This window comes from Silene latifolia, chromosome 9 (genome assembly GCF_048544455.1).
Source record: "Silene latifolia isolate original U9 population chromosome 9, ASM4854445v1, whole genome shotgun sequence".
Classification (NCBI taxonomy): domain Eukaryota; kingdom Viridiplantae; phylum Streptophyta; class Magnoliopsida; order Caryophyllales; family Caryophyllaceae; genus Silene; species Silene latifolia.
Window position 1 is genome coordinate 9,173,534 of NC_133534.1, and position 124,948 is coordinate 9,298,481.

A 124,948-nucleotide genomic window follows, 5' to 3' on the forward strand; every position below is an offset into this window, starting at 1 on the left:
GTCACATTCTTTCCCACAGACGGCGCCAATTGTTCCGGGTATAATTCCGGAGCAGATATTAGTTACCACGCGCGGCTAGTAGAACGATGTCCTTGCTTGAATCCTCCTCGCGGTCTCCTGAAACGATGAACAAACTGAGGGCTCGGCTTTGGCCGAGCGTACTCACTCCGACGCTCAAGTCAGTAAACTTAGAGAGAAGTTGTTGTAACTTGGCTAAGAGTGTATTGTAGAGAGATAAGGAAGATATTACCAGATGAATAGTCGTTATTAGGTCAATTTGTGGATCCTTTCCTCAATGAAGGTTGAGGAGTATTTATAGGCTTTTACCTTTTGTCACGTAGTGGCCAAGTGGCCAAGTGGCCAGCAGGTGAAAAGACCGTTCTACCCTCGGCCGATGGACCTATGGCAGGCTGGCCGAGGGGTCTTGGATATGAGTACGCGAATCTGTGTCCCGGCTGGCTAGTTGTCTGGCCGAGACCCAGGTGACCGGCCGATGGATTGCATCGGCTAGACTGTCTAAGTTGTTGACTTTGCTCAATATGTTGACTTGGTCAGCGGTGCAGAATATGCCCCATCAATTTGCCCCCAGCGTAGTCTATGCCGTGGTATGGGCTCCGATGTATGTTGAGCGTATATTCTGCGCAAGTATTTTTGCAAAATTCTTCTGCATCGGCTCCTTCTGATGCATCGGCGTGGTTCTTGTTAGGCCGTGCCATGTCCCCCCTCCACATGGATGCGTAAAGGGCATCCGATGTGGAAAAGAATGTGACGCTGGCCGTGACCAGGGCTGAGAGTGCCGGTTGTTTTTGATTGCCCCCGGCCGGTGCTTCCTAGCTTGGTTGGTCAGGTTGCCGGCGGAGAGCGGATGCCTAGGAATTTGTTGAGGAAGGTGAATAGGCGAAGAGATGTGAATGGGCGTGTTGAAGACGCTTGGTCACTATTGCATTGATTGACATTCAACTGTTGCAACGATTGACATTCCGTGGTTGCATGTCTGACACGTGTCTGTTCGTTGATTGGTTGACGCTTCATGGGCTGTGCCCTGATTGGTCCTTCTTTATGGGCTTTTCCCTATAAATAGGGCAGTTCTTCCGTGATTTTGGCCACCAAATTCATTTTCTCAAATTTTCTCCAAAATCTTCATCTTTCTAAACTTTCAAGAGCTTCTCTTTCTTCCAATCTTTGAGTCTTCGATCCGCGAGTGTTTTTCTTGAGGTAAACAAACAAATTCTCCTCTTATTTCGTTAGTAATTGTTTGTGAACATGTCTTCTGTTGATGCCGGGACTAGTACTTCTCGCGCCGGGGTTCTCCGTCGCGTCTTGACGAGGAGGGGATCGGAAGCCATCCCGCTAAGGCTTGGGGGCCCTAGGTCTCCTTCTCCCGTAGTTGTTCTGCCCCTCCTGGAGGAGTTGGAGGATGAGGATGATGCTGATGATGATGATGAGGGGGCTCCAATTGATGGTGGGAGGACAACTATTCCGGATCATGGTGAGGCCTGCACGACTGGCCTCGACCGTGCATTTACAAATAAATTCGCAAGCAGCTCCGGAGAGTCTCTTTTCGGAGGTCATTCTTTCCCACAGACACTAGAAGCTAGTCACATTCTTTCCCACAGACGGCGCCAATTGTTCCGGGTATAATTCCAGAGCAGATATTAGTTACCACGCGCGGCTAGTAGAACGATGTCCTTGCTTGAATCCTCCTCGCGGTCTCCTGAAACGATGAACAAACTGAGGGCTCGGCTTTGGCCGAGCGTACTCACTCCGACGCTCAAGTCAGTAAACTTAGAGAGAAGTTGTTGTAACTTGGCTAAGAGTGTATTGTAGAGAGATAAGGAAGATATTACCAGATGAATAGTCGTTATTAGGTCAATTTGTGGATCCTTTCCTCAATGAAGGTTGAGGAGTATTTATAGGCTTTTACCTTTTGTCACGTAGTGGCCAAGTGGCCAAGTGGCCAGCAGGTAAAAAGACCGTTCTACCCTCGGCCGATGGACCTATGGCAGGCTGGCCGAGGGGTCTTGGATATGAGTACGCGAATCTGTGTCCCGGCTGGCTAGTTGTCTGGCCGAGACCCAGGTGACCGGCCGATGGATTGCATCGGCTAGACTGTCTAAGTTGTTGACTTTGCTCAATATGTTGACTTGGTCAGCGGTGCAGAATATGCCCCATCAAATCCTAATACTTCAAATACAGCATCAATTGATTATCAAACAAGAACAGTAACAGCATACAACAAACTAATATAGTCGATTTAGCATGAAAATGGATCAAAAATATACATATAAACCTTAACTAAAATGAAATTATTGGAATGGTAGATTATACATACTGTGTTCAGAAACTTTTCAAATGTGAGAATGGAAAAAAAGGAAGAGAGGATGAATCGCCAAGTGAAAGATTGTGTGGGTCGAATGATGAGAGATCGAGTGGTGGTTTTCGAGGGATTGTAATGGTGGAACCCGATAGTAGAAAAGATGGAAGGGAGGATGTAATGTGAGAGTGAGAAAAGAAGACGGTCTGCTTAGAGAATAGAGAGTGACTGCGAGAGGTTTGGTCATTTTTGACCTATTTTGGGTGAATTTTATATACATCAGATATTATAAATGTCTGATGTCTATTCAATAGGCATCCGTTTTTTAAAAAATCCGATGCATATTGAATTGTATAGACATCAGTTTTTTTAAAATATCTGATGTATAAACTTATGCATGGGATTTTTTGAAATATCTGATGTCTATTGAGCGATGTCTATTATGATTTTTGTAGTAGTGCATGAGCACAAAAATGAAACCTTAGGGGTACCATGAACATATTCTTAAAAGCAGGGGTACCATGGGACACCATGGGAAATCTGACAATTCAGGGGTACCATGAGAAATTCCCGTTTTATTTTTAAGATTAAAATTTAATAAATTAAATATTTTACTGTTATTGAAAGTCAAAATTATTGATCAAATATTAATCTCCTACAATTCCTAGTTATTAGAAAGCATGTTCTAATATTTTTTAATTTATTTTGGTGAAAAAAAATATTTATAATATGAGAATTTTTAGTGAAGACATGACAGAATTTTGGTTCACATTTTCAGTGAATTATATTAATGTTAATATTGCATTTAATTTTTAATAGATATATTTAAAATTGTTTTTATAATAGAAAATAATAGGTTTTAGTTAAACAAATGGTAGAAAACTTGATTTGTGTTTAATTGCACATTTTTGGAAATTTATGTAGTTTAATTTGCACATAATACATAAGTTATGGTGGTAGTTTGCTACATCCCCGAGTACATGAAATAATGAAATATAACAAATAAATGACAACATTTGATATGGTGATACAAAGATATAAGGTGTAACCGAGCCGAATTGGGAGCTCAAGCTCGGGTGGGCTTGGTTGGAATCGGCTTGGAAACTTGGAAATTTGAGCTTATAGCTCGGAATCCGCTCTTTCGAGCTTAAAACATTTAAGTTCGACTTAGAGCTCGGTTTAACCATGATTTTATTTAATTTCTTTAACTTTTAAATCAAATTAAAAATAAATAATATTTACAGCCCTACAAAGATATACTTTCTCCATTCCAATGAATTTTATACATTTGCTCTATACGTGTATCAATGTTTGTTTTCTTTTGTTCATATCTTTAGTTACATATTACAAAAAATTATAAAAACTTGATATTTATAATATACTCGATAAGACATGACTATCTTTTATGATATATATTCGAAGTTGTATCGGAGATTCTCCTCACATATAAATAGTGGCCAGAAAGTAAACGTATAGAATTCATTGGAATGAAGGAAGTAATTATGATAAAAAAAATATTTTTATAATATAAGAGCAGGATATTGAAGGGGAGCCTTGGCGCACCGGTTAAGGTGTTACTTTGTGACCGTGAGGTCACGGGTTCAATTCCTTGGAGCGACTTCTTGCCAAAATGGCAAGGAAATGCTTGCCCCAATTACACCCTTGTGGTTAGACCCTTCCCTGGACCTTCGTCTAGCGGGGACGCCATCGTGCACCGGACTCCTTTTTTTTTAAGAGCAAGATATTATCTAATTACGTGAGTTGGCGAGTTTATGCAGTCAATGTTAGCTCGACTTTGCTCGTTAAGTTCTCGAGGTGAGCCTGACCTTGAACTTATGCCTAGCTTCTTGACTCGCTGAAGTTGTCTGGTCTCATTATCACTCTTGGTTGCATCATATGCGTGCCAAAATATGCCGTGGTTCTTCTCCCTTTGAGCAAGAAGATATCATTCCAACTTTTGTACATTAATATTTTTGCACTTGTGCAGCTTCTATCTTCATTGGCATATAAACCATTTGTTAACTCCAGTACACCAGATTATTACACTTTGTAGACGGATGGTGCGTTACTTTTTTTACCTTTGTTTTAACTCTTCTGTGACGCATCCCATTTAAAGTTTAATTCTCCTATTTGTTCATTGTTGGTTAACATAAAATTTCTTACATTTTGTATTTTTGTGTGTGTTAAGCCTCAACATCATAAGACTATTAGAGTAATTGCTCGGAACACAAAAGAAATCAAGCATGAACTCCTCAAATATCTAAAGCAAGGCAAGGTGTTTGAAGTCGGGGCTTTGTTGGCTATTGCCAGCGATCTCATAATGTCTTCATCATCTACAACCGACGGAGAAAATGGTAGTATTGGGTTTAAGACTATAATGGAGATGCGCCAATTTCTATTACAGGAAATGTCTCGGTCCTTAATAGGCGCAAGTAATACACAATTGATGGAGATAAAGAAGACTCTACGACTTCTCGAAATCTTCGATAGAGTTGGAGACAAGCTCATTCCACATATGCCAATGTGGGATGACAATCCTAGCGTATGATTGTTTTTTATATTATTTTTCATTTTTCAAATTTGGTTTTATTTTCCAACTTCGATCACGGGTTTTTTATCATAACCAAAACTTTATATTCTTTGTCTAAATGCAATGGATCGGTTTGGGATCATGTGAAGTGTCACCCACATTTGTCACCCGAAATCCTATCACCACCCGCCACCCGTTAGAATAATCACCCGAATCTGATCCACCCGTCATCCAGGGATGAATGGGTGGTTTGAGTGATTCATGGATGATTAACTAAAAATTTAATTTTCGTTGTTTAGCTAATATCAGATTTTTTTAAAGATGACTTCGTTGAGTTTAAGCAATATTGCCTATTAAATGTTAAAAGAGATAAATGTAAAAGAAAATGAAAAATTACAATCCAAATCTAAAATATTTTGTTGATTTTTACTCTGAGTGGCCGTGAGTGGTATGGGGCGACTATGTTGGAGACAAGTGCCCTCCTATGAATAGAGGTGGTAGGAGGAAGGTAGTGGTCTGCTGTAAGAGTAGGGCCGTGGTCTGGTGCTGATTACTGGTGGTCCGAGGAGGGCGGTGGCATGCGGTAAGGTGAGGTTGGAAGGGGATCAGTGGTTGGACGTGTTCTAAGGATGGCAGATTGGCCAGTTGTGGTCATAGAAGGTTGATGCTTTTGGTGATTGGTGAGCCAGGTGGCTATTTAGAAATAAGTTGAAAGTGAATTACTTTTACGATTGTGATAATGTGATGGGATTTTTTGTTTTTTTTTTTAATTTTTTTTTTTTGTAAATATAATCTGCTGGATGGATGGAATGACGGGTGAGATTTTCTCCTCTCAAACCCCAACCACCCGTTGCCCAACTCACCCATCACCCGCATTTCACCCGCTACCGGTAGGTTGTGCTATTTCATTCCTTGTTTGTCATTTCTAAAGCTGTCATTAAATTTGAATTTCAGGATTCAGGAATTCGAGTTGCATCACTCATAGAGAATGCTGCATATGATGAGGAGGAGGAAGTTGAGTATGACTCTGACTATGATGCTGTGTAAGTGACTAAGTGTACATAGGTCTACTGGTCGAGCATGCATAGTTCTTGCTAAAGATATAATCGTGCAGGACTTTTAATCCACCCTTCGGTTTTGCAGAGAACGTTACACACCTTTACCAAATAATTACATACCTGTACGAGATAATTACACAACTTCACCATATAATCTTGGGCATCGGGATTATTGTACGAGGAGCTTTTCAACACATGTAAGAAATCTAAATCTTATTTCACCTTCCTTTAGAAATTAGTGGCATTGTATACCTATTCAGATACCCCCGTCTCACTCATTAATTATCAATTGAATTTGGCACCAAGACCAAGACATTCAGATACTCCCGTCGTCTCACTCATTAATTATCAATTGAACTCGGCACCAAGACCAAGATCAAGGAAGCTTGAGATAAAACATTTTAATAATAATATTAGGCCACAAATATCCCACTTGCAAGGAGCACTTCAAGAGTTCAAGGTACCGGGACAAAGGGAGTACTTAATAATTTGTTTACCTTTAATTAAAATATTCCTCACAAAAAATAAAAGGTAAATAAATGACATGACAAAGGTAGTATTTAAGAAAATTTCTTGTGTCTCCTTACACCTAAACTATTACTCCAATATTCTATTTTTTTTTGGTTAAATATAATATTCTATTTGGTAGATTGTTTTTGAGGGTAAGGAGTAGCCTCCTCCCGGAGGACACAAGAATTTTTCAGTATATAAATAGTCTCCCCGATCCAAACCAAAGGTAACATTCATTTTTTGGTGGTCAAATTTCGAAAATTTTGACCAACAATATATTATATATATAGATTTGTTAGTACAAAAATGTGACGTATGGTATTTTACCTTGGTTTGGATCGGATGGAGTATGATATTTTCAATTGAATGCTCGCTCCTCTCATGTTGTCAAAAACTAATTGAGGCTAATTTCTGATTTTTATGAAGGTACATTCCCCGAGTTGGTTGGAAGAGGGAAGTTCTCATGTTGATGTCCCCCTTCCATTGCCAGCAATTGTGAAAGGTGCGATGACAAAACGTGGGTTATCGAAGAAGCATGCTTCTTCCATTGCTAAGGCAATAAGGCACCTACGTTACCGGTACATATTTAATAATTTACCTTTAGAGTCAAAGTCGAGTTTCATGTCATTGCTTATCGGGTGGAATTTGTTCGTGTTTGGTTTTTGATAAAGTTTTTCGGCTGGGAAGCTTTGGCAAGTCTAGTGTAGTCTGATGATTTGCTCAAACAATTGTTGCTCTCCACTTGTATTGTACAGTGGTATAAACATTATTTCTATCTACCAAGTCTAGTCTAGTTAAAAGTGAGCACGTGTGTTTTTATTAAGGATGATAGTATTCAGTTACCAGTGTCGTGGAATGCTAAATAAAGAATCAGAAATAATGCACCATTCTCTTGTGTAAAATGCTGTCATAAATCTCGTCTTTGAATTCTCATTCTAATGATAAGCTATATTTGAATTTTGAACCCCTTTATGAACTGTAATTCTGTAAATTGTTTGTGTTATTGTGAATGGTGTTGAAAGTAGGAGAGTTAGATTTCTTGAGCTTTATCGTGTTATTGTTGTAATATTTCAGGTGACCTAGAAGCAGGGCCGGTTTTTAAGGTGTTCAAGCGGTGCAACAGAATAAGGCCCCTAGATTTTCGGGCCCCCTAACAATAATATTTCAGGTGACCTAGAAGCAGGGCCGGTTTTTAAGGTGTTCAAGCGGTGCAACAGGATAAGACCCCCTAGATTTTCGGGGCCCCTAACAATAATATTTCGGGTGACCTAGAAGCTGGGCCGTCTTTGAGGTGTTCAAGCGGTGCAAGAGTTACTATAATCAAACATATAAGGGGGCATTTGGTTCGAACGAGGGAAAGGGAAAGGAAATAAGAAAGGAAAATAAAGGCGAAAGAAAGGAAATGAATTGGATGCCCTTAGATTTTCCAACTTGTTTGGTATACCATTACAAGGAAATAGTAAAATCAATCACATATAATAATCATCACCACTCTTACCATTCACCATCCACCAACCAACACCAAGCACCACCAATGTCGCCGTGGATGAGTCCCTTGAGGTCGGCCAACTTCCACAATACTCTATGTCCGCCGGCGAGCCTCCCTCCACAATAGTTTTGGTGTTTTAAGGGGTGGGGTTGGGGGTTTTCGGGATTTGTGGTTTCATTTGGGGGTGTTGTTTTGTGTGGTGCGGGGCCGGCTAAGAGGGTGTTCAACCCGTTCAACCGAACAGGGCCCCCGATTTTAGGGGGCCCAATATTCTGAAAATCCATGTAGTTTAGATATATATTTTTTACAGCGATTATTTTGAACACTAAGAGCAATTGAGCCGGTTGGCAAGAGCATTTTATTCTAATCAATTGGTTGGTTGTGTGTTTGATTCACAGTACCAGCTTTATCTTTTTTAGATATTATTTTATCTAAAATGAAAACCAATTAATGTGTAAGACAGTATTCGAACCCTCAACCTCAAGGCCCTAGAGAGGGTGATGAACCATCTCAGCCACAATATTCTTGGTTAATTAAACAAGGTAAATAAGGATATATAGCTATAGTGTCTATCAAGTAATTTTCCAATGAAGTAAATTTAATAGTAGTGTATTATTAGATAAACGGTTTTTACACCATTTTGGGACTTTTATTAAGATTTTTTCTCATGTATATAATTTAATATTATAAGGGCTTCTTTGTAAAATATCGAATAGCACCCCGAAAATGTCAAAGTTGGCCTGGGCCCCTGAGCCATCACTAAGTGGTTAGTTTCATTTATTAATTAATGACGATGAGACTTAACATTATAAATTTTGTTGTTGTAAATCTTGTAATCAATATAATGTATGGAAGATGAAATTTGTAGCGATTATTTTATGTGTTTCTTTCGTATATTGTAGCATACGGGGGCCTATTTTAAAGTTTCGCACAGGGCCACCAGAACTTCCCAGACGGCCCTGGTGTGGTGGTTATGGGTGTGGCTTAGAGATTCCGAGGGTGGGGGAGGAGAGTCGGCAACGGTGGAGCAACAGCGGTAACGCGATGCAAGATTTGGTTAAGTCGTCGGCCAAGCTCCGGTGAAGGTAGTAAATGGCGGCAGGTAGTGGTAGTTGGCAGTTAAAAGCTTATAGTCAAATTTGTGACTGCAACTAGAACGGGGTTGGTCTGTAAGTTGGGTTGCAAAGCTTCATAAGCAGCATCATAGATATATTAGTTTGCATGGCAGGAAAAAAAGTTTACCTCCTCCAATTGATGACTTTTAGTGTGCAAATCTTGTAGGGTGCGATGTGCAAGTAGATACAGCTTCTCTTTGATAAAATATTTAATTACAACCTGAAAGGTCTTATGATCAGGATTTATAGACAATGTATCCATTTTTCTCATGATGTGCATTACATTTTCCATATTGCATGCGCGCCAGTAAGCACACAGCAGCACATTCAAAACAACCAAATCATACTGGCTGTACATGGCTTTGCTAGTTGCTTTGCTTTTTCCAACTCACCAGTTCTGCAGAATGTTGAAATCATAATACTGTGCGCATAGCCATCTGAAGCGCCAAAATACATACATGAATTATGTTCAAATTAGTAGTGCAAATGTAAGCCAGACAAGAACTATAAATGTAATAAGGAAGCCAAGTACAAATGTACAATTCAAAACAACACGGGGAATACAAATAAAAGGGGAGAAAATGAGGATGCAATAACTATAACAAGCATGAATTGTCATGGAAAAGAAAGAAAAGGGGAAAGTAGGAAAAAAGATTGTATATACAGAGAAATTGACAATTTCAGAATGACCCATAGAGAAAACCGAGTCAAGCATAAAGAGCTCAGTGAGTAATTTTGCTCCATTCCATCATGTTCACAAGCCCAAGAATAGTGAGTCTTGGGTTCTATTGGTAAATTAGGATGCCAATTGCCAAGCTAGTCTATTTAATCAACTAATTTTCATGGTGAACATGTCACCATCGAAAGATCGTTCCACCTTTTTTACCTCCCATAGCTGCGTATTATGATGTTCAGATCTGCTATTGTCAATATTTTTCCCCGCCAGTATATTACACCTAGTAAATTATAACATCAACCAAGTGGTGTTAGTCCAGTGGTAGCTGGGTTAAATCTTGAAGCTTGCAGAAATGCAGGAGTTGAGAGGTCCCAGGTTCGACTACCAGCTAGGGCGATGATCACTTGGCCACTGCAGCCCCCGAAAGGGGTGGCTTACATGGTCCATGTGGTGGTGCGGGAATGCATGGGCCCGGGGGGACTCAATCCCCTCGTCATCAAAAAAAAAAAAAAAATTATAACATCGTTTTTAGTTCATTTAAACTGGAATACAGTGCGGTTGTTTCAGGAGTCTTTCTTTATACACAAATGAGGTTCTTGCCATCTTGCCTATCTATTTAGCAAAGTGGACTCACCCAAAATTTATTTGTCAAAATAGGATCCACGTAAGATTGGATTTACCAAACCTGATAAGAACAAAATTACAATATTTTTATACCAAACCTGATAAGAACAAAATTACAATATTTTTGTAAAAAGAACAAAACTATATTGTAAGAAATGTTAAACATGGTTGTATGATTTATATAGACTAAGTGATATAACATGTAAAAGAAATACTACTAATTTAATCTAAATTAAGTACTTTAATTATAAACTATGTGTAAATTAAAATAGAAATGTAAAATTACAAACTAGAAATAAGAATACCTTAATAGAGAAAAGCTTGTAAAGGAGAAAATATAGTGCTTTAAGGATTATTGTAAAGTAAAATGAGACGTGAGAATTGGATCCCCTAAGCCTTCAAATGTCTCTCCTATTTATAGGAGAGGGGAGTGAAATGTAAATCACCAAGAGGCATGCAACCCCGATCAGGGCCGTGGTTATCTGGGTTAATTCCCTTAATTTCTTCTCTTAATTGCAAATGACATCCAATGTTTGTGATTAATGATGCGATTAATCACCCGGTTAATGCTTTCATTTGGCATCTTAAGAACTTTTGGAATCCCATGCTTTCACCTTAATATGGACCTTTATTTTGGGCTTTGATTTTACATTAGGCTTCAATTGCAATTCTCACTTCAACCCATCAAATCTTCATGCAAACACCCATTCAAACACTTCCATGCTAGTCCAATATTAGGTTTTGTTTAGCTTAATGGACTTAGTGTACAAAATGATAGGAAAAAGCCTCTAAATGCTTAGATTCCTACAAAAACGTGTTAAGACAAGCAAATACACTAAAACAACAAATATTAGCTTATGACACTATGATAAGTGCTAAATAACAAATAAAATGGAGCTAATATAGGGGATGAAAGTATATAAAATCTCAGTAATTATGTAAATAACATTAATAATTTTGTAAATCAAGGAAGCAATAAAAGCACAATAAGAATGAATATTTTGTGATATCAATATGTATTTTATAAAGAAAGGATATTAATGTGATATGATTGGTAATTAGGTATGTTCCGGGTGTAATTCCAGAGCAGTGATTAGTTACCACCCGTGGCTTGTAGAATAATGCCTTGAGCTGAATCCTTCTTGCTCCTATCGTCCCTCGCGGCCTTCCCTGCAACAATGAACGAGGCGAGGGCTTGGTGTGTGCCAAGCGTACTCACTCCGACGCTCAAGTCGGTAAACTTCAAGGATCAATTTGTGTAACTTGGCTATGTATATATTGTAGAGAGATAAGGAGATATTACAGGATGAATAGTGTATTTAGGTTATAATTGTGAGATCCTTTCCTCAATGAAGGTTGAGGAGTATTTATAGACTTTCACCTTTTGTCACGTAGTGGCCAAGTGGCCAAGTGGCTAGCAGGTGGGAAAGACCGATCTACCCCTCGGCTAAGGGACCTATGGCGGCCGGCGGACAATGTTGACTCGCCGCCGAGGGGTCTTGGATATGAGTACGCGGATGTGTGTCCCTACCGCGAGGTTGTCACGCCGAGACCAGTGGCGAGCCGATGGGATGCATCGGCTAGGCTATCTAAGTCGTTGACTTCTTTGTGGATATCTTTGACCTTGCTCGGTGTGTTGACTTGGTCGGCGGTGCAGAATATGCCCCATCAATTTGCCCCCAGCGTAGTCTATGCCGTGGTATGGGCTCCGATGTATGTTGAGCATGTATTCTGCACAAGTATTTTTTTTAGAAATTTTCTGCATCGGCTTCTTCTTGTGCATCGGCGTGGCTCTTGCTAGGCCGTGCCGTATACCATATCCTAGGCCGTGCCGTATACCATATCCCCCCTCCACATGGATGCGTAAAGGGCACTCGATGTGGAAAAGAATATGACGGCGGCCGTGACCAAGGTTGAGAGTGCCGGTTGATTTTGATTGCCCCCGGCCGGTGCTTCCTAGCTTGGTTGATCAGGTGGCCGGCGGAGACCAGATACCTAGGAATTCGTTGAGGAAGATGAGTAGTTGAAGGGATGTGAACGGGCGTGTTGAAGACGCTTGGTCACTGTTGCATTGATTGACGTTTAACTGTTGCGACGATTGACATTCCGTGGTTGCATGCTCGACACGTGTTTGCTCGTTGATTGGTTGTTGCTTCATGGGTCTGTGCTCGATTGGCCCGTCGTTGTGGGCTTTTTCCCTATAAATAGGGCAGTTTTTCCGTGATTTTGGTCACTAATTTCATTTTCTCAAATTTTCTTCAAAATTTTCGTCTTCGAAATCGAAGGGCTTCTTTTTTCTTTCAATCTTGAGTTTTTGATCCGGCTAGCACTTTTTCTTTTGAAGGTAAACAAACGAATTTTTCTTTTCTTTGCTAGTAATTTGTTGTGAACATGTCTTTGCCGATCTTTGGACCTAGCGGGCCGTGTCGGAGGGTCCTAGGTCTCCTTCTCCGAGGTTGATCCTCGGATTACGGAGGAATGGGAGGATGAAGATTCTTGTGGTGATTTTGGAGATGATTTTGGTGAGGAGGAGGAAAGGCCTCGTCCTAATGAGAGGCGAGACGTCATGGATCACGGTGATGCCCGTAAGGTTCGCCTTGACCGTGTTTGGTCCCATAAGCTTGCCGGTTGCTCCGGTGAGAAACTTTTCGAGGGCCATTTTTTCTTCGGTAGTGGATACGAAATTGTCATCCCCTGGGGAGGGTCGGTCCGTCTGTTGTCCTCCGCCGAGCCACACCGGTGTGTACATGCGGCATTTGGAGTATGGTCTCGGTTTCCTACGAATGGGTATGTTATGGCCATAATCAAGGCTATGAACGTTGCCGTTGCCCAATCGCACCCGTTGGCCATGAGAACCATAATCGGTTTCGTCGGCTTTGTCTCTTCAAGGGAGAGGCTCTCGACGGTGAATTTATTCCGTCGACTTCATTATACGAAACCATCAATCTCTGGCCGTGTCGGGTGGTACAGCGTGCAAACGGAGCAAGGTTACGTCTCTGTTGACAAGCTCTCTTCTAGCAAGGAATGGCGGGGTCGGTGGGTGTACGTTAAGGTACCGGACGACTATCCGCTGCCCCGCTCCTTCCAGCACCAGGTTAACTTGCGGTGTGAGACTAGGGCGGAGCATGACAGATGGGTCACCCGAAAACATCTGAAAATGGATGCCAGCAGGGTCCATCTGAAGGAGGATGAGAGGTTGGCGATGAGGCTCTTCGAGGTGGACAAGAGTGGGGTGCCGAAAAGATGGATTCCCCCGACGCAGATCATTCTCCAGGATGAGCCACTTTGCTACGTCGGCCTCATACCGGCCCTGGCGCAGGGTGAGTGGGGTCGGTGTGAGGCCCGTCACCGCTCTCAATGCTCCTGTTTTCTCGGGCTTCGATTTATTTCCTCTTCTTGATTCTTTGCTTCTTTTGCAGACCACTTCGGACCGGACCTATCTGAGGATCTTCTTCGGAGAATGGGGGCGCATAAAGACAAAACCGTTGCTAACTTGCATCCCAAGGCTCGGCCCATGATCGCAGGACGTCGCCGAATGACCTCATGGAACAGCGGCTGAAGGGCTTGAGCAAGGAGGAGGCGCGAGCCGGGTGATTAGCGGCGTAGTGCGTCGGACGCGGAAAACGGCGTCGGCGGTTTCAACTCCGTCCTCTCCCCTAAGAAGGTGGAGATTGTTGATATTCACGATGAGGGGGACTCGACGCGAGAGGGATCTCCCCTTATCGTAGGAGGAAAAGGGGGCTTCGCTGGCGGCAAGGAAGTGCCTTCTCCGCCAAGAAGGCCGGACATGGTATCCGTCTATTTACGTGGCTTAAACTTAGCCGTGCCATTAGGTGTTCCTGATAAGTCAGTTGATATTGATGCTTTAATTGGATTTTTGCAGATCAGCCGCAGTCGGCCATCGCTCACGTTGGGCGGCAGGCGGTGGGCTTCTCTGCGCAGGCTCGCGATCAGGGCGCCACCGTCACTTCTTCATCCCAGAAGGTTTCCTTCTCCCAGCCGCAGGCTGGTGGCCAAAGTACCACTGCCGTTCCTCCCCCCCAGAATATGCCCCATCAATAATATGTTGACTTGGTCAATATGTTGACTTGGTCAGCGGTGCAGAATATGCCCCATCAATAATATTATGATAACCATAATATTATCTTTCCACATAATAATATATTTCCTAATATTCTATCCTATCTAATATTCTATTCTAATATTCTCTAATACACCCCCTCAGTCAAAACGGTAGTAGACGGACGCTTTGACTGGACTAAACCATAGTTGATAATGCCGTTGTAGATGAGCCAACTCGTTCTTTGTCGATGCTTTATCCATATGAAGTGCCTTGCGTGTCTTGATCATGCCTATTGGAAAAGCCACAATAATAACAGTAACAAAACAAAGGCGCACGAGAGTCGAAACAACTCGTGAGACACAAACTAACGTCAAGGTGCACGAGGGCCGAAGCAAACTCGTGAAACACCGACAATTAAAAATAAATAAAAATAAAGGGTGCACGAGGGCCGAAGCAAACTCGTGAAACACCGGTACGGTGAGGGCCGAAGCAAATTGATCAACCGTACAAAATAAAATAAAAATACAATAAAACTAAACCATAAACAAAAGCACATATCCAAGAGGCACTTCGATCCTGTCGCGGTAGTGGTTGGCCATGCGGGTCGAAACCGGCGGAATCAGACCACCCGGCCCTTAGGCAGGGGTGGTTGCTGGGGCGAACCTGAGACGGACAAGGAGAAGGCAATAATGGGACATGGCGGAGGTTTAGAACGGTGGCGGTTGCCGAAGCAACATGGCAGAGAAGGTCGCCGTAGCAACAATAGACAACCGCGGCGGAGGTAACGGCGGCAATGGCATGGACGGAGGCAACGGCGTCATCGACGGAGGCACACAAACTTGAAGCACAGAGGAGGGTAGAGAAATTTATTTGGTCCTAATATTATAATATAGTCCTAAATGTGATGTTAGGGCAGGGAGGGATGATGGCCGGATGTGGATTTTGGTTGTTGTGGAGGATGATGGCTGGATGTGGAAGGGGGAATATGGAGTAAGGGGGTGAAACGTTTACGGGAGTGAAGGGAATGGGGACTTTATTGTTTTATTAAACTACTTTATTGTATTAACTAATACGGAAGCCATAAAAGACACTGAATTTGTTATGCCCGCCGGAGATGGATGATATAAGACCGCCATCTCCGGCCAGCGGGTTAAGCACGAGGTTGCTGCAGGCGGAAGGATTTTTGAGAGGAACGATTTTAGTCTGATACCATGTAAGATAGTATAATACGATATAATGAGGTGATTATTATTAATGAATCGGTTACATTATATAGTAGACCGTCTTGGAGGATAATCCAAGAATAATCCTAAATATCCTAAATGATAATATTATGATAACCATAATATTATCTTTCCACATAATAATATATTTCCTAATATTCTATCCTATCTAATATTCTATTCTAATATTCTCTAATAGACTTATTTTATATACATTATTTAGTTTCCGATTTATATACTCCCTACGTCCCGGTCATTTGTTGTCTTTTTCTATATTAAGGTATCTCAGTCAATTGTTGTTCTTACTATTTTAAGAATGAACTTGATGAACAATAATTTGATCATTCACACCCAATTTATTCCACTTGTCATTTAGTAAATTTCCCCCTCTCATTTCCTTGGTCTTTCTGTCAAAATCAAAGGACAACAAATAACCGAGACGGAGTGACAAGATTATTTCATCTAGTGGTATAGAGTTTAGTAACAATAGATATAATTACATTATTCAAATGAATATCTCACGATGGTACTGAAATTCAGTACTATTTAGAGATATCGTAAAAACAAGACAAATAGAAAACCCGATTTAATTAATAATTTTTACGTACGACCAAGTGTTATAAATACCTACATCTTAATTCCAACATTACAACACATGCCTCAAATATATATGATGTTCTCCACTCATCCATCCATCCTTGCGTTCCTATCTCTATCATTTTTCATTTTGTCATCAATTTCCCTAGCATTTCAATTCCCTGACGATTGGAATTACAGGTTAGTGAATGATCCTAAACAACCATTGTCTACAAATGGTGATTATGGATCGACGTACCGATGTTATGCTGGAACTCCTTATGATGACTTTGTTATGAGTTTTTGTTTCTTCAACACTACCCCTAATGCTTATACACTCGCCTTGGGCACCGGGACTTATTCTTATCCAGGTAATCATATGATCTTGTGTAAAACGGTTATATATAATACATCATACAAACATGGTTAGGATTGAATGAATACCCATTCAAATAGGGCTGTAAATGAACTGAGCCTGCTCAACATGCCCTCGGGATCGGCTCGATCAAAGCTCGGCTCGAGATCGGTCAAACTGAGCTCGAGCTCGGGCTCGAACTAAGCTGAGCCCAAACCGAGCCGAGCTCGAGCACACTAAGGCTCGACTTGGGAGCTCGTTTGAGCTCGTTATTTTTAAAATTACTTAATGTTTTTCAATATATTTACTTAAATTGTGTCAATTTTAAAATAAATAAATTTAAATATTTGTTTATAAGATAAAATCACATAATAATTGTTATTATAAGCTAACAAAAAAGATAATATTCTCGTTTGAATTTGAAATTTTAAATCAAAAATTATGTTATAATTAAAATAATGCTCGAAAAAATGGTACGCAAACAAAGCTCGGGCTCGGATTCGGGCTCGTAAAATATTATATGAGTCGATTCAGAGCCTTGATATCAAGAGCTCGGGTTCGGGCTCGAACTCGATTTTTGCAATATGAGCCGAGCTCGATCATAGGTAAGCTCGAGCTCGGCTCGGTTCGATTACACCCTACGTTCAAATCATTAATTTAGCCTCTGATTATTTAAAATATCAGATCAAATCCTTCATAAGAAAAAAGATAAGAAATATTCATTAAATTTTGTAATAATTACTTTTACCTTTTGCGATGTTTTTGCTAGGTAATGATGCAGGGCGTTGGGTGTGGGCAGCCAATACTAACCGTCCCGTACGTGAAGGTGCTGGAGTATTTCTATTACCTGACGGCAACCTTATTCTATACGATGTTGACGGTCGCGTGGCATGGCAATCTAATACTACTAACAAGGCTGATGGTTGGGTGACCATCAAGACACGAATTAATGATATGTACGGTGATCTGGTACTCGTTAATACTAAAGACGATATACCCTTTTGGCAGAGTTTCGATCACCCTCAGTATACTCTTTTCCCTAACCAAGTTCTAAATGTCTCGGGTGCGGAAATCGATAAGCTAGTTAGCTATCGGTCGGCCTTAGGTGGCCGATACACTATGATGATGAGTACCAAAAGTTTGGACTTGTATTACAAATGTGCAAATTGTCCCAAAGCACTCAAATATTACACCTTGTTTAAAACAACAAAAGCCTTGAACAACGTCGTATTTTCATTACAAAGTACCACACCGACTTTAATTCAAAATTTCGCGGATGGAACTCAGGGGAAATTCGAGTTCCCCAATTTGGGTGGTCCATCGGCTGATTTTACTTTCTTGACAATGTTTCTTCGGATTGAAATGGATGGTAATCTAAAGATTTATGCTTACCGTCAAGACCCTGAAGACGCGTTCTGGATTGATGCATTTAAAGTATTTACCAAGGGAGGTTTGACGAGTAATAAACAAGAAAGTGAGTGTCAGTTACCAGAAAAATGTGGGAATTATGGAGTTTGTGACCAAGATGTGTGTGTCTCATGTCCATCCCCTAAGGGCCTTTTGCCCTGGACGGACAAGTGTATGGCTCCGAAGTTGGTTGGGTGCAGTGGCGGAGCCAATGTCACGTATTATAAGGTTGAAGGAGTTGAACATTATAATAGTAAGTACACTAATGGACAGAAGCCTGTTACACTAAGTTCGTGTGAAAGCAAGTGTAGCTTAGATTGTACGTGTCTCGGCTACTTTTATCATCAGGAGAATTCTGCTTGTTGGGTGGTTTCCGATCTTAAGACGTTAACCAAGTCTTCGAATGCAAACCATTTTGGATTTATCAAGATGACTAATTAATTGGGAATGTTGTATTTGAGAACAATTACATATGTAGGTGATTATAAGATATTAAGATCTACTCCGTATCTTAATAAAAAAAATTATCATGTTGTATTAATACTCCGTATTTGTGGTGTAATTGAAGCTGATAAAAATAATTATACAGCTTATATCGGTTAATAAAAATGAAATTATTATTGATAATGTATAGCCGGATAAATTTGTTCGATTAAGAGACCAATTCAATTACTAGTGTGTGTTACTAATTGAGCACAAGAAGGAGCTCGAATTGTCATAGACTTGATTTTACCAACCGTCCCAAAACGCGTGATAACTTTGTGCAATTGTGAAATTAATCCTTATAATTTTCAATTAGAGTAATTAGGCCTCATAATTGACATAATAAGTGAAATTAATTCCCACAAAAAGTTCATGATAATTGTTATGGCTAAATATTTCGGATAAATGAGATGGAGATGGGTCTTGGCTAAATATTTCGGATCCGGGTATGAGTTGGGTTCATATGGGTCTTGGCTAAATATTTCGGATCCGAGACTGTCTGACTAATTAATCGGGTCAGTCGGGTCGGGTTTGGGTCAGGTCAATCCGGGTCGGGTCATATCGGGTTCGGATCATATCGGGTCAGCCACCCCTTTTGGGTCGGGTTGGGTTGGGTTCGGGTCATTATCGGGTCGGGTCTTTTCGGGTCAAATGATGTATCGGGTCGGGCCGGGTTTGGATCGGGCCATTATCGGGCCGGGTCATTTCAGGTCAAATGATGTATCGGGTCGGGTTTGGGTCGAGTCATTATTAGGTCTGATTACTTTATCACATTACTTCAATTTTTGATCGTTAAATTTAATTTTTAACCATTATTTGATTTAATTACTTCATTATTAAGTTAAACATAACAATCTAGTTACAAAATCACTTTCATTTTGACCAATATTAAGCTTAATAATTGTCGGTTCATCAATTTAATCTGGTCAGTATCGGGTCGGGTTGGGTCACTGATAGTCGGGTCAAGTCGGGTTACAGGTCGTCATTGGGTCGGGTCAGGTCGGTTTCGGGTCACCGGGTCCTGTCGGGTTACGTGTCACCATCGGGTCGGGTCGCTTTCGGTTTCGGGTTGCAATATTCTCGGGCAGGGTTTGCTCGGTTTCAGGTCAGGTCATTCGGATCGGGTCAGACTTGCCGGCTCTAGATGAGAGTAATAGTCCTGAAAAAGTTCATGGTAATTGTCATGGGCTGTTTTCGAAAATTTGGTATGCGGGTAACAATTTAGGCCCAGAAACAATTCTTTCTTCACTCACTCCTGCGTATCTCGTCCTCTCTTTCCCTCTCAAATCTAGGTATGTTCTTTACTCCTCTTTTTTCTTCAATTTCTCCATTGTTATTGCTTGAGATTTGAAGCTTTTTGTCTAATAAAAAAAGTAGAATTAATTTAGTTAATCTCACCATTGTTATTGCTGATGAATTTATTTTTTTGGTGACAAATTTGTTGATGATCTTTATTTTTCTGATAATTTTATATGATATTTCCTTCATCTCAATCATTTCTCATTTGTTTACCTTTTGCTATTTGGTTATATGATACTTCATCTGTTATAATTCCATCTTCACCTCCTCAACAGTTTTGGTGAATTGATTTATTCGACTGCTAATTAGAATAGAAAATGGGTCTTATTTTATAGGGTTTGTGGAGTAATTGCTTGATAACAGCATTAGAGCTTTGTCAATTTGTCATTCGTATTATTTTTTGAATTAGTTAGGTGGGTCTTATTTGCCATTCGAATATGGTCACCGTTTTCGGATATCGCCATAATTTGATTGAGCACTGTCATCTGTTGGTTTTATATGTGTTGTGTTATGGGTTGATTGTTGCTTCTCTCTATTGATTAGTTTACATGTTTTCTTATGATGTATGAAGTTATGGCGCGTAGGTTATTGTCACGGAAGCAAAAAACTGTAGTTGGTCTTATCTGGTTTATTAGAATGAGATCAATGATCTTGATATCCTTTTGTTATTGTATGATAGGAATATTAGAAACTAAGAAAATACCTCGCAAGAAAACCTCTCACACACCTAAACGAACCATGAGTCAAGGATTAAAAATTATACAGGAGTTTCTACATTCTGATCTAAGTTGCTTAGATCAACTTAGAATGGACAGGTTTACAGTCGATGTGTTGTGTGGGTTAATTCAAACTTATGGTCCTCTCAAAGAGTCAAAAAACATGCTTTTAGAAGAAAGGGTGGCTATATTTTTTTAAATATATTAGCACACGACCAAAAAAAAGAATGCTTGTGCATCGTTTGAAAGTATATGGCAGCTACGTTCAGTGTACTGCGTATTTATTTTGCACATGGTTATATTGTTTGGTCTCGTTGTGATGCAAGACAGCTTGGGGAAGTATTAAGCCACAGAGTATTCCCAAAAATGCCAAACCCCAATATCCAGGAAAAATCTCCTCTAGAATTAATTCCAAGGGTAATCATCTCTAGAATTAATTAGTATGTGTGTACCAGGCAGGCCCTAAACCTAACAAACACAGACACAAGCACACAGCCGTTTCCTTTGATTTCCAATCATTTCTCTGAACACTAAACTCACCTCTAACCCCAAACCTTTAACTGACATTGAACGGCGGCTGACGACGACGGTTACCGGCAAGAAGTTCGACATCTCCTCTCTTTTCTCTTTCTTCGGTGGTGGTGGGGTAATGGTTGCTTGGATTCTTCTAGCCTGTCTTTTTGTGGGTTCAAATACTCTAGAATTGTTATTAATCTTTAGATTTCATTTCAATTTCAATTGGTGTAATTTGCAGGTTAAAGTTGTGATTTTAATGCATTTGTCTAATGTCTTTGTCTTTGTTGTGTGTGTTTCTGCTTTGACCGCCTTATATATTTTGATTGGCTTCTCGTCCTACAAACTCTATTTGCAGTTTTAGGATAATAATGTTAAATTGTACGGAGTTATTCCTTAATTTATGTTGTTTTAATTTCATATGCTCCGTCTGAATTGAAATTATTGTTCTTAATTTCATAATCTTTTTATTATTCGATCAGCCATTTTACTTTTCTTTTGATGCACCATCTAAGCTTTAGCCATAATTTATACGAGTAGTATGCAGTGAGATTTCATCTTATCCTCTCTCATTCGATGAATTATTCTTCACTTATATTTCTTGTTTCTCAGTTAAAACTATACACAACTTTCCTGAAACCAAAATGCAATATTTTCTCTAGACCCGGTTCTGGACCGGTTGGGTATGGCTATGGGTCTGATAATTTTAGACCCTATAGGGTCTTGGTCGGGCACTGGTCCAATTTAAACTTTGATATGATTTTATATCTTTCCGGTTGGGTATTCGTTTAGATGATTAGTTATTTGCGTTTTCAATTTAAACTTATGATGCGATTTGATATCTTTTCTGTTGTTATTGATTTAACGTTTATGGATTCAGAGTCGTGATTAATGTTTAAGTTATTTGTGCGTATTTGTTTTTTTGTTTTTTGAATTTGCATGTTTGAGGCTTTGTTTTAGGTTTTGAAATTGTGGAATTTCGACTATTTTTGGATTTGTAATGGCTCACCTGTTAGTTGCTTGATGATTTCGATGATTTTAGGTTTAGCTTTGTACGGAATATAATTTTCGCCATGAGAGGATTGCGTCTGGTCTCCCAATCTCTTTTTGTCGCTGGTAAATGGCAGCAGCAACAGCTCCGCCACTTCAACTTCCACGAATATCAGGCTAGCAAGGCTTGTGTACGTTTTTCAAATTTCTTAAAAATATCTGAGTTTCTGAGATAATTTTTTTAACCTGTGCCTTAAGAACCATGCTTTAGAATATACCTTCTGTCTTTACACTTTCTCTTATGCCTGTCTGTCGCGCTTTGAGAAGTCGGATTTGGCGATATTTGAACCTGATAATTTCTTTTCCAGTGCAAACAGGTCTATTTGCGCGAAAAGCTGTCATCGGTAAATGAGATGTCCCTTGACCGCAATACTATGGGTCCTGTAAGTTCCTGAAGTTGTAATTTCTTTGTGAATCTCCTTTTTTTGGTGCTTGATTATTTTTATTATGTTTATGATTTGTGCTTATCAACTGTTTAGGTCCCTATCAACATTTTCACTGGAATTACCAACGAAGATGCTGCAAAGGTCGTTGATGATGGTCTTGCACTGAAGGCAGCTGCCATGGAACAAATGAAGAAGCTGTATAGTGATTACACATTGCTCGAGGTAGAATCTTCCGCTATTATAGCTGCCAGGGATAAGTTGTGTTAAGCATTTTTCAGTTGTTTTGACTCTTGAATACGTTTAAATGTGTTTTGACTTGCTATATATTTAGTTTTGCTGCTCCATTGAAAAAATGCAATTTTTTTTGTCTGTAATTTGCCGTGATCACTGATCATTTATTGTGCCCGAATTAGTTATTTAGTGCTTCCAAGCCATCTCTATTTTGACAAGATAATTGCCACTTGTCTGATATCGTATGGATTTGGAGTGTTTGTAAACAGGCGAAGCAAAAATCAATGTTTTCTGCTTTCCTTTTACCTTATGGGCGCTTAGTTTACGGTTTGACTTTCGCAGATCTTGATACTGTTACCTTCTTTACTAGAATGTTTCTTTTTTGTTCAGCTGGCAGCAAAGGCTGTGAATCGTGTTGCAGGGGATAATCCGGCAGATGTGTACTCTAATATTGCAAAAAGGTAAGCTACAACCCATAACTCTAATAACACTAATGGAGAGTTTTTGGAGTTATAACCTCCTTGTGCTATTAAATAGAAAATTCCACGTTAATCAAAGGTATGAAAATGGCACCAACAACTGTGCACCGTAGGGTGTTGAGTGTTGACAATGAAAGTGCGGTTAGCCCTGTTTTGTTGACATCTGAGTGCACCAAGTACAAATTCTTGCTATTCTTTGTTTTGCAAGTGCTCATGGTTGAGCAATTGCTTTACTAAGTCACCAGTTTACGTGATATCATGATATCCTACTTGAATTGTGAAAGGAAATAGGAATAACGCTGGAGTAAAGTGTATTTGTCATAGGACTTCTCAGTTGACATATTTTTCTTACATGCAGAGTCCATGAAATCATGCTTAGAGATGCTGATAAAGATCCCGCTATTGAACCAAATGCATCTCAGGCCAAGCTGCTTTCACTGAATCAGGTAGCTTATATCTACGTGCTCTTTTACTGAATCAGCTGCAAGTGTCTGACACGGTTTGTGAAGAGATTTTTATTATTGGAAATGAAGTATCTTAATTGTCATGTCATGTAGTGTTGATGTGGAACACCTAACCAAATGTAGCCCTTCCATAAGCAGAGGGTATTTTTTGTTGTTATTACCGATAGTAGTAAAATCATCCCTTCTGCCTGGGTTGATGTCAAAAATTGGTGAACTTCGTTAGTATGGTCATGAAGCACTTGAATCTGGTTAAAGTTATGCCCTGCCTCATCATTATGAGTTGTCTTCAATGATTCATGGGCACATTTTGCCTTGAGAACCTTGCTTTAGAATTGTTTTAGCATATTTATGTAATATGGTTTCCGCTGATATGGCCCTCACCCTTGACCGCAAGACTGGGGGTCCTGTAAGTTCCTGAAATTTGTTGTTATCACCTTTTGAATCTTCTTTTTTTTGGTGCATGAATGATTTTCTTATGTTTATGATTCATGCTTATTGACTGTTTAGGTCCCTACCGACGTTTTCTTATGTTCTGGACACTTTTTGTTTATACGGACAGATAAATCCACTAGCTGAAACTTCTGACAACCAATTAGTGGCCGCTGATGCAAATGTTAACTTTGATGACAATGCTTTTCGCGACACATCAGAGGAGAATCCATATCCACATGAGGTTTGTTTTAGAGATCCTTTTACATTTCAATTGCATGAAACATCCACGTTACCTTGCCCTCAAACCATCCTCATCACCAGCCTTACAACCTCCAACGTCAGTGACCAACACCACCCTCAGTTCCTATTCGCTGCCCCTCCCCCGGCCTGTCCGTCAACATTCTTCCTGCACATATCCTCTTTCTCCTACCTTTTAAACTCACTCACATTTGAAATCATCTATCTCACTCCTAGAAACACTAGATCTAGTGTTCTCAGGGGTGGGGAGTTGATTCCGAATTTCGGGGAGTGAAATTTTGACGTTTGTATGGTTGTTTTGGGGTGGCAGGGAAATTCTAATGGTACGGGAAATGGATATCAAATACAAACGTCAAAATTTCACTCCCCAGCATTCGGAATCAACTCCCCCACCCCGGAGAACACTAGATCTTGTATTCCTAGGAGTGAGAGAGATGATTTCAAATATGAGAGTTTAAACGGTAGGAGAAAGAGGAGATGCGCGGGAAGCATGTTGGCGGGAGGGGGGAGGGGCAGCGAGTTGGTGTATGGGATAAAGTAGTCCTTTAGACTATATAATATAATTCTCTATACCCCTCGACACTATAGAGAAAGGGTACTAAAAAAAGCAGTAGTCTTCCCAATAACTATAGAAAAGTCCACAAGCCAACCTCTCTTTTCGAGGTCTTTCGGCAAGGGCACCAGCTTTGGAGGGCTAAATCTGTCTTTTATAGAAAAAGACTTGCATATAAAGCCTAGTCGAAAAAACTATGTTATTAGTTGTTACCATGAGTAATTACATTTTTCTATCTCTATATGTCTTTCTCTTTATAGCGTTCATTTTATATCCTTTGAACATGTCCTTATCCTTATAATTTATGGAAGTGAAACTTGTCTTTGGCTTTCCTTAGAATAGGGCTAAGCTATTCCATGGTTACGAAAGAACCATCTTACCTCCATCCTTTAAATCTTTTTGTTATCTAGGTATTTGCAATGGCAACCGCTCGTCAATTAATTCGAAATGGTAGAGAAGCCAAGAAGCGCAGTAGCCGAAGTGGAGCTTTGGGTGAATGTCCTCAGAAGCTAGGCGTCTGCCTGCGCGTTTTAACAAGAACACCGAAAAAGCCTAATTCAGCCCTGCGTAAGATAACCAAAGTACGGCTAAGTAATAAAAAGGAGGTCTTTGCTTTCATTCCTGGGGAAGGACACAATTTACAAGAGCATTCTATGGTTTTGGTCAGGGGTGGTAGAGTGCAAGATTTACCTGGTGTCAAATTCAAGTGCATTCGAGGAGTCAAGGATTTGCTTGGAATTCCCAATCGGAAAAATGGTAGATCACACTATGGTACAAAGAAGGCCAAATAGAGATGTTTAACTTTTATTATCTTGGTTTTTAGTCGAGGGCTAGAGTCTGTTTGCCAACGAATTACGAGGTTTAGTTATCTTCCTCATTAATCTTCCTATGCTTGCTTAGGATGTGGCTTTAGCCCAATAAAACTCTTTCTAGCAATTAGGAGAGATCGAAACACATTGTGCACTTTCCGACCTTTTTTTTGACTTTCCGAAATGTCATCGAAAAAGAAAAGTATAATCCGGCTATATTTTATTTTAGGTCATTTTTATCAGGTACTTGGGTATATTGTGGACTTGTGGTTTTCAGGTGTCTGCATATGGCTGTGTGTTGTTCGGGGTCTTGGTTTAAATGATTTTACTTAAACAGCAGAATGTTTCTCAGTATTGATTGAATAAGCTGTCCTTCGAACCCAGGACCATACTCATCCTGTGCCTCAGTATCTATCTTCTTTCCTATCGTATATCTTTTTTCGATAGTTACTAATGTCGTTTTTTTTTTTTGAATTATAGTTATTAAATTTCCAAACTTGCTGCTGTATTTTTAATATTTAATTATTATAAGATTTCTTTCAGATTTTTAATAATAATTAATATATAATTTCTTTTAATTCTGGAATTTTTATTTACTTTTTCAAATCCTTAACATATCTTAAAAAAAAAACAAATGAAAAGAAAAGACAGAGTTTAAACCAAAACCAAAACAAGCACCAAACACCCTCAAAAGAAAAGAAAGGAAAAGGAAAGAGACACCTTCCTCCAAAAGGAAATGTACATTTTTTTGAGCAAATAATCAGACTACACTAGACTTGCCAAAGCTTCCCGACCGAAAAATTTGATCAAACACCGCAACCGATCTATAACCAAACCTAAACGATTAACGATAAATCAAACAAAGCAGCTTGGCTAAATGATTTAACTAATATTAAAAAGCATCAAAATGTTCTAAAATTTACAATTTTCGCTGTATTTCTATGAGCATTATACGTTATACAACACTTTTACACTAACTATTTATTTATTTATTTATTAACGGATGCATGAACATGAACCCTATTCAATTCCAGCTTGCCAAGTTGTTTCATACCTTTTTTTTTTATTGTTAATTTTCCAATTCAAATAACTAATTTTTGCGTCTTCAATCCATAATTTGGCTAACCTATGGGCCAACTTGAAATAAATTACTCTATAAACCATACTTGTTACATGATACTCGTATTACTCCCTCTGTCTCAATCGTTTATGTACCGAATTAAAAGTAATATACTCTCTCATACAAATGATTGGATTAGAAGGAATATAGTCCGTTTATTTTATCAAATTACATATGATGTATTCGCTACTAAAAAAGAAAATTTTCTTAAGGAAATAATTATATTAAATTGTTTCGATTTGAATTACTCGAATAGAGATGGTAAGGTTCAATGCTTAATGCTTTCTCGATGAATACTTCTAGTTCTTATCTTCGTTAAGACCTGTATATCTATCGTAAGTTTAAGAATAGCCAAGTATTATGTATGAATAAGACAAAAGTAAAAAAAACATAAGAAAAGCAATGTATATGTCTTATATGCAAAATTAAGATGATACTTGATCCGTTTTAATATTAAAATTATAAACTGTCTTTAATTGTACTCAATATTTACCAATTAGGGTTATAAATGCCTACATTGCTCTTCAACTTACATCAAAATACAATGTCGTTTCCCACGTATTTCTCAATCCTTATATTCCTATCTTCCTCATTTTTCATTTTCTCATTAACATCCCAAGCTTTTCAATTTCCTAATGACTGGAATTACAGATTAGTGAACGATCCCAATTATCCATTGTCTATAAATGGTGATTATGGATCTACCTACAGATGTTACGCCGGAACACCGTATGACGACTTTCATATGAGTTTATGTTTCTTCAACACCACCCCTAATGCTTACACACTCGGCTTGGGCACCGGATCGTATACAGGTAATTATCAATTAGTCTTGTGTAAAATAGTTACAGAACATAATAAAATACACGTACCAGTAATTATTGCTATTATTAAATGAAGTCGTAGTAAATTATTAGAAGCACTATTATACGTAATGAAATAGTCTTGTGTAAAACTGTTACAGTAAATGATAATATACGCGTACATCACATTTTTTTTAGTTGTAATTCTTACATTTTATAAAATACACGAACTAATAATTATTGCTATTATTAGACCTCGTTTGGTTACCTTGCTAATTCATGGGAATTTCAAAATCCCATGAATTGTGTTTTCTAAAGCTTGTTTGGTTGCCCATTTTCTTGTAAGATGGTGGAGTTTAGAACTCCCTTGGAGTTTCCAATTCCAACATAATGGGGGAGTTTAATTACCCACCCCCTCCTTGGTCATTGGAAACTCCTACATCATTTGCTAATTAAATTTACTTATTTGCCCTTTTAAAAAGAGAGATTATGTGTTACTAATATTACGAAGGGATATATTGGTAATTAGAGATTAAAATCAGGTGAATTAACACATTTCAACCAAACAATATGGGGGAGTTTAATTCATGGGAAAAACAAACTCCCTCAAGGCAACCAAACATGTTTTTGTCAATTCATGTGAATTTCATACGAGAGTTGGATTCCAGTGAGTTGCAAATTAACACAGGAATTCAACACCCACATGAACCAAACGAGGCCTTAAATGAAGTCGTAATAAATTATTAAAAGAACTATTGTACTTCATGAAATAGTCTTCTTTGCATATTTTTACTATTATTAATTTTTCTTAGAGCTTATATACGTTACAATTTTTTTTTTTTTTTTGTTGTAATTCTTACATTTTAGTATTTTACAATGCATTTTGCTAGGCGATGCTGCCACAGACGCAGGGTGGTGGGTCTGGGCAGCAAACACCAACCGTCCCGTAAAAGAAGGCGCGGCCGTATTTCTATTACCAGACGGCAACCTTATTCTATACGATGTCGACGGGCGCGTGGCATGGCAGTCCAACACTACTAACAAGGCCGACGGTTGGGTGACCATCAAGACGCGTATTAATAATATGTACGGTGACATGGTACTCGTAAATATCAAAGACGATAATAATCCCTTCTGGCAAAGTTTTGATCACCCTCAGTATACCCTTTTCCCTAACCAAGTTCTAAACGTCTCAGGCGCGGAAATCGATAAGCTAGTTAGTTATCGGTCGACCTTAGGTGGACGATACACCATGATGATGAGTACCAAAAGTTTGGACTTATACTACAAATGTGCAACTTGTCCTAAAGCACTCAAATATTATACCTTGTTTAAAACAACTAAAGCCTTAAACAACGTCGTATTTTCATTATTTCAGAGTACCACACCGACTTTAATTCAAAATTTCGCGGATGGGACTCATGGGAAATTCGAGTTCCCTAATATAGGTAGTTCATCTGGAGATTATGTTGTCCTGTCGTCGTTCCTTCGAATTGAAATGGACGGTAATCTAAAGATTTACGCTTATCGTCAAACTAGTGAAGAAACGTTTTGGCTTGAGGTATTCGAGGTATTTCCTTACGGAGTTTTTGGTAATAAACAAGAAAGCGACTGTCAGTTACCTGAAAAGTGTGGGAATTATGGAATTTGCGACCAAAGTGCGTGTGTATCGTGTCCGACCCCTACTGGCCTTACGCTTTGGTCGGAAAAGTGTATGCCTCCGAAGTTGGTTGGGTGCAGTGGCGGGGCCAATGTTACGTATTATAAGGTTGAAGGAGTTGAGCATTTCACTAGTAAGTATACTAGAGGGCTGAGGCCTATTACACAAAGTGCGTGTGAGAGTAAGTGTAGCGTTGATTGTAAATGTCTCGGCTACTTTTATCATCAGGAGACTTCTGAGTGTTGGGTGGTCACCGATCTTAAGACGTTGACTAAGTCAACAAATCCACAACATTTCGGGTATGTCAAGTTGACTAACTAATGTATTATTACAAAATTGTTTACGTAATTAAGGCCGCCTATAATGGTTGACTTGTATTGTTCTACAAGTATATGTGCTGTAAGTGTAAGTGTATGAGTGAGTATGACTTATACTATTAGTTTACAAAATTGAAACGGAAATATTAATAAAATTGCGAAATATTTAAGTGATTATGAAACGAAATGTTGTTAAAATGCGTTATACTCGTCGTGTGATATTGTTTTGTACTTTGTAAGACTGTAAGTCTGTATTAGTCAATAATAATAAAACTTGGTCATGATATTTCCAACACATCTTCTCAAAGAATGACTAGTAGCATATGGGAAAAACAAAAGATTTATTTTATAAAAATTCGAAAGAAAATATATATATTTGATCCGTTTTAATGTTAAGTTGAGTATCGTGGGAGACTAAAATGGTTGGTGACCTCAAGTTAAAGCAATTTTTTATCCAAAAAGTAAGGCTCAAGTTAAGGATAGCAAGAATAATTGACTTGACTTTGCAAGGCCGGTTAAGACAAATTCATTTTTACAACATCTCGGTCAACTTTTGCCATTAAGAGTTCAACAAGTCTCTCGGAGATGGGGCATTTCCGTCTTAAACCGATGAAATGTGACTATTTTTTTATTAAAAAAACTATCAAAACAATAGTTTTTTGCTGTATTATTAATTATAATATTTAGTTGTTAAATGATCATATTTTATCACAAAAATAATAATATTTGGTCCGTCTTAAACTTTAAGGTGAAAGGGTTTGTCTGAAATGAAAATTGACGTTAAGCGTTATCCTATTTTATGGACTGATACATGAACATGATGTAATAGGAATATTTATAATAGTTGGGTCTCAACCATCACCTTAAGGTTTTGGTTGAGTTGGTTCATCTATCATGATGTTGGCTAATATTAATGATCATATACCTTGCAGTAAGTCGTAACATTATATCTAAAATTTTATGTCATTTATGTACCAATGTACCATGAGAGAACATCGATAAATTTGTACTACAAACTATAATATAAAATGAAAATATAAATTTAATTTGATGTAAGTATTGAGTATCAGGAATAAGGGGTGATAACGATTTGAACAATTCACGAGCTCTTCCTACCTTTAAGCTTGTTAGTATTTGTTGCTTACTTTCAATAACCATATAGCTTATTGCTATCGCTTTCGTGTGTTGCTCGTTGGCGATCGTAACTAGAATTACCAACCCACACCTAGAAAAGTGTGTTAGTGGGTGATCTCTCACTAGCAAGAGACTCTTCGTTATTTGCATTCTAGTCTTGGTATAGGGCAAGGGTGCGCGCCACAATCTGACCAAAATACCGGACATGACACGGTGCAATTTCCACTTATGCTCGCCCCATACCCATACTTCTTACTTCAATTGAGACAGATGTGGTGCTATATCCACTCATACCCGTGCCTATTACTCATTCAAATAGTATATCTTACTATCTGTTTTAAAATTAAAACGGTTCAAATAACAATATTCCACTTGCATAGATAATAAGACAAGTGTTTTGCTAATATATAGAGATATAGACAGCAAGGGCGATTCTAGGATTTGAAAACATTAAGTTAGTAGGGAATAATATCATATTACGTAGACGAGACTCACGAGAGTTAGAATTAGCGAGGCTATCCTATAATATTAGACTATAAGACCGACTACGAGAAAAGTGTTGTCCAAAAAAACTACTTGTGTAGTTATATACTTATATTGAATTAAAATACATTCTTTTTACCGGACAATATTTTACAACGATTTACATGTTCATCATATTATTATGAATTTATGATATATATAATAAAATTGTTTGGAAAAAACGTTCAATAACTATGTTTTGATTTTCACAAATTCTCATTTAAGACGGTTATTATCCGTCTTATGCTTAAAACGGGTTACATATCAAATCACATGGCAAATTGTCTAAAATGTCAAAAAAATTGTTTTTTTATTACCACCAAATGGTAGAATTTGACCGGAAGACGAATAGACCGTCTAGTGATTAATTTTATCAACTTCTAAATGGAATTTCTTGAATACACATGGGAAAGTAAAACTACAACGATGACAAGTCAAGCAAAATTTGCTTCATAGAGTAGTTGAGCCTGTGACCTATAGCTCAAAAAGTCAAAGACAAGACTCTCTACTACTCCACGACTCCACCAACTTGATAACAATGAAATACATCTGCGCAAAATATACCACATTCGTCCCCTTTAGAATTGGCTCTGGTTATAGACATTCTGTTTTGCCCCATTTATATTATTTAACTTTTTTTTAAGTTTAAAACGGAAATTGTATTAGTCACCTTATTTATCCACACAAATTTTTGTTTAAGTCGGGGCAAATACATATCAATTCACATGATAAATTGCCTAAATAAGCCCAAATTTTTTGTTTCTATTAGCATTATGTGGTAGTATTTGAATCTATTTTAAAAATTAAACATATATTTCGCCTTAAATAAGACTTACCCATTCATCCACTGCATAGTGGAGGTGACACAAGGTGTTACAAAATGAAATTATTCTCTACCCACCTGGGAATGTTAAATGTGAGCAATCGTCATTTAGACCTGGCAAACAAGTTAATGGGCTTGAGTCAATTCAGGTTTAGGTTATTCGGGTTCGGGCCGGATTGGTCATCTCAGATTCGGGTCATTTTTTACTGGGTTTTTACAAGTTATTTGGGAATAACAGTTAGTATGCGATAATAAACATTCTGATCGGGTTGAATATAGTCGGATCAATTTGGATCTCGAGTCGGATTCGCTTTTTCCATTCAGATGCAGGTTGGTCAGATAATCCAATCCGACTCGGATTGGATTATTCAGGTCGAATTACTCCAACCAGGTAAATTTTTTCAGATCAATCCAGTACTAGACCTAGCAAAAGCAACCCGACAACGCTGATTCGAGACCTGAAACTGACCCGAACTACATCACCCGAATGTGACCCGAAAACCCGAACGACCCGACCCGACCCGTACATGACCCGAGCTTTCTTGACTCGTAACTGATCCGATCCGAAACCACCCAACTCGAAAATAACCCGACACAACATAACTCTAATTGAACCGAAAAGACTTAAAATGACTTTTTATCTCTTATTCATTGACCCGAAAAATGATCCGACTCGAAATAACCTGACCCGCTTGACCTGACCAACAAACACAAAACAGACCCAAAACCCAAATGACCCGACCTGACCCAACTTAACCCAAAATCAATGAAAGACCCGAACTAACCCAACCCGACCCGACCTGACCCGACCCGTATCATCAAGTCACTAGTCAACTCCAAACACAGTAGTTCCATCCTCCACAATTTCAACTTCTGTTAACTCAAGTCTTATTCATTCAAATAAACTTTCACACTACAACAAACTAAAATTCAATCATCTGTCATCAAATCAAATACTGAAATGATGTCATTTCAAAGAAAAACACCCATCAAAATCTTACCAATTCTTCTTCTTCTTCTATGGATTAGTATTTCTTCTTTCATAGTGGAATCAAAGTGCAAAAAAGGATTTTATTTACTTAAAGACGGATACACATGTCTTAAATAAGAATTTGCGAATTCAATAATCAAATGTGGTCATTTCAAAGAACACAAACACCCATCAAAACCCGGGCAATTGTTGTTCTTCTTCTTCTATGGATTAGTACTTGTTCTTTCACAACAGTAGAATCAAAGTGCAAAAAAGGGTGTCCTTTAGCTTTAGCATCATACTATGTATGGTTAAAAGCAAACGTAACATTCATAGCCCAAGTTATGGGTTCTACTGCAAATGATCTGCTCAGTTACAACCCAGCAGTTCCTGATGTAGATAGGGTTGAAGAATTCAGTAGGGTCAATGTGCCCTTCTCCTGTGATTGCATTAATGGTAGTTTTTTGGGTCAGATTTTTACTTATAGGGCAATTAAGGGTGATACTTATGATACCATTGCTAAAATTTACTATGCTGATCTTACTACTGTAAGTTGGATTCAGCAACACAACAGTTTTGACCCTAGTAATCTCCCTCTTAATGCTATTGTTAATGTTCCTGTTAATTGTTCTTGTGGGAGTAGTGCAATTAGTAAGGATTATGGGTTGTTCTTGACTTACCCGCTTCGACCCGAAGAAAATCTGACTTATATTGATCAGCTGACTAACTCAACTCCCAGTTTGCTGCAATTGTACAACCCAAATGTCAATATTGGGTCTGGAAGTGGGATTTTGTTTATTCCTGCTAAAGGTATACCTTTTTTGTTATTATTATTCCTGATTATTGCTTTTTTCCCCCCTCTCCCTGCGATCTTTTATTGGGTGTATTTCTCCTTTTTGCCATAAGTTGCCTGTTGTCTGTATTACTCCCTACTGTAATAGTAAGTCTTTTTTTGCCATAAGTTGCATGGTGCCTGTAATTAATCAACAACACCAACTATTTAGGCCTGTTCTTAAAGAAAAGGTCTTAGCCTAGTGGTTAAGACTTGAGGTATCGTGACAATAGGTCACGAGTTTAATAGTGATCCTGTTAACTAGCCAACATTTTCATGACGTAAGTGACTATTTTATCATTGGCAAGATTCCCTCATCCAAACAAGGCCTTAGGGTGTGTTTGTATTGGTAGATTTGGAAGGAGGTGAATTCTTTCCTTTGTTTTGTAATATGGAGGTGGGGTTTTTTATTTGGAAGGGAAGATGGATCCCTCAATTTCACTCCTCCACCGCCATTATTTCCCATCCAACATATGGAGGGAAAATCACCCCCTCCCTCTCTCGCCCATGTTTCCATTCAAACAATTAGTGACAATTCTATGACTTTTAGGCTTTGTTTGGATAAAAAAATGGTGGCAAGAGAAGGGGAGGGGAAGATAGGGAGGGAGTTTTCCTTCCAGATCTTTCCTTTGTCGGAGGGGAAATAATTTGCAGTGGAGGGAAATGGAGGGCTCCAAATCCTTCTCCACCATTTTGCTAACAAACAAAGGAAATTATTTTCCATGAAATCCCCTTATCCTAACGAAGGCTTAACTTACTGAGAGTGTTTTGTTCAGTATGTGATTAGAGGGTGGAAGAGCAATGTTCAATATAAGAGCTCAGGAAAAAGTCCTATCTACTGTGTTGTGTCAAGAAACAAACAAAATTGTGAATCAAATGATATTACTAATCAAGGATGCAAGACACAGTGTCCTTAAATGTTGGTAACTTTGATCAGTGATCACAGGGCGAAACTGAGTATCTTGTCAAACATTTTATGCTTGTTTATTATATGTCTTCTCTGTTCTCTCTGCTAAATTCTAGACGTCTTCTTAATAACAGTGACTTTAGAGCTGTTTCAGGCTTTCAGCTTCCCGACTTCCTTAATTCTGTGAAGCACCCCTGGGAATAAAGCTCAAAATTGCTTTTTATTTTAAGTGGGGTCAAATGTGATAGATGGGTTTGCTAAGAAAGATAGATATGGCTGGCTTTAGCTAGCTGATAAACTTTTGGACTGATTATGCCAAGTTTTTTGGTCTTCTAAATGCAGATAAAACTGGAAAATACCCTCCTCTCGCGTCAAGGTATGAGCTAATGCATATGGAGTGAATAGGGATGATATATGTGTTTCTTCGTAGGTGGTAATTTGTTTAGTTTCAGAACTTTGAATACATCTGTTGACAATTAGTAACTAGATACTCTCTTGTGCTAGGTTAATTGTCTGTCACACACTTTTTTCATGCATCTCTTATTTGTTTTCTTCCCCAATCCAGTTTGTTATGTTTTTTTTTTCTTTATTTTCCTTCACCTATTTTCCCCATTTATTTCTTACTACTTTCATCCAAAGTGTTCTACACATATTTGTCCTTTCCTTTTCTATTCATTTTTTTATCGGGATTTCCCTTTTATATTTTTTTTTCCCATTGTCTTAACTCACATTAACAGTTTCAAAGATGATTAATGTCTGGGACTTACACTTTGTTGTTGATGTATGAAGCATATATGGAACAATTGAGTGGTTTAAGCAAGTCAAAACTTTCCCTAGGGTAAGGTGGGCTGTGGTCTCTTTTGTAGCATTATGTTTTGGGAGGTGATACTATCAGACTACAGAAAGATGCTTGACATATTGATTTATGCCTTTCTGATTCTATTCCACAAAGCAATAGCTTTTGCAAATTCTATGCAGTATGCTTACATTACTTCTCTTCAAGAGTGTGAGATGGAGACTCCTCATTTGACTACTTACGACTTACCAGGATCGTAGAATATGAAAGCTCAGGCTACATAACAGTTGGTTTAAGCTGTCATTTATGTATGGATTCTCTTTAAGGCTTGTTTCTTTATACTAGGAACTTTCTTGACTAGAAAGAATTAAGAGGAACAAAGTCCTTAACTCCTCATCAAGGCAAGGGCCTTTTTCTGGATTTTGGTTTGTTAAAATATTTGGTAAATGTAGAAAAATCTAGAGGAACCATTTAACATATCTAACAACGTATGGAAAATTTGAGGTTTTTTTAGAGCGATAGCCGACTTCCCGAGTCTGACTTAAGATGGATTGCCTTGACAGTATAGAAAAAACAAAGAGAATGATGCATTAATGTGCTAGAATGTGATGGTATGAGGAGTTAGCCGACATTGTGTATTTATAAATATGCTCACATGTATCAACTTTGTGTGTAGCCATAGCTCCTACAATGGAGGTAACAGGTTTCATCATATTATCTTCTCCCTTATAGTATAATCCAACAATTTCAATACATAAATAAAGATCCATCTTTCGGATGAGTTTGGAATTTTAGTTTGGACTTTTCTCAAAGGTTATCAGGATGAGTTTTTTGTTCTGTTTTGGTTAAAAGATCACGCTGACCCTTTTTTCTATTATTTTTTTGCAGCTCAGGTGCTCAAACTCCTTTCGGTTTCTTTCATGTTATAGGAGGACAATCAGGGCATCCTTAATATGACGAATTCATTTTTTGCCGCTGTCTGCATTCATAGTAACATTTTTGCTAACAGAAGCAAGGCTTTCCGGTGGAGCTATTTCTGGTATAGCTGTGGCAGTGGCAGTGGCAGTGGCAGCTGGGCTGGTCATGATTGTTATCGTATATCGTGTTTGTAATAAAAAGAGGATTGCTCGTCAAAGTCTTGATGAGCCTGGAGAAAAATCAAAGACTGGTAAGGGTTATATTTTGCCTCAATTTAACAACATTACCTCAGTGCTTGAAAGTTTCCTACCCATAGTGGGTTAAGGGTCACCTAGGGGATAAAATGGTCACGCAACCCTCCTGTAAAACAAATAGAGAGGCTATTTTCAAGTGAACCGTGCTTGCAATGAAACTACTGCGTCTATGGTGTACCTCACAATGTAAGAAGCACAACAAATATCGAGTCATTTTACATCAATCTATTATACTCCGAAGCCAAATAATATTGATTCTTAGGTTTCATAGGAAAGGGACGCTTTGCCTTTTGTTTCTACGTCCTTCCCCACCCATTCCTTTAAATGAAATAAAAGATATACAAACTTAGAAACATAGTTAGAAGACCAATATCTATCTTTAGGAAATCAGGTGAGGGAGTGGGTATGCAGGAGGATTTTCGTCTGCTATGGTTCCGTTACAATCAAACTCCCTTTTCTTAAAGCCTGCAAATTGGTGTTATCCTGTGCCTATGCTAGGTGAATATACTAGATTGCCTTACTTCTTCAATGACGTCTCTGTGTTTCCTTACAGCTGCAGGTTCTACTAGAAATATGGGAATGACTGTTAACAGTTCAATCAAATTCTCTTATAAAGAGCTTGCGCAAGCGACAAACAATTTCAGCATGGCTAACAAGATTGGGTCAGGTGGTTTTGGTGATGTTTATTATGCAGAGCTGGGCGAACAGGTTTGTATGGTATTTTGGATCATATTTGCTCATCCTCTGGTGTTACTGATCAAACTCTCAGTAAAGAAGTTAGTTTTGACCGGTGCAAAAAATCTCATGTAGTATCATCTGTATGCTTGACTATGTGGATCTGTAAGTTTCTACTGAGTCAAAAAATATTTATGATCCATGAAATTAAACAGAAATTTATATAAGATATGAGCCAGTTTCATAATGAGTATTATTATGGGACCGATCCAAATTATGCGCTAATTTTTTTTATTTTAGTTTAATTGGAATGGTCCCAAAATCTCAAAATTGTATTAAATAAGAGACTGTCTCTTAGGGGAGTAAGAATGATCTCAGTATACTTTAGAGTCTAGTTTAAAGTACCCATCCTAATACCTCCATGAAATCAAATTAGCAGAGAACTGTGTGCTATTTACGCTACGCTGTTCGCATATTCCCGTATATTAGTACTCATCAGTTTTCTCAACTTCTTTGCATGTTTCTCGACTTTTATGTTAACAGAAAGTTGCTATCAAGAAGATGGACATGAAGTCATCAAAAGAATTTCTAGCGGAGTTGAAGGTCTTGACTCGTGTTCATCACTTAAACCTGGTAACATTTCTGTTTTCCTTCTACTTATGTTATGTTGCGACATGTTAATAATTCTCTCATTCATGCTATTCTGTGATTCAATTGTCATCAATTTATGACTTTTTCCTTTCCTGTACGATTGTATTAACCATGTGTCCTTGTGTGTATACTCTGATGTATCTTTTCCTTTTTATACCTTTTTTTGGGCTACGGTTGAACTTGTGTTGGGCCGCCTTACTTTCATAGTTTCTTTGTTTTGCTTCGTCTCTAGATGAAATCTGTAATGTTATTTACGTAACAATTTTGTTTTACTAATTACAGGTGTGCTTAATTGGATATTGCGTGAAGGAGTATTTCTTCCTTGTGTACGAATATATAGAAAATGGCAACTTAAGTGAACATTTGCATGGTTCTGGTGATTTTCTTGTCTGAACATCTTTGGATGATGCATCCTTTTGTAATTCTTATATATCTTCCGCTTATGGTATTTTTTTGGTTGCGAAAGGAGCCACCTGGGCAATTTTGATATTGACGAGTTTCAACACTTAATTACTTTACCATCTAAGCTAGTTGATATTTGCTTTTCTTTCTCGTATTCAGGAACTGAACCCCTGCCCTGGTTGAGTAGAGTGCAAATTGCCCTTGATTCAGCAAGGGGTCTTGAGTATATTCACGAGCATACAGTTCCGGTGTATATCCATCGTGACATCAAACCAGCCAATATACTGATAGATAAAAACTTTCGTGCAAAGGTATGATTGGAATCTACCATTCCTAATTTAGAGCCTTTTCTCTAGCCTTGGAGAATAATAGAACAAATTAGAATTAACCCCTTGGTTGAACGGAGGGAATCGGAGTCAGCAATTTCCATTATTCTTTGGAGTCACGTGAATATTTTGTTATTATCTGTACTCTGCAGTGGCAACCTTCAGTGTTTTCAGCAATTGTTTTCATATCTAATCAGGTCGCGGATTTTGGATTGACCAAGTTAGTTGGAAAGTTTTCTGAACCTACACGCCTTGTAGGTACTTTCGGATACATGGCTCCAGAGTAAGAATCTTTTTATGCTTCTAGTCTGTCCAACATTTTTACTTATTTCTGCCTAATACGTTTCTTGTTCTGCTTTCGTTAAATTACTATAGAGTGTTTTCGTAGCTGGTAAATGATTGATTGATTGAAGGATGTATTTCATAGTCGTTAGATTCAAAGTCTGACGGGAGTTTTAGGCTTCTTCCTGAGCAGCGTAGGTCATTGAACCGATAATTCTAAATCACCTTAGCTGCGAACAGTTGTCTAAAATTTTCTAGAAACTGCAATCTGGAATGTGGTCATTGAGTTTCATTACAATACTCCGTCAACCATGATAATGAAGTTGCTCACAGAAGTTCTGATAGCAGTCAAACTGTCTTAACATTTTCCGATTACAATTTACAGGTATGGGCATTATCGTGAAGTAACCCCAAAAGCAGATGTTTTTGCATTTGGAATTGTCCTATATGAGCTTATATCAGCTAAGACAGCTATAGTCAAGGACAATGATGAATTCGGTGAATCGAAACCTCTTTCTAGTTTGGTAAATCTTTTTCGCCTCCATCATTATCATTATCATTACTGATTACCCCATTGCATATGAAGATATATACTTCTGTGGAGCGCGCGCTGAGAATCAGATGATGTAAACTGGTTTGGCCATGGTGGCAATTTCACCGAGGAGTATTCCGTAATTGGCAATGGTGAAAAATTAATATTAGCATGCATGCAAAGATTCATTTTTTATTTGAGGCTGATGAATTTCCATATTATTGTCTTTGGCTGTTTATATAGTTTGAGGCGGTTCTCAATCAGCACGACCCAAACGAACTTCAGCGACTAGTAGACGTGAGGCTTGGAAATGATTACCCTCTAGAGTCAGTTTATAAGGTGAAAACGATTAAATTTTCGTGTAACTGCAAATGTGGTAGTTATTCAACCTGAAGTTGTAATAAATTAAACAATGGTGTTTGATGCAGATGGCAAGACTTGCAAAAGCATGTACCCAAGAAAATCCCGAGTTAAGACCGAGCATGAGATCTGTAGTGGTTGCCCTAACGGCTATGTCAACTATGTCGTCCACATCAGCTGACTGGAATGTTGGTTCATTTTTCGAAGATCAAGATCGGAGAAGCAAGCATGTATCAATGGCGGTGACTAGGTGAGACCTTTGCTGCGGGAACATGGCGTATAACAAATACTGCCTGAGTAGTTGCTTTCTTTTCGCCGTCTAATCTACTATTTTATTTTTACTTTATTTAAATCGGCTGTGAGTACAGCAGTATTCTTTTCGCCGTCTAATCTCCAAGTTCAAGGAATTACAGCAGTATTTTTTATCCACTGGACCCCAAATTAAGGCTCAAGTCAAGGACATGCAACAAGAATAATTGACTTGAGTTGAAAAAAGAGTCATTTTTCTTGAATAACGAGTCAACTCGCAAGCGCTATTTTTAGTGTGAATTGAATAAAAATGGTCATTTTTACACTGTCAATCTTGGTCACTTTTACCGACTATGCTTCAAATAGTACAGACTAGAGAACAAGTTAGACCTACATGGATAATTTTTTAAGCATTAAAAGAAAAAAAATTGTCAATTTGGTGTGAGTAGCAATAATTAGAATGAAAGGGAATTTTATCACCTCGTATGTGCGAGATTTGGCAGAACTAAATAAACCTGAATGATTGATTAGGCGAAAATAATCCAATGTTCAACTAAACAGATAACCTAGATATGACTGCAATTGTATTGACCCGATCCCGACCCGAATAACAAAATAACTTGATAACCCAACCTACCCGAAGATATACAAAACATGAAATATAATAATTTAAGACGAATACTCGCGTCTTAAACAATAAATTAATTTAGATCCTGCGTAATGCATGCGCGGTATATATAGATGTATCACATTTTAATGTATTATTAGTATACCCCATGCAATTTATACACGGTATATATGAAGTTTTACCTTTTTAGTTTATAACTTGACAATTCATTAGTTTTTTACGCGTTCGTCATCGTATATTTTGATTTTAAAAAAATTCAATATATATAGAAAAAGTAATCAAGAAGATTGAGTAATGTTAGAAATGTCTATTTTAATGAGATCACTTTTTTTGCACCAAAAAAAAAAAAAAAAATGAGATCACTTTTTTTTCAAAAAAATATTTTATTAATATATAATTTTGATCCACAATTTATTATATTTTTATAGAAAATCAATGAATTTTTTTATTATAAAATCCGTGGAGACAAATCTTGCAGATCAAATTTGTGCAAATTGTGGGCATTTCAATTTATGAATATACTAGTTTTCATGCCCGTGCGTTGCACGGATACTAAAATAAGTTGCAACTATAGTGTATTGCACTACTTATTTTAGTTGTAAAAGTCTAATGTGCATCTAATATTTGATATACTATCATTTTAAATTTCAATTAGTTACTAATCTAATAACGTCGTGCAGGGCTGTCAAATAAATTTAAGAGGCCCGTTCAATATGTCGATTTGAGGTCCCAAATAATAGAAGAATTTTTTTTATCATTATTATTAATTTTGAGATAATGAACTATAATAAACCAATTCATTGCTTAATAAACTATAAACTAAAAGCTTGAAGGTATGTGACTTTATTCACTATTAAAAAGAAGTTTTCTCGCAATTTTTCAAGAAAAAAATGTTTTCGATAAAAATAAAATTAATGGAGAAGGAATTTTGTTGCTCAAAAGAATCGAACTCGGCCTTCAAGCTAGAAAATGCAATAAGCAAGTGTGCAATAATCACTGTGTCAAGATAATTTTATGCTACTTTATGGTAACCATATGTAATAATTCTAACGACATAATAATTCTTGGGTCCCAAAAACGTTTGGGACTCTGTTCTGAGAACACCTTGAACTTGCTATTGGACGGGTCTGACGTCATGTCTATATTGAGAAGTGGTAGAGAACAACATTATGTCTTGATCATCGACCTTATTGGGTTGGGAAATGAGAGGGGAACAAAGCATGCAAAATTACTTGTTTGGTTAGCAAATGAGATATAAGAGAAATGGTGAAGGAACAGAGGGATCCAAACAGTACACCCAAGACGTTATAATGACATTCTCAAAATAACTCGATTAAAAGTTAATGATATAATATTAACATGACAAATACTCCCTCTCTAATCCAATGTCCCCAATTTTCATTTTTGTACAATCCAATTCAATATTCCCCTTCTTTACTTGGTAAATTAGTTGATATAATTATCCTCTTTTATTTCTTGTTTTTAAAATGATACCATTGTAACTGCCTTATTAAAACTCCACATTATGACATTTTTTTATACACCCCTAATTATTTTCAAGAATACCGCCACAAAAAACACTATAAAATCATTCCACATTAAAATTTATGCGCCGGCCCAAAGGAGCATTGGATTGGATTGAAGGGAGTATAACATTTGATTGTTTTGTTTTGTGTCTAGCAAAGAAACAAAATTGGTTTATATACATGATATTTCAAAGGTTTTTAGTCTATATTTATAGTATTTGTCACGTTCTTATTTTCATATAATACACTTTTCAAATAAAATATATCTATTTACCTTCTCCAATCAATACCTCACTTTATCCACCATTATCCACCCAACTAACCGAACTAACACATCAGAATCAACCATGTCCCAGAACAACCCCAGCCCCTACATATAAATATCCTTTTCTATCTCTTAAACCACACTCGTAAACCGTCGGAGAGTAGTCCTACCCGTCGAGACACTTTTCCCCTTCCCGCAAAACCCGCCTCCACCCTTCGAAAAAATAAAAAACACCCACTATAAAATCAGTCCTCGCCCTGTAAGATTTATGTGTCACCCGTAAAGAATAGTTTGAACATGCAAAAAAAGAAAAAAAGGAATGCAAAATACAAATTATGTTTATATAATATAACTATGATTAATACATGTTGTTTAATACATTCAGGGGGTGTACAGTTAGACTTATTGGAATGGATTTGGTTCATTCCAATGTATGGTTTGGGTATTTTGTAGAGAAGTTATAATCTATCATGTATATAACTTCATTCCAGTCCCTTGAAATCTCATACTACTTTATCTTCACCAAGGTTTCAAACTCCATTTCTTTAGTATTACAATCTTAAGGGTCGTTTGGTTCAAGATGAAACAACGTGATGAAATGGAGTATGATACCCTAGAGGTATAGGGATCCAAATCTATTCCTTCTTAAAACTGTTGGTTTATTCTAAAATTGTAAAGGAAAGAAATGTAGTTTGATACCAAGGGCGTAAGATGGGTATGGTATTCCATAGGGTTAGCATGGAGTAAAAATCCATTGGATATCTACCTGCATTCAATTACACACCAACCAAACCAAACAATTGAATGAAACAAGTTCACTCCATTCCATTCCAGAAGGCCAACCAAACATCTTTTTAAGTAAACCAAACAGCCATAAAAAGGTATGAGATTCGGAATCAATACCTCCATGATATCATGCTCCATCTTATTCTATTCCATCTTTTTACACCAAATGAACCCTCATAGAGTTTGTTTAATTAATACTCCCTCCTATTCAGAATAACTGTCTCATTTGTCATTTCCGTCTATTCACATAACTGTCTCATTTGCCATATTTGGACATGTTTTTTTACTTTCCTACCCTTGACTCTTATCTTTATTTACTACCCCAACCACCCCTAAACCATCATATTCAATACTTTTCATTATTTAACTCCTATATTCTTACCCTTATACAATACTTTTCATTATTTTAACTTCATTCCTTAATTTTCGTGCCATTGTCCAAATGGGACAGTTATTCCGAATAGGAGGGAGTATTTAAATATATTAATCTTAATATAATAGTTTAAAATTTGATCTAATTAAATTATCATACACTTGTTGAAAAACTATAATTCCTACTGTTCCGGGTATAATTCCAGAGCAAGTATCGTTACCACCCGTGGCTTGTAGAATGATGTCTTGGGTTGAACCCTTCTTGCTTCTGTCGTCCCTCTCGGCCTCTCCTGCAACAATGAACGAACTGAGGGCTTGGCTTTGTGCCAAGCGTACTCACTCCGACGCTCAAGTCAGTAAACTTAAAGGATTAAGCTGTGTTGCTTGACTAGGTATGTATTGTAGAGAGATAAGGGAGATATTACCAAATGAATAGTGTATTTAGGTTTAGTTGTTGGATCCCCTCCTCAAAGAAGGTTGAGGAGTATTTATAGGCTTTCACCTTTTGTCACGTAGTGGCCAAGTGGCCAAGTGGCTATCAGGTGGAAAGACCGTTCTACCCTCGGCCGATGGACCTATGGCAGGCCGGCCGAGGGCCTTGGATGTGAGTACGCGGATATGCGTCCCATTGCGGAGTTGTCGGCCGAGACCAGTGGCAGGCCGATGGGGGATCATCGGAAATTTTGTCTAAGTCGTTGACTTGCTGTGGATATCTTTGACCTTGCTCAGTGTGTTGACTTGGTCAGCGGTGCAGAATATGCCCCATCAATTTGCCCCCAGCGTAGTCTATGCCGTGGTATGGGCTCCGATGTATGCTGAGCATATATTCTGCAGAGTAAATTTCGAAAATCTTTCTGTATCGGTGTCTTCTTGTGTATCGGCGTGGCTCTTGTTAGGCCGCACCATATACCATATCCCCCCTCCACATGGATGCGTAAAGGGTATCCGATGTGGAAAAGAACATGACGCTGGCCGAGACCGGGTGAGAGTCTTAGGTTGACTTTGATTGCCCCCGGCCGGTGCTTCCTGGCTTGGTTGATCGGTAGCCGGCGGAGACTAGATACCTAGGAGTTTGTTGAGGGAGATGAACAGTCGAAGAGATGTGAATGGGCGTGTTGAAGACGCTTGGTCACTGTTGCATTGATTGACATTCAACTGTTGCAACGATTGACATTCCGCGGTTGCATGCTTGACACGTGTGTGTTCGCTGATTGGTTGACGCTTCATGGGCTGTGCCCTGATTGGTCCTTCTTCACGGGCTTTTCTCTATAAATAGGGCAGTTATTCCGTGATTTTGGCCTCCATTTTATTTTCGAAAATTTTCTCCAAAATCTTCATCTCTCCAAACTTTCAAGGGTTGTCTTCGTCTTCTTAATCTTCGGAATATTTGATCCGGCGAGTGTTTTTCTTTAAGGTAAACAAGCAAACTTTTTATTTTTCTTGCTAGTAATTTGTTGTGAATCATGTCCTCTGATGCCGGGATTGGTACTTCTGCGCCGGGGGGTTCCCCGTCGCGTCTTGATGAGGAGGAGGTACTGGAGGCCATCCCGCTAAGGTTTGGGGGCCCTAGGTCTCCTTCCCCCGTAGCTGATATGCCCCTCCTGGAGGAGTTGGAAGATGAGGATGAAGATGAGGGGGCTCCTGGTGATGGTGGGAGGATTACTACTCCGGATCGTGGTGAGGGGGCTCCCGTTGGTGGTGGGAGGAGGGCTGTTCCAGACCATGGTGAGGCCTGTACGACTGGCCTCGACCGTGTCTGGACAAATAAATTCGCAGGCAGCTCCGGAGAAACTCTTTTCGGAGATCACTTCTTCCTTGGTGAGGGGTATAAAATTGTTTTCCCTCGGGAGGGTCGCGGTCTGATCTTGTCCTCCCCGGGTCATATCGGCGTGTACATCGAGGCACTTGGAGTACGGGCTCCGGTTTCCTTTGAACGAACACGTCATGGCCATCATCAAAGCTATGAATCTTCCGTGGCCCAACCGCATCCGTTGGCCATGAGGACGATAATCGGCTTTGTGTGGCTGTCTCTTTAAAGGGGAGGTCCCTACGGTCAACTTATTCCGCCGACTTCATAGTCTTCGGCCGTCATTTGCCCGAAGAGTGGGGTGGTACGGCGTGCGAGACGGAGCCGGGATATGTCTCCGTAAACAAGCTTACTTCCGCAAAGCGGCAAGAGCGATGGGTGTACGTCCAAGTGCGGGAGGACTACCCGTTGCCTCGGTCTTTTCAGGGCCCCGTTCACTTACGGTGTGAGACCCGGGAAGAGTATGAGAAATACGTCTCCCGGGGTAGCAAGGTTAAGATGGACGCTTCTTTTGTCCCTCTTCTTTGCGGATGAGAAGCGGGCAATGCGGCTATTTGATCTTTGAGGAGGGATGGCTGCCCCGACTCAGATTATTCTTCAGGACGAGCTGCTATGCCGCGTCGGCCTCATACCGGCCCTCAGCCGTGGTGAGTAGGGTCGGTGTGAGGCCCACCTTTGCTTGTTATGTTCCTGTTTGGAGCTTTCTTACTTCTTTCATGTAACCCTTGTTTGATTCCTTGCAGATCGGTTTGGTCAGGATCTGTCAGAGAAAGACTTGGGGAAGCTGGGGCTTGATAAGGACGGGAAGGTTCTCATCCGTCATCCTACGGCTGAAACGAAGGATCGCCGACTATCCCCTAACGAACTTATGGACAAACAGACGAGGGCGTTGGATCAGGAGACGGCTCAAGCACGGGTTCTTGGTGGCGTGCCGAAAAGATCAAAGAAGGCGACGTCCAAGTCGGCGGCTGTATCAATGGCAACTCCCTCTTCGACCCCAGCGGTCGAAAAGGGGCATGTGGAGGTGATCAACATTTCTGAGGAGGAGGTGACTGTTGCTAAGGTCCTTTCTCCGAGGAAGAGGAAAGACCCACCGTCTGCTTCCACCGTTCGGGGAGGAGCTGCTTCCACTGACCCTCCAACTAAGAGGGTTCAAACTGTACGGATTTAACTTGTGGTTCGGATTTAGCCGGCTCGTTGGACATTCCGACGACGGGCTTTCGACGTGTCAACGCAAGGTGACATGGATGCTCTGTGTAAATTTTTGTAGATCCACGTCGTCATTTGCCGTTCTCGAACGGCGAGTAGGAAAGCGACTGAGAAGGCGGCGAGAAGGCGGCGAGAAGGCGGCGAGAAGGCCGGTGACCAAAACGTCGTCGTGGACTCCTCACCCCAGAAGGTTACTCCCACCGAGCTCGTGGCGGAGGGCGAGAAAATATATAAGAGGCTGGGTAGATGGAGTCGTCTAGCCGCCTCCCTTATTATGGAGCAAGAAAAGGCCACGGCCCAAACGGGCCGGCGATTGCAAGGCTCCTGGATCTCTCCATTGCGAAGGGGAAGCGGGAAGGCTAAGCTGGATCTTCATCTGCTTTGTGAGGCGTGCGGAGGAGGCCGAGAAGCTCGCCGAGGGCCGAGAGGGCCAAAGTTGAGGATCTTGATGGCGCCACGGCCAAGATGATGGAGGAGCGGGATAGGTATAAAGGCGCCTACGACGCCGTGGTTGCCAAGAGGGATGAGTGGGAGGATCGGTTCCACAAGCAGGCGGAGGTGCTCGGTGACATGCGGCTATCCTTGCTCAAAAAAGAGAAGGACATTGAAATGCTTCAAGATGATCTCCTCCCTAAAATGTGCGTCCGTTCGGGACCAGGCCGAGGAGGCGGCCGGGGAGGCAATCGAAGGACTGTCCCCGACGGCTCCTTCCCGTGGGAAAAATTTGACCAGCACCTTGATGAGATGGCCGATCTTTGCGAAGCGGCGGCTAAAGCAAAGCGGCGGAAGCGCGAAGGCGGCTCGGGCGGTGAGGCCAAGGAGTTGCTTGGAGATGGTCGGCCTTCCTCAAAGCCGGCCACCGAAGGTCTTGTTGCTGCGATGGAGGGCAACGACAGGCATAGGGAGACGGGCGGTCGTCACCGGACTCACCTGGCGTCTCGGATAGCCGGCACTGTTCGGGGGCCAATTATTGAGCCTTCTCTCCCCTGCCATCCTTTTGGCGCTTCAAATCCCAAGTCGTAATCTTTTGCTTTTTTGTTTTTCGCTTTTTGTAAAGCTTTGGTAGGTAGAGTTTAGGCTACCCTTGTGGGGACGGCCGTCGTTTGTACTCTCCTTGCAATCATACGTAATAAAGTTATCTTGCCGGCCTTTGGCTTGGCGGGGCTTCGATCACGAGTTCCTCGTTTGTCTTTTTGCGTTGCGATTGAGCGCGTTCGTTTTTACACTCGGCATGACCGAGGCAGTTTGAATGCACGTCTCAAGTTGTGTTCAACGTCTTTAGCGTTAAAGCGTAGGCATATTGACCGCTAGATTGGCGTCTCAATTGCGCCGAGTATACGTTTCTCTTTTAGCGTATCGGCCGTCGTGTCCCCGTCGCTCTCGGTTTTGACCGAGGTAACGGGGTTGTGGCTTCGATAGCGTTCAGAAGCTGTGTAGGCATATTGACCGCTTAGATTGGCGTCTCAATTCGCTGAGTATCGTCGGCCGTCGTGTTCCCGTCGCTCTCGGTTTTGGCCGAGGTAACCAAGGGTTGCGGCTTCGATAGCGTTAAATAGCTGTGTAGGCATATTGACCGCTTAGATTGGCGTCTCAATTGTCTTGAGTATCGTCGGCCGTCGTGTTCCCGTCGCTCTCGGTTTTGACCGAGGTAACCGGGGTTGCGGCCGATAGCGTTAGAATAGCGTGTAGGCATATTGACCGCTTAGATTGGCGTCTCAATTGCGCTGAGTATACGTCGGCCGTCGTGTTCCCCGTCGCTCTCGGTTTTGACCGAGGTAACCGGGGTTGCGGCTTCGATAGCGTTCGTAACTGTGTAGGCATATTGACCGCTTAGATTGGCGTCTCAATTGCGCTAAGTATACGTTTCTCTTTTAGCGTATCGGCCGTCGTGTTCTCCGTCGCTCTCGGTTTTGACCGAGGTAACCGGGGTTGCGGCTTCGATAGCGTTTCTTCCCTCGTCTGGTGGCAAATTTTGGAGGGGACAGACACGTTGATGGAGAACCTGGGCGTTTCATTTATATGTTATGATTGTGCGCTGGGGTGTCCACAATGGGTTTGGATACCTCCGCCGCTATACAAAGTATTTTCTCAAGTTGTCGGTGTTCCAATGGCTCATCAACGGCACACCTCCCATGTCTGTCAGTCGGTATGTACCCGGCCTCATCTCCTCGACCACTCTGTAGGGACCTTCCCAGTTGGCCGTTAGTTTGCCATGAATATTTCCTTTGTTGGTGGCAGCCGACTTCCTTAGGACTAGGTCTCCTATTTTTAAGTCCCTTTTGTGGACTCTTCGGTTGTAGGCTCTCTTCATCCGGTTCTGATATACGGCCAAGTTCAGGCGTGCCGTGTCTCGGCTTTCTTCGACCAGGTCTAGGGAAGCCCTTAGGCCCTCCTCGTTTTCAACTGGGTCAAAAGTGGTCGTTCTGAATGTCGGCACCGTCGCTTCGACCGGCAGGACCGCTTCGGAGCCGTAGACTAGGTGGAAGGGGGTGTATCCCGTTGCTTCTTTCTCCGTGGTTCGAAGGGACCACAGGACGCCGGGTAGTTCATCGGCCCACCTTCCCTTAAGGTCTTCAACTGTCTTCTTCAAGCCGTTGAGGATGGTTTTGTTGCCGCTCCGCTTTGCCGTTACTCTGCGGGTGGCAGACGGAGGAATACGCAAACTTGATGCCAAGCTCCTCTAACCAGTTCATTATCAGGTCGCTCCAAAACTCTCGGCCGTGGTCAAATACCATAACTTGAGGCAATCCGAAGCGGGTTATAACGTTTTCCCAGATTACCTTTCTGACGGCTGCTGTGGTCTTCGCTGGTACCGCTACGGCCTCAACCCATTTGGTGAAGTAGTCAACGGCGACGATTAAGAACTTCCTTCCTCCGGAGGCTGTTGGGAATGGCCCTAGCATGTCCATCCCCCATTGCGCGAAGGGAAGGGGACTAAGCACCGGTTGTAGGTCTCTGGAGGGAGGGTGTATCACCGGGGCGTGCATCTGACAGTTCGTGCACTTCTTGGTCTTCGTTCTGGAATCTTGAAGCATAGTGGGCCAGAAGTAGCCAGCTCGAAGAGCTTTGTGGGCTAGTGTTCTTGCCCCCATGTGATGTCCGCAGATGCCTTCGTGAATTTCTGTCATTATCGGTTCTGCGTCGGCGGACCGACACACTTCAAGAGTGGTCTTATTACGGATCTTCTGTACAGTTCCCCTTCGAATACCAGGTACCTGGCGGCGATCCTTTTTATTTTGGCCGAGGGATTGCGGCCCTCCGGCAATTCACCTGTAAGCTTGTATCTCATTATCGGAGTCATCCACGTTGTCTCGGTCTCTATGTTACCCACCATGCCGACGGTCTCAGTGATGCTTTTCGCATTCCTGATATCTACCAGCATGGTTCGGCCGACATTCTTGATGGTTGAGTGGCGGCTTAGAGAGAGCGTCGGCCGGTTGTTCTCGGATGCGGGAACGCACTTTGGATTTGGAAGGATTTCAATTTTGCTACGTCGGCTTTTACCCTCTCCGGGTACCTTACCATTCCGTCGTCCCGAGCCTCATACTCCCCTCTGATTTGGTTGGTAACCAACAAGCGAGTCGATTTTCAACACAATGTGTTCGCTCAGCGACCCTAGCTAGCTCGACTCGGTTATCACCGCCTCGTATTCGGACTCATTGTTCGAGGCCGAGAAGGTGAATTTCAGGGCGTACTCAAACTCGTCCCCGTTTGGGCTGATGATAAGGATGCGGCTCTGAGCTATTCGTCGTGGAGGAGCCGTCGTGTAGACCTCCCATATGCCGGGTTTAGCTCTTCCCGATATGTGCATTCGGCCGGGAAATCTGCAAGCGCTTGCCCCTTTATCGAAGGCCTTGGTTTGTACTTGAATGCCGAAGCGAGAGAGTTCCACCGCCCATTTGATGAGCTCCGGATTGCTCGAATTTTTCCAAAGCTTTCTCCAACGGCTGATCGGTTAGGACCGTCAAGGGGTGTGCATCGAAGTAGGGTTTTAACTTCCTTGTGGCAATGACAACGGCGAAGGCTGCTTTTTCAATTAGTGGGTAATTTCTCTCGGCGGCAACAACAGTGTATGGTCGACGAAGTAGATTGGGTGTTCTTGTTTGTCTTCTTTCTACGATGATAACGGCCGACCGTGGCCGAGGTAAGCTGCTATGTATAGGTATAGCATCTCCCCCAGTATCGGCCTGGACAGAGTTGGGAGAGTCTGAAGGTGAGCTTTTAGTTGTTTGAAAGCCGTGCTCTGTTCCTCCCCCCAGCTGAAGTCTTTATTTCCTTTCAACACCTTGAAGAATGGGGTGCTTTTGTCGGCTGACCGAGAGATGAAACGGTCGAGAGCCGCCATTCTCCCGGTCAGCATCATAACCTCTTTTCGATTCCTTGGTTCCGGCAGGTCTAGGATTGCTCGGACTTTGTCTGGATTGGCATCTATGCCTCTCGCACTGACAAGTACACCCAGGAATTTACCTGCCCGGACACCGAAGTTGCATTTCATTGGGTTGAGCTTCATCTTGTATTTCCTTAGTGAACAAAATGTTTCGTGTAAATCGGCCAGATGTTCGCTGTCGGATTTGCTTTTTACAATAGCATCGTCGACGTAAGCCTCAATGTTTCGCCCTTTTTGGTTTTGGAACACTTTGTCCACCAGCCTCGTGTACGTTGCTCCGGCGTTCTTCAAACCAAACGGCATCATTTTGTACATGTATGTGCCGTTGGCGGTGATAAATGCGCATTTAGGCATGTCTTCTTCGGCCATGAACACTTGGTGATACCCCGAGAAGGCGTCCAGCAGGCTCAGCATGGTGTAGCCCGCCGTGGCGTCGATCAAACTATCTATTCGAGGCAAGGGATAGCAATCTTTGGGGCATGCTTTATTAAGGTTGGTAAAGTCTACACACATTCTCCATGCCCCCGATGATTTCTTCACCATTACAACATTGGCTAACCATTCAGGATAGGTACAAGGCATGATAAAACCTGCCGCTAGCAACTTATCTACTTCGGCTTTGATGGCGTCGTCCTTCTCGGCGGAGGAGTTCCTCATTCTCTGCTTGACTGGGCGAGCGGTGGTGAGTACGTTCAGCTTGTGAACAATCACCTCCCGGCTCACGCCTGGCATCTCGGCCGCTGAGTATGCGAAAACATCTTTATTCGTCCTCAGCAGATCCAGGAGGTCGGCTCTGAATTTTGGTTCTAGGTTGATACCGACGGTCACGGTGCGGCCCGGGTCCATCTCTACCTCCTCGGTCTCTGCTCCTTCGACCATGCCGATGGTCCGACCGTTTCCGGATCTGGGGGTGTACTGTATCCGGAAGGATTTCAGTTCTGAAGCGACGGCTCTCACCCTCACTAGATACCTTATCGTCCCGTAGTCCTGGGCTTCGCATTCCCCTTTGATCTGGTTGGCCGCTAAGAGTGAGTCCGTCGTCACCATGATACGCTCTGCTCCGGCGGCTTTAGCTAGCTCAACTCCGGTTATTACCGCCTCGTATTTGGATTCATTGTTTGAGGCCAATGAGGTAAGCTTTAAGGCGTGCTCAGACACGTCTCCGTTCGGGCTGATAATAACGATGTCGGCCTTCGAGCTATTCGTCGTGGAGGGGCCATTAGCGTAAACCTCCCATAAATCGGGATCCTCCTCGTTCTTCGAGATGAGCTTCTGCGCCTCCCCCCGGTCCGAGACATATACCAGTGTCAGGGCCCTGATGGATATCACAGCGTCGATTTCGCTCAAAGTGACCCGGCCCACGAGAACGTTGTGGGCAGATATGCCGTCGATGACTATGAATTCAGACATAACACTCTTGGCTGTATTCCCCTCGCCGAACCTCACCAGCAATCTAACCGACCCCAGGGGTACCAGGCCGTCCCCAGAAAAGCTGTACAACGAGTCGGTGCAGGGGCTCAGATCTTCGATCCTTAGTCCGAGGCCGAGAAAGCATTCTCTGTACATAACGTTTGTGTAGGCGCCTGTGTCAATCAGGCACCGCTTCACCAAGTGGTTGGCTATGTCCAGGCGGACTGTAAGTGGGTCGCTATGAAAAGCGACGACTCCATCGTAGTCCTCTTGTCCAATGGTCATGTCTGGGATGCTGGGAGCGGGGGTTGCTGTGTTGGGCACAAAGTTGATGGCCGGATAAGGCTCATCCTGGGGCCGTTTGTGCTCATGAGCGGACCCACTGCTCTCGTTGTCCCCGATGACGATATTGACTACTCCTAACCGCTCAGTGGCGGATTTGCTGTTCGATCCGCCGGCATCTGGTTTTTGGCCTCTGGCAACATATTTGCCGAGGCTCCCCTTTCGGATCAGTTCCTCAATGGCATCCTTCAGGTGTCGGCAATCGTTGGTCAGGTGTCCGGTGTGGCCGTGGTACTCGCAGTACTGGCTCGTGTCACCGTCACTCCTCGGCCTAGGGGGTCTTTCCCATTTCTGGCCCTCGTTCTTGCTCAAAGCGAAAACCTCGGCGGCCGATACGACCAGGGGGGTGCGATCTTCGTACCGTTTTTTGTAGTACGTTCCCGAGCTCCCCCCGGTATCCGCCGGGCTTTGCTTCCAGGCAGGCTTGTCTGGCCGCGACCTATCATTCTTACGGCGTCTTTCGTCGGACCGTGACCTGTTGTCGCCACGGCGTCTTTCCCCCGGGCTGTTCTCCCGGCGGCTCTTTTCCCCTGAGTGCTCGGCTTCGCTGGGGCCTACCCAGGCCTTGTGATAGTCTTCTACCTTGATGGCTTGGTCGGCCAACTGCCTGGCGGCGTCCATGCTCAGGCCTCCGCACTTGATGAGCTCATTTTTTAAATCTCCCCTTGGGAGGCCCTTCATCAGCGCGAAGGCCGCCAGCTCGGGATTAATTTCTCGAATCTGCTGGACCTTTTCATCAAACCTCTTCACATAGCTCCGGAGAGACTCGCCCCCTCTGTCGATAGTCGGGAGGTCGGATGTCTCTACGGCCCTTCTCTTATTGCAGAGTCTTGGGCTAGGAAAGCGCCCTTCGGGTCGGCGTAATAGTACACCGAGCCATCGGGAAGGCCTTTGTACCGACTCCGAGCCATCCCATGCAAAGTTGTTGGGAAAATTCGGCACTGAGACCTCATCGGGCTGCTCCCATACCGACATGTAAGACTCGAAGGCCTCGGCGTGGTCGATCGGATCACTATCTCCCTTGTATGACGGAGGTGGCGGCTTGAGCTTATTCAAGACCGGGACTTCTAGGACGTAGGCGTTGAGGGGCTGCGACCACGTGTCGAACGACACGCGGCGATCGGCTCCTTGCGTCCCTAACTCGGCTCCTTCCCCGTAGCGGGAGGGGCTCCTTCTTCGACTCGGACTTCTTCTCCAACTCGCCGAGTCGGACTCCCTCGGCTCCTTCGGGGTGAGCCTCGTTCGTGTGGCGGGGACGCTGTCCTCCCACGAGTGCGGGAAGGACTTAGGTCTACCGCGCCCACTTTGGGCTCCCCCGGCGCCTTGACTGGGTCGGCTTCTCCTAGTGCTCCGTTCAAATTTCTCGGAGTCACGTTTTGGGCCCTGTTCTCCCGGACGATTTCCGCCGCTCTTGTCGGCGTGACAGTGTGAGCGGGCGTATTACTGATTAGGTCCAGGAGCATTTTCAGTTTTGCTACATCAACCACATGTCTCATGATGGTGACCTGGTTGGCTGGCAGTGGCGTGTCGGGTATTGATGGCATCCCGAACTCCGGTTGGATTACACCGCCGGTGGAGGGCTGTATGACTCCGGAGTTGTTGAAAGTATCATCTTGGTAAAATGCGGTTTCGTCGGTTACGACTGCGTCTTGTTGTTTCGACATTTTCTTAGCTCTTTGGGTGGGTTTTTGTTGGTTATATATTTTTTTTTTTTGTTTGGGAATGAATGTGACTAGCTTCTAGTGTCTTCCCCACAGACGGCGCCAATTGTTCCGGGTATAATTCCAGAGCAAGTATTGTTACCACCCGTGGCTTGTAGAATGATGTCTTGGGTTGAACCCTTCTTGCTTCTGTCGTCCCTCTCGGCCTCTCCTGCAACAATGAACGAACTGAGGGCTTGGCTTTGTGCCAAGCGTACTCACTCCGACGCTCAAGTCAGTAAACTTAAAGGATTAAGCTGTGTTGCTTGACTAGGTATGTATTGTAGAGAGAAAAGGGAGATATTACCAAATGAATAGTGTATTTAGGTTTAGTTGTTGGATCCCCTCCTCAAAGAAGGTTGAGGAGTATTTATAGGCTTTCACCTTTTGTCACGTAGTGGCCAAGTGGCCAAGTGGCTATCAGGTGGAAAGACCGTTCTACCCTCGGCCGATGGACCTATGGCAGGCCGGCCGAGGGCCTTGGATGTGAGTACGCGGATATGCGTCCATTTGGCAGTTGTTGTCGCCGAGACCAGTGGCGAGCCGATGGGATGCATCGGTTGAAATTTGTCTAAGTCGTTGACTTGCTGTGGATATCTTTGACCTTGCTCAGTGTGTTGACTTGGTCAGCGGTGCAGAATATGCCCCATCACCTACATTTATACCATAGATTTGTCTTGAATTAAACTATTATCAGTTTATCACACTTGTATACTTATCAATTACTCGTTCCATTCTAATGTATCTACTTGCTTTTTGGAGGTCAAACTTTAAAAACTTTGACCGTTAATTCATTTAAAAAGATAAAACTAACATATTTAGTTTTGTTATGTAATATCTTTCATAAAATTATATTTTTGATTAAAAAAAAAAAAAAAAATTCTATGTATAAAGGAAGAAAAATATGGTTAAAGTTAAGTATCGCTTCGAGACCACCAAAAATTAAATGGGTATATTAGATTGGATTGGAGAAAATACTCCCTCCTATTCAGGGTTTTCTTCCCTTTGTTTGTGGGCACGAGTATTAAGGCGGGGAATAAAACAAGAGTAAAAGAGTTGTGATGTGGCTAAAGTCGTATCACCAAACCAAAGTAAATCTATCTCAGGACTAACAAGAATAGCTAGCAATAAGACAGGTATCGAATCCACAGGGAGGCGGTAAAAGTTAAGTCTGTAAGTATTTAAGCTATCTAAAAGTAACCGATTTCTGGGGGTTTGTTTTGTTTTGATCTAATAAACTAATTGCAAGTAATTAAATGAAGGTTTTAACGATAATATTAAAGGTCTAGGACTTTCGGTTCACTAGGTCAATTATTTGGGGATTATTAATCAATTGCTAAATCTATCAAGCTATTTAAGGTCATAAGATCGGTCGACTCAATTATGCCCTTTAGATCGATTCTAACATGCGGTCGCTATAATTAGATACAATCTATTTGATTATCGCAGCCTATATTAATTCTAACCCGGTCGGCGATATGATCAACTTGCTACACTAATTAATAACTCAGGCCTCAAGTTAATTAACTAGAAGAAGTACAATAATCAAACAACAACTTAAGCGATATCAATAGCTATTAACTAATTTTCCCTTTTAATTAACCTAGATCCCCTTCATCCTAGATGAGGAGATTAGCTACTCATAATGATAACAATAACAACAATGATTAAGAATGAAAACATGATTGAAAGCATGGAACAATAATTGATGAACATAAAACGATGAACGATTAATTAATGAGGAAAGATTAATACCGTACAAAGGAAAGATTAGGGTTCTAAGAGAGTATCCAGCAGTATGAATGTAAAATAAAGCGTAGTCCAACAATAAAACACGAGTTTCTAATTTATAACAAAAGATAATCGTTTTAGGAAAGTCCGGAAATAAGTCTGCCATAGAGGATCCTCGATCGAGCCAGAGGTGACTCGATCGAGGACAGCTTGCTCGATCAAGTCAGGGGTGACTCGATCGAGGATCTTGCTTCACAGGCTATTTCTTCTCTTCTCTCACTTCTAGCCTTCGTGCTTCCTCGTTCCTCGTGCCATGCTTCGTGTATTCTTCTATGCCGTATCCACCATGCTAATCTCAGCTTGATCACACTCATAACGAGTCATTTCTGCATCAAAACACAAAATAGCGGCAGTATCGACAATTCATTGAAATAAAGTATATAAAAGGTATAATAGGCACGAAACGGTATGTAAAATGGTATAAAGGGAGCTATAAAAGTTTATATAAAAGTGATACATCAAATTCCCCAAACCAAACCTTTGCTTGTCCTCAAGCAAAGCAATCAGGCCAAACAAAGAATAGCAAACATATGGTGAATGAATAAATCAGAGCAAATATCTAGGCACATACAAATCTCAGCTGTCCACATCTATAACAAAGTAATGACCAAAGTTGTGCCAATAAAACAAATTTAAAAGCACGGGTAATAGACTAACGCAGCTCTTACTCAAGATGTGACATGATACCGAGACTCAGCCAAATACTTTTCAACCTTGCAAGACAATTTTGTTGGATTCTCGCGGTTTCACTCATGCACTCATAAGGGGTGAGATATATGTAAGATAGAAAGAATAAAGACTCTCACTCAACTTATGAAATATGCATGCAATCTAATGTGATAAGAGATTCTCCAACTAATACGCATTCACAAAGCAGACCAAGTACATGTATCTAGGACAGAAAGATGGTAAAGTGGCATGGGTATAGAAGTGGCTTGTGCATAAGCACGTATGGGTATGTGAGGCTCAGACGGTAGTCGCAGCGCTACACCAATAGCCAAATTTAATAAGAAATAAAACAATCATCCAACTGGAGAAATAATCTCAACTTTGACAACATATGAGAGAAATGGAAAGGCTCTCCAAATGTGCATTAGACTTCAGTCATTACCACTCTCGACCTCCTAACAAAACTCAATGAAGCAAACAATTTTCTTTTTCTTTTCTTTCTTTTCTCTTTTTTTTTTCTTTTTCTGAATTCTTTTTTTTTTTTCGAAACTTTTTTTTTCTTTTTCTTGTTTTTTTTTCTCTTTTTTTTTTTGCTTCATAATACTTCTCTTTTTCAACAAAAGAGGTCACACAATTGCTACAAAAAGATAGCTACTACCCACATGACAATAAAAGTCCCAACCCAACCAAAGTAGCTATAACAATAAAGACTCAAACAACTGCGACTGTCCCGAAAAAGGTAGGCAAATTCTGGAATGTAGCTAAGAAATAGGATATAAAATGGCTACATGGTTCAAACGGGCTAACAAAAACTGGGTGATGTAAGGCTTATTTGAACAAAAAGAACTGCCTATCCTCATGTACTTAATCATGTGAACGCGCAAAAGCTAAGAAACTAATGTCATACTTATACAGTTTGATATTACATATTCCACAAAGAGACCACACTCTTCAGCCTAAATAACAATGAACCCGGTTTATTAATGTTCCCGGCCTAGGAAGCTCTAAAGACCTCAGAAATTTAAGTGGTTTACCAACAAAATAAAGTCAAGTCTACTCGGCATAAGGCATATTGTGACGGTCAAGACTTGAGTAAAGAGCTTTGTTCATCATAGCTAACAGGTCAAAACAATGTAGATGGACAACTAGATGAGACTCAAATGCAAAGACAAAGCAATTTATCATCATTGCTATACAATTCACCAAGACTCGACTCAAAGTAAATAAAAGTAAATAAAAACATGTTTTTGTATTTTATAATTTTTTTTCAATTTTTTTTTATTTTTTGAATTTTTCACACAACATAAATAAAAGCACACAACAGAAATAAACACACTCCCCCAAACCTAAATGTCACAGTGTCCTCATTGTGACGCCTACAACATAGCAATCACACAGAAATCCAGCAACCTATGGGACACAACTAACAAAGGGAAAAAGGGAAAAATAAGAAATGCAATAAAACAAAGCAAGAAAGATAATACCAGCTGTAAAGCAGTAGCCTCCCCCAAACCAGCTAGAAAGAGAGGGATGTAATGACCAGCTGTCACTACTGGGCTCCATCAGCATCATCAAAATCATCAATCTCGGCATAAAGGGACATCAACTCAGGATCAGGGACTGGGGTACGACCGCGACCACGGGTGGCTCTCCTAACACGACCTCTACCACGGCCGCCTCCAGGAACAGCAGCAGCGGAAGTAGAAGCACTAAACTGACCAAACGATCCTCTCTGGGAGCAAGGAACACCAGCGTCCTCCGCAAAAACAGAAGTAGGCTGAGGGGGGCGGACTGGAGTGTAAAAGGGACGGCTCAAGGAACCGTAGGCAGTACTAAACTGCCCGAACTCTGTAGGAATCACTCCATATAGATGGAACACACGGCGGTCATCACCCGGAGTGGTGTAATAGCTAGGTGTCACACCCCGATACTGGCCCCCTGAAGCAAGAGACATGGCCTCCATCTGTTCCCGCATCCGTCTCTATGTCAAAGCAGTGTTAATGCCCTCATGCATTGATACGTGCATTTTATATAGTCTTTTTAGCCTAGTTTATGCGCGTATCTTTATGCTTTTATCGTGGTTTTATGCTACGAAATGCCCCGAATATGCTACTTTGGTGTATTTTGTCTTAATTGCAGTAATGGACCATAAAGTAGTAGATTCAAGCCTAAAACATGTCCCTACGCATGCAGTTAGGAGATGAGTTGAGTCAGAGCTGGGAAAGTGCTATTTTGAGATGCGCATTGGAGTAAGGAAGTTAGGCGAGCCAAGAGAGTGCTTCAATTTGCTAGTTCCTGCTTGTAAGAGCCATATCTCGAGTTCTACAACAGTTATTAAGGTGATTCCAGTTGGAGGTGAAAGCTTATCCTCTTAGCTTTCCAACGCCACCAACCACGCCTTATTTGTCCAAGTAACGAAGAAATGGCAGCCGTTTGAAGTTCAGTGCGCGAAGCGGGAATTACATTGAGAAGTGCTCGATCGAGAACTACTTCTATTCGATCGAGAGCCAATTTGCTCGATCGAGAGCTACCTATTCTTGATCGAGTGATTTAAGGGAAAGAAGTCCTCGATCGAGAGGAATTGTTCTCGATCGAGAGGAATGCTAAGGAATATCACTCGATCGAGTGCCTTAGTTAGTCGATCGAGTGGATTTTGCTTGGTGGGCTTTTTAGGTTTAATTCCGTCATTAGGTTTAATAAGCCCTATTTTCTTATAAATAGGGAGTCAGTATGTCGATGTAAAATCGCTCACACACTCTTTTCTCTTCTACTCTCTTTTTCTCTCTGGTTCGAATTCGCTGCTACTTTTGCTACTGTTACTTTAATTCCAGATTTATATCAGTAATTTCTTCTCTCCCTTTTTCCTTTTTATTTAATGTTTGTTTCTCTTCCTTTCTTTATTATGTATTTCCTTTACTTAATTATGAGTAGCTAAATCCCCCTAGTATGTTAGGATTAGGGAAGCCGTGGTAGCAATGCTTTAATTGTATTAAATAGATTAGCCCTGCGATAAGAATTGTATTAGGCAATTTAACTGTTATCCGGTCGAATGAATGCATGCAGGAGACCATAAATTTAGTTAACCCCGACCTAGATCGAAAGATTGGAAGGGAAGGCTTGCTTAATTACAATAGGGTATTGCAGTGAGGGCGAAAGTTAAGCTGTTTACGCTCTAGGGCGGTTTAAGGACCGAAAGGTGACGACCATAGCTCTTCTTATCAATAGTCTAATCGCCTTAGTATTTCAGATAGTATAAGATCTAATAGCTGCCACGGTGGACCGACTCCTAGCATACTTCCTTTCTCTTATTGTTAATTTCTCTCATCTTTCCCCCTTGCTTTAATCTCTAGTTTAGTTAACACAATCAAAACCCCCATTTGTGACATTAGACAGATAAATAGACAAATAGATAGTACACCGCCTCCCTGTGGAGATCGACCCTACTTACCGCTGACTTCTGTTAGTAGTATCTAGGTAATTTATTTTTGGTACAAAACGACAGTATCAAAATTTGATACTGTACAAAATTTGATCGAGTATCAAAATTTGATACTGTCGTTTTGTACCAAAAATAAATTACCTAGATACTACTAACAGAAGTCAGCGGTAAGTAGGGTCGATCTCCACAGGGAGGCGGTGTACTATCTATTTGTCTATTTATCTGTCTAATGTCACAAATGGGGGTTTTGATTGTGTTAACTAAACTAGAGATTAAAGCAAGGGGGAAAGATGAGAGAAATTAACAATAAGAGAAAGGAAGTATGCTAGGAGTCGGTCCACCGTGGCAGCTATTAGATCTTATACTATCGGAAATACTAAGGCGATTAGACTATTGATAAGAAGAGCTATGGTCGTCACCTTTCGGTCCTTAAACCGCCCTAGAGCGTAAACAGCTTAACTTTCGCCCTCACTGCAATACCCTATTGTAATTAAGCAAGCCTTCCCTTCCAATCTTTCGATCTAGGTCGGGGTTAACTAAATTTATGGTCTCCTGCATGCATTCATTCGACCGGATAACAGTTAAATTGCCTAATACAATTCTTATCGCAGGGCTAATCTATTTAATACAATTAAAGCATTGCTACCACGGCTTCCCTAATCCTAACATACTAGGGGGATTTAGCTACTCATAATTAAGTAAAGGAAATACATAATAAAGAAAGGAAGAGAAACAAACATTAAATAAAAAGGAAAAAGGGAGAGAAGAAATTACTGATATAAATCTGGAATTAAAGTAACAGTAGCAAAAGTAGCAGCGAATTCGAACCAGAGAGAAAAAGAGAGTAGAAGAGAAAAGAGTGTGTGAGCGATTTTACATCGACATACTGACTCCCTATTTATAAGAAAATAGGGCTTATTAAACCTAATGACGGAATTAAACCTAAAAAGCCCACCAAGCAAAAATCCACTCGATCGACTAACTAAGGCACTCGATCGAGTGATATTCCTTAGCATTCCTCTCGATCGAGAACAATTCCTCTCGATCGAGGACTTCTTTCCTTAAATCACTCGATCAAGAATAGGTAGCTCTCGATCGAGCAAATTGGCTCTCGATCGAATAGAAGTAGTTCTCGATCGAGCACTTCAGCGTAATTCGCTTCGCGCACTGAACTTCAAACGGCTGCCATTTCTTCGTTACTTGGACAAATAAGGCGTGGTTGGTGGCGTTGGAAAGCTAAGAGGATAAGCTTTCACCTCCAACTGGAATCACCTTAATAACTGTTGTAGAACTCGAGATATGGCTCTTACAAGCAGGAACTAGCAAATTGAAGCACTCTCTTGGCTCGCCTAACTTCCTTACTCCAATGCACATCTCAAAATAGCACTTTCCCAGCTCTGACTCAACTCATCTCCTAACTGCATGCGTAGGGACATGTTTTAGGCTTGAATCTACTACTTTATGGTCCATTACTGCAATTAAGACAAAATACACCAAAGTAGCATATTCGGGGCATTTCGTAGCATAAAACCACGATAAAAGCATAAAGATACGCGCATAAACTAGGCTAAAAAGACTATATAAAATGCACGTATCAAATCTCCCCAAACCAAACCTTTACTCGTCCCCGAGTAAACTAAAATGCAACTAAAGGAACGGAGAAAGATAACTCAGAGCTAGCTACAAATGCCCACTTAAGCCAATTTAATGCAAGCAAACTAACACTTTAAGCAGAAAGTCAAATGCAAACGAGTTATAAGATGTTTATAAATAAAGCTGAACCGTCGACCTTGCAAGACCTTTAATAATGGACTCTCACGGGTCACTCTTCTGTCATGAAGCAAAGGGTAAGCATATGAATGTAAGAGAGAAGAAGAAAAATAGTCGCTCACCGAGACTACGACCCACATAAACATGCATGCAACTAATATGATAGACAATTCTAGCTACCGTACACACATTCCAACCAAACAAGGTCCTGTCACAGCCGAGGGCTTACAAAGATATGGTAAAGTGAGGCAATGGGTAAGAAAAGGCAAAACATGTTATGGGAATGTGGAGGTATAGGTGATCAAGCTAGTACCTAAACAAAACCATATATCAACATCCGATTCTTAAGCAATTATGAAATACGCACATGCCCTTCATTTGGCATAAAATCTCACCAAACCGAACTAGAAAATACTCCTCAAATGATATAAGATAGAACATAGGAGCAGAAACCGTCTCATCAACAACTTCTTTTTTTCTCTTCTTTCTTTTTCTATTTTTTTTTTCTTTCTCTTTTCGGTTTCTTCTTATTTCTTTTCCGAACTCTTTTTTTTTCATTTTCAATTCTTTTTTTTTCTTTTTCACGTCAATTTTTTTTTCCATCATCCTCCTTTTCTTCATAAAATACCAACTCCGAATCAATAGATTATGCGCCAATATTTGATACAATAGAAAATATACCGCAAAACAATCTAAACTAGCTTGACAAGGCAGGCTAAATTTGGATGTAGCTAAGGGTCAACTGGCAAATTTGGCTAATGTGGAGTTTGTGGGTAAAAATGAAAGAAAGGGAAATTGTAAGCACCTCCCTGCATGTGACACCAACCACTATCCCGAATGTATGTAGGCAAAAAGCAGTTGAATTTCATATACGTGCAAATTGATGAACATGTTATGCAAGGAGTATACTACTCACAATCCTATATGAAACTGGTCATAAATGACACCAGCTTATAAGGCTCTAAATCTTAGAATTTATAAGTAGGTTGCCAAAATTTCAGGTCAAGTCTATATGTTCAGCTAAATTTTAACATTAACTCGTAGATATGCAATAAGACAAAGCTAAAAGACAATCAGTTTAATGCAAGGCTTAAGCATAAAGACAAATGCAGTGCAATGTCATCATGGAAATCTACCGTTCCGACTCAACCTATATGCTAAAATAAACGTGATTTTTTTTTTGAATTTTAACAATTTTTCAATTTTTATGAGAATTTTATGCATTTAAACAAAAATAAACAACAATGCAAACATAAATAAAACGTGATAACATAAATGCATTAAAAACAATATGCAGACACAGATATGGATGCATAACCTCCCCAAACCAAACCGTACAATGCCCCCATTGTACCAAAACATGGAAAGGAAATGCGAACTAAAGGAAAAAGAGAGAGTAAGTGCGGAAAACTCACAAAATGCGCGAATAAGGGGACCTCCCCAAACCGACCATGAAATGGGAGGTTGCTAAAGGCCCGGAAAACCGTCTCAAGAAGCTAATCCAAGTCAAAAACACTCGATGTCTGTTGAACAGTAGTCGATCGAGTGAAATGGGCATTCAAGCTGCTCGATCGAATGGTGCACCAGTCGATCGAGTGGTTCCAGTTCTGCAGGGGGTCGATCGAGTGGCATGTCTGTTCGATCGAGAGGATCTCTCAGCTAAGGTGCTCGATCGAGTAGAATGACTACTCGATCGACTGGTCCTCGATGAATTCCTGCAAAGTGAAATTAAAACAGCCCGCATACTAACAAAAACAAGCTCACTGAGATAGTTTATGGTAAAGAACCCATTTATTACAACTGAAATTGAAATAAAAACAAAATAAAATCTCCGGGTTGCCTCCCGGGTAGCGCTAGCTTCAGTCAGGTCCCAGCTCGACCTCCTTTTCTTTGAGCCTTCTAATTAATCACGATCAAAACAGCTCAAAGCGCGCAGCATCAAATCATACATCTGCGCATGTGCTACACAAAAGCATAAGTAGCACAAAAGTGGAATAGCAAGGTAGGAAATAAAGATATGTAGACATTTAAGTCTAACAAATTTCCTATGGGCGCTCCTAAATTTATCCACCAAATAAAGGAGCGCGGGAGCAATTGTCAATAATTTAGGGCTCCAAATTAGATTAACAATTTTAAAATGACAAGGATGGTGAGAAATTGCTAATTTATGCGTCCACATATGAGGGGGTATAGCTTTGAAAAAGGAAGCATGAATAAGACGAGGCAATTTACAAATAATAATAAAATTACCGTTTACTACCTCGGGTTGATCACTCTTAATGACGGAATCATAGATAAAAGAATCCATTACCTCTTCCGTGCTAGGAGTAATTACCGACTCAGCTGTCCTTTTGTCGCCCTCAGTGGAATCCGTCCCGTAAATCTCAGCCTCAAGCGCATCCAGCTCGGCTTTGAATAAGGGAGACTCACCATAACCGTTGTCATCATCAAAGTCGTCATCTAAATCAAGCCCAAATGACGAATTACAGCTCCCAATGACCAAATCAGTCGATCGAGCAGAATGACTACTCGATCGGCCAATCTCTTCCCGCAATACACTCGATCGAGTGGCAGAATTACTCGATCGAGAACTATCCTCCTGCATGCCACTCGATCGAGTAGAATTTTCACTCGATCGAGCAAGTTCTTCTGGAAAGTCACTCGATCGACCAATAATAGTCACTCGATCGAGTGATTCCTCCTGTACAGCGCTGAAATCCTCGTGTGGGGCAATGAAATATGATAGAAACTCGTCGTCCGAGTCATAGAAGTCATCCTCATCATTGGGCAATACGGTTTCCTTACGAGAAAAATCGCTCTCGAGAAGATAAACCTCTTCTTCTTGCATCTCATTTGCTAACCGAGCTATTTGTGACTCCGTTCGGGATTCGAGCATCCATATATCTATCACTCTCTTGCATTTGTGATACAAGCATTCTCATCGAATATGTCGACTCCGCGATCTCTTCTCTCTCCATCTCAAATTTGCTAATTGAGCAAGCTGAGACTCGAGCTCATCAAATCGCGAGGCATATTCCTGCACTTGGAATGCAAGTTCCTCCATCAAGAATTTCAGCTCCGCAAGGTCTTCTTCTTGTATATCAGGGGAGTCTTGTTGCGGTGGCCATTGATAGGGCGGATGTGGCGGCACAACTACAGCTGCATCGTGCTCAGCAGGACCACATCTCCCGCCGTAAATCACCGTCTGTTCCATAAAATGGGACATCGGTGGTGGGTCAAAGGTACTCAAGCCTTCCCTTTGACTGTCTTTCACCTAGAGCTGTCTAGGTAGTACCTGTAAGGCCTATCAAAACAGCACTAAACAAAAGATTAAAACGGCCTCAAGGGAAAAATTCCCTGAGGCTAGAAACAGATAAAATTAAACAAATAAATAAATAGATTGCCTCCCCGGCAACGGCGCCAAAATTTGATACTGTCGTTTTGTACCAAAAATAAATTACCTAGATACTACTAACAGAAGTCAGCGGTAAGTAGGGTCGATCTCCACAGGGAGGCGGTGTACTATCTATTTGTCTATTTATCTGTCTAATGTCACAAATGGGGGTTTTGATTGTGTTAACTAAACTAGAGATTAAAGCAAGGGGGAAAGATGAGAGAAATTAACAATAAGAGAAAGGAAGTATGCTAGGAGTCGGTCCACCGTGGCAGCTATTAGATCTTATACTATCGGAAATACTAAGGCGATTAGACTATTGATAAGAAGAGCTATGGTCGTCACCTTTCGGTCCTTAAACCGCCCTAGAGCGTAAACAGCTTAACTTTCGCCCTCACTGCAATACCCTATTGTAATTAAGCAAGCCTTCCCTTCCAATCTTTCGATCTAGGTCGGGGTTAACTAAATTTATGGTCTCCTGCATGCATTCATTCGACCGGATAACAGTTAAATTGCCTAATACAATTCTTATCGCAGGGCTAATCTATTTAATACAATTAAAGCATTGCTACCACGGCTTCCCTAATCCTAACATACTAGGGGGATTTAGCTACTCATAATTAAGTAAAGGAAATACATAATAAAGAAAGGAAGAGAAACAAACATTAAATAAAAAGGAAAAAGGGAGAGAAGAAATTACTGATATAAATCTGGAATTAAAGTAACAGTAGCAAAAGTAGCAGCGAATTCGAACCAGAGAGAAAAAGAGAGTAGAAGAGAAAAGAGTGTGTGAGCGATTTTACATCGACATACTGACTCCCTATTTATAAGAAAATAGGGCTTATTAAACCTAATGACGGAATTAAACCTAAAAAGCCCAGCCCGAAGCAAAAATCCACTCGATCGACTAACTAAGGCACTCGATCGAGTGATATTCCTTAGCATTCCTCTCGATCGAGAACAATTCCTCTCGATCGAGGACTTCTTTCCCTTAAATCACTCGATCAAGAATAGGTAGCTCTCGATCGAGCAAATTGGCTCTCGATCGAATAGAAGTAGTTCTCGATCGAGCACTTCTCAGCGCGTAATTCCTGCTTCGCGCACTGAACTTCAAACGGCTGCCATTTCTTCGTTACTTGGACAAATAAGGCGTGGTTGGTGGCGTTGGAAAGCTAAGAGGATAAGCTTTCACCTCCAACTGGAATCACCTTAATAACTGTTGTAGAACTCGAGATATGGCTCTTACAAGCAGGAACTAGCAAATTGAAGCACTCTCTTGGCTCGCCTAACTTCCTTACTCCAATGCGCATCTCAAAATAGCACTTTCCCAGCTCTGACTCAACTCATCTCCTAACTGCATGCGTAGGGACATGTTTTAGGCTTGAATCTACTACTTTATGGTCCATTACTGCAATTAAGACAAAATACACCAAAGTAGCATATTCGGGGCATTTCGTAGCATAAAACCACGATATTAGCATAAAGATACGCGCATAAACTAGGCTAAAAAGACTATATAAAATGCACGTATCATGCATCCTCACCTCTTGTGCAATAACCGGATCAAAATGGTAGCCTGAAGCAGGATAGACTGAAAGAGGTGGAGGAGGAGCAGGCTGGAATGAGCCAGGCAAATGGGTAGTGGGTCGACGTCTCCGGCGCCCGCCGGTAGTGGTAGTAGTACTAGACCCAGGAAAAGTGACCAGAAGGTCCTGAGGAATCAGATAAGTAACGGGTGGGGGTCGCTCCACAGCCATACTCTCCTCAAGGGGGTCTACAGCAGGTAAACGGTCACAAGGTAGAAGCATGTAAGACTCGCCCTGGACCCTCCAGTAATGGTCCTTCCCATTCTTGATGTCAATGTAAGAAATGTCATAACGGAGGTGGTCATCATCAACAAGTGGCTCATGGTCATCCATGGGCTCGTAGGGGTTATCACCCTCAAAATCACAAACAACCCTAGCTATCTTGCTGACAAGAGCACCACAATCAAGGTTCCTATACCACCCAATCATCCTATCAAAAGCCGAGCACATAAGAGCAAGGGGAGAGAACTGGAATGTCTCCTCCCGATAAGGATTCAAGTAACTAGCAAGGATTAAGACCTCAATAGTGGAGGTCTTGCTCTTGTCATGCCGGCCATACAACAAATAGCTCAAATACCTCAAGAATAAACGAAGACAAACGTGTTGGACGTCCAACAAAGCCATAGCACTGACATCCGCATCCGCATCCGCATAACCGGTAAACAATGGAAAATATCGAATAGCGGACAACCCACCAACACCGTACAAGTCTCCGTCTGTATGCTTATCTATTCCCAGAATTTCTGACAAACGGTCAAAGGTTAAGGACCGTTCTACATTAAGCAATCGAAACTTGATAAGATGATCACTGGGAAAGTAAGTAAATGAGCTCAGAAACTCGAGGGTTAAAGCGGGGTAAGATAATTCATGGAGTGTGAAAAGACCCTGTAACCCTATCTCATTGAACATGTCATACATAATGTCATCTATCTTCAATGTTCGCAAAATTTTCCTATTCACGCATCGAGTGGCACTCATAGATTTAGTTAACAAATACTCGAACCTGTCCTTTTGTGCTTTGTCACAGAATTCAATGAATGGGTAATCGTCCAAAGGAGACAAGTCGTCATCCGAAGACACCACTTCTTCGGGAATCACCTCGGGTTGCTGGACCGGGGCTCTCCTTTCTCGAGTCCTCTTATTTCCTTGCCTAGAAGTCAACATTATCTACATAAAAGTAAGTAGACAATTATACTTCAACCATAGCATATGGCAATCCCGGTTTTTGGCAAATATGGGTCAAAAAATCAATTTTTAAGACTCAAAATCACAATTAAAGCATCCAAAAAGTTAGGGGAACATGAGTATGTATTAAATAATTAAGATTCCAAGCATAAGAACACAATTCTAACCAATTTAATGCATAATTTCTACCCGGATTTTGAAGAACCTAATTCCCAAATTAGCAAATTAGGCATGAATTTCAACAAACAAGGGGCTAGAAAGCAAGGAAATAGCAATTGTATACTAGCAATGGAAGATTTAATACAATAAACTCAAGTTATAAGCAAGAAATTTCAGAATTTTCGAGACAAATTAGGCAAATTTCGGGACATACCTGAGCAAAAATAGCAATGAATCGCGAAAATAAGCACAAGAGAGTGATGCAAACAAGTAATAAGCAATTAAACACAAGTTTTAAGTGAGATTTGATGATGATTTATGATGAATGAAGAGAAAAAGAGTAATAGAAGTGAAGAATGCAGGAAAAAGGAACGAAATAAGAGAATAGAATTGAAAGAAGTCAGAGCAATTGAAGTATAAAACCGGTCTGAGAAAAACGCGAAACCCGGTTTATTTTGGATCCTCGATCGAGTCGAGCCTGGCTCGATCGAGGAACCAAATTCCTGACTAGCCAACTTTCGTTTTAAACTTTTTGAAAATCTTCACTGGTGCCTCGATCGAGTCGCTCCTGGCTCGATCGAGCTAGCTGGATCCTCGATCGAGTCGCATCTGGCTCGATCGAGGAAGTTGGGGTTGGCTTCTTTTTTCGTCTTTTGTCATTCATAACTTCAAATTCCGTCAAATTCCTGCAAATAATACTTGAAAGCATATCAAGTACCCTCTCCTCATCTCTCAAAGTTCAAGGAAAAGCATAAAAGTAAAAGCAAAAACTTAAAATGAAATCCTAATTACAAACTAATAAGTTACAAAATCCGAGCTGCCTCTCGGTAGCGCTGGTTTTTGCGGTCCCGCACGACCGTAATTCTTCATCAGCAAGAAGAATCAAAGGGGAAAAGGTCAAGAGCCTCTATTACCCCCCACATAAGCACCTTCATAGTATGTTTTCAAGCGTTGTATGATGGCCATATTTTCTGATTACATAGAGTCTATCATGGAACTCTTTATGGATGATTTCAGTGTATATGGTACTGATTTTGATATTTGCTTGAGAAACTTGACTAAAGTTTTGCAGCGTTGTGAGGAGAGCAACCTTGTTCTCAACTGGGAGAAGTGCCACTTCATGGTTACTGAAGGGGTGGTACTCGGTCACTTGGTGTCAGGTAAGGGTATTCAAGTGGATAAAACTAAGGTTGAGGTAATTGAGCAACTCCCGTACCCGGTTAATGTTAAAAGTGTGCGTAGTTTCCTTGGTCATGCAGGGTTTTATCGCCGCTTTATTAAGGATTTTTCTAAAATTGCTCAACCTCTAACTCAGCTTCTTCATAAAGATACACCTTTTGTGTTTACTGACAAGTGTATTCAAGCCTTTGACAGGATCAAACAAGCTCTTATCTCAGCTCCCATAATCCGATCACCGGATTGGAACCTTCCTTTTGAGATTATGTGCGATGCTAGTGACTATGCAGTTGGAGCTGTTTTGGGGCAGCGAAAGGACAAGGTGTTACATGCCATTTACTATGCAAGTAAGACTCTCGATGATGCACAAATCAACTATGCTACTATAGAGAAGGAGCTTCTTGCAGTTGTCTATTCTTTAGACAAATTTAGAGCTTATCTTGTTGGTTCTAAAGTTATTGTTCACACTGACCATGCAGCTTTAAAATATCTTTTAACCAAACAAGAGGCTAAACCTAGACTTATTAAATGGATTTTGTTGTTACAAGAATTTGATTTAGAAATCCGTGATATGTCTGGTGCTGAAAATGTTGTTGCAGATCATTTGTCCAGACTGAGATTTTCAGGAAGAGAGATTTTGCCCATTGATGACTCTTTTCCAGACGACCATCTTCTAGCTGTAGCTGCAAATACTTCATGGTTTGCAGATTATGCCAATTATTTGGTAGGAGGTACACTTCCTATCTTGACTTATCTTATCAGCAGAAGAAGAGATTTATGCATGATGTGAAGCGGTACTTCTAGGACGATCCCTATCTGTTCCGGGAGTGTGCCGATGGTATCTACAGACGATGTATTCCTGAGGGTGAGGTACGTGCCATCCTTTCTCATTGTCACTCTTCTTCCTATGGTGGTCATCATGGTCCTTCTCGGACATTTGTTAAGGTAATGCAATCGGGTTTTTATTGGCCTACTATCCTTAAGGATGCTACTAACTTTGTCCGTTGTTGTGATGCTTGTTAAAGAACTGGCAATATCTCGCAAAGGCATGAGATGCCTCAGACTGGAATCTCCGAAGTGGAGATTTTTGATTTTTGGGGCATTGACTACCAAGGGTCGTTCCCTACATCTTTTGGGAACCAATACATATTAGTAGTAGTAGATTATGTTTCTAAATGGATGGAGGCAATTGCCACCCCCACTTGTGATGCTAAATCTGTTGTTAAGATGTTTCAGAAGACTATCTTTCCACGGTTCGGAGTACCTTGCGCGGTGATCAGTGATGGAGGCAAGCATTTCAACGAGCGTCATCTCAATTATCTCTTGAAGAAATATGGCGTTACACACCGCAGAGGATTGGCTTATCATCCTCAAACCAGTGGACAAGTAGAGATTTCCAACAGAGAATTGAAACAGATCTTGGAAAAGGTAGTAAGCAAGAACAGAAAGGATTGGAGTCGGAAGCTCGATGATACTTTGTGGGCTTACCGTACTGCCTTCAAAACGCCGATTGGAACCTCACTTTACCGTCTCGTCTATGGCAAGTCCTGTCATTTACCTGTGGAGCTTGAGTACAAGGCTATGTGGGCCATAAAAGAGCTGAATATGGATCCCTCACTGGCGGGTGAGAAACGGCGATGCGATTGAATGAGCTTGATGAATTTCGACTGCATGCCTACGCTAGTGCTCAAGTATACAAGGAGCGAACGAAGAAGTGGCATGACAAGCATATCTTGCAAAGGGAATTTCATGTTGGTGAGAAAGTTCTATTATTTAACTCTCGTTTGCGCTTGTTTCCAAGTAAATTGAAGAGCAGATGGTCTGGACCGTTTACTATTACTGATGTGAACAAATTTGGGTCAGTTACACTGCATTCTGACACAGAAAAGACCTTCAAAGTGAATGGGCAACGACGCCAAATTTGATGTGGCTAAAGTCGTATCACCAAACCAAAGTAAATCTATCTCAGGACTAACAAGAATAGCTAGCAATAAGACAGGTATCGAATCCACAGGGAGGCGGTAAAAGCTAAGTCTGTAAGTATTTAAGCTATCTAAAAGTAACCGATTTCTGGGGGTTTGTTTTGTTTTGATCTAATAAACTAATTGCAAGTAATTAAATGAAGGTTTTAACGATAATATTAAAGGTCTAGGACTTTCGGTTCACTAGGTCAATTATTTGGGGATTATTAATCAATTGCTAAATCTATCAAGCTATTTAAGGTCATAAGATCGGTCGACTCAATTATGCCCTTTAGATCGATTCTAACATGCGGTCGCTATAATTAGATACAATCTATTTGATTATCGCAGCCTATATTAATTCTAACCCGGTCGGCGATATGATCAACTTGCTACACTAATTAATAACTCAGGCCTCAAGTTAATTAACTAGAAGAAGTACAATAATCAAACAACAACTTAAGCAATATCAATAGCTATTAACTAATTTTCCCTTTTAATTAACCTAGATCCCCTTCATCCTAGATGAGGAGATTAGCTACTCATAATGATAACAATAACAACAATGATTAAGAATGAAAACATGATTGAAAGCATGGAACAATAATTGATGAACATAAAACGATGAACGATTAATTAATGAGGAAAGATTAATACCGTACAAAGGAAAGATTAGGGTTCTAAGAGAGTATCCAGCAGTATGAATGTAAAATAAAGCGTAGTCTAACAATAAAACACGAGTTTCTAATTTATAACAAAAGATAATCGTTTTAGGAAAGTCCGGAAATAAGTCTGCCAGAGAGGATCCTCGATCGAGCCAGAGGTGACTCGATCGAGGACAGCTTGCTCGATCGAGTCAGAGGTGACTCGATCGAGGATCTTGCTTCACAGGCTATTTCTTCTCTTCTCTCACTTCTAGCCTTCGTGCTTCCTCGTTCCTCGTGCCATGCTTCGTGTATTCTTCTATGCCGTCTCCACCATGCTAATCTCAGCTTGATCATACTCATAACGAGTCATTTCTGCATCAAAACACAAAATAGCGGCAGTATCGACAATTCATTGAAATAAAGTATATAAAAGGTATAATAGGCACGAAACGGTATGTAAAATGGTATAAAGGGAGCTATAAAAGTTTATATAAAAGTGATACATCAAGTTGGGTGAGGTTGATGATAGGAGAGAGAGATGGATAATTAGGAGTTAAATAAGGAATTGTGGGGCCAAAACATTAAGAAAAGTAGTAAAATATGGCTAAAAGAGTTGGGTGGGTTTGGTGATAGGAGAGATGGATGAATAAAATAAGAGTAAAAGTTTTCAAAATAAGAAAGAGAAAGAAAACCTAAATAATCCGTTTTAGGAAATAAGGAAGAAAACAGTGAATAAGAGGGAGTATTAGTTAGGGAGGTAACAAATCCATACATCACATATTCGTTCTTTTAAATATTTGGATATACGCTCTAAGGTCCGAGTATAGACAATAACAACATATATATGAGCATATTTCAGCGTTCATTTTGCTCTTTATTATATAAATAAATTTCATGTACTCCGTATTATGCAAATAGTAAGTGTACAAATATTAAAGAGTAGTTTCCTAATATCAATAGAAGAATTGTAAATAATTAATTATTTTCTAATTATGATTGAAAAATTGTAAATAAGTAATTATCTCCTACTTCCTCCATTCTACAATGATCTACCCATTTACTTTTGGCTCAACAACCAAGGGAAGTAGATTAGTTGCAATTTGGCAGCTTAATTAACAAATAAAGTACAATTGATAATTGGTGGGGTAAGGCATAAACTTCCCACCAATTTCTTAATTGGTCCCGGTTTTTCATGTTAAGAGGGAGTGCAAGTTGGTGTAAAACAGTGGGAAAAATGGGAGGGAAATGAAAGTTTGGATAAACTTTTAAATCTCCCACCAAATTACATCACTTCAAAGATGGGATTACCAAGACCTCAAGTCATGTTTCACCAGCTATAATAGGATTACATAACCAATGTTTCTCAAATAAAATTACACATACTACTCTTAAACTTCTCAGAAAATTACAAGCATTACCAAAAAAAAATCAGTAAAATTACACCAACTATATTTGGGCTATGAAAAAACCAAATCTGACTGACGATCAAAGGCATAGAATCGCTTGTTGTTTGAGAGTTGCAAAAATGGTAAACCTGCACATGGGAAGATGAATGAAGTGGCAAATAAGTTCAATGTCACAAGGAAATCTGTTTTTACTATATGGTCAGCAGCAAAAAAACAGAGAGAAGCTGAAGTGGCCATCAATGTGAGGAGTAAAATAAAGGGAAAGAAGGGGAAAAACAGATTACCTTGTCCAATAGAGGCCATAGTGGCACTTGATGTAGAAAAGAGAACAACTTTGAAGAGGTTGGGGAAGGCAATTGGGCATTCACCATCTACCTGTCATAGATGGGTAAAAGAAGGACTCATTAAATCTCACACAAGTTCAATACATCCAGCATTGAGTGAAGACCACAAGCACATTAGGTTGCATTTTGTGATGGGCAAATTAGTCTTTGATAGGCTATTGAGGTGTATAATGTTCAAGGATATGAGTCGCATCATTCACATTGATGAAAAATGGTTTTATATGACCAATCCAAAATGTAGGTACTACATTGGCAGCAATGAAGCACTACCTTACAGAAGTTGTAAAAGCAAACGGTACATAACAAAGATCATGTTCCTAGCAGCCGTTTCAAGACCAACATACAAAGAGAATGGAGAAGTATTGTTTGATGGAAAGCTTGGTATATGGCCCTTCACTTACCAAGAACCAGCTAAGAGAAAGAGCAAGAATAGGGTGGCTGGTACAATTGTCACAAAACCAATTGAATCTATCACAAAGGAAGTCACAAAACAAACTTTGATCAACTGTGTGATACCAGCCATTAAACAAAAATGGCCAGTATCTGCATCAAAGGAAATTTATATTCAGCAAGATAATGCCAAGCCTCATATAAATGGGAAAGACAAAGATTTCTTGGAGGCAGCAACTTCAGATGGGTTTAACATCAAATTAACACAACAACCAGCTCAATCACCTGATTTGAACATCTTAGATCTAGGTTTCTTTAGATCAATTCAATCATTACAAGACGAGAATCCAGCAAAGACAGTTGAAGAGTTGGTGAAGAAGGTAACAGAAGCATATGAATCAGAAACAGTTGAAACACTAGATAATGTGTTCTTAAGTTTACAAGCTTGTATGGTGGAAATTATGAAAAAAAGAGGGCACAATAACTATCCACTACCACATTTGGCAAAGGCTGCACAAAGAAGACAAGGGACACTTCCTAGAGATTTAACAGTTGATGAAGACTTGGTGAAAGAATGTATTCAATTTTTAATTACATGTGGATTGATAGGTGAACTAGATCAATTAATGTTGGACCTAGGCATACAAGTCCCCTTTTGAACAAGTTAGGTGGTTGTTTGATTGATAAACTTGCATCAAAAAAGTCTTAAGCATGAAAGTTTATCAAGGCAAACATAAGAACCTATGAATGACATTTTGTAATGGACTATGAATGAACCATGTAAGCACTCATTTTGTAATGGACTATGAATGAACCATGTAAGCACTCATTTTGTAATGGACTATGAATGAAATTTCAAGTTTTTATGCTTAATGCATTGTTACTCTCAGCAAGCAACTTTTCCTCATTGAGTAACCTGACCACATATAAATGCCTCTTCAAGAGGAGACATAACATGGAAACTCAGAAATAAAAAAAAACCAAGTAACTCAACATGTAATGCCTCTTGGTGGCAGCAGATATGGGTCAGTAAACCTAAGAATAAGTTACCTCGACATGGCTACAAATAATGGTGCCATTACTAGCAACAACATGGAGCACTTATTTTAGGTTTCTTTGAGTATTGTCATTAACTGTTGTACACCAACACAAAGACAACCTCTCAGTCAAGTGAAGACCTTCATTGAGGTAGAGTCTTACAGCAACTTAGACAACAGGTAGATCATAGTGGATTGGGCCATGTTAGGAAATGGGTAGATCATTGTAAAACAGAATATGGAAGCCAGCAACAACAATCAACCAGCAGTAAAGCAGTGAGTGACAGTTTAACAGATGACCATTTTAACCCTAAAATTGACAAATTCTCCATCAAAACACGAAACAATGATAAACCGATGGTCGACAGTTCAACGAGATAACCATTTTAACCCTAAAATTATCAAATTCTCCATCAAAACACGAAAACAATGATGAACAAAGTGATCGACAATCGAACAGATGACCATTTTAACCCTAAAATTGACAAATTCTCCATCAAAACACGTAAAAAGCAATGATAAACCAGTGATCGACACTTCAATGAGATAACCATTTTAACCCTAAAATTGACAAATTCTCCATCAAAACACGTAAAACAAATGATAAACCAATGACTAATAGTTCAACAGATAACCAGAGAGTCACAGTTCAACTAATGAAAATCAGCAAACACCAACAAAATCAGCAGTAAACACAACAAAATCAGCAGCAACACCAACATTCAAACCCAACAAACAAAGTTTATTACACTTGAAAAAGAGTAAAAGAAATGAACCTCCCTTAATCAATAATTTCGCTTCCTTTTTACAGTGGATCCAGAACGTCCCCCAGTAATACCCTTGGCGTCAACAATATCAACCCCTTCAAAACAAAAACACAGTATTGTTAAGATGTTTACAGTAAACAAAACAAAAACTCAATGAATTTCTTGCATTTTCGGTGATAACTCAATAGATATAGAGCTTTACCTGCATTTTCTTCCTTTTTCCCAAACTTTTCCATCATCCTGTCATAAAACTCATTGAATTTCTTTGATTTCGGTGATAACTCAATAGATCTAGAGCTTTCCACATCAAAACCCTTCTTCTCAACAATTTCAACTCCTACATAAGAAAAACACAGAACTTATTCAATAAACCAAAACAATATGAAATCCTTCAGTAAATAAAATAAAAAAAGAAATCAAAATAAACATTAAAAATCTTCGATTTACCTGCCTTTTCTTCCTTTTTCCTATACTTTTCCATCATTCTCTCATAAAACTCATTGAATTTCTTGGATTTTGGTGATAAATCACCGGATCTAGAACTTTCCAGACAGATCCCTTTTCCAGCAACACATGCATGAACATCATCAATCAAAGAATCAGGAACTATGGTATTTTGATCACCATAAAAAGCCGATGTAACCTCAGCTTCATCATCACGATCAGAATCAAGTAGTGACCCATAACCTGAGTACGTATCAGGAACCACATGTCCCACACCAGGTATATATAAACAATTATCTAGTGATTTACGGTACGAAGGTTTAGATTTAGGATCCATTAGTATGAGAAAGAGATAAAAAATGGTACGAAGAATGAAGAAAGGAAGAGCAGACAATAAGGAAGATGTAGAGTGAAGATCAGAGAAGAAGAAGAATGGACAGGCGGCGGAGAGATCTAGAGTTTTTAGGGTTTTTTTGAGAAGGATCTAGAGAGACGGTTAGAGAGAGGGAGAGTAAATGAGAGAATATGAAATTAAATGATGATAAGGGGGGGTATATGGGAAATCTGGTGGGAAATGAGAAAAAAAGGAGGGAGTAATTAGGGGTTAATCGTATTATTAGTGTTAATTATAGGAAAATTAAGGAGTAAAGTAATGGCAATATTTGTAAATAAAGATGGGTAACAAGGACAACTTGGTCATTTTCTATACCCAAAAATAGAAACAAATGAAATGGGTAGATCAAAGTGAAATGGTCCAAATAGGAAAATGGGTAGATCATTCAAGAATGGAGGAAATAATTTTAATAGGAAAGTTGAAAAAAAAAGTCTCTTTTAGTTATATATATTGATTGATTGATTGATTCAATTAAAAAATTATATCCATTTATAGTTCAAGATACACCTATAGAATAGACTATAATTAATAAACTCTATTTTAGATTCTAAAATTTTAGGGTGGAAAATTTATACATGTTAAATCATGCAAATGGGCCTGGGCCTTACCCGAATGGAGGAGAGACGGACCACTTAATAACACAAGGGAGGTTCCATCCTAAAACCAATTGGCAATAAGAGGAGTAGCCCCCTTGGTTATAAAGTGGTACAATCTCTCTTTCTCCTTCAATGTGGGATAATATGAGATTCTTCACACTCCCCCCACACATGTGAGGCCCACTTTTAAATCAGGCCGGAGCCATCAACGGATATAATTTTCTCCGACTGCAAACAAGCTCAGACTGGGCCAAATAAGAGGTACACAAAGCCTCGGCTCCAGCTGGCACACAATGGCCCAGTTAATCATCATACCCAGGTCTTTAGCCATGCGCTCTGATACCATGTTAAATCATGCAAATGGGCCTGAGCCTTACCCGAATGGAGTCGATCTACCACCCCTTTGACCTGCAACGGTATTGCTCTTTCACATACGCATTTTACTCTTTCACATACACAAAGTACCATTTTACCCCTTTTACTTTTTCAACTTTCTCTCATCCCATCTTTCATACGTTCAAAATAATTAATAAAGCCAACCACCCACTGCCACCGCCTTTATCCCCGTACCTGGCCACCACTAACAACCCACCGGCAACCACAATCGCTTTCCCTAATCAACAACTGGCCCCCACCCATTAGAGTCACCAGACCGTACCATTTTCCTGAATCGCTCTACTCCTGCTCTCCCATGTAGTATGTTATAATTCACTAATTTAAAAAAAAAAGAGAAAACAATCAAGTACTCTATAAAGCAAACAATCAAGTGCTCTGACCAAAAAAGATAATAATGATAATTTGATTGAGATAATTAAACTGGACATTGTCATTCCCTAGCCACTGATTCATTCGAGATGAAGACTTGTGTATAAAGCAAAACAATCAAGTGCTCTGACCAAATTACATGCCGAAAGAAGTTTGTGGGAATTTTCGTTTTCGATTTTATAATACAAAAACAATCAAGTCCCATAAATTAATGTAATGTTTTGATAAATTAGACTAATTACTTGTTTAATATGAGAATTAAGTTTTATAATTGAAGAATTTGAGTGAAATTAGATTAGGTTTTAGGAGGAAGAGAAAGGATAAAATTAAGGGGTTTTTTTGTAGAAAGAAGGGTAGTATTTGGAAACGTTATGAAAATATGTATGTGAAAGAGTAAAGTTCGTATGTGAAAGAGCAACACCCATTTATAAATCCACCGATTGTTTTAGTAGATAGGGGATTGCGAAACGCCATTAGTCACCTTATTTATTTATGTATACAAATACAAATTCTTATTTAAGACGGAGGTATTAGTCTAATAGTCTTAAACCTAGGCAAATATAAATCAAATCAGACAAGTTGCCTAGAAAATGTCAAAAGTTTTATCCTTTTATATTAGCATCATGTCATAGTATTTGGATACGTGTTTACAGATTAAGCGAACACTCTGCCTTAAACAAGATTTGAGGTAGGGCTGGTCAAACATGCGGGTCTACTCGACCCGCCTCACGAGTCAGTTTTGACCCGGACCGCCAGACTCGTGTTCAGCCCAGCTCAACTCGCCTCCTACTCTTGGCCACTTCTGGGTACACTCCAACCAGACCTGGCATGATCCGCCCCTATCCCGGGCCAGTTCCGGGTCCACTTAATAAAACCCGACACCCAATTCAGCCCGGTCCGTTTGACAAGCCCTAAGTGGAGCCGTGGAGGTGCCACTAGCAGCCTAGCACGTGTTTAAGAATGAGATTATTCGGGGAATGTGAAATGTGCTCACTCACCCGTCACCTCCAAAGTCCACAGTCCACACACAATATTCCCATCACCCACTATTTCAACCCAAAATCTCATTGACTCAATTCTTCTACATTCAAAGCCCACACACAATATTCCGTAAAAAGATTCTCAGCAGTACTCCACCCTCTCCAATTAGGGGTGTTTGATTCACTCAATATAGATATGAGGTATGACTTTAGAATGAACCAAACCCATACTATGTGTTTGATTGACAAAATTGAAGGTTTAATACCCATATCTCAAACCCATGAGGTATGGGTTTCTCATACCCAGGGAGGGGGTGAGTATGAGATTGATACCCATGGTATCAAATTACAAATATTAAAAAGTGATAAAAACAATTGTAAAGAAATTATTTTATATATTTATTTGATTAAATTTTCTCTACATGATTTAATAGTATAAAAGTTATTATTAAAAATATTGTATTTTGAAGAGTTTTTAGCTTTGATTAATTTCTAACCTCATACTCCTAAAATTGAACCAAACACAAGGTATGAGGTATCAAGTTTCAACCCGATACCACCCAGGTATGATTCCCGATTCCAAACTCATACCCACGTGTGAACCAAACACCCCCTTAAAGGTTTTGGATTTTATTTCGGAACGATCGAACGGTCCGCTATTTTAAAGAGGTATAGAGGGAATAATAATTTTATATTGTTGTATTAGAGGGAATGGAGGGAAGAGGTAATTAAGAGGATACATCCCCTTGTTCCCATCACCCACATTCTACACTACAACAAAGTACAAACTAAAATTCAAAATCTTTGGCAGTTCCTCTTCTATGGACCAGTACTTCTTCTTTCACAGTGGAATCAAAGTGCAAAAAAGGATTTTATTTAGCTTAAGACGGATACACTCGTCTGAATTCAATAATCATGTCATCAAATAATCAAATGTGGTCATTTCAAAGAACACAAACACCCATCAAAATCTGGGCAATTCTTCTTCTTCTTCTTCTTCTATTGATTAGTAATTCTTCTTTCACAGTAGAATCAAAGTGCAAAAAAGGGTGTCCTTTAGCATTAGCATCATACTATGTTTGGGATGAAGCTAACATCACATTTATAGCCCACGTTTTAGGTTCTACTGATAATGATGTGCTCAGTTACAACCCATCAGTTCCTGATGATGACAGACTCCAATCATTCATCAGGGTTAATGTACCCTTCTCATGTGACTGCATTAATCACACTTTTATGGGTCACATTTTTCAGTATAAGGCTATTAAGGGTGATACTTATGATTTAATTGCTGGGACTTACTATGCTAATCTTACTACTGTTAGTTGGATTCAGCAACTAAACAGTTTTGACCCTAATAATCTCCCTCTTAATGCTATTGTTAATGTTCCTGTTAATTGTTCTTGTGGGAGTAGTGCAATTAGTAAGGATTATGGGTTGTTCTTGACTTACCCGCTTCGACCCGAAGAAAATCTGACTTATATTGATCAGCTGACTAACTCAACTCCCAGTTTGCTGCAGATGTACAACCCAAATGTCAATATTGGGTCTGGAAGTGGGATTTTGTTTATTCCTGCTAAAGGTATACCTTATTATTATTATTATTATTATTATTATTATTATTATTATTATTATTATTATTATTATTATTATTATTATTATTATTATTATTATTCCTGATTATTGCTTTTTTCCCCCTCTCCCTGTGATCTTTTATTGGGTGTATTTCTCCTTTTTGCCATAAGTTGCCTGTAATAGTAAGTCTTTTTTGCCATAAGTTGCATGGTTCCTGTAATTAATCAACAACAGTACAACACTAACTATTTACGCTTGTTCTTAACGAAAAAGTCTTAGCCTAGTGGTGAAGACCGAGGTATCGTGACAAGAGTTCAATAGTGATCCCTTTAACTAGCCAACATTTTCATGACGTAAGTGACTATTTTATAATTGGCAAGGTCATTCTTATTTTGCAAATCATTTAGGGTGTGTTTGGATAGCAAAAGTGGAGGGAAAGGGAGGGAAGGGAAGGGGAGAGGGAATGGAGGATTACTGGATATGAGTGTTTGGTTACAATTTCCCTCCAAATCTTTCCTATATCGGAAGGATTTTGGTCTTGGAGAAGGAAAATGGATCCCTCCAAATCCCTCTCCCTCGATTTCCCTCATGTCCCTTTTGTTATCCAAACAAGGGATGTTGTATCCTTCCCTTTCCCTCTAAATCCCCTCATCCAAACAAGGCCTTAGGGTGTGTTTGGATTGGTAGATTTGGAAGGAGGTGAATTCTTTTCTTTGTTTTGTAATATAGAGGTGGGGTTTTTTATTTGGGAGGGAAGATGGATCCCTCAATTTCACTCGTCCAACGCACATTATTTCCCATCCAACATATGGAGGGCAAATCACCCCTCCCTTTCTCATCCATTTTTCCATTCAAACAATTAGTCACAATTTTATGACTTTTAGGCATTGGATAGAAAAAATGGTGGCAAGGGAAGGGAGGGAGTTTTCCTTCAAAATCTTTCCTTTGTTGTAGGGGAAATAATTTGCCGTGGAGGGAAATGGAGGGCTCCAAATCCTTCTCCCACCGATTTCCTAACAAACAAAGGAAATTATTTCCCACGGAATCCCCCTATCCAAACAAAGGCTTAACTTACTCAGAGTGTTTTGTTCAGTATGTGATTAGAGGGTGGAAGAGCAATGTTCAATACAAGAGCTCAGGACAAAGTCCTATCTACTGTGATGTGTCAAGAAACAAACAAAATTGTGAATCAAATGATATTACTAATAAAGGATGCAAGACACAGTGTCCTTAAATGTTGGTATCTTTGATCAGTGATCACAGGGCTAAACTGAGTATCTTGTTAAACATTTGTTCCGCTCATTTATATTATGTCTTCTCTGTTCTCTCTGCTAAATGCTAGACATCTTCTTAGTAACAGTGACTTTAGAACTGTTTCAGCTTCTCGACTTCCTTAATTCTGTGAAGCACCCCTGGAAAGAAAGTTTAAAATTGCTTTTTATTTCAAGTGGGGTCAAATGTGATAAATGGGTTTGCTAAGAAAGATAGATATGGCTGGCTTTAGCTAGCTGATGAGATTTTGGACTGATTAAGCGAAGGTTTTTTGGTCTTCTGAATGCAGATAAAACTGGAAAATACCCTCCTCTCACATCTAGGTATGAACTTTGAATACATATGTTTACAAATAGTAACTAGATACTCTCTTGTGCTAGGTTAAGTGTTCTTGGTTAATTGTCCTTCACACACTTTTATCATGCATCAACTCAACACAGCCCAGAGAGATTCCACTGTTTTGGTTCTATTTTTTGCAGTAACCGTATAACGTTCGCTAGCGTGAAATGTCACACCTCACAACAGCTGAGAATTTTTTGTATCTCACTATTCATAGAGAAGCATTAGGTATAGAGGCTTAGAGCCCAAGCAAAGGCAGTGCTCAGGCACTGGTTAGAACACTTGATAAATGGCGAAGTAATAACATTGTGAAAGTTGGAGGAATACGTATAAATCATGGACAAATATGACTGAAAATGATATGGGTGATGGGTGTATTGGAATTGAAGAGATTATGGCATTGGAGAAGGCGGAGTAGTGTGAAAGATTTCAAGAGCATGATAAGAGTTTGATTTTAGTTTTTAGTTTTATTAAATTATTTGTACTTCCTATATTTCTCCAAAAGAAAATCATTTGAACTCTTATTTGTTTTCTTTCCCAATCCAACTTGTCAACTTTTTTTTCCACTTATTTTCCCCATTTAAATTTCTTACTACTTTCGTCCGATATGTTCTACGCAAGATGGATTGCCTTGACAGTCTAGAAAAAACAAACAAAGAGGATGATGCATGAATGTGCTAGAAATCTTAGAAGTGTGATGGTATGAGGAGTTAGCCGACATTGTGTACTTATAAATATGCTCACATGTATCAACTTTGTGTGTAGCCATAGCTCCTACAATGGAGGTAATAGGTCTCACCATATTATCTTCTCCCTTATAGTATAATCCAACAAATCAATGCATAAATAAAGATCCATCTTTGGGGATTCCGGGCTTACTATGGTGTGCTGCCGAAATTCCAACATGGTTCTTTAAAAGGAAGTCAAGTCTCCTTCTGCACAAAAAGACAGTATTCTGTGCTTGGTCCTTGTATGTGTTAATGTGTTATATTTGGTCCTTGTATGAGTTTGGTTTGTGCTAAGTAATCCATTTTGCATTATTCTCTCTTCGGTTTAAGTTGATGGGATTTCCTTCTTTCGTATTTCTTTTGCGGGTTTTGGTGGATGTACAGAAAGGAAGCAGATTTGGAAGTGAGAGCAGTAATATACTTGTTACCTTCTGGTGCATTTGGTTGGCTTTTCCATGTTTTGTCATCCTTCAGATGTTTTTGGGAGAGAATTTTCTATTTGGTTTCTCACTTTCTCTTTGACAACGGGAATAGGCACCTTCGAGGGAACTCTAACTGCTTTTCAATAAAACAATTTAATCGAGAAAATGATTGTTAGGCGACTTTCATTCCAACCGGTGCTTTTATATTTTTTCTTATGTACAAAACAAGAAAACAGATAACACCTTTGATACGATGTCGAAAAAGTTCATGCCAAGTAGCATCGTACCCAAAATTACTAACTAAAATTGTGGAATGATGGTGTATTAGTTTGGAATTTTCTCAAAGGTTATCAGGATGAGTTTTTTTTTTTCTGTTTGGTTTAAACTTTAAAGATCAAGCTGACCTTGTTTTTTTCCTGTTATTTATTTGCAGCTCAGGTGCTCCAACAACTTTCGGTCTCTTTGATGTTATAGGAGGACAATCAGGACGTCCTTATTATGACGAATTCCATTTTTGCCGCTATTTGGATTCATAGACATTTTTGCTAACTCAAGCAGGGCTTTCAGGTGGAGTTATTGCTGGTATAACTATGGCAGTGGCAGTGGCAGTGGCAGTGGCAGCTGGGTTGGTCATGATTGCTGTTGTATATCGTGTTTGTAATAAAAAGAGGATTGCTTGTCAAAGTCTTGATGAGCCTGGAGAAAAATCGAAGACTGGTAATGGTTGCCTTTTACCTCAGTGCTTGAAATTTTCTTACCCATAGTGGGTTAGGGGTAGGAATCGAATGGACGCAACCCTCCTGTAAACACATAGAGAGGCTATTTTCAAATGAACTGTGGTTGTCATGAAAAGTACTCCGTCTATGGTATACCTCACAATGTAAGAAGCACAACAATTATCGAGTCATTTTGCATCAATCCATTATACTCTGAAGTCAAATAATAGTGAATCTTAGGCTTTATAGGAAAGAGACACTTTGCCTTTTGTTTCTATATCCAACCCTATCCATTCCTTTAAATGAAATAAAAGAATATACAAACTTAGAAAAATAGTAAGAAGACGATATATATCTTCAGATTCTAGTGGTAGGAACTTTAGGAAGTCAGGTGAGGGACTGGGTATGCAGGAGGATTTTCATCTACTATTGTTCTGTTACTAAGTATATTTATTACAGCTGCAGGTGCTACTAAAAATATGGGAATGACTGTTAGTAGTTCAATCAAATTCTCTTATGAAGAGCTTGCGCAAGCGACAAACAATTTCAGCATGGCTAACAAGATTGGCTCAGGTGGTTTTGGTGATGTTTATTATGCAGAGCTGAGCGAACAGGTTTGTATGGTATTTGAATCATATTTGCTCATCCTCTGAAATGTTAACTTAGCAAAGAATAGTTAGTTTTGACTGGTACAAAAGTATCTTATGTAGTATCATCTGTATGCTTGACTATGTGGATCTGTAAGTTTCTACTGAGTCAAATAATATTTACGGTCCATGATATTAAACACAAATTCACACATGAAATAACATTAGCAGAGGACTGGGGCTACGCTGTTCACATATTCTTGCCAGCAGATGGTTTTGAAAATAACTTGCTCAGTCTTCTGTATATTAGTAATCGTCAGTTTACTCAACTTATTTGCATGTTTCTCGACTTTTACGCTAACAGAAGGTTGCTATCAAGAAGATGGACATGAAGTCGTCAAAAGAATTTCTTGCAGAGTTGAAGGTCTTGACTCATGTTCATCACTTAAACCTGGTAACATTTCTGTTTTCCTTCTGCTTATGTTATGTTGCAACATGTTAGTAATTCTCTCATTCATTCTATTCTGTGATTTAATTGTCATCTATTTATGACTTTTTCCTTTCCTGTACGATTGTAATAACCATGTGTCCTTGTGCGTATACTTCTGGTGTATCGCCTCCTTTTTATACTTTTTATTGGGCTACAGTTGAACTTGTGTTGGACCGCCTTCCTTTCATAGTTCCGTTGATTTGCTTCGTCTCTAAATGAAATTTGAAATGTTATTTAGGTAAAGATTTTGTTTTACTAATTACAGGTGTGCTTAATTGGATATTGCGTGAAGGAGTATTACTTCCTTGTGTACGAATATATAGAAAATGGCAACTTAAGTGAACATTTGCGTGGTTCTGGTGATTTTCTTGTCTGAAAATTATTGGATGATGCAGCCTTTTGTAATTCTTATATATCTTCCACTTATGGTATTTTTTTGGTTGCGAAAGGAGCCATCTGGGCAATTTTGATATTGACGAGTTTCAAACTAGGTCATGAGTACCAACACTTAATTTTACTTACCATCTAAGCTAGTTGATATTTGCTTTTCTTTCTCGTATTCAGGAACTGAACCCCTGCCCTGGTTGAGTAGAGTGCAAATTGCCCTTGATTCAGCAAGGGGTCTTGAGTATATTCACGAGCATACAGTTCCGGTGTATATTCATCGTGACATCAAACCAGCCAATATACTGATAGATAAAAACTTTCGTGCAAAGGTATGATTGGAATCTACCATTCCTAATTTAGAGCCTTTTCTCTAGCCTTGGAGAATAATAGAACAAATCAGAATTAACCCCTTGTTTGAACGGAGGGAATCGGAGTCAACAATTTCCATTATTCTTTGGAGGAACAGGAATATTTTGTTATTATCTGAACTCTGTAGTGGCAACCCTCAGTGTTTTCAGCTATTGTTTTCATATCTATCAGGTGGCGGATTTTGGATTGGCCAAGTTAGTTGGAAAGTTTTCTGAACCTACACGCCTTATAGGTACTTTCGGATTCATGGCTCCAGAGTAAGAATCTTTTTCTGCTTCTTGTCTGACTTAACATCTTTACTTATTTCTTACTAATAAGTTTCTTGTTCTGCTTTCGTTGAATTACTATAGAGTGATTTCATAGCTGATAAATGATTGAAGGATGTATTTCATGGTCGTTAGATTCAAAGTCTAACGGGAGATCATGTTCTGTTGAGAGTTTACATGTTCAGATTAATACGTACTCCGTATTATTTATGGAATATATCATGTCGCATTTTAAGATATAGAGTTAGGTATACAGGAAGATTATATTCAATTTTAACGCGTTTTAACTGTTCAACAACCCCCTATTTAGGCTTTTTCAGGAGTAGTGTAGGTCATTGTCTTTAACATTTGCCGATTACAATTTACAGGTATGGCCATTATGGTGAAATAACACCAAAAGCCGATGTTTATGCATTTGGAGTTGTCCTATATGAGCTTATATCAGCTAAGACAGCTATAGTCAGGGACGATGATAAATTCGGTGAAGCAAAGCCCCTTTCTAGATTGGTAAATCTTTTCCGCCTCCATCATTATCATTATCATTACTGATTACCCCATTGCATATGAAGATATATACTTCTGTGGAGCGCGTGGTGAGAATCAGATGTTGTAAACTGGTTTGGCCATTGTGGCTATTTCACCGAGGAGTACTCCGTAATTATCAATGGTTTTTTTATTAGCATGTAAAGATTCATTTTGATTGTAGGCTGATGAATTTCCATATTATTGTCTTTGGCTGTTTATAAAGTTTGAGGCGGTTCTCGATCAGCACGACCCAAATGAATTTCGGCGACTAGTAGACGTGAGGCTTGGAAATGATTACCCTCTACACTCAGTTTATAAGGTGAAAACGATTAAATATTCCTGTAACTGCAAATGTGGTAGTTATTCAACCTGAAGTTGTAATAAATTAAACAATGGTGTTTGATGCAGATGGCAAGACTTGCAAAAGCATGTACCCAAGAAAATCCCGAGTTAAGACCGACCATGAGATCTGTAGTCGTCGCTCTAACAACTATGTCAACTATGTCGTCCACGTCAGCTCTATTTGACAATGCAATTAGAGTAAGCTAGACATTTATCATTCTTCAGTCTCTACGTTGAAGCCGAAATATAGTACTCGTACTTTGTAATTGTAATTGACTTGACTTTGCACGGCCAGGTACGATAACTCATACTTACACAATCTCGATCACTTTTGCCTTAAATAGTTATCCTATTTTATATAGACGTACAGACGTACAGTTGCATAAACATGATGTTGACTATGTTTAATTATCTTAATTACGTTGCCGTAAACTGTAAGTACGCCTTAAGTCTTACTCTATCTTCCAGCTTCCCAACTTGCTTGCTTTGTTTATTTCTGTGTTTTTATTTTATTTCCCATGCGCAAAAGAAATAGATACGTCGATACGTCTTCCATGCATCGTTGGCTAACTCTTTGCCAACATGGCGCTAAATGTATATACCTTTTTGGTCATTTCATTTATTTATCATTGATTAAAATATTTTACAGAAATAACAAAAAGAGATAAATGGAAACTTTTATTGCAAAACGAAGTAAATCTTTATCAAACCCGTATTTTACATCATACTCCGTATAAGATTACTAACATCCCTTCACATTTTTACGCAATTGTGTAAAAAAAAGCATAAAAATGGAGGAAATAAAACATGTCTGGTTTCTTTTTGGTATAATGGCGACAAACAAAAGGATGAATATGATGTGGACCGGGGTTTGAACTTAGGTCATTTATATTATATACCACGTCTCGTAACTTTTCCAACTAAACTCGTTGATATATGCACCTGGTTTCTTTGATCGATATATATGTAGGCGGTATCACTATTACGAAAGCAATGAACGGTAAAACTTACAGAACCAGCAGAGATAGAAGTCGTGGCGTGATGAGAATCACTGCCCTAAAGTTGAATTTGCCCCGCTCGATACACACGGCCTCTTGGCAACCAACCCCCAGGGTTACACGACGTCCGAGCCTAAGGTGTACGACAAAGACTCGGATTGAGGAGTAGTAACAGAACGTTGCCCAAAATCAGCTATGGAATTATATTGTATAGAGACAGATAGAGAGAAGAGAGAGAAGTTGTGTTGTGTGTGTTCTGAGAAGGTAGAGAATGGTAGTATATATAGTAGATGTAGGAAGGATCCAGAACCGCATTAAAGTGTCTCGTAAATAGCTTTTCGAAGACTGCAAAATCAGTATTGTAAAGCACGAAAGTCGACCATAGAAGATCGCACTTTCGGTTTAGAAAAAGACGCAAAAATTCTCTAAAAGACTGAGTAATCAGTTTCGGAATTAGTGCAAAAATATTATAGAGAATAAGTGATCGTACTTCCAAAAACGGCCTACGGCTCGCACCGCAGGTGCTCTACCAGAGCCCAGAGCCCAGAGCCCGAGCCCGAGCCCGAGCCCGGCCCGGCCCGGCGTGGCTGTACGGGCCCTTTACCACTACATATCTAGTAGTCCAATATAACAGATCACTTATAAACTATAATACTCCAACATATTTTATCAATGTGGGATTCTTTTGAAGCATAACTAAGCAATATTTCCAACAATAATGATAATTTAAAACATACCCGTGAAAAAAGGTCTAGGGTTTCCTAGGGTTCGGTCCTAGATTCTTCGCTCATCCTCTCTTCGAGGCTTCTCTTACGATTTCGATCGTAAGATTGGTCTTTCTTTGCGTTTCTTCTTTTGTTTCTTGTTTGCTTTCGTTTTACTTGCAGGTTGCTAATGGAGGGTCGATCAAGGGGCCAACGTAGGGATGGAAAACAGCCGATGGGATCTGAGGAGGGGTTGTTTGAATGGGAGGAAGATACGGGAGGGACAACTGAGGAGAAAAAATGCGTTCTGGTGGGAAAACTCTGGGCATCGAGAGCCATCAACGTTAAAGCGGCGGTAGATACTATGATTAAATTGTGGAATCCATCGAAACCGATTATGGGGAATGTGATCGATGCGAAGGAGAAGACTTTTATCTTTAGCTTTGGTGCGGAACGGGATAGGGCTAGGGTTTTGGAAGGGCAGCCGTGGCACTTTGATAAGTTTGTCTGGTGCTTCGACGAACCGAATCAGTCAGGTAAGATCTCCGACGTACCGTTATTCCTTTTCCCAATTTGGGCGCGTATATATGACCTACCTCTTTCGGGTAGAACGAGTCTAGAGAATGCGAGGAAGCTTGGAAATTGTTTGGGGAATTTTATGCACTTCGAACATGGTCCGAATGCTGAATTGGATAGGGCCATCCGTGTGCGGGTCTTATATGATATTCGGGAACCTCTAAAGGCCTCCATCCCTATACGAATGAAGGGTGGCTCCACGAGTCGATTTGCTGTGAAATATGAACGACTCCCGACGTTTTGTTATGGGTGTGGTCTCATTGGGCACGGGGAAAAGGACTGCGAGGAGGGGCCATATGATGAAGAAGACTTGAAGTTTGGGGAATGGTTGAGAGCGTCGCCATGGAAAGTGGTCAAAACGGAGAAGGAGGGCACGGGAAAGGCTGCTAGGAATTTAAGGCCGCTGTTTGATGAGGTGGAGAAGGAAGACTCGAGGGACATAATTTCAAGTATGATTGAGAAACTTCAACATATTGCTCTGGATTTAAAGTCGAAAAAACATAGTGAGAAGTGGAATGGGAACACAGAGAGGGTTGGGGAGGAGGAAGGTGTGCCACGGATGGCAATTGGCGAGGGGCAACAAGCTGAGGAGGCTGACGGGGGTAGCAGTATAGGGGAGGTGCGCTCGTTGGAGGGGATGGGAGGAAGGGAGGCTACCTGTGTGCCTTACGCTGTGGAGGTGCTGATGGGGGAGGGAGAAGGAGGTGAGATGATGGATGCGAGGCTAAAGGGGGGACAGGAAGCTGAGGGGAGTGGTGGGTGTGGAACAGTTCGAGGCTGGAGGAGGTTAGCAAGGGAGGGAGGAGAAGAAGGTGGGGGGCAAAGTGGTATGACAGAAGCGGGACTGATGGCTACGAAGAGGAATAGGGAGGAGAGTGGATTAGAGGTTGGGCAGAAGAAATGCAAATTTACCTATGACGGGGGCGTCTTTGAACCTGAGGCGGAGGTTGACGGTGGTCAACCCCGCCGGGCCCAATGAATATCATAAGCATTAACTGTCGGGGCTTGGGCAACCCCGACACGGTGACGGCGCTCCGTGAGCTTGTACGGAGGGAGGCCCCGGCCATACTATTCTTATGCGAAACGAAATTGTGTGGTCGTGAAATGAGGAGGGTGCGTGAGAGGATAGGGGGTTACTTTGGCATTGAGGTCGATAGTGTTGGAAGGTCGGGGGGTTTGGCGTTCTTATGGAAGAAGGAGATTGACTGTACCTTTATTTCTGCGTCCATTCATCACATGGACTTTCGGGTTCGTGGGGATGGAAATGAGTGGAGGATTACTGGTTTTTACGGATGGCCATCGGTGACGGATCGTCATTTGTCGTGGGAGCTTCTTCGCTTACTTCAGGCACAATCGCAACTCCCTTGGGTTTGCATTGGTGATTTTAATGAAATTATGTACTCGACTGAGATGAAGGGTGGAAGCCGTCCACAATGGCAGATGAATAACTTTCGGAATGCGCTTGATGACTGTGGGTTGCGGTGTATTGCGTGGGAAGGGTATAACTTTTCGTTTGATAATGGGCAGGCCGGTGAAGCGAATAGACAGAGCATGCTTGATAGAGCGGTATGTACTGGGGAATGGACAGATTTGTTCCCTTTTGCTCGATTGTACTACCTAGCTAGGGATTGGTCGGATCACGCGCCAATAAAACTTGTCCTTAATAGGAAGGAAACGGCTGAAAGGCGGGGAAGGAGTTTTAAGTTTGAACAAATTTGGGTGGGGGAAGAGGGAAGTGGGGATGCAGTGGCGCGTGGGGTGGCGAGAGGCAGGGATGATTTGGTGGCTACTTTAGAGGAATGTGCGAAAGAACTGCAGGCGTGGAAAAAGACGGGAATTAAGCAAATTAGCCGGAGTATTGGGGGGAAATTGAAACAGCTGTCCAAGCTAAATGAGGAGGCATGGTCCGTGGAAAATATTCAGAGAAGGAAAAGGCTGGTTGCGGAATTGGCAAAGCTAAGGGGGCAAGAAGAGAGGTTTTGGAGGCAACGTTCGAGAGCACTTTGGCTCAAAGACGGGGATAAGAACACTAAGTTTTTTCATACAAGAGCCGGGGAACGCAAAAGCAAGAACCACATTGCCAAGTTGATCGATGATAACGGGATTCAGCGAGTGGGGGATGAGGAAGTAGCTAATGTAGCCAATGCATATTTTCAGGGGCTATTTCAATCTACTCAACCGATGGTCACGGATGATATACTAGCGGGAGTTGGAAATAGAGTTACTGCAGCCATGAATGAAGGCCTTCGAAGCGCATATACCGAGGAAGAAATCACTGAAGCGCTTAATCAAATGCACCCCTTGAAGGCTCCGGGACCGGATGGTATGAACGGCCTTTTTTACCAAACGTATTGGGACCAGGTGGGTCCGTGTGTGACAAGGACGGTTCTGGCTATATTAAGGGGAGAGTTATCACCGAGGGAAATAAATAAGACCAATATAGTTCTTATTCCGAAGAAGAAAGCTCCTGATAAAATCCGCGAATTCCGACCCATTAGCCTTTGCAACGTAGCTTATAAACTGGTGTCAAAAGTACTTGCGAACCGACTAAAAGTCTTTCTTGGTGAAATTGTCTCGGAAAATCAAAGCGCATTCACCCCGGGGAGAGCCATCTCGGACAATGTCTTAATTGCGTTCGAAATTTTCAATTTTATGAAGGGACATAAGGGAAGAGAGGGTTTTATGGCTTTGAAGCTTGATATGGCGAAGGCGTACGACAGAGTGGAGTGGGTCTTTCTGGAGCGGGTCCTTAGGGCGATGGGTTTTGATCGGGCTTGGGTTCGAAGGGTAATGGATTGCGTCTCAACGGTCTCCTTCTCGGTTCTAATAAACGGGCAGCCATCAAGTACTTTTATACCTGCACGGGGTTTGAGACAAGGTGATCCCCTTTCACCGTATTTGTTTATCCTTTGTGCGGAGGTCCTTTCCAGCTTGATGAGACGGGCTGTGGAGCAAAACAGCTTGCATGGTGTGCGGATTGCGCGGACTGCCCCATCGATATCGCACCTCTTATTTGCAGACGATAGTATATTTTTCATGAGGGCATCGACCGATGAGGTTGAGACTGTTTCGAATGTGCTTCGACGGTATGAGAATGCATCTGGGCAGTTGGTGAGTCGTGAGAAAACTACGGTTTCGTTTAGCAAAGGCATACCGAGGCAGAAGCGAAGTAACTTGGCTACGCGATTGGGTGTTGTGGAAGTGGAGGAGCAGGAGAGATACCTGGGATTGCCAACTGTTGTTGGACGATCAAAGAAGGTGTTAACGGACATCTTGAGGGACAAGCTGAGTAAAAGACTAAGTGGGTGGCGCGGGAAAATATTGTCTAGGGCTGGTAAGGAGGTTCTTATAAAGGCAGTTGCCAATTCACTCCCTACCTATGTTATGAGTATCTTTAAAATTCCCGTCAGCTTCTGTGACGAGCTTAGAGCTTTAATCTCTCGCTTTTGGTGGGGACATGATGAGGGGAAGAAGGGGATAAGCTGGGTAGCGTGGCGAAAGATGTGCAAACCGAAGGGTCTTGGGGGGATGGGCTTTCGTGATTTCCATATGTTTAATATCGCTTTAATTGGAAAACAAGTTTGGAGATTGCTCACGGTTCCTGATTGTCTGTTTACGAAATTGATGCGGGCTAAATACTTCCCTAATGGAGATGTTATGTCGGCTTCGATTGGCAACTCACCTAGCTACACTTGGAGAGGGATGGTTGAAGCGAGGGAGGCGCTTATGACGGGGTGGAGGAAAAGGATAGGGGATGGGCTCTCAACACGGGTTTGGTTGGACGCATGGCTGCCAGGAACGCAAACTGGACGAATCATAACACCACCGGTTCAAGGGTTCGAAGATTTGAGGGTGGCTGATTTTTTGGAAGGGGATGGACTCCGCTGGAGTCATGAATTGCTTGCACAGTGGCTGCTGCCAATTGATAGGGAGCGAGTCACCAATATCCGTATTAGTCCTAATAAACCGGGTGATGTTTGGTTTTGGGTCGCGGAGAAGGATGGCATCTATTCTGTGAGATCAGCTTACCGTAGGCTGGCAGGGGAAGCGGTGTCAGTGGAGGTAGGAGGGGTGTCAGATTGGGAGAAGGAAAAATGGTTATGGAATCGGCTGTGGAAAATCCCGGTATGGCCCCGAGTGAAGCTCTTCTTTTGGCAGCTGTGTAGCGAGGCGCTAGCAACAAGGGCAAATATAGCAACGTGAATACGAGGTGAGTGCTCTTTTTGTTCTTTTTGTAATTCTTATCTTGAGTCGGATTTGCATCTTTTTCGTGATTGTGCAGTAGCGAAGAGGGTTTGGGAGGGCTTGGGTTTGGACGAGGAGACAGAGAACTCGGCTGGAGGGGTGAGAGATTGGGTGGAGGCGAAATGGAGGACCATTGGAGGGCGTGAGCATTCGGTCTTTATGGTGGGTTGCTGGGCTCTTTGGGAACATCGAAACAAGGTGGTGTTCGATGGGAAGGAGGTGGATCCATGGGGAGTTATCCGTAGGGTGGAAGATGTGATGGAGGAGATTGAAGGGGGAGGTTTTGCTAGGCCGAGAGGTGGGGCTCATGAAGGTGGAGCTGGTGGAGGCGGAAAGCAGCGAGGATGGGTGGCTCCTCACGACGGATATCTGAAGGTGAACGTGGATGCGGGAGTGAAGGAGGGAATGGGTGTGAGTGGTGGGGCTGTGTGCCGAGATGAGCGGGGTGAGGTGCTCTGGGGACTATCGTGGGTCGTTGAACAGGAGTGGGAGCCCCAAATGGCGGAAGCGGTCGCGATATATGAAGGAGTACAAGAGGCCTTACGGAATCACCATTCTCACGTGATTATTGAAAGTGACTGCTTGTCGGTTGTCGAGGCACTCAGGAAGGAGACACCAGGGAGAAGCAATCTTGCGTTAGTTTTAGCAGATATTTTATCGCTTTGTAGTTCCTTTATTTCAGTTCAATGGGTGTATACTAGCCGTACGAACAATAGTGTCGCCCATGCTTTAGCTCATTTCTTACCTTTTGTTGCTGGTAGAGTTGTATGGTCGGATAGTCTACCGCCGACCGTGAACAATGCTGTTTTATTTGATTCGTTATCTATGCAGTAAAGCCTTCGGGCTTTCCCTTTCAAAAAAAAAAAGTAATATTTCCAACAATATATTAGTGTTATAAATACCTAGCTACATCGTGCATCATTGCAACTCCAACAAACGCACCATAATATTGGTTTCAACAAATTTACCTCATTATTATATGACGTTTTCTTTTCATTATTCATTCATTTTCCTAATAATTTTCTCTATATCATTTCTCATAACCTCATCAACATCTCTAACTTCTACTTTCCATTTCCCTGAAGATTGGAATTACAAGTTAGTGAATGATCCCAAAGTTCCATTGTCTACAAATGGTGATTACGGATCGACATATCGATGTTATAATGGAAGTTCCTATGATGTTTTCGAAATGAGTTTCTGTTTCTTCAACACCACCCCTAACGCTTACACACTCGCCTTGGGGACAGGACTGTATCCAGGTATATATTTGTGTAAGACCGTTGTATAATACAATATACAGTATATCCTTTTCTTAAGGAAATAAAACGTGGCAGAGCCAGAATTTTAAGTCAACAGGGGCAAAAAGGTAATATCACAAGAGAGCCCTGAAAAAATTCGAAATTTTAACTAAAATTCACCCCCCCCCCCCCCCTAATACTCTGTAATGTTTTTTTTTTGTCTAACGAAAAGCGCACTTAATCGCATTACAATAAAACAACCTCATTTTTCTTACAACACAAACACGTTGCATCTTGTAAATATTCTTACCTTACGTGATGTATTTTGCTAGGCGATGATGGAGGGCAACGCAATGATGCAGGGCACTGGGTTTGGGCAGCTAACACCAACCGCCCAGTACGCGAAGGTGCAGCCGTGTTTCTATTACCAAACGGCAACCTTATATTATACGATGTTGATGGTCGCGTGGCATGGCAGTCCAACACTACTACCAAAACCAATGGTTACGTGTCCATCGAGACACGAGGCGGTGATTTGTATGGAGACTTAGTTCTCCTTGACAGCCAAATCACCGGTGACTACGACCCTAATAATGCCATATGGCGGAGTTTTAATCACCCTCAATACACCCTTTTTCCTAACCAAGTCCTCCACGTGTCAGGCCCAGAAATCGATAAGCTCGTTAGTTATCGGTCAACCTTAGGTGGTCGATATACCATGATGATGAGTACCAAGAGTTTGGACTTGTACTACAAATGTGCTAATTGTCCGAAACCACTCAAATATTATACCTTGTTTAAAACAACTAAAGCCTTAGACACTGTCGTGTTTTCTACATTTCATCATAACCCACCGACGTTAATTCAAAATTTCGTCGATGGAAGTTTGGGGAAATTCGAGTTCCCCAATCTCGGCGGTACAATAGATCGAGATTTGGATTTTTTCACGGTTTTCTTACGAATTGAAATGGACGGAAATTTAAAAATTCATTGGTATTGTTTAGACTATCAAGGAAACTCATTCGTGGTTGAGGGATTCAAAGTATTTACTAAAGGAGGCTTGACGATTAATAAACAAGAAAGCGAGTGTCAGTTGCCAGAAAAATGTGGGAATTACGGAGTTTGTGACCAAGATGTGTGTGTGGCATGTCCGTCCCCTAAGGGCCTTTTGCCCTGGACGGACAAGTGTATGGCTCCGAAGTTGGTTGGGTGCAGTGGCGGAGCCAATGTTACGTATTATAAGGTTGAAGGAGTCGAACATTTCATTATTAAGTATGCTAGAGGACAGAGGCCTGTTACACAAAGCTCGTGTGAGAGTAAGTGTAGTATTGATTGTACGTGTCTCGGCTACTTTTATCATCAAGAGGCTTCTGAGTGTTGGGTGGTTTCCGATCTTAAGACATTGACTAAGTCTACTAATATAAAGCATTTTGGTTTTATCAAGATGACCAACTAATTGGTTTAAGTTTTGTAAGATACGATAATGATATCGTTGTCTTGTACAAGTATTTGTGTTTTATTGTTATATGACTCATATCCATATGTTTATATAACCGAAAGTGTTATTAATAAAAGTTGATTTAAGCAATTACAAGGGCGAAAAACTGTTAATATGTTGTGTTTTACTCCGTATATGGTATATCACCTTCCTTTTGATTTATTCTCTTTGTTTAATCGAATTCATTATATTACACTTTTTTTACCTATATATTTGGGAAAAAAATGCAATAAATTCCCTTGTTTGATAGCTTTGTTCGAAATCTCCTCATTACTCCTTTTTCTAATTTTGATTAAAAAAAAAAAAAAATTCTAAAAATATAAAAATTACATTTGCCCGTTTCATCAATTTAACTCAGTCTTAACCATCAATCCATCAATAAATATTACTGTAAATAATAACGTCCACTAAGTTCAATACATCATCCGGAGTAGTAATTTAATGTTAGAATTTAATTTCTAACCAAATAAATTAGAGATGTAAAAGCTGATTCGATTCGAGGGACCCGACCTGGCCGACCGAAACCCATTCAATTTGGGCGAATTGAAACCAAACCGACTTGACCGACCCCGATGTTAAACTAATAACTGATAGCAACTTAAAAAAAAAAACTCTCTCTCTTCCCCTCTTCTCTCTAAAAAAAACTCTTGCCTTCATCAATCAAATTTGGGGCTTTCATCGACTATTGATCGATGGTAAGCCCCCAAAAAGCTTTATTTATCAATTTTTAGTATGAAACTTTATAAATTAATTAATAAAAGTCTCCCTTTTGGTGAGATCCGTTTGTCTGTCTCTATTTTCGGAGTTTTTTCAGTCCTTGTTTTTCTAGGTTTTAGTTCTATTGAAAATATAGATAAGAGCGCTTTGGTCGTTCTTCATATGGTGAAGATGCAGAAGATCGGTTTCGTAATGGATCGTTATATGGTATTACATATGTTGTCAATTTGTTGGTTGCACTCAATTTGGTCAGATGAAATCGTCTTTCGTCAAGGCTCAAGATGCTATGATCCTCTTGTGAAAAGCTGTTTGCGGCGATATGATAGAGGACGTGCTTTGGAGCAATTCAAGTTTACAGATCTTTCTTTGAACAAGATTTTATTTCATTTGGTTCTAATCGAGTTGTATCCGTTCAAATTTGTCACATGTTGTAGATGTCGTATGACTATTTATTAATGAATTGATCATTTCTTTCAAAAAAAAAAAAAAAAATAACTGATAGCAACTTTATTTGCTCCAACCCGAACTTGTTTGAACCGAACAATCACGATATTAACCTTTAACCCATACAAGTATACAACCCAATCCGATATAATCCGACTCGCTTTAGCCCGGCCCATAAGGCCATAACCAATCTAAGCAGGCCTTTTTTTCAAGAACAAAATCACGTCTTATCCAGTTCCATGTAATTATTGTTTTTACCGTTATAAATCAACTAACTTTCAACAACATTGCTGAAGCACACACCATGGAGGTAACAATGGTGAATTTCATCAATGGCGGACCTCTACCCCCAAATTTAACCATGTTCATCCCTGCTGCAACCTGGGATTCCAAATTACCGTCTCGCTTTCGACTCAAGCCGTTAAATTCTACCCACATTTCTTCTAATACAAGTAAAAAACCCAACAAATTCACCAGCTCAAAACCATCACCAAATAGAGAAGCTGCTCTAAAGGAATTGCATTATTCTTCCGATTTAACCGCATCTCTCTCCAGGTTAAATCCACTCCTTTTTACCTAATTAGTATTTTTACTGTTTTTTTTGGAGGTGCACTCCACCTGTTTGATGAAATGCTCTGCTTCTGCTTATAGCTTATCATATGTGTTGACCAATTTCGACTTTGACAGACGTTCCGTAAAACGGTCTTACACTACATTAGTCTAAATTCATCCACTAGAATTAATGGCATTGGTAGTTATTGAAAGAAGGTTAGTGAAACCGTCTTGTACATATATATCTGTGTTTCGCCTTTTATGTGTGGACCGATCTTGATTTCAGAAGCGGCCATTGTGGATCACTGTTTTACCGTAAAAAAATCTCCCACTAGAGAAGTCGTTTGGTTGATCACGGATCTTAAATTTCCTAGGAACTTCAAGTTTGTAGGTATTAAGTTCCCTCGTACAACGGTACAATTTAGGTGAATTAGGCAAACGAGTTATTCGACAAGAATTTCCATTGTCCGAAGGGAATTAAGCCACTTACTCAATTATGTAGGCATGGAAAGTTCGTAGCAAGTTGCAATTCATACATTTTCCAAAAAAATATGGCAACCTAACAAGTAACAACCTATTTTTTTGGAATTCATGGGATATCCGTCATGCTAAATGAGCCACTACGCGTGGCAGTTTTGTTCTTATAATCCAATCTACGTGCATCCCACTTTGACAAATAATTTTTTTTGTGAGTCCACTTTGCTAAATATCTAGGCAAGAACCTCATTTTAGAGTGAGACGCTTGAAACTACTGCATTGCCTTCTGTTTTAAATGAACTTAAAACGAAGTTATAATCAACTTGGTGTACTATACAGGTCGGAAAAAATATTGAGGGTAGCAGATCTAAACATTGTAATACGCAGCTATGGGAGGTCGAAGAGGTGGAATGATCTTTCTCAGGTGAAATGTTGTTCACCACTTTAAAATAGTTGATTAAATAGACTTCCATTTCCTTTTGTATGTTTTCATTACCAACAGAACCTAAGACTCACTTTTCTTCGGCTTGTGAACATGACGGATTGAAGCAAAATGACTAACTAAGCTCTTTATGTTTGACTCACTTTTCTCTATGGGTCATTCTGAAATAGTGAAATTGTCAATTTCGCTGTGTATTGGAATTTTTTTATTCTACTTTCCCTTTTTCTTTCTTTTCGATGCAAGTCATGTTAGTCGACCTCAAATTAGTGTGGAAGTAAGGCTCTGTTGTTTTAATCCCTCCCATAATCCACCTTTTCTTGTGTTATTGCTTGCTAGTACGTAGACCTGCGAAATGGGTAAGGCGCGTGGGTTACAGATCTAGTAATTTAGGGTTAATGTAGAATACGGTTTTGGATGTATTTTGGTTTGAGGAATACATGTTTATATGAGTCCTAGGTTGGGTAGAATCAAACATGCCTAGATTAACACCTTTTTAAAAATCGTATATTAATTTATCTTCTTACATTGTAAATCAATAATAACCCTTACATTCTTAACTGTTTACTTTTATACTTCGTATATGATTATATGATACTAATAATAATTAACATTGTTTCGTCAATATTTTTTTGTTCTTTTTTAGGATTCGTCATCATTGATATTAACTTAAAACATATAGTCAGTGTCTCCTACTTCATATACAATGCTGTTATAGTATTGCATCCTTATTTACTCTACTTTTGTTTGTGTTCACCATGTTGTTGTTGGATTGTACTTGGTTTCCTTATTACTCCGTATAATTTAGTTTTTGGAGAAACTACAAAGTATTGCACATGGCAATTTTTTCAGGTATTTGAGTGGATGCGGAAGCATGGGAAGATCAATATTGCATCATATAGCAGTTATATAAAATTTATGACAGAGACCAGGGACGTTTCAAGGGCACTTAATGCGTACGAGGCTATCAGTGATGAAGCCATGAGAAATAATATATCAATATGCAACTCTCTGCTTAGTTGTTTGGTTAAGAATAACATGTTTGATAAAGCAATTACATTGTTTTACCAGATGAAGCAAAATGGTTTACAGCCAGATGTTATTACATATAGCACGGTGAGCTCTTATTTTTGTTGCGTTATGCTGTAAGCCTGTAACTTATGACTGACTATGTCAGCCTAAATGATTGAATTTAGCTTTAATATGCGAGTATGCGACATTTGGGGCAAAGCCTGTTATATTACTGAGGTGTGCCTAACGCACTCCACACTAGGAACAAAGAGGTGCCAGCAAAATAGTATCTAGACATTTGAATTTGCGAGTCCATGAAGTGCACAAGGCAATTATTTGGCGCAACTTTATGAGGCGATTTGGGGCGGGCAGGCATGTGAGGCACCCCACGATCAAGGATGCACACCTATGCGATATGCAATATTTTTTTCTTTTCTGTCAACATCTCTCTACGATCCTCCTTTTTATAATTTTTTTCTTCTTGCATTGTTTGCCTTTTGTTTTCTATAAAAAAAAAAAAAGACTAAAGGGTTATCCTGCACAAGTTTTATACAAAAAACAAACCGTTTTTGCAAAAATGTGTAACTTGCTTCTGTTTTCTCCTCGTATCCACGGGTCCTCCTCTTTGCACAACCTTCCTTTTAGTTAACTTCATGAGCATCTTAGTTGTTGATTTTGCCATTTATCATCTCAGCTGTTGTCAGGTTGCTTGAAAGTGGAACGTGGCTATACCAAGGCTTTAGAGCTGCTTAGTGAACTTGAAGACAAAGGGATTACGATGGATAGTGTTATATATGGGACTCTTATAGCTGTCTGTGCTTCTAATAACAAATGTGAGGAGGCAGAGATGTACTTCTTGCGCATGAAGGCTGAAGGTCATACACCTAATTTGTACCATTATAGCTCTTTACTCAATGCATATTCTATTAATGGGAGTTGTCAAAAGGCTGATAAGTTGGTCGAAGATATGAAGTCTTCAGGGTTAGTCCCAAATAAGGTTTGTATTCTATATACCTTCTATCATCTTAATTAATGTAAAAAAAGGAAAAGTGGTATTGCATATCAAGTCAAGAAAACACAAATTAGTTAGAATTCACGAGAAGAGGAGCAAAGTGATGCATCCAGAAGTTCAAATATTTGTTATGTACTTATGTGACATATGACTTCATCTCTCTTGTATTTATTTTGATTTGTCTTGCAATTTTACTGCTGGAATATGACAAGTCGCAACAATCATGAAGTTTATTTTTTTATGACATATATGCTTGTAGGAGACGCACTTCCAAATACATGCTTTTCTGCATCAGCTGAGCATTGTCATCTTGTAATAGGGAATTACCTTGTAAACCTTTCGTTCACCAATTAATTGTACGGCCTACTATAATCTAGTGTGAAACTTAGATCTCATTTTTTTCAACTACTTTTGGGTTCATCATGAGACATCAGTTTTTCCCATAGAGTGAAAAAGCTAGGATTAGGTGTTTGAAAAAAAAAAAAATAATAAATTATGAACTCACGTTGACTCAGCTCGCCAGCCAAACATTATATTCAAATGATGGTGGATAAGACGACATTCTTGTGCACCTATTGTAAACACTAAACACCACTGGTTGCAAGGTTCCCCTCTACCCCACCCTATCTCCCATTTGACTTAACATTTAGTTTGCATATTTGCTAACTCTAGAGGGGCTTGTTGATTGCATAGAACATTGCAACTGTTGCGGATTTGAGCGAGCTCTGTGTCTGAGTTTCTATGGATTCTTTGCAGGTTGTCATGACAACATTGTTAAAGGTTTATGTAAATGGGGGGTTGCTTGACAAATCAAGATCATTGTTGTCTGAGCTGGAAGCATTGGGTTACGCTAAAGATGAGGTAAAAAGCACATCCAGAGGGTGTGAAGATGAAAAATTGTTATTTTTTTTTTTATTTTTTTTTACCAATAATTAAATATTTTTGTTGGCACTTGGAAGCCTGGCATTTTTGTGTGTTTGAATTCTGCTTTCCACCAGTAAGCACTTGGAAGCCTGGCATGCTCCCGATCCAAATTAAGCACTGGGTCATGCATATAGCATACAAACACGTATTGGGATGACTAGTGCATCACGCCATTCACGCTGCTTTTTATTTAGTAGCATGTCTGTCATCTGTTACTGCCATCTTTTCAGGGCTTATATTTTTTTTTGTTGATGCTGTTTGATTATACACTACATCTACAGATGCCATACTGTCAACTGATGGATGGCCTTTCAAAATCTGGAAAAATTGTTGAAGCTGAAGATGTCTTCAAGCGGATGAATAATAGACAAGTTAGATCCGGTACACTTCAGTGGGCTTCCCCGTATTTTGCATTTATTTTTCGTGGCAGTTTTAGGTTTTAACTTGCTTATTACACAATAGAATGCATTTACATAGTTCTTTTCAAACTTATCCCCACGGCCCCCCTTGTAATCACATTCATATGGTTTCATACTTTCATCAACTAGCATGTTTCTGCTAATTCACATGTTAGAAATGCCCTTATATAGTGGGAGTCGTATCTTCATTATAACCTAGGTATTTAAAATTTTCCTTGAGGGAATACCAATTTGTTACTGTCATTTGCCAAGTTGTTTCTCACTCCAATTTTTTTTTTTTCCTTTTTTTCTTTTGGTGAATTTCTCACTCCAATTAAGTGTAAGCTATCTCCTGCTTGTAACTAGTATAACTGTTTAACTCGTCTGATCAAGGGAGATGCCATCTTGTGGTTGGATTAAGTCTCTCTCACTCCTATCTCTCTATTTGGAGTGGGGGACTCTGTAAACAAAATGAAGGGGCTGAGTTTGAACCTCTAACTCTGAAGTTGTAACTTTACCTTGAAACCAACATAACAGACTAATTTTAATAATCATTATGGGCAAGAAATGTGTTGGTCCCCTACAGCAGGCATATAGTAGGCTAATAGCAACAAGCCAACAATGGCAATATGTCTACAAGTCAAGTGAAGTTTCATTCAAAACCAATTGGTGAGAAGGGAGTAACCCATTTCTTATAAACTAGTCTTCCACTTTTAATCTACCAATTTAGGAGAATGTCTCATTACGCTCATGTGATGAGACCTCAACAATATGTTATATATGGATGTTTTCTTAGTTGTCAGGGGGACTGGGCTGGGGCTCAGCGTTTTCTAGATCCTTTACTTCCTACATGGACCGCACTTACATAGGGATTGTGGTTTCTATACGTTTGCAAAATGGTTTCTGTAGATTTTTTTTTCTGTCTGGCTTAAATTTGCACTACTAATTTGAACATAATTTCTGTATGTATTTTGGCGCTTCAGATGGCTATTCGCACAGTATTATGATTTCAGCATTCTGCAGAGCTGGTCGATTGGAAAAAGCAAAGCAACTAGCAAGGGACTACGAAGCAAAGTACAAGAAGTATGACTTGGTTATTTTGAATGTGCTGCTGTGTGCTTACTGCCGTGCAGGCGATATGGAAAATGTAATGCACATCATGAGAAAAATGGATACATTGGCTATAAACCCTGATCATAAGACCTTCCAGATTCTAATTAAATATTTTATCAAAGAGAAGCTGTATCTACTTGCATATCGCACCCTACAAGATATGCATACTAAAGGTCATCAATTGGAGGAGGTAAACTTTTTTTCTTGCCATGCAAACTAATTTATCTATGATGCAGGCATGCATCTTATGTAAGCTTACAATCCAACTTACAGACCAACCCCATTCTAGTTGCTAACTATTTTAGCAAGTTTATAGTTATAACAACCTTACTAATGTGCAGTCACAAATTTGACTGCCTAAAGCGATGCATTAATGATGTAATTTATGAACTGACCCACTATACCTTTACTAACTGTGGCTTACATCTTTATTAATATTTTTTTTTCCTAGAAACACTGCCTTTCAAAGAGTTAGAATGTACTCTTTTTGAGCTTTTTCTTTCATCAATGTCTCAGAACTTTCCAAAATTTGCTCCTGGGGAATGTTATCTGAACAAATTTTTCATAAGAAATATATTTCTCTATTTCCATTACCAAAGACCCATTACTCTTTGGTTCTGTCCTTTGGACTTTTGGATTATGATGGAATAAAGCAAAATGACTCACTAAACCGGTCTGAACTTCTTTGTACTGTCAAGTATCTGCCATTCAAGGCAATTGTTGACACAATTTTCATTTTCAGTTATTCATAAACAGCTTCTTTACATTGTTATACAAGGGTATGAGTGCGTACACCTGACTCCCCTTATCCGCCATTTGTGAGAGGCCTCGAGACACCGTGGAATGTTATTGTAGTTGTGGATATTTATGTCTCATATGCCCCTTCTCCCTTGTTATCAACAATTGTGTTCTTGGAGCATCATATTTCCAATTTTCTCATCTCTGCCTAGTACTAAAGCCTTCTGGGGTTAGAGGTGGATGTTTATTACTGCGCAAAGATGCCAGTGAGCATATGATTGACTTTATTTGATAATCTGGATTTGCAGGAAGTGTTATTCTCCTTGCTCCTTCAACTTGGAAGAATTGGTGCGCATTCAGAAGCATATTTTGTATACAATATTATGAGAACTAGTGGTCAAGCAATACGTGAGTCCCTTCATGAGAAAATGCTACATACACTTGTGTCAGGATGTCTTTTTGAAGAAGCCTGTGGAGTTATCAAGGTTTGATTTAATGCCTTCAGCAAGTGTTTTAGCATTTCTGTATGAAATAGTCCACTTCTGCTGTCTCTCATATTTATTTGTGTATTCATTTTTGGTGCGTCTGATTTATGATTATAAATTCCCCATCTAGGTAGGCTTCTTGTGTTAAAAAAAATGCGCTCGCCACAGAGATTTTTGAGAGCACCTACAACCAAGGGAAAACGTTTCCCGTTTAGCTTTCTCTCTCCTTTAAAAGGAGTTCAAGAGACTTTCCTCAAACAAATGGGAGATCTATCCATAGAGGAAGATGCAACATTGGCTCTTGTGCCATTATAATCGTTTTTTTTTTGTTTCATGCGGTTACATGGTAGATGATAGGGTAAAGATGTAAAGTAGCAGAGAGATGACGATAAGGAAAATTTATTTGTAGAAGGAAAAATAGAAAGTTGAGGAAGAGAGTAAAAAGATTGAAAGAAATGTTGTAGGGGAAAGAAGATAATGTATTGAAATATGACTCGATATTATAGAAAAACCAAGGGGAAAAGACACCCAGTTGTTGGCCATGCTCTAAACGTAGGTGAGCAATGGCCACTGCCGTTATAAGTAGTCTAGACCTGGCAAAACGGGTCAACGGGTCGGGTTCGGGTCGGGCCAAATCGGTTCGGGTTAATTCAGGTCGGGACGGGTCTATTTCGGGTTTGTTGTCGGGTCTGTTTCGGGTCAAGCGGGTCGGGTTGTTTCGGGTCGGGTCAATGAATAATAGAGAAATAGTCATTTCAAGTCTTTTCGGTTCAATTAGAGTTATATTTTGTCAGGCCATTTTCGGGTTTGGTGGTTTCGGATCGGGTCATTTTCGGGTCGGGCCAGTACGGGTCAAGAAAGCTCGGGTCATGTACGGGTCGGCTCAATTCGGGTTTCCGGGTCACATTCGGGTGATGTAGTTCGGGTCTCGGGTCAGCTTTTTCGGGTCGGGGTGCTTTTGCCAGGTCTAGTTATAACATTCCATCCTACACTGAATACCCTCACTGCACATGAATACACAAATAAATACAAATGCAAACAAATGGATGAAACCGAAAGAATGTCTCTGATTCATTATTTACAGGATAATGCGAGATTAATTTCTCCGCTGGCCATTGAAAAGTTTTTAGCAGCATTCACGCAGTCCGGCAATATCAACCTAATTAAAGAAGTTCTGGAAGCTGTGCACATTTCTGGCCACAGGATTAATCAGGTAATTGTTTTTACTTTTTAATTGTGCATGAAGTTTTTGTTGATGACATTTGTTCACAGGCACACTGGAACTGTAAGACGTCATTCTGTTTGCAGGATATATTTCACGAAGCCATATCACAATACATTGCTCAACCTAAGATGAAAGAAGAGCTGCTTGAGTTGCTACAATGGATTTCAAAACATGGTTATTCAATAGACTCGTCAACAAAAAACCTCATTCTCAAACACAAACTTATATGGCCCCCAAGGACATCAAATAGTAGCTAGATCTTTAGGCTCTTGACCTTTTATATTTCAGGTGACTTTATTTCATTGCTTTCCTTGTGCCTTTAATATGGTACTAAGTTGATACCCCCTTCATCCAATCAAACTTACAATTCTCTGCTTTTGACTTGACTTGTCAAATGATGTCGATTGTAACCGATATATTGTCACAATCGAATTATTTACAACTTTATTAAAATGATGTCATGAAAACTCAGACCATAGCTGTCTTAATTAACCAAAGATGATCAATTTTATATTGTATCTTGACAGGTCGTATACCTCTCAAAAATAAACCTAAAATTTTATTGGTGGTGGCCTGATTTGAAGGTGTGTTCTCAATTGCAAAATCATAATCTTTTCTAAGGAACAGATGACACTTCATTCAACTGTGCAGCGTATTTTTTTTTTTTTTTTTTTTTTTTTTGGCAGCTGTAAAAAAAGATATACCTAACTGTGCAGCGTAGGATTTTGGTTATAGTCAGTATTCAGCTCTTTGCTTTTAAGATTCAGTTGACCCGATTCTCTACCTCCACAAATTAAAAGGTTGTGATCCTTTATAGAAAGAAAAGCCTGTATGATTGTCGCAGGCACAGGGAAGAAGATCGTGTGATGGTAATTCTAGTCTTTGGTTACGGTTCTGGCACAAAGGGTGCGATCAGGTGTAAAGTTATTGTACAAGACATTTACCATGAACTACTTGAAGGGATGTATCAGAAAGGAAATGTTATTTTCCATTTTCTGTTCAATGTGTAAAGTTGTTTCATTTCTAATAAAACAGTTTTCCATTTTCTGTTTAATGTGCAAGGCCAAATTATTTGGCACGATCTTTTTTCTTAATGTATTTCTGATTATTTTATCACTTAAATTTCGCAACAAGTCTAATTCACATGCGTGAAAGTGGTTTGATCTCTAAGCTTGGTTAATGGTGAGATTAAGCCCCATAAATTTTGATTGTAATAATTTGGCCTTTCAACCTTGTGTTTTTTTTTTTTGGTCAATCGAAGCGCGCACAAAATCGCATTACAATAAAGGGGAAGGGGGATTCGAACCTGGGACCTATTGTCCACAATACCTCCGCCTTTCAACCTTGTGTGAAAGTTATAGTCAATGTAATTTTTATTTTTAATCTATAATATCACGAGATTAAACTTTTTAAACTTTCGGCGTGATATGACCTCAGATAGTGAGCCAACTAGTCGACGTTGATTAGAGATTTGGGCACGAGATCATATCACACAACCCAATTCCACCCTAAATGCCAAGTGATTTTTTATGTATAAATGTCTTACTCACACAAGTACATGTCTCCAAATCCATGGCGTAACGCAACATCAAGTCAACCCAATATATATATACATTAATTATATGAATATGTAATTATATATATCCCGCATGATTTCAACAAAACTATTTTCATTCCAAATTTCCGACTGCAGTTACATTTCTATCCACCAGAGTACGTCAATAACACGATATCGTCTTATACGAAATATTTTGGTCTTATTTTGATAATTTGTGTAAACGTCAATTCTTGCCTCTTCCATTATGCTTAGGTAAAATATATAGTACAATCGATCGCTAGGATTACATTACTACGAGCCCATAACAGACATAAGACGATACTAGGCTAAGGCCCATAAACACGACTCTATTACCCCCTCTCAAGTTGGAGCATGGGGATTCAAAATGCCCAACTTGCTAACTAAGAGGACGAACTGAGACACACCAAGCGACTTAGTCAGAACATCAGCCAATTGCATCGAGGTAGAGACATGAGACGTAGCAATCAGACCATCCTGAATGGCATCACGAACAAAATGACAATCGATTTCAATATGTTTGGTTCTCTCATGAAACACAGGATTGTGAGCCAGATGTAGTGCTGATTGACTGTCACAGGAGACATGGACCGGAGATGAGTGAGTCACTCCAAGGCATTCGAGGAGGCCACGGAGCCACTTAACTTCACACGTAATCGCAGCAAGTGCTCTGTATTCGGCCTCAGCGGACGAAAGCGCGACAGTGGGTTGCTTTTTAGTTTTCCAGGAAAGAGGAGACGAACCAAGAAAGACGAACCAGCCTGTAAGAGATCGTCGAGTAAGAGAACACGCACCATAGTCTGAGTCACACCAACCCGTTAGAGTCAAGGAAGCACGAGAGCTTAAGAGGATGCCTTGGCCGGGTGTACCTTTAAGGTATCGAACAGTACGCAATGCGGCATTCCAGTGGTCATCACGAGGCTTGCTCATAAATTGAGATAAAATATGGACTGTGTAAGACAGGTCCGGCCTAGTGACGGCCAGGTACACGAGACGACCCACGAGGCGACGGTATTTTGCAGGGTCAACAAGGAACTTACTTTGAGAGGAACTTAGACGATGGTGCTGCTCAAGAGGAGTGGGTGCCGGCTTACAGCCGAGTAAACCGACCTCAGCAATAATGTCTAAGGCGTATTTACGTTGACACAGAAAGAGCCCGTCTGAGTTACGAGCCACTTCAATGCCCAAGAAGTACTTTAGATCACCCAAGTCTTTCATGTGAAAGCACGAATTCAAATATTCTTTGAAACTGGAGAGAGCTGGCACATCATTTCCGGAAATGATCAAATCGTCAACATATACTAACACATGTAATCGGACAGTACCTTTCACATAGGTGAACAATGAGTAGTCTGAGTAGCTTTGAGAGAACCCATATTTCTTTAGGGCTTGACCTAGCTTAGCGAACCAACACCGCGGCGCTTGCTTGAGCCCATATAAAGATTTCCGGAGCCGACACACAAGCCCTGGAACCGAGGATTGAAAACCCGGGGGCAGCCTCATGTATACCTCTTCCTCCAAGTCGCCATGGAGGAATGCATTGTGCACATCCATCTGATAAACTGGCCATTTCTTTACGGCAGCAATAGCAAGGAATGCACGTACCGTGGTCATCTTGGCGACCGGAGCGAACGTCTCATCATAATCGACCCCCTCTGTTTGGTGATTCCCAAACACGACGAGGCGAGCTTTCAATCGTTCAATAGTAGAATCGGCTTTATATTTGATTTTGTATAGCCATTTACTACCAAGAGCTTTCTTTCCTGGCGGAAGTTGAGCCATAGTCCATGTACCATTGTCAATAAGAGCTTTCATTTCTGCTTCCATGGCCGTACGCCATTCCTCACTTTGCACGGCTTCCTTAAAAGATCGAGGCTCCGTGTGCGTCATCAAGGCTGCCAGGTAAGTACGATAATTGGACGAGAACTTGTGACTAGAAAGATAGTTAGCTAAAGGATAGGGCGTACCTGAGAGAGAGGATGACACGGTGAGCGAGGATGCACTGGATGAACTACTACCATGGCCTGGAAGATGTACGACGTAATCTTGGAGATGCTTAGGGACAGATTTGGGTCGGTGTCCACGGCCCAAATTAGCAGGAGGGACCTCAGGAGCACCGGCGGGAGTGGGGTCACTGGGCTGGTCAGCGGCCTGGTCACTGACCTGATTATGGGCCGGATCACTGACCTGTGCCGAGGAGGACGAAGGAGGAGGGTCACTGGCTCCCTCTTCACTATTTTCCCAGTCAATAACAATATCATCCGAGTTTTCTGTGGGTGTTGAAGTCGAGGGCAAGGGTTCCAAATACGGGAAATGATCCTCATAAAATGTTACATCCCGTGAGACAAAAAATTCATGTTGGTCAAGATCATATAAATACCACCCTTTCTTTCCGGAGGGGTAACCCATAAACACGCATTTACGACCCCGACTAGCAAACTTGTCACCCCTAGCTCGTTGATTGTGAGCGTAACAAAGAGACCCAAAAACCCGGATATTTTCGAAATCAGGGGGTTGACCGAAGATCATCTCATACGGTGTCACACCTTCGAGAATACGGGAGGGTGTACGATTTATCAAATACGCAGCGGCTAAGGCACATTCACCCCAAAATTCAATAGGAAGCCCGGCTTGGAACCGCAAGGCCCGGGCAACATTAAGAATATGTTGATGCTTACGCTCTACCCTCCCGTTCTGTTGAGGTGTCCCAACACAGGACGACTGAAACAATATGCCCTGACTATCGAAATAAGGTTTTAATGTATTAAACTCTGTCCCATTATCGCTTCTAACAGTTTTTATATTGGCTGAAAATTGTCTTTTGAGCATGGCCACAAAAAGCATAAACTTGGCATGAACGTCAGTTTTATTATTCAACAAATAAATCCACACGCCCCGCGAAAAGTCATCAACTAACGTTAAAAAATAACGCGCACCAGAGAACGATGGAGTGTCATACGGTCCCCATAAATCACAGTGAATCAATTCAAATGCACACGAAGCTTTATTATTACTTAACGAGAAGCTACTACGAATATGTTTAGCTCGGTGACACACCTCACACGGCTTTGACAAAGACTGTTTATTACTGCGAAAGTAAGGAAGTAATTGAACAACTTGCTCAGACGGATGTCCAAGGCGCTTATGCCACAAGGTAAACGAGGCAGAAACGGTTATGGTGCGCAGGGCGGTTGTAGGCTGTGCTTGATGTAGGTAGTATAGTCCATCCAGGCGATCACCCGTGCCAATCATCTCCCTCGTAGCCCGGTCCTGAATAATGCACAAAGCCGAATTAGTCACAAATTCACAGTTCAAATCGTCACTCAATTGAGAAGCAGAAATTAAATTACACTTTAATTGAGGCACATAAAGTACAGGGTCAAGAGAAATAGTCGATGTTAAGGGCACACGACCCACTTTCGACGCACCGATTTTCGTACCATCTGGTAATCCCACAATGCGTGGAGGAATATTGCGAATATTACAAAGAAGATCAAAATTACCCGTGACATGATGAGAACATCCCGTATCGATAAGCCACTTACCAGAATGAGTGTGTGAGGGCGTGTGGATTTATTTGTTGAATAATAAAACTGACGTTCATGCCAAGTTTATGCTTTTTGTTGAATAATAAAACTGACGTTAGACAATTTTGATGATACCATGATAATTTGTGTAAACGTCAATTCTTGCCTCTTCCATTATGCTTAGGTAAAATATATAGTACAATCGATCGCTAGGATTACATTACTACGAGCCCATAACAGACATAAGACGATACTAGGCTAAGGCCCATAAACACGACTCTATTATATTTTCTCATACAAAAAATATAAGCGCTTTGACTGAATTTAAATGATCTGACCCGACCTAAATTGGCCTGAATTTCATGGATTCGAACTAAACTTGCATTGAACAAACTGCTAAATCCTAGAAAAAATAAATTTAAGAGTCAACTTTACCGCTCTTCATGATTACAAGTCTTAACCTGGATAAAAACGGATCAAACAGATATAAATTTGCGGCTAAATTGTTCACAGTTCTAAGTTAGTACTAAATCTGGTAAATAGGTCAATCGGGCTCGGGTCGGGTCATTCCAAATTTGGATCATTTTCAGGTTACAAATTGTTGTGTAAGACTTAAATTTTGGTAAAACTTACCCAATAAATATTAGGCCCGTCAAAATTACTTAGTAAAAATAAAAATAATATTTTTATTTTAATAACTTAATATTATAAGTTGATAATATACATATTTAAATATGTTAGTTCTTAAAATAAGTTATTAAGTTATCAAAATAAAATAAAAAGCTTGATATATTAATGAGTTGTGCTTGGGCTTTTTCCTATTGGGTCAGTCTTATGCTATAGGACGGTCCTATAGAAGAGTTGCTGTTTTCAGGTGGGTTGTTATCAAGTTATCTGGAGATAACAACTCTTATCCTATAATAAACATTCAGGTCGGGCTTTATAACGTCATGTCAATTCAAATTGTTGTATAAGACATAAATTTAGATAAGACTGGTCCAATAATATGAGGCCCATTAAAATTACTTAGTAAAAATATTAAATAATATTTTTATATTAATAACTTAATACTTCCTCCATTCAACTCCACTCTACCACTTTCTTTTTTCACGTTTGTCAACGCGTGTTTTACGCGTTAAATATCGTTAGCTACGTATTTGCAAAAAATATAAAAGTTAGATATTTTTAATATACTCGTAAAGACGAATCAAACAAGATCACACGTGAATATATTTCCACTTACGTATCGAGAGAAAATCGAAATTGAACACACAATTGTGAATAGTGTACAAAAGTGAAATAGGTAGAGTGGAGTTGAATGGAGGAAGTATTATAAGTTGATAATATACATATTTAAATTTGTTAGTTTTCAAAATAAGTCATAAAGTTATCAAAATAAAATAAAAAACTTGATATAGTAATGACTTGTGCTTGGGCTTTCTCTTATTGGGCCAGTCCTATGCTATAGGACAGACCTATAGGAGAGTTGCTGTGATTTTAGATCATATTTTGGTTCTTAATTCGAAAGTAAATTAAATTCAGAACAGACTATTTAAACTTGATCATTTAATCGCGTCAATTTTATCGGGTCTAGCCAAAACTCAGAAACTAGCCATAAAAACCTTAGTTCCGAGTCAAAGGGGGTGAACTCGCTCACACTCAAAATTAAGGATTGGATTGGTCGTCCATTTGTGGGCTACCATCTCCACCCATCAAAAACCTACCTTCTTCCTTCTTCATTCTTCCCTTTCTCCTCTTCTCTCTCGCATCACTCTTTCTCTTGAGATTGAGAGAGTAATCATCTATCCACACTCAAAGAGGGCTTTTCTTCATCTCTACCCATCTTAATTTACCCCAAAAATTCACCCAATTTAACCCTAATTAAACCCATCAATCAATTCTCAAAATCAAGCTTTAAAAATGGCGCACGCTGTGTTTCAAACAGCACAAATTATGCCCATGAATACCCAATTCCCCATTTCTAAACCCACCATTTTCCCAATTAATACTTCTTCTTCGTCCTCGTCTTCATCGCCTTTTTTGGGTAAAGCTAAGAGATTGAGGAAGTTTAGGGATAATTTCAATTATAATCATAGGTTGTTGATTATGGGTTCGAGTTCGGGTTTGAGTTCGCCGTCTCCGGTTGCTGATGGTGAGTCTTCGTCTTGTTCTTCAGTTAGTTTATTGGAGCGTTGCTTTGTTGCGCCACCGGCTGCGACGACGACGAAGTCGATGATGGCGCCGACGATGAAGGGTGGGAAGTATGGTTCTTTGGGTTCGGTGACGTTGGAGAAGTCGAAACTTGATATGTCGTCGCAGAAACAAACTCGTTCTAGTCCTGAGGTGAGCTCAATTTGTTGTTTTAATTCGTATTATTAGATTGCGGTAGCTTTTTAGTGTCACGGCTTGATTTAATACCCGTGATTATTGTATGTTGTTTAGTGAGAAGTGTAGGACGTGAGATAGTCTGTGACGGAATTGATGAGCATCCTGTGAAAAATGGTAGGATATGGTATCTTTAGTGACGGTATTTGATGGGCATCATGTGAAAAATTGTAGGATATGGTATAGTTAGTTAGTGACAGTATTGATGAGCATCCTGTGGAAAATGGTAGGATATGGTATAGTTAAGCTATGTTGTACTGACTCTTCAGTTTTGGGGTTATATTGTTGTCTGACATCCATGATACTCAAGGATGTCATATAGCATCCATATGAGACACTAATTAATTGGGCACTTCTCTAGTGGATGTGGAAAGAATGGTATGCACAAGAAAAGAAGAAGAAAGTATTGTATATGAAGCAAATAACATGGGAGTAGTTCCATTATGGTTTGTCTTATACTCCATTCTCCCCGATCATTTTTGTACTTTTTTTTAATTCTTTGCGAGGAGTATTTTAATCAAAGGTAAGACGGAGGGAGTGGTATGTAGAACACATAGTCCCGAACTGACTTGCTTGGGGCATTTTAGGACCTCCATTGTGGTTTATCTTGCTTGGATCTTGAAATTACAAAGTACTCAGCAGTTGGGCGCTACTGCTTCTGTATGGAGGATATGAAACATTTAAGTTAGTTGGTGATGACATGTAAGATGGGAGGGGAAGATAGGGTGTTTGGGAAATTGTTATTACATTAAGAGCAGTCATTTAGTGCATTTTTCTTATTGTCCTTCCTCTCTTTCCTTCTACGAGTATTTCTTTATTGTTTCTACTGGATAGAATTTTCATCTTGGGTCATTTGGAAACAGCCTCTTTGTGCTGCTAATATAAGGGTAAGGCTGTCTACATCCGACCTCCCCTTACCCCGCAATTTGCGGGAGCCATTGAGGCACTGGGGTAATGTTGTTGTTGTTGTTGTTGTATGGAATGTGACTACCATTATTCCCAACAGAATCTTCATGTTTGATGACTTGATTCTAACCTTTTTTTTGGAATTAAGGGAGCTTAATTATTTGGCTTGACAGTGTTACCTTATTAAGATCCATGATCTAAGTTATCTGTTATTCACTGCTTTTTGGTCGATTCTTGTGGTTTTAAGATCCACGAATATACCATTACAACTTGACAGATAATGCTGAAATATACCAAATACGACCGATATTACACTGGCATAGTGTGATCGACACAAAGAAGTCTTCATAAACTCTGTTATATCACTAGTGCGTCTTAATATGCTACAGAAAATTCGCAGTCATTGCCACGATTGAGTTCGATACCGCAATTTAATACTGCGGCTCGACCTCTTGTATACACTTTGTGCTGACCCTTTAACGCTAATTATAGATTATGGAAGATTGCTTCTTGTGAGATCTATTGATGCTATATCAATTAGTAACATTTCATTAAAGCTCGAATTACTAGGCAAAATGTAATCATTTACTATAAGCTTCGATGCCGAGTCATAATTTATGTAAAGGGTGATAGCTTATGTCTGTAGGAACTAGAATCTACCCAATTTGTTTTACTCTTTTGATTTTGATTTTTATTTGTATGGGTTTCCCATATCATTAAGCCATTAATGATATTGAAGCTACTTCAGAATACAACGATGAGCTCAATTATAGAATTACGTCAGCTTCTAGCCGCTTAATTGATCGAAAACATGTTACTCTGTAAACATGTTATACTCTGTAGACATTGAAACATGTTATACTCTGTAGACACCAGCGATGTGAACTATGAATACCACTTGTGAGATATTTCAGCTGAATATAGCTGCTTGATTTGAATAAAGCTGCTAGTTTTGATTTTGTGAACTTTTTTGGGTCTATGATGTTTGGATGAAGTGTAGTCATCAAGAAGTGTAAGAGAGTGTTATTTGGTTTACCTTTTGTAACCCGAGTGCCATGCTTTATGTTATATTGCAGTTGGCAACAGGTGGAGGTGGTGGTAATATTGGCAAAAAAATCAACCATGGTGGTGGGGATGGTGGTGATGATGGGGGAGATGATGACGATTACTTTGATGACTTCGATGATGGAGATGAAGGAGATGATGGTGGCATCTTTAGGAGACGGATTATTTTCCAAGAGGTTGGCATCTTTTATTTTCATGATTAATTGCAGTATAGCCTTTGAGGAATCAAATTTTAATCAATTGATGTTAAGCTTAATTATTTCTCTCTATGTTTCAGCTATTTGACAGAAAATTTGTAGATGCTGTGATGAATGAGTGGCAGAAAACAATTATGGATCTCCCAGAAGGGTTTAGGCAAGCTTATGAGATGGTAAGTAGCTACTACCTGATTTCTTATATCTTCGTTACCATTCCAATGGATCCGAAGACTCACCTTAGTATTTGGTTTTTGGTTATGATAGATATAGCTCATTGAATCCATTGCGTTTCTTCTTGTGAAATAGCTGTCATGTAATACGATTCTCATTTTTTTTCATTATGGGTCGTATGGAACATAATGGTAAGTTTGCCTAGATTTGGCCTTATACCCCGCCTTTTGTGGGACCGATTCAGGCACTGGGGTAATGTTGTTATTATTCCTCCATTTTGAGATTTATGATGTACGCACCAATCCTTATCTTTGTTGCAGGGTTTAGTTAGCTCTGCTCAAATGGTTAAATTGTTAGCAATTCATGCAAGGCCGACTACCGTTCGAGCTATTGCACGAGGCCTTCCACAAGGGATTTCTAGAGCATTCATTGGGAGGTAAAGCTCCTTAGATTCCTCTTTTTTTGCATCAAACGAGCTTATAAATAGGAAATTGCCATGCCATTATGATTTGATACTTTTTTTTTTTTTTTTTTTTTTTTTTTAGTGAAGAAGTATTTTTCTAATATTTTCAGTTGATATCTTCGTTTTGGGTTAAGTATGTTGTTCTCTCCCGTTGTGTTCCTGAATCCTGACCTCCTGATATGCCTTCATATGTAATACTTGTATCAGTATATATTACGCCTGTATTTGAAATTGCAACCAAGGGACTTGATCTGAGAAGTGTCACTTTTTGATTACAATCATTTGAACTTATTTCTTCCTTTAGGTGGGCAATAATTCTTTATACTAAATTTTGGCGATTTCAACATCTTTTTTTGTTCTGGGTTTTGAGAAGCTTAATTATAGCTTTTCTGTTTCTTTGATGTGGGAGATGAGACAAAGTGATTCTCAGACATTCAGGTTACATTATGCAGGATGATTGCGGACCCAGCTTTCTTGTATAAACTTCTTTTGGAGCAAGCCACTACCATTGGTTGTTCCGCTTGGTGGGAAATTAAGAATCGCAAGAACAGGTAAATTATGCCCGAACTTCATCTTCTGATAATCGTTTACTAACATTTGCTTTGTTGAAAATCCAATTCCTCCCCACTTTTTCCAATATCTACTCATGTACTTGTATTTTGCTTTGTCAATTGCAGGTTAAAGCAGGAGTGGGATTTAGCGCTCATCAATGTGCTGACAGCAGCAGCATGCAATGCTGCTGTTGTTTGGTCACTTGCACCTTGTCGCTCATATGGCAGCACATTCCGTTTTGATCTTCAGAATACATTGCAAAAGCTTCCAAACAATATATTTGAAAAGAGCTATCATCAAAGAGAATTTGACTTGCAAAAGAGGGTCCATTCATTTTTCTATAAAGCTGCAGAATTGTGCTTTGTGGGGCTCTCTGCTGGTGCAGTGCAAGGTGGTCTGTCAAATCTTTGCGCCAAGAGAAAGGATGGAAGGTTAGGGCCTTAGGGGTCTTCAAGTTAAACAAATTTTCTTCATCTTTTCAAAAACGTCCTCTCTTATCTTTATGTTTCTACTCTTTGCAGGCTTTCTGTAACAACCCCATCTGTTAGGTCAAATGCACTAGGCACAGGTGCCTTCCTTGGGTTGTATGCGAACTTACGGTATCAACTGTTATGTGGTATTGACAGAGGATTCTCCAGCTACTTTGATGTTATTGGGGTGGCCCTGTTTTTCGGCACAGCTCTAAGGTTTGTAGTCCTCTGCTGTGTTCTCTTGCATCCATTCCCTATGTTAAGATAATGTCTGTACTCTGTACTTCTATTTTTATTGCAATAAGGACACGGATGATGCGGAATTTTTTTAGGTAGTGTGTACCACATCATAGTAATCCCTAATTAATGATAAACTAAACGGGATATTCGCTCTTGTACCCCTGAACTTTTACGTTTTCTAAGGTGTACCCCTCGTTTTTCACAAAAAAACTTTGGCCGACAATAATCCTCTGTTATGAGTTCAGAAAACGTTAATTTTTTTTTTTCAAACCAATTATCTCGTCAAGGCCTTGAACTTGAAAAAAAAGTTCACCACCTTTTGAACTCGTAGCGGGTAGTTATGGTTGGTCAAACATTTTTTAACGAATAAACTTTGACCGACCATAATCCCAACTACGAGTTGAGACGTCGGTGAATTTTTTTTCAAACTGAAGACCTCTTAAAGACGGTCAATTTGAAAAAAAAAATTATCGTATTCTGAACTTGTAGCCAAAAGTTATTGACGGTCAAAGTTTTTTTGCATGAAAAAGGGGTATATCATAGAAAATGAAAAAGTTGAGTGGTACACGAGAGAATATCCCTAAACTTTATCATCAACTCATTAAGGTCTTGTAACTTTGGTTTACCCTACCCAAAACTTAGGCATGGTTGCTGTTTCATTATAGACGCCCCATAATGTATTGCATTTAAGTGAATGTTAGGTTAACATCTTCTACAAGGCTCTACTTCATATTGATTAAATTTACCTTTAAGAAAAGTTGGCATAGAATCGGCAGATGACAGTAATTTATAAATATCCTGCTGGGTGTTGATTCTAGTGAGAAATTGGTTATTATTTCACTCGTAACTGACAAAAGGACAATAGTATTCTATGACTCTGAAAGTGAAACCACCAAACTGTGCTCTAGCTCTTAGTTAAAAAATTGACTCTAATGACTTGTGACTTGCCCCTTTCAATTTATAAATACCTTCCATTTTTCCTCGTTTGATTGATTCATATACGTTCTATTTCAATTTATAAATACCATCCATTTGTCCCCGTTTAATTGATTCATATACGTTCCCTTTTCTTCTTGGGTCCCTTTTTAGTTGTAAAATGTATCTTATTGTCGTAATTATAAAGTGGTAAAATTTATGCACGTGTACTTCTGTACCATTTTCTGATTTCACGTATGTATAATTGGTCAACTTGTACTTTTTACCCGCATTTTTTCTTTTCTTCCTAAATAATGTCATTGCTGAAATTGAAAGGTATTTGTGAATTGGAAGGAGTATTACGGAGTATATGCTTTAAATCCTCTCACCACCCAAGTTTTGGGCCTTTGGCACTTATCCGTGTCCTTGCTCTGTTGATTTTAAACTGCAAGTTTAATATATCCTCACCGTCAACTCCCATTTTCCATGCAGAGTAATGAATGTTCAGTTAGGGGAGACTTCACGATTGGCATGGCTGGGAATCGAAGCAGATCCGCTTGTTCAATCAGACAATCTATTGAAGGCTTACAACCGATCTCCTGAGGCTAACACCCCTAAACAGGGTTCAAGCTGGTTAATATCGAAGGACACTTTTGTCTCAGGTCTTGGTCTTCTTGGCCTTCCACAGAGGAATACCGACTCTTCAAAAGACACTGATGCTCCTAAACCCCGGAGGAAGCGAGTTGTGAGGAAAAAGGTGACAACTACTTAATCTTCTCTACATCGACACTCAATTTTGCAGCCTAATAAGTAGCTACCTCTGAAATGATAGCTGACCTTCATTTACCCTAATGGACCGGAAATGCAAGATATTTAGATGATTGGGTGCTGCTGGTCTTTTGAATTGTCCTACTGCCTTGCTTGCGTATTGCTGGGAATGGTTTTTGATTTTTTTTTGGTTGTATTCATCGGTCCCTTTGAATTAAAGGTCCAATATAGTTATATGTTTAAATGCAAGGGACTTTAGAATTTTTTACTCGAAACAGAAATCATTTTTCTTGTTGTAGACATCAGTGCCTTTTTTTCGTTTCCCTTTCTTTCTGTGCTATATGTTAGTGTAACCCAATACTAGTGTAGATCCCCTCCAAATGCACGGTGTTTTAAGATCAGGATGTGTCACACAATTTACAAAGATGTTAGGAGTACACGGCGTGTACAAGGCTTTGGTACACGGGCCAATCAGCGCTCGCCACGTGTAAAGATGAGTCACAGATTCTTTTTTTGTTTGGAGGGAAAGTTGGAGGGAAAAATGGGAGGGATTATTTGGGTTTGGGCGGGATTAGTATTGGGAATAACCCCAAGATTAATTAACACTTATTTTAATCTAATCTCCATAATTAACAACACTTATTTTAATCTAATCTTTATAATTAACAACACTTATTTTTAATCTAATCTTTATAATTAACAACACTTATTTTTTTTTAATTGACACTTTATCTCTCTTATTATTTTCATTACTTAAATACAGTAACTTATACTAGAACAAAAAAAATACAGTGATTAAAATTTTGGAAACCTTATTTTTTAATACTCGTTGAACATCTACACCCAAAAAAAAATACTCGTTCAGGATTTGATTAAATGACTCTTGATTTTGATCTCAATAACTTGTATGAAGAAGGTGAATGTTCACGAGCAGCAGAAACAAAAGGCAACGGTGAAGCAGAATGTAATGGCGATGTTGATTTAATGAAAGAGTATGTCGAGTTGTATGGCGACGGTCCTGTGGATGATGATGACACCGTCGTTATCTGCACCGACAACGACAACATTGTTGAACTGTTGTAGGTTTGGCTTACAAGTCATCTGAAGAACTCGCAACTTTCGCCCATTCATACGCATATAAGAAGGGGTTTTCATGGTACATTCGCAGTAATAAACTCTTTAGAAAGTACAAGGAAGACGGTGTTTCAAAAAAAGGTTCCTTTAAGAATGAACCGCGGTATCATATGTATGAAAGATTAAGGCTTTGTTGTGGTCATCTTTGCTAAAACCAAGGATGCCCTGCAATGTTTACATTGAGTCCCGTTATTTCGACGATGAAGACGTAGTGAAGATAACGCAATGCCATTTAGAGCACAACCATGAGATGGATCCTAAGAAAAGCTAGGTTATTTGTTGGGTTTAGACATATAAATGACTACTTCAAAAAGAGGATGATGATCAATGATGTTTTTGGTATTTCAATATTAAATAATTACAAGTCGTTGGTCTTGGAGGGGGAGGTCATGAGAACCTTGGCTTTAAGTTTAGTGATAGTCGAAACGCCATCAATCAAGAACGAAGACGTAGCGTCATAGATGGCGATGCTAAAGAATTGAAGGCATATTTTGAGAAGATGAAAGAGGAGGATCCTAATTATTTCTATGCAATTGAGCTCGATGATTTTGGGGCTCCAATGAATGTATTTTGGTGTGATTCACGCTGCCGAGCTATGTTTAAATCGTACGGAGACGTTGTGTCGTATGATACAACTTTCTTGACGAATATGTAAGGCGTTATATCTCAATTTATCTGTGTTAAAATGTTATTTTGATTAATCGTATTTGTTTGTTTTGTTATGTAAGAGTATCGTGCTTCAAGAATTCATAAAATTTAAATTAAAATTAGCAATTTAATTGTACTATAGAAATTATTCGATTCATCGATTTTATTTGTTTGGTTCGTAAGTATAAGTTTTGTAGTATATCATTAATCGATAGAGTAAATCATGGTGTTACGGGTATCGCATGCCTTTTTCCCCTTTCATAGGGGTGAATCAACATGGGAATTCAATTGCTTTTGCTTGTGCTTTGGTTACGCGTGATTATGAAGAAAGTTTTGAGTGGGTTTTTGCCAAGTTTTTAGAATGCATGGGTAAAGCTCCATCGTTATATTTGAGACCAGGAAAGAGCAATTGGTAATGCAATTAAAAAAATCTTCCCAAACACTCACCACAGGCTCTGCCTTTGGCACATATTGAAAAATCTTTGGTAAAAATCGGGAAAACATCCACTTTGGAACGATATCTCAAGTGACCTTAATTTAGCGATTCACGACAGTTTGGAGGTGCATGATTTTGAGATAGCATGGAAGGAAATGGTTCGTAAATATGGTATTGAAAAATGTTCGTGGGTGACGGAGTCGTATTTGATCAGGGAGAGTTGGGTCCCCGCATATTGGCGTGGGATATTTTGTGCTGGGATGTCGTCGACGCAGAGGAGTGAGCAACAAAACCGGTTTTTCAAAACTTATGTCAATGGGAGGACTACTTTAAGTCAGTTTGCCCAGAAAATTGAGGAAGCCTTGAAATTGAAAGTGGAGGAGGAGACCGCGAACAATCACGATTGCACAGAGAAACCGTATAAGATTGAGTGCAACTTACTTGTTGAGCGGGGTTTTCCATAAATTGTATACTAAGAAGATATATAAGTTGGTACGTGACGAGGTAATTGGGTTAATTTATACGAACGCTGATCCGCCGAGAAGACTTGGGCATAGTGTGACATTTAACGTTGAAGATAAAAAAAGTGGCGCCATTTGGTAAGTGTAAGAAATCTTTGGGTTGATATTGTGAAGTGTGGGACTGCTCAAGTGCTCATGTAAGTTATTTGAGTTCAAGGGTATCTTTGTGTCGACATATTATTAGATGCATGGTTATCGAAGATGTGAAGGTGATCCTGGAGAAGTATATACTTGATCGATGGCGAAAGGACTTGGTTAGAGAATACGAGACAATCAAAACCGGGTACTATAATCCGGAAGCCTCATCTCGTGCGAAGAAGTCGTTGGAGGTAACTATAAGGAACCATTACATTTCCACACTAGCGCTTCGAGACGATGAAACTTATGCAACATATGATAGATTGACTTCTGAATTAATTAAGGAGTTGGAGGGGATTGTTGGTGTTGAAACTATAGACGCCTATGTCTCTGGCGGTGTTTCTTCTAGGGTATGGGGTCATAGAAGGCTACAGCCTAAGGAATGCAATATTAGATATATGAAGAGGAAGGGCGAGAGAGGGAAGGTGGGTGCAGGATCCTGTTGATGAAGAAGATCCGGGAGGGTACCAAAAGGCAAGAGAACTCCGATGCTAGAAAGAATAAGAAGGTGAGTAATATAGTAATTGTTATTCATTGTTGTACTAAATTCTTTACTCGGCTTTTTTGCATAACCCTCTAAATAACGTCATAATTTTTTTAATTGCAGAAAAAAACTAATGTTCCAAACCCATTCACCGCTAATGAGAGCAATCATTTAAATACTGCATGTAGCGAGTTTGGTGCATCGCAATCTACTCCTACAAGACAGTTTGGTGCGTCGCAATGTACCCCTACGAGGAGCCAGTTTGGTGCGTCGCAATGTACCCCTACGCGGAGCCTTTTTGGTGCGTCACAATGTACCCCTACGCGGAGCCAGTTTGATATGTCGCAATCAACTCCTACAAGGAGCGTATTTGGTGCATCGCAATTACCCTCACCTTATTCTACCCCTAGCAGAAGCACATTTGGTGCATCACAGCCTACTCCTCCTTTGCATGCGATGGAAGGAGATGTTAATCGATCGATGTATGAGTCATCTTACGAATTTTACCGTTAGTATGTTTGTCATGTAAATTGCATATGAATGAAATTGCATTTTGCATAATGAAGACAATCATCTACTTAATGAAGTCTAATTATATTGACCAAGTTTAATTTCACATACCATAAGTTTAATTACGTAAACCATGAGTTTATAATTACAAAATTACATACCAATTTAAACATAGAGCCCTAATAGATCAACTTAAAAGTAAATAAAGTCATGGACAATATCGCCTCTTATAATCTTCGTCGTAGAAGAGGTTCTCGTCTGTGATTGCTCTTCAATACGTTCAATGGTCGGGCCTGAGTGGAACCACCAGGTATACCATCCCCTTGTTGCCTTGCTCACATAACGTTTCCACCAGCCGCACCTGGGTATTATATAACCCACCATCAAGTCCTCATTAGAACCCACTTCGTAAGCGGATGATCTCTCATCTGTCCCTTTGAGGATGACCTTTCCTTTTGGATACGCAATCGAATATGGAACATTCCTAGCCCTTCTAAGAAATCTTTCTTCCTCTAGTTTTGTTATTTCTGCCTCCCAAGGACAATCCGGATTTGAAACCGCTTGTCTTTTATTTGGATGTTGAAACTTCCACCGAGAAAAGGGTCGCACTTCCGTTTTTGTTCATATCCATAATTTCTTGAAAGATTCCGGGAAGATCAAACATGCATAAAGATTAACGAGATACATTATGTTACTCAAAACTCACAATCATCAATCCTTTAAACCTAAACCTCAATATATGTAGAACATGCATATTTGGGGATTACATATCTTATAATCAGAATCATCAAGACATCAATATATGAAGAACAAGCATGCATCTTGGACTGACTAAGCAACAATAATCATTTAAACTTGTACAAAGTATAAATTTAGGGCAAAATTTGTATACAAAGAACAATATTCCATCAAGTACTTCATCTTCTACTTATGAAGAACAATAATTCTTTAACATATACGGTAACATACATACTTGTTAAATTATTAATAAACATATTTAAGTTTAAATGTGAGATCAAACCTACCTTGTTGATAATGATGAAGAAGTAGGCGTGATGTAGACGTTATCAGACGGTATGTCTCTTCAACTTCTCTGTTCAGTCAGTTTATATGGGGAAGTGAAATGAATGGGTGCCACTTTGTTGTGGGATATTAAAATAAACGATTTGTATTTTTTTTTTATTTTTTTATTCAGTACAATATGAACATGATTATAGGATTATACTGTGGCAGAAAATTTTAAAAAAAAAGAGAGATAAGATCTTAACAATATTGCGTTATTTTAATAGCTTTATGATACGGATATTATATTATTGCATTATGTAATATGATGATCTAACAACGAACGAAACCTACTTAGATAAACATAAACATTATAACATTAATATATTTTTACTTCTGTGAAATGATCTAAAAAGAACGAAACTTACTTAGATAAACATAAACATTATATATTAATATTTTTTTATTATTCCATAAAATAAAAAACAAACAAGACATTTCCTAATTGAATATTGTCCATTTTCATGGACAATATGGTGGTTGTGGC

The 124,948-nt window shown here is 39.9% G+C and overlaps 10 protein-coding genes and 1 pseudogene across 14 annotated transcripts; 10 read left to right on the forward strand and 1 right to left on the reverse strand.

Moving 5' to 3' along the window:
• The first annotated feature begins 3,232 nt into the window (after positions 1 to 3,232).
• Positions 3,233 to 8,267, forward strand: LOC141599022 (uncharacterized). Its single transcript, XM_074418891.1, has 6 exons — positions 3,233 to 4,374; positions 4,503 to 4,856; positions 5,799 to 5,887; positions 5,988 to 6,099; positions 6,839 to 6,990; positions 7,487 to 8,267. Exons 1-6 carry the CDS (start codon positions 4,372 to 4,374, stop codon positions 7,488 to 7,490), a joined length of 714 nt encoding a protein of 237 aa, XP_074274992.1. The 5' UTR covers positions 3,233 to 4,371; the 3' UTR covers positions 7,491 to 8,267.
• A 7,989-nt stretch (positions 8,268 to 16,256) lies between these two features.
• LOC141602408 (EP1-like glycoprotein 4) lies at positions 16,257 to 18,562 on the forward strand. The gene is made up of 2 exons (XM_074422701.1): positions 16,257 to 16,549; positions 17,303 to 18,562. Exons 1-2 carry the CDS (start codon positions 16,258 to 16,260, stop codon positions 18,379 to 18,381), a joined length of 1,371 nt encoding a protein of 456 aa, XP_074278802.1. The 5' UTR covers position 16,257; the 3' UTR covers positions 18,382 to 18,562.
• Positions 18,563 to 19,638: 1,076 nt separating this feature from the next.
• Positions 19,639 to 25,855, forward strand: LOC141599020 (uncharacterized). Of its 3 annotated transcripts, none has more exons than XM_074418885.1 (8): positions 19,639 to 19,715; positions 21,994 to 22,132; positions 22,310 to 22,384; positions 22,481 to 22,609; positions 23,009 to 23,079; positions 23,456 to 23,543; positions 24,121 to 24,234; positions 25,215 to 25,855. In XM_074418885.1, the coding sequence occupies exons 2-8, from the start codon at positions 22,025 to 22,027 to the stop codon at positions 25,593 to 25,595; spliced, it is 966 nt and encodes a 321-aa protein (XP_074274986.1). In that variant the 5' UTR covers positions 19,639 to 19,715; positions 21,994 to 22,024; the 3' UTR covers positions 25,596 to 25,855. The 3 variants fall into 3 exon arrangements, with proteins under 3 accessions (XP_074274986.1, XP_074274988.1, XP_074274987.1); XM_074418887.1 differs by having other exon boundaries at positions 22,319 to 22,384; XM_074418886.1 differs by lacking the exon at positions 19,639 to 19,715 and adding an exon at positions 21,016 to 21,084.
• Positions 25,856 to 29,034: 3,179 nt separating this feature from the next.
• On the forward strand, positions 29,035 to 29,517 carry LOC141600559 (EP1-like glycoprotein 1). The gene has a single exon (XM_074420803.1). It carries the CDS (start codon positions 29,035 to 29,037, stop codon positions 29,515 to 29,517), a length of 483 nt encoding a protein of 160 aa, XP_074276904.1.
• A 3,313-nt stretch (positions 29,518 to 32,830) lies between these two features.
• On the forward strand, positions 32,831 to 40,478 carry LOC141599021 (chitin elicitor receptor kinase 1-like). Of its 2 annotated transcripts, XM_074418888.1 has the most exons (11): positions 32,831 to 33,772; positions 35,044 to 35,077; positions 36,507 to 36,665; positions 37,223 to 37,377; positions 37,888 to 37,977; positions 38,278 to 38,371; positions 38,557 to 38,708; positions 38,921 to 39,006; positions 39,391 to 39,529; positions 39,781 to 39,876; positions 39,966 to 40,478. In XM_074418888.1, exons 1-11 carry the CDS (start codon positions 33,725 to 33,727, stop codon positions 40,149 to 40,151), a joined length of 1,239 nt encoding a protein of 412 aa, XP_074274989.1. In that variant the 5' UTR covers positions 32,831 to 33,724; the 3' UTR covers positions 40,152 to 40,478. The 2 variants fall into 2 exon arrangements, with proteins under 2 accessions (XP_074274989.1, XP_074274991.1); XM_074418890.1 differs by lacking the exons at positions 32,831 to 33,772; positions 35,044 to 35,077 and adding an exon at positions 35,705 to 35,805.
• Positions 40,479 to 73,618: 33,140 nt separating this feature from the next.
• On the reverse strand, positions 73,619 to 77,283 carry LOC141602409 (uncharacterized). Its single transcript, XM_074422702.1, has 5 exons — positions 76,747 to 77,283; positions 76,502 to 76,636; positions 75,300 to 76,394; positions 74,046 to 75,260; positions 73,619 to 73,889 (listed from the first exon to the last, which is right to left on the reverse strand). The coding sequence occupies exons 1-3, from the start codon at positions 77,078 to 77,080 to the stop codon at positions 76,318 to 76,320; spliced, it is 546 nt and encodes a 181-aa protein (XP_074278803.1). The 5' UTR covers positions 77,081 to 77,283; the 3' UTR covers positions 73,619 to 73,889; positions 74,046 to 75,260; positions 75,300 to 76,317.
• LOC141600560 (uncharacterized) lies at positions 73,904 to 75,154 on the forward strand. The gene has a single exon (XM_074420804.1). It carries the CDS (start codon positions 73,904 to 73,906, stop codon positions 75,152 to 75,154), a length of 1,251 nt encoding a protein of 416 aa, XP_074276905.1.
• A 3,012-nt stretch (positions 77,284 to 80,295) lies between the features above and the next one.
• LOC141599023 (lysM domain receptor-like kinase 3) lies at positions 80,296 to 87,823 on the forward strand (annotated as a pseudogene).
• Positions 87,824 to 87,884: 61 nt separating this feature from the next.
• Positions 87,885 to 96,716, forward strand: LOC141600561 (uncharacterized). Its single transcript, XM_074420805.1, has 7 exons — positions 87,885 to 87,930; positions 88,467 to 88,557; positions 89,382 to 90,720; positions 90,969 to 93,936; positions 94,057 to 94,776; positions 95,105 to 95,281; positions 95,593 to 96,716. The coding sequence occupies exons 1-7, from the start codon at positions 87,885 to 87,887 to the stop codon at positions 96,714 to 96,716; spliced, it is 6,465 nt and encodes a 2,154-aa protein (XP_074276906.1).
• Positions 96,717 to 98,147: 1,431 nt separating this feature from the next.
• Positions 98,148 to 106,921, forward strand: LOC141599024 (pentatricopeptide repeat-containing protein At1g10910, chloroplastic). 2 transcript variants are annotated; one of them, XM_074418892.1, is made up of 11 exons: positions 98,167 to 98,474; positions 99,288 to 99,372; positions 100,240 to 100,503; positions 101,093 to 101,395; positions 102,167 to 102,271; positions 102,616 to 102,715; positions 103,716 to 104,035; positions 104,892 to 105,068; positions 106,153 to 106,281; positions 106,377 to 106,581; positions 106,821 to 106,921. In XM_074418892.1, exons 1-10 carry the CDS (start codon positions 98,224 to 98,226, stop codon positions 106,548 to 106,550), a joined length of 1,908 nt encoding a protein of 635 aa, XP_074274993.1. In that variant the 5' UTR covers positions 98,167 to 98,223; the 3' UTR covers positions 106,551 to 106,581; positions 106,821 to 106,921. The 2 variants fall into 2 exon arrangements, with proteins under 2 accessions (XP_074274994.1, XP_074274993.1); XM_074418893.1 differs by lacking the exon at positions 106,821 to 106,921 and having other exon boundaries at positions 98,148 to 98,474; positions 106,377 to 106,764.
• Positions 106,922 to 113,032: 6,111 nt separating this feature from the next.
• LOC141599026 (protein RETICULATA-RELATED 5, chloroplastic-like) lies at positions 113,033 to 119,849 on the forward strand. The gene is made up of 8 exons (XM_074418896.1): positions 113,033 to 113,739; positions 115,764 to 115,928; positions 116,030 to 116,122; positions 116,441 to 116,556; positions 117,036 to 117,134; positions 117,261 to 117,566; positions 117,657 to 117,821; positions 119,253 to 119,849. The coding sequence occupies exons 1-8, from the start codon at positions 113,317 to 113,319 to the stop codon at positions 119,530 to 119,532; spliced, it is 1,647 nt and encodes a 548-aa protein (XP_074274997.1). The 5' UTR covers positions 113,033 to 113,316; the 3' UTR covers positions 119,533 to 119,849.
• Positions 119,850 to 124,948: the final 5,099 nt, after the last annotated feature.

Excerpts from the sequence above, each read along its gene's own strand:
- LOC141599024 (XM_074418893.1), top strand. The coding sequence starts at position 98,224 with ATGGAGGTAACAATGGTGAATTTCATCAATGGCGGACCTCTACCCCCA. Across the intron at positions 98,475-99,287 it reads TTAACCGCATCTCTCTCCAG|GTCGGAAAAAATATTGAGGG; the intron begins GTTAAATCCACT and ends TGTACTATACAG. Across the intron at positions 101,396-102,166 it reads CAGGGTTAGTCCCAAATAAG|GTTGTCATGACAACATTGTT; the intron begins GTTTGTATTCTA and ends GATTCTTTGCAG.
- LOC141600561 (XM_074420805.1), top strand. The coding sequence starts at position 87,885 with ATGATGTTGACTATGTTTAATTATCTTAATTACGTTGCCGTAAACT. Across the intron at positions 88,558-89,381 it reads ATGAGAATCACTGCCCTAAA|GTTGCTAATGGAGGGTCGAT; the intron begins GTTGAATTTGCC and ends TTTTACTTGCAG. Across the intron at positions 93,937-94,056 it reads GCTCTTCTTTTGGCAGCTGT|TAGCGAAGAGGGTTTGGGAG; the intron begins GTAGCGAGGCGC and ends GTGATTGTGCAG.
- LOC141599022 (XM_074418891.1), top strand. Across the intron at positions 4,857-5,798 it reads TGTGGGATGACAATCCTAGC|GATTCAGGAATTCGAGTTGC; the intron begins GTATGATTGTTT and ends TTTGAATTTCAG. Across the intron at positions 5,888-5,987 it reads GACTCTGACTATGATGCTGT|AGAACGTTACACACCTTTAC; the intron begins GTAAGTGACTAA and ends TCGGTTTTGCAG.
- LOC141599026 (XM_074418896.1), top strand. The coding sequence starts at position 113,317 with ATGGCGCACGCTGTGTTTCAAACAGCACAAATTATGCCCATGAATACC. Across the intron at positions 116,123-116,440 it reads TTAGGCAAGCTTATGAGATG|GGTTTAGTTAGCTCTGCTCA; the intron begins GTAAGTAGCTAC and ends TCTTTGTTGCAG. Across the intron at positions 117,135-117,260 it reads ATTAAGAATCGCAAGAACAG|GTTAAAGCAGGAGTGGGATT; the intron begins GTAAATTATGCC and ends TGTCAATTGCAG.
- LOC141602409 (XM_074422702.1), bottom strand. The coding sequence starts at position 77,080 with ATGGATCCTAAATCTAAACCTTCGTACCGTAAATCACTAGATAATTGT. Across the intron at positions 76,637-76,746 it reads GAAAAAGGAAGAAAAGGCAG|GAGTTGAAATTGTTGAGAAG; the intron begins GTAAATCGAAGA and ends TTTCTTATGTAG. Across the intron at positions 76,395-76,501 it reads GAAAAAGGAAGAAAATGCAG|GGGTTGATATTGTTGACGCC; the intron begins GTAAAGCTCTAT and ends TTTGTTTTGAAG.
- LOC141600559 (XM_074420803.1), top strand. The coding sequence starts at position 29,035 with ATGGACGGTAATCTAAAGATTTACGCTTATCGTCAAACTAGTGAAGAA.
- LOC141600560 (XM_074420804.1), top strand. The coding sequence starts at position 73,904 with ATGAATGAAGTGGCAAATAAGTTCAATGTCACAAGGAAATCTGTTTTT.
- LOC141602408 (XM_074422701.1), top strand. The coding sequence starts at position 16,258 with ATGCCTCAAATATATATGATGTTCTCCACTCATCCATCCATCCTTGCG. Across the intron at positions 16,550-17,302 it reads CGGGACTTATTCTTATCCAG|GTAATGATGCAGGGCGTTGG; the intron begins GTAATCATATGA and ends TGTTTTTGCTAG.
- LOC141599020 (XM_074418885.1), top strand. The coding sequence starts at position 22,025 with ATGAGAGGATTGCGTCTGGTCTCCCAATCTCTTTTTGTCGCTGGTAAA. Across the intron at positions 22,610-23,008 it reads GTGATTACACATTGCTCGAG|CTGGCAGCAAAGGCTGTGAA; the intron begins GTAGAATCTTCC and ends TTTTTTGTTCAG. Across the intron at positions 23,080-23,455 it reads TACTCTAATATTGCAAAAAG|AGTCCATGAAATCATGCTTA; the intron begins GTAAGCTACAAC and ends TCTTACATGCAG.
- LOC141599021 (XM_074418888.1), top strand. The coding sequence starts at position 33,725 with ATGTCAATATTGGGTCTGGAAGTGGGATTTTGTTTATTCCTGCTAAAG. Across the intron at positions 33,773-35,043 it reads TTTGTTTATTCCTGCTAAAG|ATAAAACTGGAAAATACCCT; the intron begins GTATACCTTTTT and ends TTCTAAATGCAG. Across the intron at positions 35,078-36,506 it reads TACCCTCCTCTCGCGTCAAG|AAGCAAGGCTTTCCGGTGGA; the intron begins GTATGAGCTAAT and ends TTTTGCTAACAG.